The following is a 144,179-nucleotide window of genomic DNA, read 5'->3' as shown; positions in this document are numbered from 1 at the left end:
CTGTAATACTTCAGTAGCAGGTAAATACTGTAGTTGTGTTTTAAATCTTTAAAATGGTGGCTGATTATTTAGAGTAGAAGCCAGTCAAGTATATTTATACTTAACATTGTTGTCATAGTACCGATGCCTTTACTGTGTGGAAATAAATATTCTTTGATATTGCTATAGATATTTGCAAGCAGAAATTCACTCTCAATTGTTAAACCGTAATATTTTGTTTTACTACAGTTGCCAGTTCCAGTTGAGACTGTGATTGAGATGCTGGAGTCAGTGAAGCAGAATCTTGGAGAAGCGATGGAAGATCGTAGCCTGGGCTTTGTGGAAAATCATTCAGCAATAAAACATTCCACACCATCACCCTCCAAGCTGTCCATATCGCCCAGCAAACCAACTCGGGTATTTTATTAAAAAAATGCAGCTGAATTTTGATTATCTACCTTTTCTTGTCAATGAATACAGTCTTATTTGCTTCATATAAGTGTATGTAGAAGCCAATGATGAAACAAATTGCTAGAGAAACTGTCCTGTTACTTAATTGCTCAGGATATTTCTTCTGGTGGCTTTGCTGTGGGTGTCAGGGAGAAGTGAGGTAGAGAGCATTGAATTAAGGGTAGTGGCTTTGCACATATGAGTCACATGTTTGCAAGGGATATGCTCATGTCATGGGCTGCAATGCCATTTCATTCATAGCAAGGCACAGAACGATTACACCAACTTTATACTTTGGGCTAACATACCCCTTTAAGAGAAGAGTGAATATATTGCAAAGCTTAATAAACCCAATAATTTATACAGCTAAATTGTATATTAATATGTAGGGTATTGCTGGAGATTTGCAATTAATATCCATAATTAGCTGGCAATTCTGATTAATAACCGAGAACCAGCAGCTGGTTTTGGGTTCCTTTTGTGCCCTTAGATGCCTACAGTTTGTTTAACATTTGTAAACTGTATGCAAAATTACCTCTAAAGTCAGTTTCTTAAAATTCTTTAGAAATAGGGTAAATTAAGGTGGTTTAATTGGTTACAATTTAACTCAAACTACTTATGTACCAGTATGTGATGTTCTTTTAAAGCTTTCATGGCAGCCCAAGGCAACTACAGCCCATTAGCAGTGGAAAATCTGTGCCTCCATAGATGCAAAACTATGCAAAAAAAAATTAGCTGGGAACAGAAAGTATACAATTAAATCCTGATTTTGTCAAACAAGAAGGTAGTGATAATAAAAACTGAACTATTTTATTTTTGTTTTTTTAGTTTTCTCCCAAAACGCCACCACGTTGGGCAGAAGATCAAAAATCTCTACTTGAAGTGCTCTGTAATAAAGTAGAAGCATTGAAGGTAAGGGGAGGTTAACATTTGTTTAATAAAAAGGTAACCAAAGCTTTTACTGTCTAGTGCCACTTAAGGGTGCCTACATGCAATCCTAACATGCTTTGTTCATGCTTGGTGGCCCTAAATTACATTCTACACTTATGTGGCTTTCCTCCAGTCCTGTTGCATAGAACTTATGGTGTTAAGCCTAATAACTTCTATACCTTCAGCTGTCACAGTTTCTGCTTTTTCTACAGCTACCATTCCTGCATTCCATACACATATTTATATGATGTACACTTTTACTTTTAATATTTTGTTATTTTGTCTTAAAGAAAGAAGTTCAAGAGCTGAAACACAACAATTCGAATGCAAACGCTTCCCCTCATAGATGGCCTAATGAAGGATTTGAGCCTGACAGTGTTGCTGATGGCTACCAAGGAACTCAAAGTTTCTATACAGTTCCCCTAACAGGTGAGGCATAACATATTATTCATTATTGTATGCTGCTTGGCAGTGAAAGGCTCCCTGACATTGTTTTGATTTTGAATTAAAGGAAAACTATACTTTCAGAAAGAATACTTAACCAACAGATAATTTATATTATAAGTGCCCTAATAAATAATCTTACCAAATTGCCATGTACATATCTGTACATGTGACCTTTTTACATCTTTTCCCCTTAAAGCTACCATTTTCTGATGTTTTGTGTGCTCTTTCAGTGATCACTTGACAGGAAATAATACAGCTTTATCTAACAACAGAAAGAAATAAGGTGGGGTTGAAATCTTTCACCTGCATGAATTTAAGTTTTGCAGGTGACAAAGGGTCTGGTTATTATCATTAAAGTTTATGATGGAACAGTTGCATGAATTTTGTTCGCCATAGCAGGCATATCCTTACCTTAAGTGCAGTTGAACATGATTGGTACAGGTATGGGAACCCTAATCCAGAATGCTCGGGACCTGGGGTTTACTGGATAAGCGACCTTTCTGTAATTAGGATCTCCTACCTTAAGTCTACTAAAAAAATTATTTAAACAGTAATTAAACACAATAGGATAGTTGTGACTCCAATACGGGTTAATTATATCTTAGTTGGGATCAAGTACATGGTACAGTTTTAATTTTACAGAGAAAAAGGAAACCATTTTAAAAATGTGAATTATTTTATTACAATGGGACTTTACGTAATTTGGATAATGGGTTTCCGGATAAGGGGTCCGATACCTGTACCACAAAAACACTGTGTAATGGTGATGGCCTGTAAAAGAAATGCTTCAGACTGTATAATTGTTTTTTTGTTTTTTTTTACAATGTATTTTGAAATACTTGAAATGTTTGTTTGCAGCATTGCGGGGGGCACTTATAGTCCCAATATAATTTAATATCTTTATTGTAGTATACCGCAAAACTACAAATCTGTGTAACTGTAGTGTTGAAATTTGCAACCTATGTTTAATAGATTAGCACTTCTGTCCCTTACAGTTGTACAGACTACTGTCTGCAGAGAAGCAAGGAAGGTACTTAGTCACTATCACTAACAGCCTATGATTATGTAGTCCCCATTGCTCCTGATATAATGGAGTCTTCATCCTGAAGAGGACATGATATCACTGATCACTAATAGCTGAACAGAAAAACAATATTGCCTGCATACGTAGGAAACTTGAAGACTACACAGGAAGTTTTTACTCTTTGGGTTTCAGAGAACCCAATACTAATTTGCAAAGAGTGGAAAGCATAGGTACTCTACAGCTTCTACCTAAAAAGTACTGGAGATAAGTGATGTCAGCCAGTAGCACATAAGAGTGTGAATTTAAGAAAGACCAAACTTTTCTGGATGCCCAGTTGTTTCTATTCTCAAGAAAAATTTTTAAGTGGTCTGCGATTATCACTGCTTCTCAAAGGCAAGAAATACAAGCTGCTGTTCTCACGACCTCCAGACCTTCAGCAAAGACTAATTTTAGTTCTTTTAATTATTTTTATTTCTTGGCAGAATGTGGAATAAAATCTGTGCAAGTCTTCCAATTTTACTAGCAGCAGAATACTCCAGCTGTTCTCTTGGCCTTGTGCATGCTGCAGGGGGTCATGTGCCATGCTGTTGCATGACAATTACTTTACTTCTTGCTTAAATAATGGCTTTAATTGCCATGCTTTAGTATCCAGGGATTGCTTGAACATCATTGGTAGTCAGAACTATTCAGAAATGTAATGCTTGGCAGCAGATGGAATATTTTATATATCCTAATGATTAGATGTTGAAGCATTTACTGAACATATTCTCAATGCTGACAAATTATTCTTGGGTAGTGCTGTCTGTACTGGCAGTCCTTAATCTGACAGAATTCTTGGTGCATTTTTTTTTTGTCTCTACTTTACTTTGTCCCTTTTATAAAACTTCTGCAGTAGATTACTATAATAAAATGTGGTCTTTGTTTAGGTTAACATGAAGTTAAGTTTGGCAAGTGGATTTATTTTGCTTTTTAGTTGTGTTTTTTTTTTTTTTTTTGTAATTGTCAAATATCAATAGTATATCCCAGTTTTGTTTCAATTTGTATGTTATTTTAAGTATATGAGCTTCTGTTTCATGAGTGTATAGAAAAGATGGCAAGACTATTTTGTACATTATACAATTTGTCTACTTTAGATTTGGATCCATTGATTTGGATAGGGATTGACAGGTCAAGAGATTATGGACTGCATCTGAGTAACTTAATCAACTCAGCATGTACCAAAGTAAATACATGTACATATCAAGAATAATAATGATTGATTTAATCAAGATTGATTTTTGTTCTCTTGGATATCACAGTGAAATAGTTTCATTTTTTGTTAGCTTGCTTTAATATTAGTTAGCTTTAATGTTTGCCTTGTTTGTTTGCCCTAGATTTTTTTATTTCATTGTTCAAACTACCAGTGTGGAATATAATTTAAGAAAATCTTATGGTTTTCAAACTTTCTGCTTTGCAGTTTCCACTTCAGGACCTGCTGCTTACTATGCCCAGTCACCAGCTTATAATTCTCAGCATCTTCTCAGGCCAGCAGCTAATATTACTCCAACAAAGGTAATTTGATACCATGATAATGTGTTTGTTTTAAGAAATTGTTGATTATTCTTTTTAAAATCTATTTTTATTTAAATTTTTAATGTTATCTCTATATTCTATACAAAAATGTAAAAGGTTCTACTTATTTCACCAGTTAAGTGCCTTTCTGTTTGTGGCTTTTTCCCCCACAGACATCTGTGTATGCAATGAACAGATTGCCCCCACAACAACATATGTATGCCTATCCTCAACCTATGCATACACCGCCAACTCAGCAAAGTTCAGCAGCATGTGTATTTCCTCAAGAAATTTATGGTCCTCCACTGCGATTTGAGTCTCCCGCAACTGCAATTTTGTCACCACATAATGAAGAATTTTACAATTACAGTGTTCCACCAGCCAGCACAAATCCACCCCTGCCAGAACCTGGCTATTTTACTAAGCCTTCTACAGCAATGCAGCACTCCAAACAAGAAGTTCCAAAAGTGTCTGATTTGGGGAAAGGTTGCTTAGGTCAGTCAACATCAGAAGGTCAAAAACCATCTCCATTTACTGGACCAATGCAGTCTACTCCAGCACCATCAACTTTCAAGTTTAACTCCAACTTTAAATCCAATGATGGGGATTTTACATTTTCATCAAGTCAAGCAGGAGCGCAGCCAAGTAGTGCTTATACTGGCAGTGAGAGCCTTTTAGGGCTTCTGACGTCTGATAGACCAACCCTAGAGCAAGAGAAAAAATCTTCTAGTTTTGAGAAAATTGCCAATGATGAAAAAAGCATGTTTAGATTTGGGGAAAAGAGCTTTTCATCAGGTTTCTCTATAACTGGAACACAAAGTCAAGATAAGAATCCTTTAGTCTTTGGCCAGACTGAAAACATTTTTACTTTTAAGAGTTCTGCAAAATCTACATTTGCACCTCCAACATTTGGTGTCCAACCCAAAGATGCACACAACCTGAGTGTGGAATCAGATGCAGGAAGTGAACATGCTGCTGCTGATGATGATGGACCACACTTTGAGCCTATTGTACCTCTTCCTGAAAAAATTGAAGTGAGAACTGGAGAAGAGGATGAAGAAGAAATGTTTTGCAATAGAGCAAAACTATTTAGATTTGATGCAGAAACAAAGGAATGGAAGGAAAGGGGTATTGGAAACGTAAAAATTTTAAGACACAGGGTATCTGGCAAGATTCGCCTTTTAATGAGACGTGAACAGGTGCTTAAGATTTGTGCAAATCACTACATAAATGCAGATATGAAACTGAAGCCAAATGCCACATCAGATAAGTCTTATGTGTGGAATGCTTACGACTATGCTGATGAAATGCCCAAGCCAGAGCAGCTTGCTATTCGTTTTAAAACTGTAGATGAGGCTGTTCTTTTCAAGACAAAATTTGAGGAGGCACAAAGGTTACTAGCTTTGACAGAGTCCCCCGTGGCTCCAGTTCAAGAAAAAAATGCAAAATATAAGCAGAAGGTGGATTCTAGCAAGCCAAATGAAACACCCCTTACTTTTGGATCACAATTTGCTTTGAAAAGGGGAGAATGGCAGTGTGATTGCTGCCTTGCTAAAAATGCACCAACGTCCACTTCATGTGTGTGCTGTCAAACACCAAACAAAAACCAGAGCAGCTTAACAAGTTCTACATGCATATCTGCACCATCTTTTACATTTGGCAAGGAAAGTGCTACTAATAAGCTTGGATTTGGTCAGCAACTTTTAAAAAATAAAGAACAATGGACATGTAGCAAGTGTTTGCAGAAAAATGATGCCCTAGTCAGCCTCTGTTCCTACTGCCAAACCCAAAATCAAGCAAAGACTGGCATTTCTCAACCTAACAAAGCCAGTACTGGTTTTACAAACAATGTATCTGCTCAGGGTGATAGTTTGGCAGCAGTGTTTGGAAAAAAACCAGGTCAGTGGGATTGTGATGCATGTTATGTTAGAAATGAACCTTCAGCAAATAAATGTGTTTCTTGTCAAAATACAAAGCCATTGAGTAAAGCTGTTGCCCAAGCAGCATCTTTTTCTTTTGCTCCTGGTGCTGATAATTCACAAAAAAATTTTGGTGCCCAGTTTGCAAAGAAGGAAGGACAATGGGATTGCAATTCATGTCTTGTCAGAAATGAAGCATCTGCTTCAAACTGTGTAGCTTGCCAGAGTGCCAATCCGCAGGCAACAAATAAAGATGCTGTACCACCTGCCCAGACCCCATCTGGCTTCAAATTTGGGCCTTATGCAGAGTTTGGTAAAACACAACCGAGTTTATCAGCTATGTTTTCACGCAAAGAGGGTCAGTGGGAGTGCAGTACATGCTTAGTTATAAACGATGCTTCAAAAGAAAATTGTGCTGCTTGCCAGACTGCTAAACCTGGCTCATCTGCCAGTCAAAGCAAGGAGGTGCCTTTTACTTTTGGTATTAAAGCAAATTCATCACAGAATTTTGGGCAACCTGTTGCGGGATTTAATTGTGATTTCTCTGGAAAAGGGTTCAAATTTGGTATTAGTGACGAAAAATCATCAGCATCAAACTTTGCGTTTCAAGCCCCTGTTTCCAATGATGAATCAAAGGTGGTAAAAGAGGGCTTTAACTTTCCATTGTCTGCCGGTCCTCTTACTTTTAATTTTGGAATATCTGATTCAAATAAGACAAAGGAAATGTCTGCTGGCTTCATGAAGGGTACTTCCACAAACGATAAAGAGTCTGAAACAGCTAAGACTACTACAAAATCTGAAAAAAGCCAACAATGCTCTGATAAAGTTCTAGGCCAGTCTGTACAGAGCTTTTCTTTTGCTGATATCGCAAAAACATCTGATACAGAAGGATTTAATTTTGGTAAAGTAGACCCCAATTTTAAAGGCTTTTCTGGTGCAGGGCAAAAACTATTTATCTCTCAAAATGCCAAAAGCAATGAAGCAGTTGCATCTAATGAGCAGGAAGCTACAGATGATCTTTACAAAACTGAGGAACGTGATGACATCCATTTTGAACCAATAGTCCAACTTCCTGACAAAGTAGATCTCGTAACAGGAGAAGAAGATGAGAAAACTCTGTATTCACAAAGGGTGAAACTGTACAGGTTCGATGCAACAAGCGGACAGTGGAAAGAACGTGGAGTAGGAAATCTAAAGATCCTTAAAAATGATGTCAATGGAAAACTGAGAATGCTCATGAGAAGGGAGCAAGTTCTGAAAGTGTGTGCAAACCACTGGATAACGACTACAATGAATCTGAAGCCCTTAACAGGCTCTGACCGATCCTGGATGTGGATGGCTAATGATTTTTCTGATGGAGATGCAAGGTTAGAGCAGTTAGCTGCAAAGTTTAAAACACCTGAGCAGGCTGAAGATTTTAAGACTAAGTTTGATGAGTGTCAGCGTCTGTTATTAGATATCCCTCTACAGACTCCTCATAAGCTTGTAGACACTGGAAGAACAGCTCATTTGATACAAAAAGCTGAGGAAATGAAAACAGGCCTAAAAGATCTAAAAACATTTTTAACAGATAAAGCTAAACCTTTGGATGAGTCAAATGTGACTGGCTCCACTGAAGTAGTGAAACAGTCGCCTGCAGATGGAACTGAACCCACATTTGAATGGGACACATATGATATGAGAGGAGAAGCTCTTGAAGGGAATTTAGATGACTCTATATATGCCTCTCCACTGGCAAGTAGCCCAGAGAAGAAGAATTTATTTCGGTTTGGTGAATCAGCATCAGGTTTTAACTTTAGCTTCCAACCAGAGCCAAGTCCCTCAAAATCTCCAACAAAATTAAATCATAGCAGGGTGTCTGTGGGCACAGATGAGGAATCTGATGTTACCCAGGAAGAAGAGCGAGATGGCCAGTACTTTGAACCTGTTGTTCCTTTACCTGATTTGATTGAAGTAACAAGTGGGGAAGAAAATGAGCAGGCCCTTTTCTGCCATAGAGCAAAACTTTACAGATTTGATAAAGACTCAAATCAGTGGAAAGAAAGAGGAATTGGAGACTTGAAGATTTTACAGAGATTGGATAATAAATCTGCCCGAGTTGTCATGAGAAGGGATCAGGTATTGAAACTCTGTGCCAATCATCGCATAACAACAGATATAAACCTTCAACCAATGAAAGGGGCTGAAAGAGCCTGGGTATGGACTGCACATGACTTTGCTGAAGGAGAAGGAAAGACAGAATGTTTTGCTGTACGTTTTAAACTACAGGAGGCTGCTGACTTGTTCAAAGAGGGTTTTGAAGAGGCAAAAGAGGCACAAGCTAAAAACTGCTTGCTCACTCCATTTTCTTCTCGTGGCACATCACCCAGAGCTGCTTCATGCGGAAAAGCTGCAATAGCAATACTAGAGGAAACTACAAAAGAGAGAACAGATCAGCAGCCTGAGGAAGACACTTCACTGACAGAAGCTGGCACATCATCTCCTACAGATCAGCCTGCAAAGGCCCTGGTTTCTCCTGCAAAATTTACATTTGGATCTGATGCTGTAAAGAATATCTTTGGTAGTGAGAAGAAGATGCCTTTTGCATTTGGTAATACATCATCCACAAGGTCACTTTTCGGGTTCAGCTTCAATGCTTCTCAAGAAGAAGTGCAAAAGCAGCCTCCCGAAATCACTCTGGATTTTACTTCTACCATTGAGGCTCCGGAGATGTCTGCTCTACAGAAATCATGTCAAGGAAGTGAGCAGAGTCCTATAGTTTCTTCTTCTTTGACATCATCATCAGTATCATCATCAACTCTTATGCAGCCCATGCCAGCCAGAGGTAAGTTTACATGAATGTAAATTATGTTCAGGTAGTTAAATTCAGTTTAATTGAAGATCTGTCTCTTTCTACCATTCTCTAAAGAGCATATTTCCTAACTCTTCTCATACTGCTAGGCTGATGAATGATATTACAAGTAGTAGGTAAAAGAAGGCCTTGGTGTACTGATACTATTCAAAAAGTCGATTATTTATATGGTTATGAAATGCATGGAGGGTAGGTAACGAATAAAGTATAGACCCTTCCAATGAGACATTTCACCTCACCTTTTAAAAGCTGCTTTCATAAACTGATTTATAAACTCACAATTAATGTTTTCCACTCCAACTTGAAATGAACACATGTCCATTTATGAATTTTATGTTTTGTAGGATTTAATTTTAGTCTTTTTAAATCTAATCCTCGTGCCTTTTGGACGTGTACATCTTCCTCAAAACCTGAAGTGGAAGGTACTTTGATGCTTTGTGCTGTGCTAGCACTTGGTTGAGCAGACACTGACCACTCATCAGAGTTTTCTAGCTGTTTGGGAAACTTTTCTTTTTCTTTTTTGATTTTCTTTATACATTTTAACATGCATGCATGCTCTGCATTACAGAAACTGCACTTTGTGGCAACATAAAATTTTATTTTTTTATTAAACAAGTTTTTTCTCTAAGGTTGGTCAAGGATTGTGTGGATGCACAGTGATGTTGCATTGCAAGTTAATATACACAATTTTTGTTTTTTAAATTAAGCTGGACACATAATTTATATATAAATGGTACTAGGATAAGAGAAGAATTTTCTAGTCTGGAGTTTCAGCAGCCCTATAATAGTAATGATGCATGCTTTCAGAGTTTTTAAGGCCATCTTTTGAGTATCAGTGACATTCGCATGCTCATTGTGTTTTGGGCAGCTGTTGAAATGCTAAGCTTTTGGAGGTTCTTGAAAAGTAAGGCTGGTGCTGCAGGTCTGATATTAAAGTAAGAGTAGAAAAAAAATAATGAACAGTTACCCTGCACTGGTAAAACTGGTTTGTTTGCTTTAGAAGCGCTACTGTAATGGAGAAAAAACACAGGTTATATAGCAATAACATATGCTCTGTAGAATACAGTGGGCTTAGATTTTTGTGAAGAACGAATCCCAATGTTTTCTTTAACCATTTAGCTGTATTTAAACTTGAAAAGCTACCCCCCTTGGTTACACAGCAGCTTATTTATTTAAAGGAGAACTACATCCCCATGGCTATAAACGCCCCTTTAACTGGCCTGCCTCAACCCCCCTCACCTCTCCCTTATTGCATTGTTTCTAAAAACTGTCCATATCGCTAACCCCAACCTAAAAGAGCAGAGTAGCGCAGCAGGGTTCGTATCTGCGGAGAGACCCAAATAATGTTTGCTTTTGTGTATACAATACAGTATGCAGTGAATTTGCATAAAGACTTTGTGGGGGCAGGGGAGAACACTGTAGTTGGTTCCATAGTGTTCATGCATTAGAATCCCACGGTTCATCACACTCTGGTACAGCTACTGTAATGATGTGGCTATGATTAGAACTAACCAGAAACTAAGACACACAAGGTTACATTACAGTTTGAAGAGTATATGCAAGTTCACTAATTTCATCAATGGATACAGAAGAACTAGTATCTGCAGTACAACTTCCATAACTAAAGCTAAAGCAGCAATATATTAGTTGTCACTGCGATGGAAGGCAGGATGAATAAAACCAAATCTACCAACTGGTTAGGTAGTTCTATTAAGGTACTTGAATTCCAAGTAGAAACAGGAACAAAGCTGCAGCATTTTTTTCACACAAAAAGGATAATCTGAGAAAGTAAGATACAATGTAATGAAGCATATGCAACTTTATTACAAATACCCAGTAATCTAGCACCTGTCATTTGTCATAAGAGAGAAGTCTACGCTATTACTTGCATTGATCTGGATACTGTATTTGTTTTACATTTTCCCCTCTGTATAGTTTTGATGTCACAGATAATAGACTATTTATGCCAGGTTCAGATAGCACAGTAAAGCTGGCCCACACACATAAAGATCACAGCCAAGCAGATCTTTCCATAATATGCCCACCTTAAGGGCCCTTTGGCCAAACAATTGGATTACAACAGCAAATCCAATGTAAGTTTTAAACCTGCCCAATCAATATCATATGTGCCGGACAGGCCCATTTAGAGCTCCTCATGCAGGGGCCAATAAACTGCCCACTCAGTCTGAAAGGACCAAATCTGCAACTTTTATTGGCCCGTGTATGGTAACCTTAAAGGAACAGTAACACCAAAAAATGAAAGTGTATAAAATATAATATGCTGCTGCCCTGCACTGGTAAAAGTTGTGTGTTTACTTCAGAAAGTCTACTATAATTTCTATAAATAAGCTGCTATGTAGCCATGGAGGCAGCCATTCAAAGGAGAAAAGGCACAGGCACATAGCAGATAACAGATAAAACACCATTGTATTCTACAGAACTTATCTGTTATCTGCTATGTAACCTGTGCCTTTTTTCCAGCTTGAATGGCTGCCCCCATGGCTGCACAGCAGCTTATTATATAAATTATGGTAGTATTACTGTAGCAAACACACCAGTTTTACCAGTGCAGGGCAGCAGCATATTATATTTTTATTACTTTAAAACTTTCATTTTTTTGTTACTGTTCCTTTAAGTCAGAGGCTGTGATTGTCTATTTGGTAGCCCTTATGTGGACTGGCAGCCTACAGGAGGTTCTGTTTGTTGATACACCTGGTTTTTTTGCAACCAATACTTTCCCCCAAGCTAGGAATTCAAAAATAAGCACCTTCTTTAAGGCCACTGGGAGCAACAGCCAAAGGGGGATGGTGAGCAACATATGTTGCTCACAAACCACTGGTTGGAGACCCCACTGCCTTAAGTTTTACCCATGTGTTGTTCAGTGACAGAATTTATGCACATTGTCATTCACATTGCTTACATATGCATTATGATTGTTGTTAATGTACTAATATATTTAATGAATTAGATGTTTTATTTGTTTTTGGGCTTTAGCATTTTTTGCTACTCATTTTGATATAAAATTGATATAAAATAATTTTACTTTGCCCTCTTTTCATATTTGCATATTTAAACTAATCTCCCTTCCTACCCAGATACACGTTTGTTAGTCTAACCTTTATTTTTAACCTGCTTACTGTATAACACTCTGCTTTTATAGGTGCCTTAGCTAATACTAGTGTACTTTTTTTCTTTGTGTGGGCTCCGCTCCTTTCCTTTCTTTGATCTCTGATTGTGTTTCTTCAGATAAGGTTGATGATGTCCCTGACGCAGATATCTCATCTGATGTACTCATTGTATACGAGGTGACTCCTACCCCTGAGCAGAAAGCCTTAGCAGAAATGCTGCTCCTGCCACTAACCTTTTTCTGCTACAAAAACAATCCTGGTTATGTCAGTGATGAGAGCGACATTGATGGTTAGTGCATTGTTGATATTCAGTTTCCTAACAAGTTGTTGTGTATGTATTTATAGTTTTTGTTTTTTTTCTTTTCTTTCTACCTCTTTCGAATGGGGGTCCCTGACTCCAGCAGGCAAAAATGAATTCTTTGAGGCTACAAATTTATTTTCATTGTATTTTTTTTTTATTACTTTTCTACATATTTAGTCCATCTACATTACTAATTCTAGTCTCCTAATTAAACCATTGCCTGGTTGCTATGGAAGATAAATACACAGAATATCACTGTCTACATAGTACTAAAAGTTAATTTTAAAAGTGAACAACCCCATTAAATTAAATTCTACCTTCTCTTGTGTTTTTTTTTTTTTATTTCCCTACTCGTCTTTTTTTCTTTTGTTCTTCTCTCTTCTTTTACCACTTAACCTCTTATTTTCCTGTTCCTGTTCTTTTTTTTTTTTTCTCTCTTTGTCAGTACACAGGTTTTTCTCATTCCCTACACTGTTCAAAAAACATCCATTAAGCTGGCCATACACGCACCGATAATATTGTACGAAACCTCGTTTCATACGATATTATGTGCGTGTATGGCAAGTCGGTGAGTCGACCGATATCGCAAGAACCTGCTGATATTGGTCGACTCGCCGATAGGACCAGTTAAAAGATTTTGATCGGGCGCCATAGAAGGCGCCTGACCAAAATCTGCTTTCAGCGCTGAATCGGCAGAAGGAGGTAGAAATCCTATTGTTTCTACCTCCTTATCTGCCTGTTTCAGCCCTGAAGGTTAGTGGCGGATCGTCAGATCGCCACGTGTGTGGCCACCTTTAGTTTAGTACTCTGCAAGCTTCTTTTATATTTTTTGTTATCTCTTAAGATCTTACTGGTGAGGCTTCAAATCTCAAGTTCTCATTGGCCAGGGGTGGTCTTTATAGTTCTGTTAAACATTTTAACAAGAGCAATGTTGTATTCTCTGGTTTAGTTGTGATTATTTTATTCACATCACTTTACAATTTCTCTGTTATGCAGATGAGGACTTTGAGACTGCTGTAAAAAATCTAAATGGTATTTTGTATCCAGAAGATAAGAAAGATAAGGCATCAGCACAACTTTCAGGTACTTTGTATGATTGTGTCAATGTACAGAAGTCTTACACTATGATCCAATGTAGTTTAATGGGGTGCTAGGAAATAATAAAATATGTTGCATACGAGTTAAAAGAACACTTAAAACTGATCCCATTCTCTTTAAATGGCACCAGTATACTTTCATAATAGGCAGTTACTGTTAGTAAATGTGGCAGTCAGAAGGTGGACTGGTGAACCTGCAAGGAGAGAACATTCAAAATCACCCTATGTGCCACTGTCCCAACAGATGTATGTAGCAGCTATTAAAACCTTTGATACAAAAAAATTGAACAGGGAATGCTACAACCATGAATGGGAAATAGAGAAGCTTGGTGGTGTGGGGATAAGGTTGTTATAAAGTAAGTGTTAAGGGGGAGGAGCAAGATGTTGCAGAGAGGAGATTACTTTTTAAGCCATATTTAAACTAAAGAAAGATGTCATGAACCTACCCAGTTTAATGTGTTTTTACTTCATGTAGCTTAAATCTTAAATTACAAACCTTTAAATTAGTCATTTGTTGCCCTTTCTTAAGCAAGCAATGTTATTTCTATGCAGGGTTTTTCACATGCATCTCCTGCCTGGTTAATGCTTTCAAGCTTTGTTTTGGTGCCTATAACACAAATGCCTTAAAAGAAACTTTTTCCAGTCACGAGTCATTCTCTGCTTTACATAAGTATGTTAAGATTATAAGCCACATGGCATTACCTACTCAGTATTGTTAATGTTGCCCACCAAATCTCTGTTGTGAATATTTACCTTTGTTTAGCACCTCATTAGAAAGATTTCTTATATACACCAGTGCAGATGAAGTGTACTTGGTTACACTAAGCCAGCTACTGACACGGGCTATTCTCGGCAAGCTGAAAAACGCTTGGCGAGGATACGCCCCGCTACTCTACATTTACCCTACCTTGTGCCTGCACCCGCATGGATGAAATACGTTCAGGTGCAGGCAGATGTAGCCGATATCCACCAAAAAACGCAAGACTTCGTATCGGCTACATGTGCCTGCACCCGAACGTATTTCATTCATTTGGGTGCAGGCACAGGTAGGAGTGTATGGCGGTATTTGCGGCAATATACGCCATGCGCTCATCTTAAGTGGCATCAGCCTAAGACCTGGGGCAAAAGGTTTGTTTTGTACTCGCCGATTCCAGTGATTTAACTGTGCTTGCTGCTCCTTTTCTCTACTATAAAAAAAAAAAGTCCTAAAAATTAGATATTTATCTCCCACAAATTACAGTCTATGCTATCATTGAAGTTCTATTTCCTTACTGTTTTGTCTTCAAGGTCATAGCAAGGAACCTACAGCTGAATCTGACCAGGATTGTGTAATAGTTTGGGAAAAGAAGCCCACTCCTGAAGAAAAAGCCAAAGCAGACAGTCTGAAGCTCCCGCCAACATTTTTCTGTGGTTTGGGTAGCGACACAGATGAAGACAAGGATAACCTAGAAGACTTTGATACAGAAGTTAGAAAAGTTAAGGAGGCTAAAGTAAGCACAAAACTTCTTAGCCCTTCTCTTCCTCCCCTGAGTCTTGAACGTTTCTCTTCCTATGCAAGACGGTTTTGTGTGTTGGTTATGTGCCAAATGCTGACAGAGCTATCTGGAGATGTATTGAACTTTCTTCTGCTTCCTATAAATGTTGCACTAACATTCACAACTTAATCACTAAAGCAAGACATTGTACTTAAGCAAATTCTGTGTTCTGTGCTAGTTTCTAATAATTCAAGAAACTGGAAATGCAGGGGACAAGATATATCCTTTTGAATGATGTTGTTGGGGTGTGGTTGAGGAGCATAAATTATGCTATTCATATGACTAACAAAGTTGGGCTCTGAAAGAGTATTTAAAATACTTTTGCACTTTCCACAGTTATTTCTGTTAGCATTTTAATGAGTAAATATTAGTGGGTTGTTCCTTACCAGTATTATGCATAAAATTCTACCTCACATTTGTGCCTCATGTAACTTTTGATGGTTGTGCCTAGACTCACAATGGAATATAAAGGCAGAGAAGTATTTTTGCTGCATACTCACTGTTAGCACTTTTTGAGTTGTTCTGCCAGTGTCATTCTTTTTTTGTATATTTATTTTAAATTTGTCTTTTAATGACTTTTTTTTTTTAGGCTGGTCCTGCCTGCATTTGTTTGCATGTTTAACTACTTTATATACATTATTTAGAAATAGCAATTTTGTCTGTTTAATTACAATTGTATGTATTTCTTTGGGATAAAATAAACCCTTAACATCACAGTCGGCAACTGTAACATCTTACAATCAAATGTAAGGTTACTAAATAACCTGGACATTGCAGAATAAAATATTTTCACGTGATTGTAGGTTTTTCCCAACAATTTGGTAAATTTTCCTTAAGGAAACTTGGCTTGAATTCTTACCCAGGAATAACTCACACCAGGTAGAACAGTAATTGGCTTCAGATTTAATAAACCCTTGTATGTGTCTGTGTTGTTGTGCATGTTGTCGGGAAATTAGTTTATAAGCTGGGGCAGGACTTGATATGGGTGAATAAAATGCCTCTCTAAATCACTGAATAATATGTCAGAATTACATAAATAAAGGATATGTAGAGTTTTTTTTTCAATCCTCCATTTTTCTTATGAATAATACAGAATAGCAGCATTGTGCAGAGCTGCATAACATATTCTGTCCCACACCCAGCACTAGCATTCTATTCACTTTTGAGATGGAATTCTCATTTTAACCGTGCTGTTTGTTTTGTTATCCACATTCTGATTGATAATTCTAAACTGCCAGATGAGCACTGGTCTAACAAGATGGTGTAGTTGCTTTGGTATACCTAATTTATCCCAATGTCAGTTTTATAGCAGTTGTAAGATCTAGTTTCTCTTGATAATTGGCTTGTGATACATATTAGTAAATCTTGTAGGAATGCTACTCTTACACCTGTAATTTTTTTATAAGTAACAAACAAAACTATGAATTTTAAACTTGTGGACAACCTTCTGCAGTCTAAATGAAATAGTACCTTTATTTTACACATACATCTGGATATAGTAATGGGTACCGGAGTTTCATCCAATTTGTATTTCAAAAAGTATCAATGCAGCTGTTTAAATACAGATGGTTTGTTTGTCAGGTGCCTAAAGCCTCTTCTGGATGTGGCAATATATGGAATGTTTGCACTTTGTAATCTATTTTTGCATGGCAGAATGAACCCTTTTTGATGGCAAGTTCCTAGAATTTGAAGTAGAAGTTGAAGTTTATAGTGGCACCCTTTTGTTATTTCCTTTGGGAACAGTATCAGAAGATCTGCCATTTGTTCAGTTTCTATACAATGCAGAAACAGAGGGCTCTTGTTTTCTGGGGTTTAGAACAGGTGGTTTAACATGTCTTGAAGGGTCAAATGTTTTGCCTTCAGCACAAGTCATATAGACTGATGGCCTTTGGGGTGGAGTTGGTACTGATTAGGAGGAAGCTTGGGTACTTGCTACAGGTATCTATTAGCTGCAGTATCTTCTGAATGATTCTGATTATTTGGGGCAGTGTGTCATCTCTTTTCTGGGAAAATGTTAAATGGTCATATTTACCTTTTTAAAACCTCCTTACTTCAGTTTTTTAAATTGTCATTCTAGATACATTTCTGACAAAAACACCACTTTACCGGTTTATTTTTTATTACTATAATGTTAATGGCACCTAGTTAAAATCTCTTGAATAAATAGCCATGGTTTTTGACCTATTGTCAGTAGCTGGCATGTATAACTAAAGTTGCATTTATGCATTCTTTGGAATGATTAGTAGGACCTTAAAGGAGAGCTAAAGTTGAACAAAAACTTATCACTGACACTTCTAACAGAATCCAAAATGAGGGGGCTCCTTTTGCAGATATTGTGTACATGACAAATAGATGTAAAACCAGTTACTTGGTATATAATTTGCTGTATTGTTAACATAAAAAAGAGACTTTGATGTGGTCATTTGTAGAAAGGCTTGTTGTCGGCCCTGCACTAATACAGTGATCACGTTTTTTGCTTAATACATCATTATATGGAAAGATTGTGATTGGACTGAAATGTTTTAACCTATCCAGTTGCAGAACCAATAGTTATCAATAATTTGATCAAATCTGCAATCATTTGCTCATAACATGCAAGCCTTATATATGATGACAATATCTGTACACAAACTATCACAGTACCATATCACCAAAGCCATGTGCTTTAATTAAACTTGAAACAACTGCAGGTTGTTGTTTTTTTTTTTTTTTTAAATAATGACAGCTGTCCAATAATGACAGAAAACATTTCTGAAAATAAATTCTTGGACATCTGGGGCATTTTTATGGCACTGACAGTTCCATGTTAAGTTTGTGAAAAGGTAAGTTTGTATTCCCCTCTATTACCTGTGAGTGTCTCATAATGTAATTTCCTGCAAACCAGTCACATCTATGCACCCTACATATATGTGGGATATATATATAATAGTTTGTACGTGCATGGTAATTCATGTGATGTTGCGCAAACCTGGATGTTGGTAAAATATGGCCTTAGGTCATTGTGTTCTTGGTACTGCTTAGACCTACTGACTAGATACTGTCTTTAAAGCGAAACAAGGTTAAATCGTTGCAACAGCTGCAAAAGACAGTGGGCAAAAGACTGGCCAAATTTGCATCTGGGCAGTAAATAAGTTCTGTTAAATTCTTAAATCCCTACTGCAGTGAGATGTACTACAGCGATTTAGCATTAAAACATGCCAAAATTTAAATGCTATTACAGGGTCAGTGTGTAAGAAATGTAAATAACCCAGTGTAAATGGCCAAAACATATTTAATTAAGGCACCTAAGAATAAGGCTATAATAACCCCAAGGATTCATGATATTGGCATTACATTTATTATGTGACAGCCTGCCACCGGTTTTCCAGGATACCAGGAAAACAACCCGTGGGCCCAGGTGTTGGTGAACCCTGTTGCTTATAACCATTTATCTATTCAGTCATTCCCTATTTATCTATGGGAACAATGAGGCTTGATAGATGGAAGAATAGAGTATAGTATGTAGAGAAAGGAGACTAGGATAATAAGAGTTTGAGGGAGGAGAGGAGGAATTAAAGTTTTGAGAGTGGGCCCATGGTCCAGGGTTTTCTGGTGGGCCCCTGCTATCCCTGTCCGACTCTGCAGCCTGCTAATCTATTTTTGCATGTCTTATCTGACAACTGCCTTAGGGCTGTGGCAGACGGGGAGACTAGTCGCCCGTGACAAATCTCCCGTGTCGCGGGTGACTAGTCTCCCCAAAATACCATCCCACTGGCGAGTATGTAAATCGCGGTGGGATGGTATACGCATATGCCTTGAGAGGAAACTTCCGCGATTTTGGGGAAATTGCAGTGCCGCGTATGCTATCCCACCAGCAATTTACATTAGCAGAATAACTGCAAAACATTTGTCATTTTTTTTTTGTAGGGACTATCCTCAACTAAATGGGAAAGTGCAAATCATTATGGTGATAATCAAAACCTTTAGAGAGCCATAGGCCTAAGGGAGGTATTATAATTTGAAAGTGGCAAATGATCTCCAGACTGCCAAGGCCAAAGGATGCTACTCGGTCCTCATTCTCCTAGACCTTTCCTCTACTTTTGATACTGTCGACCATTCTATTCTTATGCAAATTCTCTATTCTCTGGGTATCCGGGATCAGGCTGCATCCAGGTTCTCTTCCTATCTCTCTAACCGCTCGTTCTCTGTCGCTCTTGCTAACAAATCCTCTACCCCGGTTCCGCTTAGTGTGGGGGTGCCTCAGGGCTCTGTGCTTGGTCCTTTGCTGTTCTCCCTGTACACTCTCTCTCTAGGAGACCTTATTTCTTCTTTTGGTCTTAAATATCACTTATATGCAGATGACATCCAGATATATTTAGACACCCCTGCACTAACTGCTGATGTTCAAACCCAGATTGGTAACTACCTCCTGGCTATCTCCTCCTGGATGAACCGACACCAGCTCAAACTTAACCTAGCTTAAACAGAGCTCATGGTCTTCCCACCCAAACCTGGCCCTCCTCCTCCTCCTTTCACCATTACTATTGATGGCATGACCATCAACCCTGTAAATTCTGCACGCTGCCTTGGGGTTATCTTTGACCAGTCACTCTCCTTCTCTAACCATATTAATAACACTGCCAAAACCTGCCGTTTTTTTCTCCGCAATATTGCCAATATACGCCCCTTTCTTTCACAAGTAACTGCTAAAACACTAATACATGCCCTTATCCTTTCCCTCTTAGATTACTGCAATCTCCTACTAACTGGCCTCCCAGACTCCCACCTCTCTCCCCTGCAATCAATTTTAAACTCTGCTGCCAGGATCCTCCTGCTCTCTCCGAAGAGGGAACCTGTTCAGCCTTAATTAAGCTCTCTAGCATGGTTGCCTGTTAAGCAAAGGATAGCTTACAAAATCCTTCTGCTAACATTCAAAGCCCTTCACTCCTCTGCTCCTCTGCTCCTCACTACATTTCTTCACTGGTTTCCCTGCATGTTCCTGGTCTTCTTCTCCGCTCCTCTCAGAGCCTCCGTCTTTTTACACCATTCACACCCACTGTGCTCTCTTCTTAAACCTTTCTATCTCGCTGCTCCTTACCTCTGGAACTCTATCCCTGAATCCCTCCATAGGAAACACTCCCACCCACGCTCAGCTGTTACCTTCTGGAGCACTAAGACCTTATTTTGCCCATACCTGGTGCACTCTTACCTTCCAGTTTGTGCCTGTATGTTACCCAACCACTTAGATTGTAACTCTACGGGGCAGGGACCTCCTTCCTACTGTGTCTCATACCACATGGCACTTATATATATTTATTGTATTTATTTATTATATCACTTGTCCTCCCTGTGTGTAATTTTGTATTCTGTAAGATTGTACAGTGCTGCGTACCCTTGTGGCGCTTTATAAATAAAGTTATACATACAAACAAACAAACAAACAAAGCGACCACTGTTGTGTTTCATAGTAAAGCAATCAGGTACAACAGAGTTTTAAAACCATTCCTAAGCAGTACAAAGCATTACATTCTACTGTAAACCAGCAGTTTTTCTTCATGGCCCCAGAAGGGAACTAGTTATAATTGAATTTACTAACATAGACAATCACAAGCATACACAATATTAAATGAAGGTATAGTTGCCCTGTAATGAATATGTATTGTACAGGTATAGGACCCATTATCCAGAATGCTCGGGACCAAGGGTATTCCGGATAAGGGGTCTTTCCGTAATTTGGATCTCCATACCTTAAGTCTACTAAAAAATCAATAAAACAATAATTAAACCCAATAGGATTGTTTTACATCCAATAAGGATTAATTATATCTTAGTTGGAATCAATTACAAGGTACTGTTTTATTTCTACATAGAAAAAGGAAATCCGTTTTAAAATTCTGAATTATTTGATTAAAATGGAGTCTATGGGAGACGGGCATTCTGTAATTCGGAGCTTTCTGGATAACGGGTTTCCGGATAAGGGGTCCGATACCTGTACTAGTGCACTTCCACTTAAACATGTAAACACAGTATTACATTGTGTTTTTAGGAGAACCTAAAACATTTTTCTTTTGAGTCTAGCCCTTTCAGGATTATAGACTTTGAAAATAAGCTCATTGGCAGTAAAGGGAAATTAATTGTCTATAATATAGGCTGGCATGTTACGCTTTTTATGTAAAAGCCATAGCACCCCACAGCAGCAAAAAGCGGCTTAAAGAATAGAAACCAACCCCTACCAACGGTACCACCAAATCCCATATTTTAACAATTAAGGTATAGGACAAGGATTCTTTTAACTCTTCAAGAGAAGATGTTGCAGTGGGTACTGTAAGTAATATATTACTATCCGATAGACTTGCAGTACAACTTGTTGATGCTGTGGGGAGTAGTGGCATAAAAGTATAGGAATTGTGTGAGAAAGGAGAAGTTGTCAGAGATGTAGCTTCAGTGATCAGGAGTGGCAGTTGTCTGCACATAAATGCAAAATGTGGGAGAGGGACATGATGTAAAAATGATGAGGAATTTGGGTTTTTTAATTACGTGTTTATCATTTGTTTTTAATTATTCCAGGGAGTTCCAGAAAAAGATGTAAATAGTTCCTATGAAGCTCCAATAGTGTGTGCAGCTAAAACCAGTGTCTCCCTGCCCCCAAAACAAGAGCCTGATTCCACTACAATCATTTCCCAGGAGCCTGTAGACTTGTCCTCAAAACAGGAGCTACCCAAAACAGACTCCACCAGCAAAGGTATTCCTACACAGTGATGTGGATTTGTTTAGATCTTGACATACTGTATATTCAGTTTATGAATCCAGTATTTAAGAAGCTTGTGTAAGTCGACAATGCATTGGTCCGATATACAATAGCAATAATATACATGGCTTTAATAAAGAATTTGAATTCTCTTTTTAATAAAGCAAGCCCAAAGTTTCATACAAGTAAATGTAATGTATATATTTTATTATAGTAGTTTTATATACTGTAATGGAAATATCACTTGGCTGTATTTGAAAGTTTTCTTTATTTTCACAGGATTTTCTGCTTCTAGTTTCTCCTTTGGGCTTGGTACAGTTTCCGGAGTGTCATTTGCAGATTTAGCATCGGAAAATTCTGGGGATTATGCCTTTGGTTCTAAAGGTAAAGTTAAATAGTTTCTTACAAACTAATATATGACAAGGGGCACAGAGCAGTTTTGGACATTTTGTTCTCAACCTCCCTTCATGCTAAAACACACTCTTAGAAAACCTGAAGTTATCCTTACTGTTGCTCATTTTTTTTTTTTATTTATTACTTATAGACATCAGAAGAGCAAAAATTCAATAAGTGGCATGATGGTTGCTCTGTTTATGGGGTACTGTTGATTGTTGGCTTAAATGCAGATGTCCTCAAAACAACTGAGGGTATTTTATTACCAGACAAAAGATGCAGAAATAGAATGCAAGAAAATACACTGTTATCTGAAAGCTGATCACATATTTTGACATTAATATGTTGCTTCTTGCTTTTGTAGATACCAGCTTCCAGTGGGCCAATGCTGGGGCAGCAGTTTTTGGTTCTTATTCCAAAAGCAAAAAGGGGGAAGATGAGGATGGTAGTGATGATGAAGTGGTACACAGTGATGATGTACACTTTGAGCCCATTGTATCCTTACCAGAGGTAACCTTGCTTCGGCTGTATCTTTTGGAGCTAAAACAGAGGTTTTTTTGGCTTATAAACAAGTCCCTCTTGTTAAACACTACCTACAGCATATAAACAGTGAATAACCAGACAAAAGAAAGTGACATTTCTTTATACAAATCCAGGCAAAAACACTCTTCATGTAGTACTGACAGTCAGCGCTGCCTTATTCAGAACCCTCCCTTATCCCTCATTCTTAAAAACTGAATCATCTCACTTGTAGTAGTAGTATTAGTAATAATAATTGCCATCAGATAATCTGGCTTCATAGTACAGCATTTTTGGCTTGTTCACTTGCGAATCACAAAAAAAAAAATTTTCACCTGCAACATGGTGTTTCAGGCTTTGATATATATAATTAGGTGTAGTAGTTGTTTTATATTATTTCTTGATTTAAAACACATTAAGTTAAGAATAATCCATGTTATGTTTGGATTTGTCTCTTTTCAGGTGGAGGTGAAATCAGGGGAAGAAGATGAGGAGATTCTTTTCAAAGAGAGAGCAAAGTTGTACCGCTGGGATAGAGCGGTCAATCAGTGGAAAGAGAGAGGAGTTGGTGACATAAAAATACTTTTTCATAAAGAGAAGGGATATTATCGTGTTCTGATGCGGCGAGACCAAGTCCTGAAAGTGTGTGCTAATCACGTCATTTCAACAGAAATAAAGATTAGCCCCTTAAATACATCAACCAATTCGCTGGTATGGACAGCAACTGACTATTCAGGTGTGTGACTGCTTATTATAGAAAAGGAATACCGGATATGTACAGTATTTTCCTTAAAGGAGAAGGAAAGGCTAATAAAAAGTTAATCTCAAGCTGCAGGCATACCTTCAGTTCTCTCAATAGTGCCCTTAAGTCTCCCCTTATTTCTCCTGTTCAGATGATCAGAGGGAAAAAAAAACGCTAAGCTCTGCAAAGAAAGTTCCCATAATGCCACGCACCAAGGCCAGTGTACATTCTCCGTTTGTAAGACTATGAGGAAGCTTCCTGCTGATTGGCTCAGATTACAAATTCCTAAGGGGGGGAGGGAGTTCTTAGCATTCTTGAGGGAGAGGAGAGAGCTGTGTGTCTCTGGCACAAGAAAACAAAGACAACAAATCCTTTTTCTTTTGAAAGAGAACTCAGTGCAGCGTTTCTGTTAGTGCTTATGGCTGTATTTACATAGACCTTTCTGATAAAGCTTACTTAGTTTTTACCTTTCCTTCTCCTTTAAATCTGCAATATAATGCTGGATAGTAACCCTTTTGCCTCTTTTCTTTTGACTATTAGCTTCCATTACTACTTGCTTGATCAATGAGGCGCCTACTAAAAGTAATAAGTCTTCAGTCTGTTTACACTTTTAAATGTCCGTCTCCTTGCAGTCCAGGGAAAATTCAGGCAAGCAATATGCCTTTACACACAAGAACGGAAATGCAAATATATAAAAAAAGGAATATTCTGTGCACAGTGAAATAAATGTTCTTGTTTTCAGTCTAAGGAAAAATGAATGCAAAAAGAAAAAATCCTTATTTTATAATGTTCTTCTTTTACTTCAGCAAGACTTTTCATATTGCATACTGATGTTTGTTTTCAATTTCTAGATGGTGAAGGTAAAGTGGAACAATTGGCAGTCAGATTTAAGACAAAGGAGTTGACTGATTCCTTCCAGAGCAAATTTGAAGAATGCCAGCAGAATTTGACAGAACAGTCTTAATCCTTCACATTAAGGGCACACATTTAATGACGTCTAGAATTTGGAACTGAGAGCATATGCCATTTAATGATTTTCTCACGTGGGAATAAAAACACTTCTTATTGGATTTGTGGTGGCCTAGTCATCTTCTGTATTTAGTTTATAATCTCTGCAAAGCAGAATTCTAATACAAGATGTGTTACAGTATACTGTGACATTTTGTAGGAAATATTGAAATATATGTTATGGAGTGTTCCTGCTGCCTCAAGAACCACAATTCTAGTAATGCCATGTCTTATGTGGTAGCACTTTATCTATTGCCCCACACTAATTTTCCATCTGATAAGGAAGTCTAAAATTCTCATTTGTCTTGATGCAAGGGCTAGGTTCTCACTAAGTTTTAATGTAGCAAAACCACTGTGAATGGTTTTGCATTTTTTCTAGTCTGTCTTTTGAGGCCTAATGAAAATAATTACATTGGCAGAAATGATTACTGAATTATCAAAACTTGTGCACTTGTAAAACAAATCATATACATTTTTAAAAAAATAAGTGGTGTAAATAAAGTTCACACTAAATTGTATTGGTTGGGTTTTTATTAAAAATCACTTGCTGATAAGGTTAACTATTCTCATTTCCATCCATAGGAATCTATAACTGTATAGTACCTATGCTATACTTCCTGTTATTGCGTTAAAGGGGTTGTTCACCTTTTAAAAGCCTTTTTTTTTTTTTTAACTTTCTAAAATTGGAGTTCCTCTCTTTGGTGTTTGTTTGGCAGCTTAGTAATCCAGGTGTACCCTCTGAAACTGTTAGTTTGCTACACGAGTTGATACATTTCTCAGCTGTGCGTGTGGAGTGTTAGCAACTACTATATCATTTCTTACAGTTTTCTTTAATCATACTGAGGGATCATGCTCAACAGAGCCAAATATATTATCAACTAATGCAGTGGTTCTCAACCTTCCTAATGCCGTGACCCTTTAATACATTTCCTCATGTTGTGGTGACCCCCAACCATAGAATTTTATACCTAAGGCCAATCGGAAATATGCGATTTCCGATGGTTTTAGGCGACCCCTGTGAAAGGGTTGTTCGACCCCCAAAGGGGTCCCAACCCACAGGTTGAGTCAGTCCCCCCAATTTCCCCCAGGGAGCTGCTCTAGGGAGACATGAGGTGAAAGAAATACTTTAAACTTCAATATTGAAAAAAAAAAAAAACTGAACTGCAAAAAGTATTTGGAAGGTGAACTACTACCCCTATTTATAAAACTGAAACTAGATATGCTTTAGACCTCTTGCAGCATGAAACTTAACTTTGTAATCTTGGGTTGTGTTTCATTAAATAACTGTTGCACAGGGCAACTTGTACAAAATAAAGCCACACATCCTTAATATTAAAATATTTTTATTTTAGGGTATTAAAACTATAGTATAGTTAAAAAGCAAGGACAGAAATCGCATTACATAGGCCCATAATGCAGACACCTTTGAATTACAGGATGCCCATCTACATGAGTTAATTTTAAGTAAATCATTTTTAAATTTAGTTTTTATATTTGCCTAAAATGGAGTCTATGGGAGATAGCCTTCTGGTAATTCTTTGTTAATAACAGGTTTTTGAATAAGGGATCCCATACCTGAATATGCTTAATAACATTTCTGATTAACAAGTTAGGCTTCAGTATTCCACTCACAGCAATCTCTCTCCCTTCAGAAGTCAGTTTATTTGATAAACAGCGAGATACATCATGGCGTGTTTTCCTTTGCCCCGTATTTAAAAAAAAAAAAAAAAACATGCAGGTACAGTAACCAATACTAACCAATAAGATGTTAATTTTTAGAGAGTTAAGGAGGATTATGCAGCCCCAAGCCCACTGCAACTGTGGTTTTTTTGGGATGGGTAATTTAGTGTGTCTTTGAAATGTGGGGAATTTTTTAAAAATTGATCATTAGGAATATGATAACCAGATAACATACTGCAAACTAAGCATGTGAATGGATATTTAAATATAGTTGCCATATAAAGTGGCATGGCTAGATAATTACAAAGAGATGATTAAGGCTAAAAAAAAATCCCAAGAAGTAGAAGTAATGCAAAAAAAACTAAACTTTATGCCCAAACAATGTATTGCATAAAACCGCTGCCTATTCATGGATATGGCATGTGTCATATCTGTTGGTTAAGTATTCCTACTGGGGGAATAGATTTCCATTAAGATCTTTAAATATGCCAAAAGAAATGAGATATGGCAATCACAACAGCAATGTTGCTGTTATTTTTAGGGTTATTGAAATCTCCACACAGTGTGTCTCGGGTTATTCTCCCACTTTTTTGAGTGCTCTCAGGATCTTTTCGATAAACAAAATGGTCTGCGTTTACCAAAGTAGAAGCCTGGTCAGGGTGCACTGTCCTGGACCAACCGCCATGGTAGTGGATGAACTGAAATTGCAAAGTGGGAAAACTAAATAAAAAGTGAATAAATCAGAATTTCTTTTAAATGTTGTGTTACTAACCTCTCAAATAACAGAGAACCAGACAAACCAAAGTAATGAATTAAAGGAATAAATATCTGACTAGTTAAACTACTTGCAACCTAAAAATAACCAAACAAAGTAATCATACCAAAGGAAGGTATTGACCCGGATGTGTATATAACCCTGGGTCCGTCAAGAGATTTAAGCAGTAAATTTAGTTGAAGTCAAAACAAGAACATCTCGACAAGTGGTCCAGGTGCATGAGCCCTGAACCCGTAGCTTGAAAGGGTAAGCAACAATGAATGAAAAGAACCGCTATACTCATACCAGGACCATCCACCGGAGTCAGTTAAAATCCAATTTTATTCACTCATTTAAAATAACAAAGCCTAAAGCCTTTCGTGCACAGGCACACTTAATCATATTAACCTCTCAGTAGATTAAAATTAGGTGTTTCTAGAAGATTAAAGATTTGGTGGGCCCATGACAAATGGCTATAATTTACCCCCAGTGCTAGTATAAGGGCATATTTAGAGCTCAATACATAAAAACTCACCCACTTTCTATTCATTCCTATGAGATTTTTGAAGAATATTTATCAAAAGGTGTGGTCTAACTTTCACCCATTGATAAATATGCTTTCAAAAATCCCATAGGATTCAATAGAAAGTGGGTGAATCTTATGTATTAAGCTCACATTTTGATAAATCTGCCCCTATGAGTTTACTGTGGAAAGTGAAATAAATAAGTCTACATACAGGCTGATTTCAGCTGCCGATATCTGTCCTTTAGACCAATTCGGCAGCTTATCTGCCTGCGTATGGGCACCAACAACTGGCCTAAAATCGTCCAGATCTCCAACAGGCAGGTTTGATTTTCCTGTCGGATTGGGGGCCGCATCGCCTTGTTGATGCGGCCCCTGAACTGATGGTGCCTATGCCTGCCATTTTAATTTGTTTGGCCCAATATCGCCAACCCATAGGTGGGCTTATGGAGAGAAGATCCGCTCACTTGGTGACGTCGTTAAACGAGCGGGTGCACAAATTTTGCACCACAAGAAAATTCCTGATAGTAACTCCTTAACCATGTAAATAGTCACTCCTTAATACCCACAGATGTTATCAAACTGATTGCAACTGAAACCTGGACACCCTCTATACTGATCAACAATTTACTCATTTACAGACAGACACAAAGGCAAATTAAAAATGGCTTCATTTTTACTTATGTTCATCTGCAGTATCGACTACAAGAGCATTAAGATGCTCTGAAGTCATTAGGTAATGTGAGGGGAGACACCTACATGCCTCCCTCTGTCTGCCAAATGCAGGGAGCCCTGTATTTGTGCTTCGTTTGCAGCATTTCTCCTGCGTGCAGTGCAGAGCATGATGTACAAAAACATTGCAGATTGTGTCTGTTTTTTGCACATTGCATTCTGGTACATAGTAAATGGCCCTTTTTTTAAACAAAAAATTTGAACTCAATGGACATGTATTTTGCTAACCTCAACAGCTAAGTAAATGGTGCAGAAAATGGCTTCACTGGGTTGGCCAGGTGTGGAATATTAGGCCTATTTACTGATAATTACAAATTTGTAATAGAGATCCCTTCATTGTTTAACAAGCTAGGCCTGTGAAACTGGCCAGGTGGCAACCCTATTTGGCACATCAGCGTGGGTTTTGCATTAATTCTGCCAGCACACAAGTACAGGTTCTGCATTTGTTCTGCCGGCACACTAGTATGGGTTCTGCATTTGTTCTGCCGGCACACTAGTATGGGTTCTGCATTTGTTCTGCCGGCACACTAGTATGGGTTCTGCATTTGTTCTGCCGGCACACTAGTATGGGTTCTGCATTTGTTCTGCCGGCACACTTGTATGGGTTCTGCATTCGTTCTGCTGGCACACTAGTATGGGTTCTGCATTCGTTCTGCCGACACACTAGTATGGGTTCTGCATTTGTTCTGCCGACACACTAGTATGGGTTCTGCATTCGTTCTGCCGACACACTAGTATGGGTTCTGCATTTGGTTCTGGCCCTGACACACTAGTATGGGTTCTGCATTTGTTCTGCCGACACACTAGTATGGGTTCTGCAGACACATCTAAGTAATGGGTTCTGCATTTGTTCTGCCGACACACTAGTATGGGTTCTGCATTGGTTCTGCCGGCACACTAGTATGGGTTCTGCATTTGTTCTGCTGACACACTAGTATGGGTTCTGCATTTGTTCTGCCGGCACACTAGTATGGGTTCTGCATTCTGTTCTGCTGACACACTAGTATGGGTTCTGCATTTGTTCTGCCGGCACACTAGTATGGGTTCTGCATTTGTTCTGCTGGACACGCTAGTATGGTTCTGCATTTGTTCTGCTGACACACTAGTATGGGTTCTGCATTGGTTCTGTTGGCACACTAGTATGGGTTCTGCATTTGTTCTGCTGACACACTAGTATGGGTTCTGCATTTGTTCTGCTGGCACACTAGTATGGGTTCTGCATTTGTTCTGCTGACACACTAGTATGGGTTCTGCATTTGTTCTGCCGGCACACTAGTATGGGTTCTGCATTTGTTCTGCACACTAGTATGGGTTCTGCATTTGTTCTGCTGACACACTAGTATGGGTTCTGCATTTGTTCTGCTGACACACTAGTATGGGTTCTGCATTTGTTCTGGTATGGTTCTGCATTTGTTCTGCACACTAGTATGGGTTCTGCATTTGTTCTGCTGGCACACTAGTATGGGTTCTGCATTTGTTCTGCCACACTAGTATGGGTTCTGCATTTGTTCTGCTGACACACTAGTATGGGTTCTGCATTTGTTCTGCTGACACACTAGTATGGGTTCTGCATTTGTTCTGCTGACACACTAGTATGGGTTCTGCATTGGTTCTGCTGGCACACTAGTATGGGTTCTGCATTTGTTCTGCTGACACACTAGTATGGGTTCTGCATTTGTTCTGCTGGCACACTAGTATGGGTTCTGCATTTGTTCTGCTGGCACACTAGTATGGGTTCTGCATTTGTTCTGCTGGCACACTAGTTATGGGTTCTGCATTGTTTCTGCTGGCACACTAGTATGGGTTCTGATTGTTCTGCTGACACACTAGTATGGTTCTGCATTTGTTCTGCTGGCACACTAGTATGGGTTCTGCATTTGTTCTGCTGGCACACTAGTATGGGTTCTGCATTTGTTCTGCCGGCACACTAGTATGGGTTCTGCATTTGTTCTGCTGACACACTAGTATGGGTTCTGCATTTGTTCTGCCGACACACTAGTATGGGTTCTGCATTTGTTCTGCCGGCACACTAGTATGGGTTCTGCATTTGTTCTGCTGACACACTAGTATGGGTTCTGCATTTGTTCTGCCGGCACACTAGTATGGGTTCTGCATTTGTTCTGCTGACACACTAGTATGGGTTCTGCATTTGTTCTGCCGGCACACTAGTATGGGTTCTGCATTTGTTCTGCTGACACACTAGTATGGGTTCTGCATTTGTTCTGCCGGCACACTAGTATGGGTTCTGCATTTGTTCTGCTGACACACTAGTATGGGTTCTGCATTTGTTCTGCTGACACACTAGTATGGGTTCTGCATTTGTTCTGCTGGCACACTAGTATGGGTTCTGCATTTGTTCTGCTGGCACACTAGTATGGGTTCTGCATTGGTTCTGTTGGCACACCAGTACGCATTCTTTCTGTGGGCACACCAGTACTGAAATCTACATTTGCTCAGCAGTCACACCTGTATGGGTTATCCCCTTGTGCTGCTGGTACACATATAAAGGCTCTCCATACTGCCTGTATATTGATAGGCCATTTTTTATATGCCACACTGGCCTAGTCCAACACTGCTAGTGGATCCTGTGCAAGTTCCACCTAGGTCTGCCCGGCCTGCTACAGTGTGTGAGGCAGTTACAATCTCTCCTGTCCCAGCTGCCACAGCGCTTTCTCTCGAACCTCGGCTCGATCCTCAATATAAACCTACTGACATAAACGAAATAAAAATGTCCCCAATATCAGAGGCACGGAAGAGTAACGGATTTTAAATAATAAGAAGCCCTGACAACTAAGGGCAAGGGAACTGCAGTACTCGGCCCTTTTCCCTGTCTAGCTCACCACTAGTCACTGTACATTCGACGCTAGTCCGACTAACAAATATAGATAATGTTTTATCATACAGTTTGTATGTGCCATCAACCAAGCATGTTTACTAAAACAAACGCTTTTTCACTAGCCGAAACAAACCTGAAAACCCACCCTACTCCGAGTTTCACCAATCGCTAGGTAGACTTTTTAGGCTCCGCCTTTTCTTGTTGCTAGGGGAGATAACAAAGCGGAAGTTGTAACCTGTCAGTTGGGGCGTGACGTCACATGTGCCGAGCATCCGCGCCTGTTGTGGGAGACGTTTGAGTAAGGGCTACAGTCAGTTCGGTTGGGTCTGCTGCGAGGAGGGCACATACGGGTAACCCGAGGCCAGGGTGAGTGATGCGCTGTGGGGCAGCGATTGGATGTGAGGCCTGCGATATGTGCTCCTTATTAGCTGTGGGGGTGTATAATAAAGAGATGGATTGGGACTGTAGAACTGGTAAACGAGGCATTAACTAGCACATAGTGCCCGTCATGAAATAGTCTCATATCTGTATGTGGCACTGCCCTGGCTGCCAGTACCTCAGCACCTGCATTGGCGGGAGGGATTATACTCCTTGCCTGTAATATGCTTTTCCTTTTCAGAAAAGGTGGCAGCCCTGGTGGCATAGATGTATTGAATGATACATTGGCTCTCATATACCTTCATTGTCTGTATTATAATAATAACACTCGTTTCCTAAGGCTCAATTCTTATATTTAAAGGAACAGTAACACAAAAAAATGAAAGTGTTTTAAAGTAAATAAAATATAACGTACTTGTGCTGGTAAAACTTGGGTGTTTGCTACAGAAAAACGACTAAAGTTTATATAAATAAGCTGCTGTGTAGCCATGGGGGCAGCCATTCAAGCTGGAAAAAAGGAGAAAAGGCACAGGTTACATAGCAGATAACAGATAAGTTCTGTAGAATACAATAGTGTTTTATCTGTTATCTGCTATGTGCCTGTGCCTTTTCTCCTTTGAATGGCTGCCCCCATGGCTACACAGCAGCTTTGTTTAAATAAACTATAGTAGTCTTTCTAAGACAAACACAAGTTGTGCCAGTTCATTACACTATATTTACTTTTATACACTTTTGTGTTACTGTTCCTTTAAAGGAGAAGGAAAGTCAAAATCTATTAAGCACACTATTAAATAGTACTACTTGCTGTGTAAAAACGCTATATTCCTGGCTTGCCTAATGAAAGATTTACAGAGATACACATACTAGAACCTACATGCTTCTTTCAGTGAATGGCGCCGCCATCTTGTCCAGCGTGTCTGTATGGGCTGAAAAGCACAAGCCAGCTCCCCGTTCCTGTCACAAAGATTCTGCAGCTCCCTGCTCCTGCCCCAAACCCCCCAAGCTCCACAAACCCCCCCCCCGCTCCTGCCACAAACCCTCCGCCGCTCGCAGCACCTGCCCCTCCGCTTCCCCACCTGCTTGTCACAGAGTTCGGCGACGCTGCATCGCCATGGCAACCAGGCACTCCTGCTGTGTGCGCATGCACCGCCTGCAGTAACAAGTCGCCAAGTCTTGAAGGAGCGATGCATTATGGGAATCTTCTCTACCCTGCTCAGCAGTTTTTTTTTCTGTTTGGCTTCTGATCTTCTGAACGGGTGAAATATGGGGAGACTTAAGGGCACTATTGAGACAACTGAAGGTATGCCTGCAGCTTGAGATTAACTCTTTATTAGCCTTTCCTTCTCCTTTAAGGGACTCGCCTTGTCATGTCTGAACAGTTTCACAATGATGCAGGCTTCAAGATTAATGGTGCACATTTTGTTTCATATCATTTCAGAGCAAGTCACTTAAAGGAGACATATTGGATAAATGGGGAAAAACGCTTATTTTGTAGGCAATTATAAATAATATACGGTGCTGGTTTCACTTTGTGCTAAAAATTAATCCTCTCTGTAACAATGGCCCCTTTATTGGAGCTCCCTATAGGTCGTATCACTTCTCCATCCAGTGTGAAATGAAGAGTGGGCGTGTCCTAACGGTCCCTGCCAGAAGCACAGTAGGAGGGGGAGAGCCAATCACAGTCCTGCACTCACGCAAGCACAGACAGGCTTCATTTCCCTATCAGGTCAGCCTAGCTGCTGATTGGTTCCTATCCTACAGTGCAGGGTACGGAGGGCCGCCGGCTCCCCAGCTCATCCAGAGAATTCAGCCAGCAGGAAGTGGCACTGATGGGCGGGGCTAGTGGGATTTTTGTGGAATTTCTCAATAAATCAGTCAGAAACACAACTTTTTGAGCACATTCCTTCTGTATCTAGAGGAGTATAATTCACTGGTACATTCATCATTTTTATAGGATATGTCTCCTTTAAGATATACCAACACAGCAACAAAGTGGTTACAAAGATATTTGCACATGATTTTGATTGTGTAACAGTGCACAATAGAGAATTGAAAAAATGTTATATCAGTAAAAAAAGCTGTATGTAACGATCTGCATAAATAGCCATACTTACTTGTTAACTCAGTAATAGGTTTGCAGAATTTAAAGTAGTGATTTAATTTTGCTGTCAAAATGCTTTCAAATGTAGAGCACAATTTTATTTTTAATTGACGAAGTGCAGAGTTCAGTGTCTGACATTTTTCTGCAGGAAGGTTTCATGGCGGACTCTAGAATGCCGGTGTCACCAAATTGTTCAGCAGCTCTTATATACACTCAACAGAAGTACTACACTAAAGCATTTAAAGATTTATTGAAAGTGATACAGGACAGTGGGTGGTAAGTAGTTTTGAAAGAACTTATCTCTCATATTCTAAAGAGAAGGGGGTGATATCACTCCAACTTGCATTGCTTCAGTAAAGTGTGACTGAAGTTTATCATAGAACAGGTCACATGACTTTGGCAAATTAAGAACACGGCTAGTCCCATGTGAAATTTCAAAATTAAATATAAAAAATCTGTTTGCGCTTTTAAACGGATTTAAATGCAGGATTCTGCATTTTGAGAAAAAAAATTTAAAAAAAAAAGGCATAGAGGCGGGGCAGGTAGTATATGATTGACAGCTGGGATTTTTAAATGCATCTAATGGGTTTGAATATGTTAATATAAAAATGAATTTTGGTTTCATGTTTAGTTTGAAAAGGGCTTTTATTATACAGCTTTTTATGTCTGGGTGACAGGTCCACTTTCAGTTTAGAGATAACAATCACATTGCCTAACATTTTGGCACCCCCCTACCCCACAGTGATTGTAACTTTTTTCTCCTTTAAATACTTAAAATAGCGCTATAGTATATATATATATATTTTTTTTTTATTTTTTTTTATTTGCTTATTTGCTTTGTAAGAAGAAGGGTAAAAAAGAGCTCAAGGAACTTTCCAAGCCCTAATAAATAGTAAATAGTCAGACACACAAAAAATAGCAGGATATGCACCTTGGAATAATGAAGAAATAGGGAACAATAACTCAAGAAGGATACTAAACTGAAAATGATATGTAGTAGTATGATTTCAAACCAGAATCAAAAGCTAAATTGTGAATGGTTGCTCCTATAAGGTTTAGTAATAATGTTCTTACCAAGTAAACCCTTTTTTTTAAATTAATTTTAATTTTAAAACATGGGGTGATTAGGCTTATGTAGTCATTTTGTACTAATGTTCTTGTATTCTCCACTGCCTTTAAGGAACGATAATAGGAGTTCTGATTCATCTGATTCAAGCGAGCTTGAAACTGATGAGGAACAGCAAGCAGTGTACCAAAGCCAAGACATCGGCACACACCTTTATACCAATACAGGTAAGATTTTATAAGAAAATATTTTCCTATAAAACCTGTTATTATGTTACTATCATTGGTTGTATTTTTATCATCCGTAGGCATGTTTGCCTCTAAACAGAACAGTCTTCAACCCATACAAAGTGTTGGTTACTCTTTGCTAAGCTCAAACTATAAATGCTCAGTTCTAGTAAAGATCATATAATGTGGTTTATTGTTCCTTAATAAATAACAGGTGCAGTACCTTAATTTGCATTTGCTTTGAGGCTATCCAGGGCTAAGGGCAGTGGTACACGGGGAGATTAGTCGCCCCACGACAAATCTTCATTGTTGCTGGCGACTAATCTCCCCGCAATGCCATGTCTTCGGAGGAAACTTCGGGCGACTGCGGGACATCGCAGCGACATGTATGCCATCCCACCGGCGATTTACATTCTAGCCAGTGAAATGGCACTGCAGGGAGATTAGTCACCCACGACAACGAAGATTTGTCTTGGGGCGACTAATCTCCCTGGGAACCACTGCCCTAACAGATGCCACACCCCCTCTTAGTTATTTTCTAGAGGTACTTTGGGTCAGTAAAACAATCATTTTAATGATGGGTGCAAAACGGTGAGAAATGTTTTTAATGTGTTATTATAGTTAGGTCTAAGGTTTGTGATTATGATAGATCATTGATTTATAAAGCTCCATTCAAACAAAATACCAGAATTTATCTTGCTTGAGAGAAACATTATACTTGGGCAATGAAGAGAGATTTGGCTTTGGGAACATGATTAAATTTTGTACCTACCAATTTTAACAGATTGTCTTAGTGGCAGTGAGTTCCATCACCTCTATAAAAACACCTGACCTCTGGCATTGTGCCTTTACATGACCATGGAACTCCTTAGTGACTTTTATTTTATATTAGGGGAAACATTGTTTTCTGTATAATGTTCACACAGAGATATAGTATGCAGTCTGTAGAATTCATAAATTTGCAATTTTGTAAATTATTTTGTAAAAATAATTTTTTTTTTCATTTTTTTTTAAATAAGATGTCACGTTGCCATCTTATTTAGTGGCGAACACATGCACTGAACCATCCGTGGAAGCTACCGCAGTTGGAAAGCATAACTCAAGAAAATCACAAAGCAGTTTTATCAAGGGTACAAATTCTCTTCCTCCTGAAGTTGCTGACATCTATGAGGAATTATGTGGAATTTACCAGAAACTTCAGGTAAATTATATCATATTTGAAACCAGTAGCTATTCTAAGAGAAGAAATGTTGGGGGATAAATACATTGTTGTAACACAACACTAATAAACTTGCATATTCTGTTTTTATCTGATACTACCTGATCATGTTTGGGCTGAAATCTACCTTTGTTGAGTTAGGATGAACTGGTCCCATGCATTGGGGTCTTTAAAGGAGTGCCTCTCTTAACTCATTTATAATGAGATTCAGCGCATAATATTGCATTATTCTTTATACCTTTTTTTCACTCTGTGTGTGCAACAGATCTCTGTTCTCCTCAAAGGTGCTCCACTCCTGCTTGTTTTAGGGAGGAGTGGAGTATTTGACTGATTACCATGTACAATGTCTTTTTTGACATGCAGTCTCTTGGGGGGGACCAGGAGGAAGAACTACTTCCAGTTGGGAAGATGTTCAGGCCCTAATCTCTCTCTCACAGAATTCCATTGTCTCTTCTGGGAATTGTACATACTCAGTTCCTGTTTTGTATCTGTTGGTTTCCTGCACACTCTTTGCAGACCAGATCTGCTGATTTTTGCGTGCTAGTCTCTGCTAAGCGGTTTTGAGTCTTTTTCTAGAAACACTCAAAGGTGCCTCTTGCACTGTGTATGGCATAAAGTTTGAAATTGTGGGTTCTGTCTGATAGAAAGCAAAAGATACAAAGGATTTTACTGTAATGCTGGGTACCATGAGTCTAAACAACGGAAGAAGCCAATAAGAATATGAGCAATCAGAGTTTTGGCTAGATGAAAAGAGCCTTGATTATTTAGAGATTTAAAAGCAAGAGGGACCAAATTTAGAAACAGAATTAAATAACTTTTCAAAAATCTCCTATTATAAACTCAATAAAAATAAAACAGTGATTCTACCCTGTAATTTGGACTTAGATACAATCCAGTCGCTCAAAAAGTCTTCCCCTTACTCTTGGTCTGAAAAGTCAATCAAATACTTGGGAATTTCTGTCACTCCTCTAATTTCTCAGATATACAAGGAAAATTACGAGCCATGGATTTCCAGGCTCAAAACCAAGCTAGAGGCTCTCTCCAAGCTCGAGTTTTCTTGGTTAGGTAGGACTGCTGCCTTCAAAATGATGGTATTGCCCCAGCTATTGTATCTCTTCAGAAATCTCCCAGTAAAAGTTCCCAAAAAATTCTTTACTTTCCTACAAAAACTTCTCAATAAGTTTGTCTTAATGAATAAATCACCAAGATTTTCCAATAGAATACTTACACTACATGCATCAAACCTAGGTTTTGGCGTACCTGACATTGAGCTTTATTATAGAGCTACAGTTTTAGATCAGTCTAGGGTAATCTGGACGGAGGATGGAACTAAACACTGGATAGAGTTGGAACAGAATCAAACAATTTTCTCCTCATATAAAAACCTATTAGAAACCAAATTAATATGGAAAACTTACAGATCAATACCCAATATGATGATAACAAATACCCTGAAATTATGGAAAGATCTAATTAAATCAAGCTCTAACAATCCATTAGCTATCACTCAACCTGTCCCCTTATCTACGTTAGCTAGTGTAATTAAAGAACTCTCTTTAGGTAATTGGATAGACCTAGGCTTAGATACAGTAGATAAATTGTTTCAAAATACAGAACTAAAATCTTTTGAACAATTAAGCCAACAATATAATATCCCTAAATCTGAAGAATACAAATATTTCAAAATCCGGAAATTTTTACAAACCCACACTTCAACCCCACTACTCCTACCCTCCCAAGTTACTAAACTTTTACTACCAGAAAAGATATTTCAAAAAGGACTATCCATTATTATCGGATAGAGTAGAACCTCCTAGGTGTCAGTTGACAAGATGGCTGGAATATTTACAGTTAGATTTAGACCAAGAAGAATGGGAGCTAGCAGTCAAATCGCTGAGAAAGTCCACACACTGTGTGTCTCATCATGAGAATCTCTTAAAAATGATATGGAGATGGTACCTCACTCCAGTAAAAATCGCCAAATTCGATACCAAAGTTACTCCACTTTGTTGGAGAGACTGTAAACAAGCAGGTTCTTTGGAACATATCTTTTGGGAATGTCCTAAAATCCAAGGATTGTGGAAGGAAATAGAGGTTTTTCTTAGGAAATTACCTGTGAATTTGATGTGTATTACTCCCAGTATGGCCCTTCTCCACATAAAGACCATGGACTTGCCTCCCAAGGAGAGACTGATTTTTAATCACATTTTTGTGGTTACCAGGTGTAAGATAGCAGAAAATTGGAAATCTAAAATAATTCCAGAAATTGAAGATATTCTTAAAACTGTAGAGTTTAATCTCAATGCAGAAAAAACCTGGGCAATCAGATCAGGAAATTTACAGTCCTTTCTGGTGAGATCAAGTTTATGGCATTCGATATACCCAGATACTAAATTGAATGATCTTAATTAGAGGTTATAAATCCCATAAATCTTATAAATCCAATACATCCTATAAACCCTCTCACAGAGATGGAGACTTTTCCAGTTGTGTACTCTGCATAACACAATAATTTATGAGGAGAGCGTACTGTTCTTAACTCTTAGCAATTGAATACAACTTCATTAGTTGTAGTATTAGGTGTAGTTGTAGTTATAGTTTTTACTATATGTATACTTCCTTATTGGGATATATCAATTTATTATAGTAAAATATTGCTCTATATTTTTGGTGAAGCAAAATTTCTTAATGATACAGCTTGACTATGTTCAATCAATCCTTAGATGGATGCGGCCCCTAGGATCTCAGTAGTGTCAGTTTATACGTGTTTTGCACGTTTTCAACGCGTGATTAGTATACGGGTATAAATATACGTGTACATAACAAATTTCTTAACCAACAATATTAAATTATATTATATCATATTTTATCATATGTTGACCAATACTGAATGTATAAGTTTTCAACGGCTGTTTGTACTGCAGATTATTTTTCTGCATAATGTAAATATTAATGTTTGAAAATATTTTAATGCCTTTATTTGGCTATAATGTTTAAAAAATCCCAATAAAAATGATTGAAACTAAAAGCAAGAGGGCTGACATTGAAGAGCATCTTCCATTTTATTTGAAGCCAGTGTAGGGAATGTAGAACTGGTGTTATGTGGCACTGGTGGTGTTGGTGGGTAAAATAAGCTTATAGTGTTGAATTTTGTAGTTACTGTAATCAGTGCAGTAATCTACTTTTAAGCCCCTGAGTTTTGAATCTACTGGCAGTGCTCCCTGTTACTTTATTAAACTCTGCCCTCCAATTACAGATACCTTTGTCTTGTCTGAGTTATATTTCTTCCAGATCATGTTTATCCACACTTGCAGATCAGCTAAGCACCTATTAATTGTTTGGTTTAAAGAGCAGGTAAGAGTTGAGCATTATCTGCTTCGTAATGGTAAAGATCATACTTCCAAGTATATGGCAAATAATGTATATAGATAAATATAAAATAAAACTCACGATTAGATTGAGCCATGTGCAACCCTTCAAGGTAACATTATGAAGTTGAAGAATGTAATCTAGCTGTGAGAGATCTGCTTGACAAAAAAAGATTTGAAGCATTTCAGCGCTGCTTATTCTAGATCTCAGAATGTTTTTAAAAGTTAATAAAAAATAAATATTTTTATGGTCTACAGTAAGAAATCCACCTGAGGGATCAAGAAGGATTATCATGGATGCACTCTTCTTTATCTCTAGCCATAAGCAGCCAGCAGATGTTGCTTGTTGAATAGTCCTTCAATTACCTCCCTAGTTTACTTTTTTACCAGTCCTATGCAGCTTACTCTAAATTTGTCTTTGATGAAAATTGTTAGATGAAGCAGTGTTTAAGTGTTTTACATATGGGCTGTTTTATGTGACTTGCTCAGAGAAACAGTGTTCAGGGGTATAGTTTTCCTTTAAGCAATATTTTGGTTCAGAAGTTTACAGTTACTTAGTGGGGGTCTCTTTTAGCCTATATTTTTATCCTTACAGCAAGAAAGATTGTCACAGCAAGAGTATTCACTTCAGCTGAAAAAGAGAGAAAAATGTTTACAGCAAAAGGAAGAAATGCTTTTCAAACATCAGACTACACTGAGCAAAATTAAAGGATTTGAGGAAATTGTTCATGCCAAACTTCGAATAATGAAAGAGGTATTTTGTTTTCTGTTTCATTATATTAAATCCATATGGAAATTAGACATTGGTTAAACATCAGTCTTATTTGAACACCTATATGAATAGCTTTCATGATACTCCAGCCATGAATTCAGATTGGGCATTCAGATATTCATTCTACTATCATATAAATAAAGGGATTTGACCTGTTGCTCAGTCCTGCTAAAAAGCAAGAGGACTTTGGAAAAGAAGCACTTTCCAAAATACATTTATGTAACAGAAAGCAATCCTGTGATGTTATTAATGGCAGCGCTCTCTCTTTTTCCTCTGGGATAGGAGTTTGCCAACCCTCTCGCTCATTATGCAAATTCAGACATTGGCCTACTCATAGGGGGGCATATAGGGAGGAGATCCACTCACTTGGGGACCTTGTCAAACTAGCGGATCTTACAGTGTATGGCCACATTTCGAATTTTAGGAATAAACGTTGTGGTTTTAGCGCTAATGTGTATGCCCAGACCCAACATCACCGCAAAATCAGTGCTGTACAAGTGAATGAGTGTGGTCTGGGCATGCACATAGCATATAACACAGTTACGTTGCCCACTGCTGATCTGTGAATCTTTGCTTAGACTTTTGAGTGTTGACTTAATTATTCATATATATAATAATTAGCAAAAGGATCAAGGTAGGTCTTTGCACAAGCTGAATATCCCCTATAATCTTCAACAGATTTTGTTGTTGTCCAATTTAAAGAATGACATAGAATAGTGCTGCTCAATCTGGCCCTCCAACATGCTGTTTGACATATAATTGGGCTGTTGCATGTAATTAGTTGGACAGCACTGGCATAGAAGATAAAGTTGGCAAATTTTCACTATTGAATTGATGGTATGCTATTGAGTATTGTACCTGTATAATGCAACTAACCTAAAAAAAATTACTTAATGGCAATGACTTTAGAATGGCTTTTTGGTTATTCGTGTATGTAGTTTGATTTTCATTTACATATTAACAAAAAGTTATGTTCTGTAGACATTGGAGAAAATTTATATTTGCTCTTAACTACGCCTTTACATAAACCTATAGGCTTAGTGCATCATATTCTGAATGCTATAAACTTTTGTGTGATTCTGCATTTGTAAAGTTTTTGATTTTATATGATAACATAAAAAATTCTAAAAATGTATGTAACTAGCGTAGATTTGCTGTTCAGTACTATCTCTGTTGAAAGACATGTACAATTGGGGAGGGTATTTGCATTCAGGCAACATAGTTTTCTTAAATATGTTCTATGAGACAGTTAAAAGCAATTTCTATCATAAACCAAACATTGCAGCAATTAGTTGTCTAGAGGTAATTACCCCATCCGCACACAAGAGCTTCACTGGCAGCATTCACAAGTTACATTAGCAATGTTGGCACGAAAGGTTGGTGTCAAAATAGTTCATAGGAAGCACTCAGATTTTCCAGTTTCAATAGCAGGGTGCAATCTGTCTCACTATCCTCCTTGTAACTATTTGGAAGTGCTGTCCTGTGATCCATTGCTAGTAGAAGAGCATTGCTGTGGAAGAGCCCTTTAAAACCAATATATATGTATAGTGCATGTGTGTACTCTTTTAATGTAAAACTTTCTTGTGTGTGTGGGGGGGGGGAGGTCCCCCACCATTTAGCTATTGTTACATTGGCCCATGTTAAAAAGAAAGTTAGTAGACTCAACTTTTTGGAATTTTATCCAAATTGCTTAAAGGTAAAATAAAAACTATTAGCTGATACTTATGGGTATATACTGTATAATACTGTGGATATGGTGTGAATGATTATATATTTTATATTCATACACTTGAAATGTAGTTAAAACAACTAAGGAGTAGCACAGGGCCTGCAAATAGGATAAAGAAGGTAAAATACACTGGATAAACCATGACCAAACAAGGCCAAGTGTCATATGAATTGTCCTGGACTCGTATGCAACATTTAAAAAATGTGGCTTAGTATCAGGAAAGGCTCTTGGCTGTAGGTATGTAAAGATAATAATTTTTTTTGTTGTTTAGAAAGAACCCATTCCTATAATGTTAATGCTGTCTTTTACATGTGTATCTATATCTTTGCAGCAACATAATGTAGAAATGAAGCAGCTCTCAAATGCCCTGAAAGAGAAGGCAAAAGAAAACAAGAGGCTCAAATCCTCCTTTGACACCTTAAAAGAAATGAATGATGCCTTAAAAAAACAGGTAAGATTAAATTTCATATACAAATCTTCATGCTGTTTAATTCTTGGTACTTTTACATTTGCTGTTTCAGTGTTGAGTTAAAAAAAATCCAAACTTGTTTTTTCCTTTTCCTGCTTCAATTTAATTTCTAAGAGATTTTATCATTCAAATAATTCTTCTCCAGAGCACTTTATGCTTGTTATTAAAATTATCATGCATAATCACTGCATTAATAGTATTACCCTTTTCATTTAATGCATTCTTCACAGAATAACACTTTTTTTTGCTTTTTGCTTTATATTTAGAAAACTTTTTTTCCTCAGATATGTTTGTTTTGTGTACATTAAGGTCCTGGTCATGGTCATGAGTTTTCTTGCAGGCATTTATCTTATTTCTTTTTTTAAAACAGTTCATCTCTGTTTTGTGATTTTTTAACAATTTAGGTTTTTTGTTCATTAGCTCTCCAGTTTGGAATTTTAGCAGCTATTTGCTGGGGTTCAGTTAACCCTAGCAACCAGACACTAGCTTAAACAAGAGACTGGCATATAAATAGGAGAGAGCCTAAGTAGAAAGAGTAGTAATAAAAAGACTGGAGCTTAGCAGAACAAATAATGTCCAACTTGCAGCCTTACCGATGTTAAAATATATCTTACAGCAGTGCTGTCCAACTTCTGTTGTACCGAGGGCCGGAATTTTTCCGACCTACGTGGTGGAGGGCCGATAATGGAAGCCAGTTTTGACCACTCCCCTTTTTGAAACCGCACCCACTTGAAACCACACCCATGTTATCACATGACCATACCCATATTAATGGTTGTAGTACAGCAAAAACCTGCCATACTCTGCCTGCCCTACCCTGCCTGTGTGTGCCATACTCTGCCTGCCCTACCCTGCCTGTGTGTGCCATACTCTGCCTTCCCTACCCTGCCTGTGTGTGCCATACTCTGCCTTCCCTACCCTGCCTGCGTGTGCCATACTTTCACTGTGTTTGCCATTCTTGGCTGGTTTGTGCCATACTTGGCCTGTGTGTGCCATACTCTGCCTTCCCTACCCTGCCTGTGTGTGCCATACTCTGCCTTCCCTACCCTGCCTGTGTGTGCCATGCTCTGCTTGCCCTATGATGCCTGTGTGTATGGCACACACAGGCAGCCTACAGTGACACAATGCTGGCACTGCTCCTACAGTCTGCACAATAACTATGTATTAAAAAACTTTTTAATTGAAGTACCACCTCAGTATATGTTCTTTTTGTAGTGTGCAGGGATTATTTGTGGGTTTCTACTGCTCCTGAGGTGTGAACAGGGGAACAATATGGGTGATTACAGCCTGAGCCTGAGGTGTGAACACTGCAGGGGGTGAACAATGCAGAGATTAAAAGGTGTGAACAACACAGGGGATTACATATTTAAACAAAATTTCAATGATTACCAAACAAGTCCAGTTGCTTCAAATTTATTTATACTAGATATATTTAAACAATACAGCCTGATTACAGCCTGAATCTGAGGTGAGAACCATGCAGGGGGCCAGTTAATCTCAGTACTGATACCATTTAAAGCTTACACAAGAGTAAGCCATCAAAGCAGCCAGACAGGTGGGGGGCCACACAGAGGGGGGTCGCGGGCCGCCAGTTGGACAGCACTGTCTTACAGCATCTTGTGACCCTTGAATGTTGTCTAGAGGTGATGGGAGTTGCAATAATCAAGTAAGGCTGATATCTTGTAGCTGAGCAATTATGAAAAATATAATGGAAATGCCAAAAAAGCATTTTAGTTAAATGTGTTTAATTGAGAGGCATGTCAATAACAGAAGCCACAGGAGTATTCTGCAGGTCAGAGGAGTGCCAGAAGTTATCTTAGAGTGCCTAGAAATCTGTTGTTAAATTTGATAGAGCTCAAAGGTCTCTGTGCCTTGCAAGGGATGGCAATGTCAGGGATGTAATCTGCTCTCTGCACAAATAGAGTACATGTCATTTTTAAACCCAGGGACCTTTAATTAAACCCCCTTTAGAAAATGCTCTGTAGAGATATGCCAACATATGATGTGGTAAAGATGGTTTCTGCATTTCCTTACAAAATCCTTGCAAGATAAAGGGTATATAAATAAAAATGGCCTTTGTGGCCACATCATGCAAAAAAGGCAAAGGTGCCACAATAACAGAACCAGAAACAATAATTTTGCAAAACTTTGGACATCCCTGCAGTGAATTGACCTGAATTGTCTACTTCAGCATATGGAGGCAATGAACTGTGCCCTCTCCTTGTTGGTAGCTGGGAGATCAGCACAAGCAGATGAAAGCCTTAGTTCAGCACCTGAAAGGCTGCAGGTTGAGTGCTGAAAATTGTGTCTGCAAAATGTTATAATTATAGCTGTGGTTATGGAAGATGTACATTTCGGAGGTACCCTAGATGGCTATAACCAAAGTCACATACAGTTATAGGAGCTATTATCCAGAATACTTGGGGCCCGAGGTTTTCTGGATAACTAATTTGCCTCAGCAGACCTTAAATCTGTTGAAAATCATTAGATTAAATCATTTTGACACCAATATGAATTGATGCAGCTTAGTTAGGATCAAGTACAATGTATTGTTTTACTGTTACAGAGAAAAAGAAAATGACTTTAAAAACTTATTTGCTTAAAATGAACTCCATGGGAGATGGTCTTTCCATTATTTGGAGCTTTCTGGATAATGGATCTTATACCTGTATAAGAAACACAATGGGGCACATTTACTAATCCACGAATGCATCCGAACACGTTTTTTCGTAATGAGCGTATTTTCAGCGACTTTTTCGACACTTGCACAACTTTTTCGACGCTTGCTCAACTTTTCCGTATTTTTAGTGTGAAAAATCGGATGGGTTTTGCCACTGTTTACAATCGTACGCTATGAAAATTTTGTGACTTTCGGATCGCCAGTACAATATTATCGTGACTAATACGATTTTTTCAGAAGCATTTTCGTGATATTTGCGATCTTCAGAAATTTTCGTTTCCCATTCGGGATTCGAACTCGTGTTTTGATAAATCTGCCCCAATATGTACCATAACCACCACTGTTTGCAAATGCTACAGCCTTTAAAAGTATGCCTTTGTATTGCTGCTTTAATATTGTATGGTTGGTTTATGTACATTTCCTACAGTTAAATGAAGTTAGTGAGCAGAACAAGCAACTGGAAATGCAAGCAAGGAAAGTCCAGGCTCGTCTAGAAAACTTACAAGTAAGCCTCTTATTTGTATTAATGGTTACATTCGAAAACTTTGTGGTTGTAAACAATGTCTGTGTCTCTTTCAGAGAAAGCAAGCATTCCAAGAAGTGCAAAAGTGCAAAGAGGTATCACAAGCAACACAGTATTTAAAACCTAAACAGACAGAGAAGGCATCTGTTTCTATGAAGCTTAAGGTAATTTAATAAAATAGATGTTACTTGACAACCACAGATATATTCACAATATTTTGATTACTGTTTCAGTTTAGGGGAAATAAAACATTTTTTGTTTTAATCCACTTCTGAAATATGCAGTAAATCTGGTAACCAAATACAGGAAGTTTTGATTAATGTTTGATAGTTGTACCGCTGATTAAAGAAGAAGGAAAGTACAATAACTGGGGGGTGCCAAGCCAACCTCAGCAGCCGGGGTAGCTGCGAGCCAGTGGTCCTCTTTCTTCTTCTGTCTTCACACCACTTGCGCAGTAGAGGAAAAAAGCAGAACTTTAACAAAAAAGCTGTCCTTTTCAGTACTGCAGGGGTCCACAACCTTTCTTACTCGTGAGCCAAATGTAAAAAGACTTGGAGAGCAACACAAGCATCATAACAGTTCATGGAGGTGCCAAATAAGGGCTACGATTGGCTATTAGGTAGCCTCTATGAGTCATAACAGGATTCTGGGAACAAATTCCTTTAGGCTCTTAGAAAAGTCCCATTTACATGGGCTTATCCCATTTACATGGGTTTATCCTATAGACTAATGCTTACCCACTGGGTTTTCAATGCAAAAGCCAGGATAATAGCTGATCATATTCCCAACTACAGACCAGTTTCGCCATTCTTGGGGCTCATCAGTGTAGTGCAGGGTTTTCCCAGAATCCTGTTATGACTTATTTGCATACGTATGAGGTGGTCTCCTCAACCCTTTTAGCTTGTCCGTGAATCCCCACTCCTGGCTCTACCTAAGCTGATCAGAAAACCCTGCACTACACTGATGAGCCCCAAGAAGGGCGATACTGGTCTGTAGTTGGGAATCTAATCAGCTATTATCCTGGCTTTTGCATTGAAAACACAGTGGGTAAGCATTAGTCTATAGGATAAACCCATGTAAATGGGACTTTTCTAAGAGCCTAAAGGAATTTGTTCCCAGAATCCTGTTATGACTTATTTGCATACGTATGAGGCGGTCTCCTCAACCCTTTTAGCTTGTTCGTGAATCCCCACTCCTGGCTCTACCTAAGCTGATCAGAAAACCCTGCACTACACTGATGAGCCCCAAGAAGGGCGAAACTGGTCTGTAGTTGGGAATCTGATCAGTTATAATCCTGGCTTTTGCATTGAAAACCCAGTGGGTAAGCATTAGTCTATAGGATAAACCCATGTAAATGGAACAAGCCCATGTTAATGGGACTTTTCTAAGAGCCTAAAGGAATTTGTTCCCAGAATCCTGGTATGACTTATTTGCATACGTATGAGGCGGTCTCCTCAACCCTTTTAGCTTGTTCGTGTAGCCTCTATGCACACTATCAGCTTACAGGAGGCTTTATTTGGTAGTAAATCTTGTTTTTATTCAACCAAAACTTGCTACCAAGTCAGGAATTCAAAAACGGCTACCTGGTTTGGGGCACTGAGAGCAACAAGGGGTTGGTGAGTAACATGTTGCCCCTGAGCCACTGGTTGGGGATCACTGCTCTACTGTGCATGCAACGACCCCAGGATTCCAAAGAGAGTCGAGAGAAGGAAGAGGATCGCTTATTCGCAGTTACCCTGGGCTGGTGGGGTTTTCTCTTAACAGGAGCATCATCCTGGGTATATCACTGGGGTGCCTAACATTTTTGCACCACCAGAGACTTTCAGTATTCAGAATTTTAGTATTTTAAAAATGTTTAAGCACTTCCCAAACATTTCAATTTCACATACATGCCATATAGTTCTTACTCTCTACAAGTGAGCATTGCACCCCTCCTTTGATGAAAAACTGCTGTTTTTTGATCCTGAATCCAGTTATTTATATGACCGTTTGATGCCACATGCCTTTAAATTCTACACAATCTTAAATACATTTGAACTTTTTTATGCCAAGTATCCTGTTTTGAGAGTCTTGGAAGTTTCAGAGTTTCTTAAAAAAACATGAATTTATTGCAGTTAAAGCAACAGCACAGAATATTATTTAGCCATCTTCCTAAGGCTAATGTCACACAGTATTTTTTTTGGCAGATTTCTTTTAGCTCAATACCATCACTCTAAACTGAGACTGCATTCATGGCAACTGCCTGGGCAGATTTTGCCCAAAAATGCTAGTATGCATTGACAGGTAGTTGCTAGCAGAGCCTTGTATGCATTAAGGCTAGTGAACTCAAATGTGTAAATTAGGGAAACATTGTGAAAGGTTAATTAACTGGAATAAGGTAATAAAGTCTTACATTTTCCAACATCTAGGAACCCATAGCAAACAATCGGATGTTTGTTTTAAAACAGCTGACCAGTAAATGCTTCTGCTGATTGGTTGATATAGGTATTAGACAACTCACAAATTTAAGATCATATATTATATTATTTCCAGTGTCTTTAAAAGTGCAGTGCTTAGAGAGTGACCTTAGTATAAATAGGCTATAAGCTGCCTTTGTCTGGTTTTTCACATTCTTCTTTTCAAGTTTTCCATTCTGTTCTTCTTTATCAGAGCAATGTCTTTGAAATTATATTTTTGTGTACCATGCCTTGTGGTTATAAAAGCAAAACCAGATCTTGGCAGCATCTGTATTTAAATATATTATCAGTTAAAACTTTCATCGTCCATGTGCGCTTTATACTTTATAGATCATCTGTTGAGACAGCCTAATTTACTCCTTTGATGTATAGAGAACACAGATGCAGAATATAACATTGTGTCTGCCCCGCAGGTCCCTCACAGTGTTCAAGTATATGAGCTTTTAACTGTGTTAATGGACTGGATCTCTGATGTGGAGATTAGCAATCCTAAATCAGAAGAAAATGGAAGCAGGGGGAAATCATTATGCATAAATCAATTGCCCGCAAACTATGTTCAGGAAAAGTGTGCCAAGGTAAGTTTACTTGCAGCATTTTTTTCCAGGGAATTGCAAGTCTCAACAAAGTACTGATATATTGTTGTTGTTACTTGCCTTCGCAAGCACTTTTTTTTATTTTTGGAGTTCTTGCTTTTCTATAAAGAATTCTTCATGCTTATCCTCTTATCAGTGTTAGTAATTTGGAGGAATGTAAAAACACAGTTAAGACATACATTTGAACTTGTGTTTTACTTGTTTTGCAATAATGCCTATTTTGGCTTGCAAACATATTTGACACTAAAATTAGGTGAATTTTATTTTGGGAGGTGAGTGCTAGCTTAAATTGTATTATTTGCTAATGTTAAACTACATGCATTTTTTTTTGTCTTTCCAGATTCTTCCTGTTGTAGTAGAACAGTTCCAGTTGGCACCATTGCTCAGTCCTAAGCTACAGTTTTCGCTCATTAAATTTGCTTATTGGATTTTAAGGCAGCTAGGAAAGGGATCCCAGGTTAGATTTTTTGATACTTGTTTTAAGAGTAAAATTTAACAAAGGTTATTTAACAACATTTGCAAGTAAAAATATAAAAAATGGAGATATATATATATATATACAGAAAAGAACAGAGCACACCCTAATAGTAATCAAATGCCCCAGGTGCTTGCAAAAACCATGTATATAGCAAGACAATGAGCCGCACACGCAGGGACTTTGTTAGAAAACAAAAATTTTTTTAATGAAAACGATCCAACGTTTCGAGCACCAACTGTGCTCTTCCTCAGGGACAAACCACCCTGAGGAAGAGCACAGTTGGTGCTCGAAACGTATATATAATATATATATATATATATAATAATAAAATTATCAAGGATCCCTGATAGAGGTCCTAATGAGGACACAGAGAGAAATTGTTGTATTGCATTCTAGCCTGTAACATGTTTTGTGCATTATTTAGAATTCTTTTGTTTTCATTTAAACTACAGTCAACTATGGCTTCAACTCTGCGAAGACTTGGTGAAGACACATTCAAAGGAGTAACCTATAAACCCACAGAAGGGAAGCATGGTGAAAGAGCCGCAGACAACAAAATTAAGCTTGCAGCATTCTATAAAAGCAATAACTTCTCACTGAGATTCTTATCAACTTTAATTGTTCTTAAAACTGTTACTCAAGGTATGATTTGTCAACTGTTGCATATCCTATTTTCTACTAAAATGTCAACTCTTAATGCGCACATACATACATTTCAATTCTTCACTACAGGGTTTTGTAGTTTGAGGTTTTAAAATTCAGTTATGGATACGCGTAATATTTGACCGTATCATTTACGAAAAGACTGAATTGTGCTATACATTGACAGCTCAAATAAAGTTCCAAAGGCAAAAGATGCTATATTGATAGAAATAAATGACCTTTATCTTCATTTAAGAAATTTGAACAACCACCGTTTCCATGGCTGGCATGTTGGGAGTAGTCTTTTTGCCACAAATGAGCATTAAAAATATAGTTATCTCTGGCAATATTTGGCATAAACAAGTGACATATTTTGTCTTCTCAGTGGACTACCTTGCTCAGGCTTTGGATACACTCTGTATGGATTTGAAATCTGATGAAGGAAGAGAGCTGTTTGTGGAGTATGATGCAGTGGAGATTGTTTTAAAGCTATTACATTTGCCAAACAGGTGTCTTATTTCCAGCGTACTTGATATCTTACTTCAGCTGTCAATGGAGCCTAGTAAGTTTGTCTTATGTATACAGTTTTTATTAAATTGCATTTAAATGTGATAAAATGATGGCTTGCACTAGTCATACATGAGCCAATTATCAATGTATCTATTGGTTAATCACTCAGATATTGTATAGTTTGGCAACTGATGCTTATGTGTTGTCACTAGTCTGCATGGTCTCCATTTTGGCAGTTCTAGTTATGTCTTTGACTTTCTACACGTGTGCAGTGCAACAGGAATGACCATAACATATGATTGGCTTAGCTACTTCCTGGTGTATAACCTATAAGCCTTGTGACAACCATTTTTCCCGTTTATGCCTCTATTCCAAAGATTAATTAATGATTCCCACTTATCATAGACTAATAATTTTATGCTGCATCTGTCAAATCATTAATATATATAATTTGCAAGAATAGATATTTCGCAAAATTTTACCTGTAAAGGGAAAAAAATTAAATCTGGTAAAATGCCCCTTTTCAGGATTTTTTGAGCCTTTTGTGGAAAACTGTAGCAATGAGGCATTTTTTAAGAATGCTGCAGCGTTGCTTCGGGATCCTAAATCTGACGTGCCAGTTCTGGAAAAGCTAAGTGTCGTCCTTCAAAAGCTCTCCAAAATTAAGTAAGTATCTTTTGTTATTCTCTGACTTTATCTTCCGTTTGTTACTTTGATGGTTTTGTTATCTTCGCTTTGGTAATTACCTGGCTGTGTTGTATGTCAGATTTTCTTGACGCACGAACACACTCTTCTGTGGCACCTTATTCCATTCATGTTCTCTCTTGTTTATTTTTTAGGAGCAATAAAAAATACTTTGAGCTTTTTAACATTCCTCAGCAAATTCAAGAAATACAGAGGAGTGCAAATCCAGACCATGCCTTCCTGGTAATCAATCTGAACTCTGTTCTTTTCCATTTGGGTTATACAAAAGGCAGCATACTTTCCTCTAGTGCAAATACCAATTATTAACTGTTGTAGGCAGATATATCTGTGCCCTTCAACAAGAGGGTGAGTGGTATGTGATACAGTCCTTCAGTTGTTACTTTGTGCTTTTGGAGTATTGGTACTTTCTTACTGAAAAAGGCAATCTTAACTTTAACAAAAGTATGTTGTGCATGGCAATATCCTAAACAGTGTTTCAGCTGGTCTTCAGTTTCTATGGTTTTTCAGATGATTAACCTTCCTATTCTGCCTCTTTTCAGTCTCAAATCAGTTTTTTGGCATTATAACCCTAACATAAAGAAAAAAGTCCCATTGACTGTGAAGCATTAGTGTTCGTATGTTTTATTGCTTCTTATGTTTTTAATGCTTTATTGCTCTACTCTGTTTTTCATTGTAACATCTAGACAGCTACCTGGTTGCTAGGATCATATGGACCAAGCAATCAGATGGCGGTTAAAGTCCGCTTAACAGAAAAAGTAATTAATTAAAAATCATGAAAAATGAAGATGTCTTTATTCTATGTAGAGAGTAGATGTGTTGTCTCTTTAATGTTTCCATTGTTTTTCATTCCTGTTTGACTGCTGTTGGATGTTACCTCTTTTAAGGTTTTGTATATAATTGTACAGTGTTCTATGTTTTATATTATTTATCAATAAAATATATGTGTTAAAGATATGTAAAGAAAATGGTGTACTTTTAGTATATATGGTTAATTTCCTATACACCCAATTTTAGGGAAGTTTTTTGACTTGCTCCTGCTTCAACAAAAGAAACATTTCTGTCTCATGTCTATTAATGCCCTTTTTGTTGAGCACTTTTCAGTTTACCTGGTTACTGTATTGCTTTTATGTATTAATTCTAATGTTCACAACCACCCCTTTAGAAACACCCTCACATTACGAATAGGATGTACTAAATTAAAACTACTTTATGAACAAAAAAATGAAAATGGTAAACAATTTGTCATTGTTTTCTTTCTACTGCCTTAAAAAAGTCACCAACATTAGGCTGGGCCGTCCAGATCCAAATCATCTGCTGTGCCGTTGTTTAGAAATCCATGCTTATTTATGTCTTGCTAGTGGGGAGAATAATGTTCTGCACCATTAACAAATTACTACCTAATTATCTTTATTCTTACAAACCATTTCAAGTTGATTAGCTGAAAGGGAGATTTTATTCATCATTAGGGCACATTGTCCTGAATAAGCTATATAATGTTTGTTAGGTAGTAACCCAACAGTTACTTTTGATGTGAGAATCTCTTAGATATGGCTACTCTCTGGTTTCACTCCTCTAGAAAACTCCTACAAAATAGTTATTGCTTTCTAAGTCCATGGTAGGCTAATATAATATCAGCACAGAGTGCATTTAGTGTTTAACCAATTATGTGCCATTATTTCCTAATAAATAACAGCAAACAAACTGAAGAGGGCCTCTGTACTATACCCAGTGCTGCTTTGCCCTACACTTGTCTGTTACAGAGTTTTGCTTTACGTTCAGTATCTTAACTGTACTAGTTGTGCGCTTGCTACTGTTCAGCAACTGATCAATTCAATATATATATGTGAGGAAGCTCCAACATCAAGATCAAAGAAAACCACAACATAGCATCACAGAAGTAACATTCTAAGGAAATATTCCTAATCATTACCTAATACATTATGTTCAGTTTAGCAGATGCCTGCACAATCCTACTTTGATTATTCCTTTCCGTTCTTATTTTGAAAATGCTGAGTTGGGGCTTATGCTAAAAACGCAGAAATTGCTTGCTTTACTGACCACATGAGCACATCTGGGATCTTTTAAAGCATATAAAACAGCTGAATGAAACATACACTCCAATGCCATATGATTTCTGAGCACAAGGTACCTTTAGAGTTGTTCTATGTTTAATTGCGTACAGGCCATAATGTACCATCGTGCACTTTTCCCACAGTCAGTGCAGTTAACATAAAGGTCATCTCCCACAGACTCCACTTTCAAATTTTAACTCGAATTTTAAAAAATGATTTTCTTTTTTTCTAGTAACAAAACAGTAACATGAACTTGATCTCAACTAAGATATAATTAATCCTTATTGGAGGGAAAACAATCCTATTGGGTTTATGTAATGTTTAAGTTTGCTAAAACAAATCACTTTAAGTATGGAGATGTGGAAAGAGCTATTATCCAAAAAGCCCCAGCTCCTAAACATTCTGCATAATCAGTTCCATACCTGAATATAGCCACGGTGACATATTTGAATTTTTAACCAAAGAAACTACAGGGAAAGTATATACTGTATACCTTTTCAACAATTGCTAAATGAATAGGGTTTGTGCTGAAATAAGAAATACCAATGGTCTCCACTATTTCTAAATAAAATATCAACTAAACAAGAATATGAAGCCAGTTTCACTACCTGATCCCAACGAACTTTAAAGAAGTTGATGGATAACTTATTACCAATCCACTGTAAAGCCCCTGAAAATGAGCTGCTCAAATAGAGGAATTTGTTTGTTTTAAAGGTTAAGAGTAAGCTTTGGACAAGTTTATAAAGGAAGGGGAGATAAGTTCAGTAAAAATAGCCCAACTTTCAAATTAGTGATGTATAATGTCAAATACATGGGGTGTTTTGTCCCCTGGGCAAGTTCCAGTGGGCAGTCGATAATATTTTCCATGTGTAACTGCCCCAAAAGCATTTTGGTTGTTTAGGTTGTGGCCAATTGTATCTTCATGGAATATAGCAACAAGCAATTGAAGAGCACCCTTACAGCTACCCACACCTTGCATAATGGCCATAGGTCTGTGTCAATAATTTTAATTTGACCAGTTTGTTCATTTTTTTTACTTTTGCAGTTTTACAGTGAGAATACTAAGAAGCAAATGTGTTTAGGCAATAAATTAACTCTTTTCCCTCACTGCTGCACATTTTTATGGAGAAATATAAAACATTTATTGCCACTCTCTTTTTTTATCCTTGCATGAATCTTGCCTTGCATGCTGTAACATTCACTTTTATTGGGATGTTCACTAAGTGAATCTCCAGAACCCTTTGCTTCTGTCTAGAAAACATTCTGAATGAATGTACTTGTGGTAGATTTTAATTACAAGCTTACAAACACATTTATACAATAAAATAATTTATATGTACATCAGTAAAATTGGTGGTAACAAACTCTTTTATACAAGGTAGAACATGGATTTTTCTGCTGGCAGGGTTATTATACATGAATACAATAGCCACAGTTGAAAAGTTATATTCCTTCTGCCACAATGTTTTTGTTTACAAAACATACTATATCCCTGTGACAATAAAGGAAACATTTAGGGCTCTGGCACACGGGAGATTAGTCATCCGCGACAAATCTACCTTGTTGCAGGCGACTAATCTCCCCGATATGACATCCCACCGGCGAAAATGTAAATCGCCGGTGGGATGGCATACGCGGCGGCGCGATGGCAACTTCGGAGGTTTCAACAAATTGCGCCGCCCTGTATGCCATCCCACCGGCGATTTACATTTTCGCCGGTGGGATGTCATATCGGGGAGTTTAGTCGCCCGCAACAAGGGAGATTTGTTGCGGGCGACTAAACTCCTTCGTGTGCCAGAGCCCTAAGGGGCAGATTTCCCAAAGTGTGAAATTAAAGCTCACCACAGAAAATACCCTTCATTTTTTATTCATTCCTATAAGAGTGTATTTATCAAGTGGTAAACTCTTTTATCCATTGATAAATACACTTCTAAGAATCTGATAGGAATGAATAGAAGGTGGGTTGGGGTTTTCTGTGGTGAGCTCTTACCTGCCCCTAAGGGTGAAGACACACAGATACTAGTAGCTCCTGTTTGTCACAGCTACCAAAATAGACTGCTGATCATTTACTGATATTGTCAGTGTTTTAGGAGTCGTCTATGGCAGGGTATTACATGGCATTTAGTACTAAATAATGTTTCTTCACCCTAAATATTTCCAGGATTTCTTAACTGAATTATTAAGATGCAAATGTTGGTTTTCATTTTTATTTAGTTTTTCATTCCCAGGCTTCTTTATAACCATTACAGGTACTGACTCCTAGCATGGAACTAACCTGTTCTCTTCTTTGTAGCTGCTACTTTAACAATCTCTTCCTATAGTTTTCTCTCCCCATGGCTTTGATGATAATCCATATTTTAAAAAGCCTATGGGCAAGTTTAAATTTTTTTCTTTACATTTTACAGTAAAATGTGAAATAAAATGAGTTGTCCCTTTGAATAAATTCTATGTAAAGTCCCTGGGTGTGAAAAATACTTATCAAAGTGTATATGCTTCTGTTTTACTCTAACACTAAATGCTTTTATACTTCAGTGGACTCAGTGGACTTACTGAAAAGCTTTCTAGACTGACTTAACATGTTGCTTGTGGCTTATCAGCTGTTTCAGAGCAAATAGGATATATGGTATACTGCATTCTAAATAGCAGTTCAGTTTGTGTGCTGCTTTTTTTTTTTTTTTTTTTTTAGATAAATGCCCCTAGTGACAAAGATGCACAGTCATTTGTCAAGCAAATATTAGCAGAAATAACTGCCAAAGTTTGTTTATAGATTGTTCAGGGCTTACAGTAGCCATACACAGGCAGATTTAAGCTGCCAATTTAAGTCCTTTAGACCAATTCGACACCCCATGTATGGCGACCCCCAACGGCCCAACTCAACCAATATCTGGCTGAAAATCAAGTCAGGTTTGATTTTTTTTTATTAAGATCATGGACCGCATTGGCTCATTGATTGGCTCAACAAGTGAATCTTATAATGCAGGTAATAGGTATTGGCTGTACTAAGCATACTTCACTAAGAAATGTTCTTGGGTAGAAATCATTTGAACACTAATGGAGAAAAGTGCACAGTTTTACAGATTCTGCACAGAGAATTTTTATAACAAAATTGTGGCTTCTGGTCACTTAGTTATTATAAGTCATTTCATGATTCTCTTCTCTGTTTGCCCAGATAGCAAAAATCCCATGTTGTAAAGCCTTTCCTAAACTGCAAAGACAGAATCATTCAAGACAAAGTACAACAGTTTCAAAAGTGTTCATGTGTTAGTATGTTTAGCAATATCTGCACCCATGGAGTCCATATTACTTTATATGCTGGTCCAGAATGTCTTTCTTTTTGGTGGATTCTTCAGCAGCAAAAATGCCACATTTCATTTCTTTCAAGGCTAACAGAAACTACTGTAGCGTTTGATATATGATTTATACACTAGATGGGAAAAGAAAATGTTTCTTGAAAAAAATTAGACCAATTTCCACCATGCACTTATTTTTTGAATATGTTGTCCATAATTCAGTTGTCTTTTTAGGAAATATGCTATTCCATTTGCATTCTCTACGTGAGAATCATCCTTCTCAGTGCTACATGTGTTTAATACTGCTGGATATCCAACTGTGGCATCTCCAGTATGTTCAGTGTGCATCTTTATACAGGAAAAGCAAATATTCCTCTATTCTGAAATGATTTAGGATTGCTAGATTGTACAGGGTGCTCATTGTGTAACCTTATGCATGTCCTCAATACAAAAGGACTTTACGTGTCCAGTCTCAGTTCACGAGCTTTCATTTTTGGGTAAAGAAGGTGGGTTTAATGTGGGTGTTCCTTGTGCCCACTCTACAATGTCTGTGCACAGGGATTCCACAGCATCCAGTCTCTCAATCTGTACCAGCCTAGTAAGCAGGTCTGGTATGCTGTATCCAGCAGTGCTGATGCGATCAAAGAGCTGAAGTCCATCTGTCATTCCACCAATTTCATCCCTTTTCAAGCCAAAGCTCTCAGCAAGGTGACGCCATGTTTTGACTATTGCTTTTTCTGTATTGTATGTAGAACTAAGCATTCTGCTGGTCTTTTCTAGGCAGTCAAACGGCAGTTCTGTAGGGCTGAGACCTATGAAAATGGAAAACCAGTAAATCATACTTAAATTTAAAAACATTCACAAGAGGCAACCATTTTTTGTATCCCCCCATTTAAGGAGCAGGTAACTAGGGCATGTCTGTTCCCTACTTGCTTTACTGTAATAACCCTAGGACCTGTAAGCACTCTCAGTTTCTTTTCTGATGGGACCTCAGTACCCCCAACACCACTGTGCCATTAAGCTGATAACACTTCAATATTCTTTCTTAAAATAGACGTGAAAAAAATCATTTTGATTAAAAAGAATGAAGCTAAAGTGACTACTGTGTATCTTCCCTTCATGAGCAGACTTAAAATCCTGGTTTCATCATACAGAACATCAAAAAGTAGCTCCAGCTCTAAGGCCATGTACGTTTTTTTTGCAGAAGAATCTACCAAAGATGTACAGAAAGCTGCATTCAATCTCTGTCCCAGGCTGCTATTACTAATGAAATCTGAAGCCCGTTATTTTATAGTTATATTCTAGAACTGTGATAGACTTTTGGGAAAATACCTGATTAATAAGGTAATCATATTTTTCAATTCATATTAGAAAGTTCTGAGAAATATAATAGATTTATGGAAGCGGTTCCTAAGTTTTTTGCTGCTTGATTAGGAACATAAGAGGGCTCAAGTTTTAACAAGAACAAGTCTGGCGCATGTGAAACAAATACACTTGGAGTTAGCTTGATACAGCAGCGAAACAACATATGGCAGGGAATAATGAACTGTATGCAGCAGTAACTAATCATTTATTGCAGAAAAAGCAATAAAAAAGAGCAACTCTACAGAAAGCTAGAGCCAGACAGACTGTAACTATAGCTGAAGGGTCCATGTGTTATCCGTGAAGGCTTGTCCAAACAATTGAATGAACATTAAACTGGGTAAAATATGAGAGAAGCATCTAAAACACTGAGAACTGGAGAAGGCAATCTGTACCAATGCTAGATTATTAATAGCACAAATAAACCTAGGGATGGATGCTGGAATACCAAAAGCCTGCACTACATTATGGTTGTGTACCATCAGGGTTGCATAGTATTGGTAGAATGTAGTTAGATACATATTTGTACTGCATACTGCATAATGATTTAATCAATCGTTTGTTATATGTTACTGCATTATTCACGCTCCTTCAAAGGGCCTTGCCCCAAAACATTATACACATGGTTTGCACTGAATAAACTTGCAGGGTTTGTCCTGCTGAAACAGCCCTCTTGTGCCAGTGTTTTTGCAATTTTGGGACTGGAGGGCACCAATATCTCAATACTGAGCACCAGGTGGAACATGGAAAGGCCAGGGTGCGCTGGTAAGTGTTATAGTTCATTCCATCAACTCACCTTCTGCAACATTACATACACTGGCATAAAGGTCCAGTATCTTTTTCCTCCGACTGTGGATCTGAAAGAAAATATTACATTAATTACAAGACAAGATATGTTGTAACTGCAAAATACTTGAACTTAAAGAATCTAGTTCATGGCCAAGTCAGGTCATTCCAGAGCCTAGGAACAATAAGTCACTATGATGAGATATGCTTTAAAATACTGTAGGAGGGGGGGGGGGGGCATTTTCTTATATGTTGCTTACCCAGCAAGATTAGAGGTTTGAGAAAGTCCAACTTTAAACTGAAGTTTAAATTCTTCATTGAATGTATAGTTATCACTATACCACAACCCCTATCTGTCACCTGAGGCTGTAGGGTTAATATAAAAATATTTTTAAAACTAGTTTCAGGGTAGGCTTCTTGAATCATAATTATGGAAAAACATCCCATGAGGTCATATGTCATTACCTAAAAATTAAATAAATGTAATGCTTTCCAAGTGATCTTCACTTCTTGAAAAACAAGAGTTGCTCAGTTTGTATTGCTGGACATGGGCTACTGACTAGCCCTACTACTAGCAATGCTGCAGGAGACTAAGAAAGCTCCTTTGCGAGCTATGTTTAACTATGCCACCCTGAATGACAATCACCAACTGATGAACTCAAGTTTAGCAGCACCAAAATATATATTTAATGCAATTAGGATGTGGGAGCTCATATCCAGTGTAAACTGTAGAGCTGCACAACTGCCTCCTTTTCTTATGATCATAAAGATCCAATAAAAAAACGCAATCATCTGTTAGGAATTTGGGGACAGTGAAAATTATATTTGTATGGAGGCAAAGCAAATTGCTCCTAGAAGCATTAACTGCTTTGTTTTCAGCAGAGCCATGTCAAAAGCATTGAAAGCAACTAATGGGCCAATTCCAACCATTGTTCCATGGAAGATTAATTTTCATTGCTGTTTCAAAGGCCTAAGACAAAACTGATTGTGAAAATGAGAAATGGCTTTGCGGCAAAACAAAAGAGGTGCCTGTTCAGCTCTCTTTTCTTTTCAAAATGTACATTTTGGGTCATCTCCAATTGTGATGTGATGGTTCAATATGAAATATGTTGTATTCTAGCTATTCTGTGCAGGCTCTTCGTAGTGAATGCTAAGGCATTTTGTATGGTTTATTCCTGGCAAACAGTAGTTCTTAACGAGATAAAAACACAGTAGCTAATGGCAAGGAGCCAAACAATATAAAGTGCCGATATTGACATTATCTGTGAACATAACTGCAATGTTCTCAGCCAGGTAGCCTTTTGGCTATGCTGAGGCATACTGGGATATGTTGCAGAACTACATATCCATTATTCTCACTGTAAACTAGCTCATTACCATATTACCTATAATGCAATGCTGTAAAGCAGAACTTGAGAATGTATGTTGTGCAGAACCCTCTCTTTAAATTGCCAATAATGTGTTTTCTTGCAAGATTACTATCTTTACTATCTATTTACATGGCTTTTGTAACATTTTTACATGTTTATAAATATTTCCTTCCCTGTGTGCTTACATGGATCAATAGAAATGAAGCAGTCCATTCACCAGACAAACCACACATTGGTTGTATAAACCAGGCTTTAGAGTCAGTAGAGAGCCAATCAACATTTGGAATTCTAGTATCATCTGATTGTGTATATTTCTCTTGTATTTTTTCTAACATGGACTTTCCATGTAAGACATGAGGTGGAACTGTTCCAGTTGACTTAAAAGGAGCTGGTGACAGATTGGCTTTTCCAATGAAAGGATTGAATGCTTAGGCAAAACAGCATGTTTGATTTCAGAATTAAAGAAGAAAGTTAAAGCTGAGGAAGCTCATAAACTATAGACTATTTCTGAGGAGAACAGTTTTCAGTGTTCTGAAAGTACCTATTCCATCTCCTTTTCTACCTGATAATAAAGTGATTTTAACATTTAATTTTGGAATTTGTAACAAACACAGCAGTGCAATACATAGACCTCAACATCCTGCAGATCAAAAGTCAAAAGTGCTGTGTATTTAGAGCTACAGAAGCCCATATATATAGCAACCTAAATGCCTTGGCTGTCAGGTGTCTTTGCATGAGCAGTAAGGCCTGTATTTTTAGTGCCATAATCAGGATACTGGGGTCTAGTGTTCATAGAAGGGAAACTCTTAAAAGGTAAGGGAGTTATTTATGCAATGCATTAAGTGTCAGATAAGTACTGGCATCTTACCCCAGTTAATTTGCTGTTTGTGGTGGATTTGTCCCTTGCCAGGTGCACTAATGATAAGAGGCAGAGCTCCGCGCTCCCTTGTTTGTCAATGGCTGCCTCTTCATCGCTGTCCATGCTACGGCTTAAAAGACGCTCATTCTCTGACGAGGCATCATTTTCACTAAAACATTATATATACATATGTTAGTATAGTTTTGCCATAGTTCCAATTCGATTTGCTCTGTATACCCTTAATACATTAGCAATGACATTGGTGCTCTCTCAACTTGGCTTGGAGGCTGAACACAGTGCTATGTCTCAAGCCCCATCCCACTGTACAGGTGGGAAATTCTGACACCCTGCCAGTAGACAATATTGTAGCAGGGGCTAGAAGATATATTACAAACACAAAAAGTACAGACACTCTCTAGTAAATCAGAACTTATACAAATATATAAGTTTATAAACATTTTGTATTTTGGAAAGTAGCCATAATTAAAAGCCTGTATTATAACTCTACCCACTGCACTGTAAGTTAGTCCTTATTTACACATAAGGTTGACCTTACTTTTTTTGGCAGCTAGCTGCTTTCGTTCAAAGACTATTGTGCTTATCAAGAGGCACCATTATATTGCACCTATTAAAAAGGAGTTGCAACCAGACTGCACATCAGACTGATCCCCACTCAGTCCCCAACACCACAAGGCCCGCAGCAGTTGCTCAATCTACTGCCCTTGTTGCTAGGCAACTGGTCTCACATTATAATGAAAGGAAAGTGGAATTACTATGGAATATGTTCATAGTTGCTTACTTTTTTTCTGTTTTAGTCTGGGTCTCGGACAATTTTTCAAATTCATCTTTTTCAGAAAAGATATTTTCAGCTGTAAAACATGTAATGACATTACTAATTAATATGTAAAAAAAACTTACTTTGATCCTGTGGATGATAGTATACAGTATAAAGGCTAAACACAATGTTCAACATATATGGAATATAAACAGAGGTACAAGAATATATTTTAATGTATTTTTTTCAATTAACTTGTAATGTACTGTATTTTTTTAATGTATCTGCCCAGAGAGAGAACCTTATTTGGCAAGTGTAAGTTTAGGACATGTACAGAGCACCATTTCTTAAAGGTGCTCTGGACACAACAGGTGTGGATGAAAGGTTTCAGGACCTCCTTAAGTGCCCATTTCAAATGCCGCACTATCAAAACTCAAAAGATAACCTAACCAGGTATGTAGAGCTGCTATGAAGGCCTAGACCATTATTGTTATATATGTTGGACCTCTGGGGTAGTAAAGTAAGTTCAGTATGTACTGAGGTGTATGATTAATTTACAGTTTGTTGTATACCCAGGTGTAAAACAACAATAAGAAATGTGATGTTGAGTTGATGTTGAACCACATTTTATATCCAAAAACTATAAGAAAGAATAATGTAGCCTACAATCAACAGATCAATTATACTTCAGCTACAGTTTGTTGGATTTGTATAGTTATGACACAACATATAATAGCAACATCCAAGCACCCAGTCATTATTATATACAGTATATAAAGGTGACCATGAGTGACTATAATGAAAGTGAATGCTACTGCTTATGTCCTGCTATCAAGTAATAAGTACTCCTGAGTGGGTCAGGCCTTACCTGGCACCTCCTTTTTCTCTTCCTGTTGGTTGATCTGAGCTTCCACATTCTTTGAAGGGCCGGTGCAACATGCTGTATAAGAAAGGCAAACGTTTGGTCTTGATAAGTATGACAGAATATCTTATATAATATTCCCATCGAATGAAAATGAGGTATTCTGTTTGCAATTGGTATCTTATTTCTGTAGGGGCAATTTATTTGCAATTCACTAAAAAGTGGTTTACTTTTAATAGAATACAGCATGGTAAAGAGGGACAGAATACCCTTCCCTAATATTCTGATGATTACTCAGGTATTGTAAAGCATTCTGCAGAATAAATATAGTGTTCTAGCTTGCAATATTATGACCAATCTTGGCAATAAAAGGCCTCAGTAGCTTTCCTTCTCCTTTTCAAGGGGTATACTTCCCTTTAATGCTACTTGTCCAGACCACACAGTCTCCTATGTTGGACTATGGTTGACTGAGTATTCCCCTGTGTCCTCTGTTTCCCCCAACACCATACATGTTAGTATTACCTTGAGAAGAAGGCTTGGTCTTTAAAATGTAGAACATGATGATGAGAACAATGGCTATGGCCATGATGAATATTGTTGACATTGCAATAATCAGAGCCGTGGCCAAATGTCCTTGTCCAGACACTTCTACTAAAGGGACAAAAGTCATGTTAGTTAGGCAGTCCTCCTTATAAACAAACAAGCTAATCCTGTTATGAAGCCATACTACAATGTACATTTCTTCCATTACTTATGCCTTGTGAAAGGCAATGATAAATAACATACAGAAAAGGTTGTATTATACTATATGCTGAACTGTGTATTGGATATACCCACTTCCCTAATACTTCAGAGCAGTTCCATCTTTAAAATACATTTCAAAACTCTTTGCCATAGCATTAAATGCCAACATAGTAACTTTCTACTTTAAGGGGACATATACCCACCAACAAAACTTAAATTTGTTCAGAGGGCTTTTCTTAATGTTTCACAATTTACATTAATATTTTTTTCATTTTTGTTTTCATGATATTTGCATTTCTACTAGGTAATGTAATAAATGGCCCAAATCTTACATTTCCCTAGGCTTTGTAAGTTAGCTTAACCAAGGGAAGGGTTTTGTTGACCATTAATATCCAGGCTGGCACTGTAAGTCGCTATGCCACCATCCACTTCATCAGTAGTTTTTTGGCATTGAGTAAAGAGAGTTACCATCATCTTTAACATGTGCTCTTACCTTTGTGTGGATGTTGGAAAGGGGAGATGGTGCTTGAGCCGGTTGTACTTGTGGAACTGCCAGAAATAGGGGCTGATAATCCAATACCTGTAGTGGAGACATAAATCACTTTATGGTCAGCACTAAAAAATAGAAAACTTCAAGCAAATATATGACAGTTACAAATGAAACCAAGTAAAGGCAATCCAATTCAAATCAACACCATCTTTAAAAAGGCATAATCAAACTGCTTTTGGTAAAGGTCAACTGACACTATAAATATAAATGCTATATTGCTACAGTACATTTTCACATCACACACAACTACATTTTGGCATGTTTTAATTAGCATTTATTTTTTAATAACACATTTTTTTGATATTAAATAACTAAAAATATGTCTGTCGCCCAGTGTGGGAAAAACCAAAGGCTTCATAACATACTGCGAATAAACACACTGATCATATGATTATTTATATTAATCACTTGAGTATTAATGAGAGCTGGGATTTCTTATGATCACTTTGACTTGTGTTGAACGTTAACAGTTAGAGATTAAACTAACACCACTAGGGATAGCACTGCTTTTTTGGCTGCACTAGGGAACCAATTGGTCAAAAGCCACACAGAATGGAAGCATTGATTTTACTAGTCTGACTTGATGTTACACTAAGGGGCCCATTTACTTACGAACCGGCCGAATGCGTCCGATTGCGTATTTTTCGTAATGATCGGTATTTGGTGATTTTTTCGGAAAATTATCGCGACTTTTTCGTTGCCATCCGAATGTTGCGCAAAATCTGGCGATTTTTTTGTAGCGTTAAAACTTGCGTGAAAAATCGCGCCTTTTTCGTAGCCATTCCGAAAGTTGCGCAAAATGTTGCGATTTTTTCGTAGCGTTCGGATTCATTCAAGCTTCAGTATAGTGACTTTTCTTGGGCCAGGTTGGAGCTGCAGGGTGCCATTGAGTCCTATGGGAGGCTTCCAAAATCATGCTAAGTCTGAAAGTTTCGGCCGCCGCTTACGAGCGCTCAATACGAAAAAGTCGCGACAAGATACAAGCGAATCGTAATGGCTACGAAAAACTCGCGTTTTTTTGCGAAAATCGTATTGGTAACGAAAAAGTCACGACAATTTCCGAAAAGTCGTAAAGGCGCCGAAAAAAAACGCAAAAAATACGAAAAAGACGCAAAATGTTCGTTTTCCAATCTGAATTTTTCCAATTCGAATTCGTGTCTTAGTAAATCAGCCCCTTAATGTTCATGAAGAATGTATTTCCATTGTTCTTTTGAAAGTAAAATTTTAATTCTTTCCCTGCAAATAAAATCTACTGGCAAGAAAGCTACGTTGTGCCAGTGGTGTACATTGTATAGTTCTGAATTCTGTTCTAATCAATGGGCTAGGCAACTTGCATTTCCATAGAGGCAGCTGGCAGGGAAGGGGTTAAAGGTCCAACAGATAATTTATAAAGCTTACAAAGGCAAGTAACTAAAGTGGTGTGCTGAAACACCTTAGGCAGTATTGCTTTGGCTAGCAGCGAGCTGTTTCTTAATGCCAGATTGGCCTGGGCAGCATTAAGCATATGAAATGTAGAGAAAGAGCATTGTTTTTATTTCTGTTTTAGCCTAAAACACAGAATAAATCATCATAAAGATGCTCTTTGTCTTACCATATGGAAATGAGCTTTTAGTTTTGTTTCGCAAGTGATTATATTACATTGCCTTTCTGGTAAGCTCTGTACATTTTACTATATGCTTATATGAAGTCCCCCATGACCCTGACCACTTCTATATGTTTAATGCATAGCTTGTTTCAACCAATCCCAGCTGGGTATTTTTTTAATAAAAGACGTTTCAAACAGGGTTAATTTAAGCCCCATAAAAACTTAGAATCTTAGTGGAAAATGACTTTCCTAAAGGAAAATTCATATCCCACCTTGTAAGTCAGGTCATAAAACATAAATATTTCCGGGCACACAATCCAGCACATGATTGAAGCGGCTCTAAATTAATATATTTTATTACTTTCAAATGCAAACACAGACTAGCTAGTCGTTAGTAAAAGCTTTATTAGATTTGCTAATTCCTTAGTGAGACTTGCCTTTATACTTGGTAAACTGGAAAATACAGAGAAACACAGAATTTGTTAGCACATAAGGAATCATTTCACTATCCGGTTTGCACTACTTTTCTTTTTTATTCTTTAAATTGGAAGAATGTCTTTGGCAACAAGGAAAACTTCAGCAGAAAATAATATGACAAGTCCATAGTGTTTACACTTTCCAGAACACTCACAAGTTGATCCAGGGAGAGGCATAAAAAAGCCTCCAACAGGTCAGCTGAGCCTCACAAGGAAAGCAAACTCCATAATAATGCCAAATACAGTGGGGCCTATTGTTAAAGCATAGGGCTACTGTGTTTGATGCAGCTCTGACTTTAACCTTGTATTAATAAAGAACCTTGACATTGTCTTTGTCCAAAATAGCATTGAAATTTGTTCACCATTTCAGTCCTGAGGAAATCCTATTATTACTAATTGTTTGAAAAATTGAGTGAAGAACCCATCAAGTTTGCTTTCTCAACCCATCAAGTTTGCTAGTCAAAAAATAAGACAATTGACCTCGCAATACTCTCCTGTCACTCATGCTACCAATCAATAATGATTGTAGTAATGCAGACTACTGTAATGAATAATTTGCTAACGATGTAATGCAACATGGATAATAAAACTAATAAAAATTGTCAGTTTAAAAAAAAAAAAGACATTTGGATTTTAGTGTCATTTAACAACTTGTCAAACATCACCAAAAAGTTTTTGCAATGGCCTGTTAACTCTAAAATCTAGCCCATCTCAATCCAATATTCTACTTGACATAAGAATGGAAATTATGTGATATTTGCAAAACTATAAGCTAGGTGTCACATTGAGATACCTGGATTTTACTAACACAACACAAGCCTAAACCTAGCTCATGTATCTTTCTCCTAAAGAGAGATATAGACACTGACTTGATATTAGTGTGCTGAACTAAGATCACCTTGTGCTCTCTGCCACTTCTCATGTTACACAATAGGTTATAATTCAGTGATCCACAACCAGTGGCTCATGAGCAACATGTTGCTCATAACCCCACTTTGATATTGCCCCCAGTGGTCTCCAAGTAGGTGCCCATTTTCACATTTCTGGCTTGGAGGCAAGTTTTGGAAGCATAAAAATGCAGTTTTACTCCAAGCAGAGCCTCCTGCAGGCCAGCAGTCTATGTGGGGCTTTCAGATGTCCAATCACAGCCCTTATTTGCCATCCTCACCAACAATTTTTTATATCTGAGTGTGGCTCATGAGAAAAGTTGGGAAACCCTGTTATGGTGTAATAACAACAGTATTATGTATATACAAGTAGAAAGCTGTTTAACTGGAAATATAACCCTCCTAGTTGTTTTACCCAAGCCTGCCTTGGGACTACACTGCCTTCTGTATGACATCATCAGCTTACACAATTCTAGTCTTCTAACACAAAAGTAAATAACTGACCCACTACATCAAAGTTGGAGAGCAGCAAACTAGTAGAATACAGGAATAAATTTGTACAGCTGCTTATTTGTCCTGGATAGTAAGGCAATGTAACAAGTTCATTAACAGTAACCAGGGTTGGACTGGCCCACCATTGTACCAGGAGAAGAATTTAAGAACAAGATGGGCATTTCAGTGCTTTGGTTGGATATACTGGGAAAAAACCCCGCACTACGACTCAAATATAGGGTGCTCAATGTGTAATGTAATTTAAAGACAGAGAGAAAAGACACATATGTAAACCTGGCACACCTATAGGTGTGCCAGGTTTACATATGTGTCTTTTCTCTCTGTCTTTGGTTGGATAGACATTGGACCTAACCCTCTCCAACATGAAAAGCACATGATCAAGTAAGCTGTTTTTACTATGGGAACAAATGAATAGCTGTACACAACATATATCACATAGTAATCAATAAGCACATTACTTTTTTTATGAATTACAGACTAAATACAGTTAGAACTATTTAATCAGGCAAATTGGCTTTTTTAATTCACATTTTTTGTTTGAATTTATTTTTTGGAATTAGTAATTTTAATTTCTAATTTTCTATTACCTCTAGAGAGAATGTACTTTGAGTATAATATATATTAAGTAACCTTGTCTAGACTAAGTTTTGCCAATAGTATGCAAAGAGTGGGCCCTAACTGTCCTTAGTGAAGGTCCCTGTTGAGAAATGCAATGAAACAAATTGCTCAGTGTACCTTGGAAGGAATTTTGGCCTGTGTACATCTTTTACATGCCATCACAATATGTTTTGGCAACTGTTCATGCCTTGGTCCTTATCTTGCATAATAACACTATATTATATTAATTGTTGCCATGCAGGTTTCATAAGAAGGATTTTACCCAAACCACATAAACTCACTGTCTGGCTTGGAGGCTGTGCTCTAGAGGCAATCCAAGTAAAATGCTAAAACAATTATTTATTCTGAAAAAAAGCATAATGAACTATACATAAAGAATCGGTGTCCATAAAGAGTGCCACACAGCTGGATTGCATTGAAAAGGTTAAGTGAAAGACTTTATATCCATCCAGCTGCAAAAATATTAGCATGGGTTGGCTGGAATCTCTTGTGTGTTTTTATTAAAGTCTGACATGAGATTGTAGGGAGCCCCTCACTTTTATTGCTTGAACATGAGAGCCCAGTATTAGCTTTTATGGCTTCTTATAGAAGATACAGGTACAGGGCACAGCTATGATGTCATGGCCTGTTATATATTTTCCCTTCACCACTGAACTAGTCCTGACCTCTAGTTTTTCCAACTTCTATACATTATACGTTTTAGTAGCAGAAAAAGGCTACACTACTACTACACTGTTTGTCAGTGTTTCAGGTGATGGTGAATACAAGCTGCTTTAAGTTTCACACAATGAAAGCTATGAGTAGCAGCTTGAACTAGATTAGGAAAATGCCAATACAACCTGTATTGTTTCTGTGCTTTTCATCAGCAACAGCAGGAATGTTGGGGAATCTAAACTGGATCAGCAACGAAGAGCACCACTAGTTATATATTTATTATAGTAACAAATATCTTCTGAACCAGAAAGAAAGAAATCGACAGAAGCCTAGATAGCCAAAGTCAATAGAGAACATTTTATAGGTATTATGTGACTTCCACCTTTGACAAAAACCATGACAAAAACAAAAAAAAACTGTTCCAAGCCTCAGCGAGAAACATACATTCAGCAATGGACATTAGATTTTCCTAAGCTTTCCCCAAAACAAGCTGTCAGTTAAATAAATCATGTAGATCAGTACACTCTATGATGATCATTTTAATATAATCTGCCCCTCAAACATGTAAAATGACAAATATTCAGCCAATTACATGTTAAAAGTTACCCCTAACTGCAAAAGTACATTCCGTTTCCTTCTTAAACGGTGACTGGTCTGCACTTTTCTCTAATATTCAGAATGGGCTGATGAATGCTGGAAGCCACAATTCAGTAGCAGATGGTGACCTGGTGATCAATGTACTGTAGGGAACTGCACAGAACTGTTGACTATTATTTGCTTCTATAGTTTATCCTGGGTTTCCATGAACCCAAGATACCTAAACAGAAAGAGGGGGTCAATTACAATAAGAATACCTTAAAAATGTAAAAAAGTAAAAATAGTTGATTTTAAAGTTCCAGTCATATAACTTTGTATATTTTTTAATGCATTATACATTTCATGCTCATATGCATTTAACCCTAATAAAATGGATACAGTTTACCATATGCCAATCGTGCAGAGGAGAATTGTTAATGTGATCTTCACAGCTGGTCACCACTATACTATTCATAGCAATATTCCTCTGCATCATTTCCTTCCTTACTGCTGACCATGCCCTATGCGTAACTGGATAGACTCTATGCTATGTATTTCTGGGGTGTAGTTTATGAGCTTTTATGATTTGACTAGTCTTCCTTGAATCTTTACATAGGCAAGCAGATGTTGTGCTGTTTGCTAAATAAAACGATATATAGGATATAAATAGCATTGCACTGCATGCTTATCCAGAGGAAACTATTTCCTGGATGGCAGCTACCTAAGATTCCAGGCTTGAGTTATTTCAGGGGTATGTGATTGTGTGTTTGAGAGATCACTGGGCATGCTCTGGCAGTATGTGTGGTTTTGTAGAAGGTGCCAAGTAAAGCACCTGCATGGGAAGGTACATGTGCAGCTGCTGCTCCTGAAAATCAATTGTCAATAGGGCCCAGTGTTTCTTTAGATGGAAAGCACAACACCAAGGGTTTGGAGATGTAACAAATATTACAATATATGACTGAGTTCTTTTTCCAGAACAATACACATTGGCACGAGGATTTCCATTTCAGTAAATACAAAGTAAGTTCTAATTACAGGTTTGGGAAATATCATGTTGGGGGTGAAAATGACTGTGTCTTTCCTGAGGTGTGTAGTATAGTATGTGTATTATATAGTTTATCAGTGTATGACTTTATCAGTGTATAGCTTTTTTATGAATAATGTATATGGCAAGGCATGAGTGAACATGTGGCACATATCTTACAGTAGCCCAACAGGGTTATTGGTGGAATTGTCTCACTATATCATACGTTTTCTAGATTAAAGATGAACATTCCAATGATTTATATTGGTGTGCACGATAGGAAGCTCCCAGTAATATAAAGTTATTTAGGACAAAGTCTGACATGAAGGATGTACCAAATGTATTGCAGCCACTGGCACTTTTCTTGGCATAAGCTCTTACCCTCTTGCATTGAACAATGTAGCATTTGGTTTTGCAATGCGTAACCCTAATTGCAAGAGTGTAGAAAGGTCTATATCTGGGAACACACATGATTATAAAACTTACAACTCCTAGTAATGGCTCTGTGTTTGTGCCCCATCCCCACTGAATTGAAAATGCAGTTCAATGTTTGTAAGAAATGCAAAAAATGCAGTTAAATATGTTAAATGATGTGTAGCTATGGGTACTATGTAATGTTTCCATGTGCAGGCTAGTTATGGCAATACCATATGTAGGGTAGATTGTGTTAAAATGATGATGTTGTATGGAGCTCCTAAACTGGCTGGGGATTATAAACATAATTTATACCCCCTTTACCTCCAGTTGGACAACCTGCTCTTTTTATGAAATCTTGATATTTGCAGCATTTATATATGAAAGATTACTTGAGTATTTGATGTCAACAAATGGAATATAGACCTTTCTTTTATATTTTAAAATGATCATTGGAAAAAAATTGTAACATTGTAAAAATGTAACTTGGGAGAAAATGTGTAAATCCATGCAATTTAGGATTCTTGGTACAGCTATAGGATCTATCATTTAACATGTAGAGTAGCATTTATTAAGGCTACTAAAATATTTAATTGTTAAAAAAAACCCAGTAACATTGTTTTGCCATAAGTTTAGTGATGTAAATGAAGTTGGCAAAACAACAGTTCCATACTATGGATCTTTGTAGACAGGTTTCTAAATAATATATCCCAACCCTGTACTGTAAAAAATGCGGTATATTGCATAAAACTGGAATGCAAATTTAAGGTTCAAATATTAAACATGAATTCATTTTAATTCAAAGCAACTTGATACATATGAATATATATGTGTATATATAAATATATAAATATATATAAAGTAGAAGGCAAGTCACTTAGTTCCCAGTGCTTTAAGATTTTTATGCCAAGGGCCAATTATCTGCTCTTTTACATGTTTGGAGGCTACATAATAATATAAACAATGATGCCATTCAAAACAAAAAGCAATGGGGGAGGCAAAAGTGTCTGGGTGGGCCACCGCTGGCCTCCACTTTACTCACAAACTCGCTCAAGAAATAAATCATATTTTGCTGACTCAGTTGTTCAGTAGATATTGTTTAATAAGTTAAAATACAAAATATTTAGCATTTTTTAAAAGCAGGGATAAGTCTATTTTTAAAATAATCTACCTTCAGAACCTTTGTTTCCTGCAATTATATTGACAGTTTTTTTTACAATAACTACAGTAGTATTTTAAAGAAGCGATCTGATTTTTCATTCACATTAAGTTTCATTACTGCTTGCTATAAACTGAAGGAAGCAAAACCTGTATAGACCTTGTTATCACATATTAAGTATAACATTTTTGGCCTGAATATGGTACTGCCATATACATTTTATTATTGCTGTATTTCTTTTCCATCTGTACAGAGTTCTCCTGAGTTCAAAAAATCTAAAATATTATGAAATATCGGTAAATATTAATGAGTTACTCTTGGTTAGTATTGTTAGTGCAGGATTATAGAAGAAGAAATAAAGAACAGTATAAGGCAATGATTTTTGGAAAGGCATGGAAGTGCATGTAACTGATGGTCAGATTATCAGTCGATCTCAACCAGACACATTTTTCTTTTGTGTGCTTTTTTCTTCATCCTTGAACCTGAGAACAAAACAAAAGATGTGCAGTGAGGCAGTGTGGGGTTTGTTAAAAAGGGTAGGATAATAAGTCTGTTAGCTTGGTAGCATTAGCTGTGAATGTGGGTGCAAGTAAATCATGTGTATAGTATTTTACACTGAATGAATACAAGGGACACCGCCACATCAAGGGCTGCAACATCTTCATTAACATCTTCATGGCAAACCCAGGAGCTCCACTTTTGGTCTTCATGAAAGAATATCTGAAACTTTATTGCAGCTACATTTGTGGGTGGCTTTCAGTAATATTTTTTCAACTTTCTTGTACTGGCTGTAGATTCTTTCTTCTTGGTTAGTTAGCTGCTTCCTTAATGATCAATGAATCTATTGTATTCACTTTTTTGATATGCAGTGTAAATCATATCTAATATATAAACTTCACTTTGTTCGCAGTCATCAAATCCATTCCATTTGTTCTTCAGATTACCATAATAGGAAAGTTGGGATGGTTATTGGGTACATACTTGGCCAAAGTCCATGCCAAATGATTTATACATGATATCTTCTTACCTCAGTGTGATGCCTAGCATCCTTTCATTGCTTACACATGGGTATTTCTGATGGTTACTCATCTGCCGTTCTGTCACTATTAATTCTGGAACTTCAGCTGAAGCCAGTTCTTCCACTTTCATTACCACCTATTTGTTTTTTAATTATGGACATATGACCATATTTGTGCTTTAGATGACTTTTTGAGCTGCTGTCGAGTGTTAAACATGATAACTTCACACCCCATGTAAAATCCATTTCTAAAATGCTCTTTATATTTGATCTCCGCATTTACTTCTTTGTTAGTAGACCCAAATCAGCAGATAGTTTGAAGCCCACTGTATATAATGTTGCATACTGGATAGCCTTTATATGAGATGAACAATGCAGTTACAAAGTGCCATACCTGCTTGGGTTAAACAGTCACAGTCTACTTGGGAAATTGAAAGGGTTACAGCATTGAGTAAATTGCATCACATGTAAAGTATTATATATTGTTAGTGGAAACATATGGAGAAACTGTGTGTTGCTCATTTGTGTTTTGATTAGTAATGCTGGCAGTCTCAGTAATAATACCTTAGATCTTGATTTCCTTTAATATAAAAACTAGCCTTTTCCTTTCAAAATCAAAGATACATGTGACATTAGTCGGGACTTGATGCAAGCACGCAAGGCACACATAACAGGCATTGCCCTTATGCTTGATTGACCATAAACTGCTTGTTACTGCAATTAAAATACATGAAAACAAAGTCTGGAAAAACATATTTTTTAAGACCTTCTTAACTGAATAGTATTACATATAAGTATATGAACGTCTCCGAGCTTCTTTGTGCAATGTCTTCTTTTGTTCTGTTTTCCTTCTATGCTTTCCCTCTGTTTTGCTCTTCTTTTCATACCATTAATACCACTACTACTTCCCCTGTCTTTTGCCTCCTTACTCCCCTTTACCATCTACACCCCAGTCTATCTCCTTCTTCTACTTTTACTCCTTTCTCCCTGTTATGCGACACTCTCTCCTTCCAGCCTTTTGTTATCTATGTTGTATCATTCCAGTTTTATTTCTGCTCTCCATTTTTGATGAGTAATTTTCTCCTTTTTTCTTCCTCACATTTCTTCATACAGCATGTTTAATAACCCTTTAATTTTCCGTTGTTATATTTTTCTCATGCACCATTCCCCTCTTCTCCCCCTTTACCTTCTCATTTATCAGCAAACTCCCCACCCTGCTTTCTACCTTGTTGGACAGTCTCTTGGCATTTTTATATTCAGTTCGTTCTCTGGCAATATGCCCATTTTCTCTACGTGTGCCATGCTCTTATTATTCCGTATTCCCATTTTACTTTTATTATTCCCATTTTACTTTCTCATCCCCTTCTCTTGGCTAATTTTGCTGATGGCAGCCACTTTTAGAAAATTAGAAAGTTGCATGGTATGTCATCATCTGCTAATTTCAAAAAATTTTCAAACAGAAAAAACAATTCTCTAATATTTGATATGATGCTGATTGGAAGATAAATGATTGATTATTTTTATTGACAGTGAGATGACCCCTTATTTTTCACCAAAAATGACTCCTTTCTAAGACTGCCTATCAAATCTATGTTAGTAACAACCAAATAATCCTTATGAAAGGATGGGTTTAGTTTGGATTTAGTTATGTGATGCACATAGTTTGCCAGTAGAAACCTACTGCAGAACACAAATAGGTCACAAAGATAACAAGCAATCTTTACTTCTACCAATATGCTTTGTGTTTAGGCATATCCCCTTTTCTCCTTGCTGACGTACTGCAAGCACTAACTAGATCAGTGATCCCCAACCAGTGGCTGAAGAGCAACATGTTGTTCACCACCCCCTTTGATGTTGCTCCCAGTGGCCTCAAAGTGGGTTCCCATAATTATATTTCTGGCTTGGAGAAAAGTTTTGAAAGGATAGAGAAGCAGTTTTCTCCCCAGCAGAGCCTCCTGCAGGCAAGCAGTCCACATTGGGCTACCTAACAGCCAACCACAGTCCTTATTTAGTAACCTCAAGGAACTTTTTCATGCTTGTGTGGCGCACCAACATTTTTGTTGGCTCAAATGTAAAAAAGTTTGGGGATACCTGAACTAGATGATGGTGATGATTATAGTGAGTAGTTTTCCATCTGTAATCTTATAGCTTAAAAAAGCATTAACATATTTGGCTTTGTATTTCTTCTACAACAGAATGATGTCCAAGTGCTCTAAAATGCTTTGCAATAATTATAAAGATGGTATATAAGAACTTGTATTTAAGTACTCATTTTAACATTATTAGTCATGAGTTTCATCTCTGTGATAATCCATTTCACTTAGCTTGACTCACTTATAAACATCAGGCAATATTGCACCAATGCAGGAACCCATGACAACCAATAAGACATTTGCTTTCAGCTTATAGTAGACTGTTTTTACTGATGTTTGCTGATTGGTTACTGGACTGGTACACATTTGCCCACGTTTAGTGATTGAGCCCCATTGGCTTCACACACATAAGGAGTATTGCTGGATTAAAACTTACCTTAAAACAAGTAGCAAATAAAAATATAACATGCCGATATGGCCAGGTCTGTCTCTTGAACATATACCCACATTCTCTCTTTAAGATCCAAACTGCACCATACGCATACCCAACTCTAGCCTTCCTGCTTCTGCTGAATATTTGCACGCATTACTATCCACCTGCCACTGACTGAGGATACCAGTTGTATAAGTTACATACAGCTTAAGAAGCATGGGTCTTTTATATTACCTTAATTACTACACATAGGTTTTTCTGCATCAGGAACATTAAAAATCAAATATAATATTATTTTATTAGATATTTTTGAAAGTGTGGGTGTGTGGTATTTTATTTATGTGTAGTTGAATCTTAACTATGTATACAGAAGGATCTGCTTGCAAAAGCTACTGTGTAAAGACCCATGAAATTATACATTTATTTAAAAATATTTTGGATTAAAAAAAAAATGGTTATAGTCTTTTTTTCAGAAAAATGTAGAAGATTATCAATCACCATTTATATATCAACCTATCCCAGTCATAGGGCTAGATATATCATTGGAGAAGGGCCACTGTGCTAAAAATAAAACATCTTTTAATGACTACTGTATTAATGCAACAACATCAATCTGAATGTATTACATTATAATTTTCTTGTTCTTACTAAGATATTTCATATGAATTTAGAGACAGAAAAAAGTATATAAGAAATTGTGGGATACTTACATTCCTTGGTGTTTGGAGGCGCAGACAGACAGGAGTAGCAAACATTTCCATACATGCTCTTGGGACGGTTCTCCAACATGTAGTACCTAAAATAGGCAATGCAATTCCATCTGCTAAAATTTGGAATCAGTTCTGTATACAATATCTATGTTTTACAAAAGATAGGGCTCATTTGCAATACCGCCCCATGGTGTGCAAAGTGCAAGAAAAGAGCGAAATTGCCCATTTTTTGCCCTTTCCCCACTGCGTGAGGCATTGTGCTAATAGCTGCAAACCTATGCTCTCTGTAATGGATATAAGTCTGCGCTCTTCTCTAATAGTCCAGATAAACATATGTCCAGTCAACAAAGAAATATCCCTGTTTTGAATTCCACTGCTGCAGAAATAAACCTTAATGCTGACTGGCAAATCATAACAGTTATTCATGCTCAAAGACAGGGAGATCAGACTACTGTATCAGTAAAATTTATTTCAGTAAATGTCTCATTGTAATTGAATCATAAAACTAGAAGTGATGTAATCTGAGGAAAGGTGAAAGAACCCTTCCAGAAGCCTAAGCCATACCACTTCATAAATGGTCTTTCATTTTGAGGCCTAAGCTATGACCCACAGACACACAAGCATTCACCTTTTATCTTCCCACCTAGTACTTGCATGTACTGCTGGCCTTATTATTAAACCATACATCCACTCATGGATGTATGAATGAAATTGTATTCTACTCGCCACCACATACATATAATAATGGTAAATGAGGGTGTGGAAGGGAAATACAATCATCATAAAAAAGTGCTAAAACTAGAACTGATTCTGAAAGGTACTTTGTATGTTTATTTTATCAGGTTATTTGGATTCTCTAGTGGAAAGACTTGATATATGCAAATGTGTGTGCATTTTATGTAGGGTACGGTTATTAACCCATAACCTTCATAGACCCTCATGGGGCCAGGTCCAAATTTAAGAAAATGCTTTTCTAAATGTCCAATCTGTTCCTGTTTCAATTAAATGTGCCTCTGATCTGTCCCAAACCCAACTAATTTCTGGCAAGCCTTTTTCAGTTTCCAAAAACCTGAATCTGCCTGGGCCCCCTTTTGGTACCTGACCCCTCTTTGTAAGGCAACCTTTACTTAATATTGCTGACATATAAAAATCACTGTTTCTTTCTCTCCTTTTTATTTTTATTATTTTATTTTTGTGGTCAGTGAAGACTTTTATCTAAATGTCACCTTCTATTTTTCCACCTTTTCATTATCCATTAGTGTGTAACCGAGGGACCAATTTATTCAATATAGAAAGGAACCTTACCCAGGAAGACATGGTCCACATTCTGCATCATTCTCACTGTCCCCTGCAGTTAGGACAGTAGCGCGGAAAAACCCCTCGCAATCTTTGTGCCTTCTGCAAATCTGGTAGCCTCCTTTTGAATATTTGCCAGACTGGCAAGGAACACAGCCAAAGTCTTCATCTTTAAAGCCATAACCACAGGTCTACAATGACACAAATTATATTTTGGACACAAATTAAACTGATACCTTTACCTTACCTATTATGCTTACTCAGCAACCATATAAGTTATTTTGTGCTATACAAAGTATAGTTTATACTATACAAATGTTCATAATTTTTTTTGTTTCTTACCATATATGGTTCTTCCCCAGGCTCACATTCAGGGCAGCTTTGGCACATGCCAGTCGTCTGATTATAATATTCATTTTCCCCACAGTTCCCATAATCTGCATGCACAGAGCACAACAGGGACACCTGGAAAAGGAACCCCTCATCAGTTACAATGAACCATAAACACTGACATGCATGGCTGTGCAATATATTGTCTGACCTGGTGGATATTCAGCTGGGTGCTGTGGACATTTTATAATATCTGAGTTTTTCTAAACTAAAATAATACATAGATCTTCAGAAGGCTGGCCCACTTAGAGGGCATTTTTCATAGCTTAACAAATGATAAGCTTGTTTAGATACAGATAGAATGGTTGGATTAAATAAACTCCATACCCATTTGACACCAAAAAAGTGTATAGGTGACAAGCTGACAATATATCAGCATTTATATGTAATAATAATTCCAGCTGATTTAAGGTGTTTATTTAGGATACAGAAGGGCTATTGTGATTGTAACATACATGAATGCCAATATGTTGTAAGCTTATGCGACACTGCCTCAGTCCTGTTTCCAAATATTAATAAAGTGTTCATTTTTCCAATACATTTAAATGATTCCATTGACATGCATACTGTATTTGTAGGACTTCTGGAGAATCCTAAGACTATGTTTAATAAAAAAGCTGTGTGAGAAGTTGTATTTTCTATATATGTTTGCAGGTACCAACACTCATTATTTCTTTATTAGGTCAAACTACGAAAACCAGTGTTTCTTGGCTTTATTAGAGTCACTGATTAGTGTAGCCACACTACGCTACACACTGAGTCTGGTATGAAGGGTATATAATCTTTATCTCTCCTTTTTATGATTCCTGTTGCAGACTTTAATGTCTATTTGAAAGACTTGGAATCCAACCTCTGGGGAAGCAGTAATTAACTAAACGACTGTCCTGTACGTTCCAGATAGGACATGTGATTTTGCCTTCAGCTTCTCACACCAGTATTAGCTTTATTGGACAATGACTAGTTCTGCTGGAAAAGAGGATCAGTTACTAGTGCTCAGAGTAGGCCTTTGGGGTGTTCCAGCTTTTCAACTAGACAGAGTGCAACATGGAGGAACACTGCCTAACTGAGCAGCTTCATTCTGGATATCTTCTTATTATACAAAACATTACAGTAAAATGAAGGATACTGACATCAAGTGCTATGATAATGAACTTATTTGAACAAAATATGGATCACTGATCATGGAAATAACTGTGCTGCAGGCATATCAACCCAAGCCATAACACCATTTCCTGATATTTAAGTAGAATAAATGTAGTATCTAATGACAATTTCTTCCTTATTAACCTGACTTTCCAACAGAAACAGATTGCAAATTGAGACTATATAGTGAATCTAAAGAGTAGGAGTTCATTTTTCATTTAATTAATCAGTCATAATGCTTCTGTCATTTACTCTTGGTTTTAGAAAATATAAATGCTACATGGATTTATTTAATCATGCATACAATATAATTACCATTATAAAGCGGAATATATGGGTCCATTTTCTGTCACTTGATTGGTTCATGCTTTTCTGGGGTTTTGCACCTGTGGGAAAAGCATGATCATATTAAAGTCTGATTTCCAGAAAAAATTTCAAATATGATCAACATTATGAAGAGCATCTACAAAGAGACAGTAGGGAAACATATATTAGCAAATACAGGGTGGCACCACAAAGGAAGAAGTTACTGTATATGGCAGCAGAAAATTCCTGACTTTCCTCCAATATATAAGTTTCAAATTTAGCTCTAGGTCCTAAGCTGGTGCTTCTCTTTGCTGAAAAAACTCAACAGCCCAGAGTACCTTCTATGGGGTCGCTGTGCCTCTATCTTCCATCAGTTTCCTAATTGTCTGTTGTGTTGCATACTACACTTGGTTCCCATATATCCCTTTTGATGATCCAGCACTGACACATGCACAATACAGTACTTGTACAGAACTTGTCCCACTTCTCTCTACTGCTCATGCACTGGTCCTTAATATCAAGGGATCATTGGGAAATCAATCAACTGTGGGAAATGGGTGCAGATATTTTCCACAAATATTGTTGGAGTGCTACTGATTCGGGCAACTGAAGCCACTGAGATGAGTAGTGAAAAGTTTCTGATATAGCATAATACTAATAGCTTCTCAATATGCTCTTGGATCAACATTGATTCTAATAGGCTTATTCATATTCCATTCTCATTCTTTGAAATGTAATTCTCCCTTTATTACAATGAGCGTGCCTTTGAAACCATATTGAAATTATGTTACACTTGCAAAAAATCAGCAATGCAACTACTGCAACTATCATGGAGTAGCCCTCTTTAACATTTAGAGGCACACACAGTATATGATCGCTCAAACCTTTGTGCTTGAGCATTCCTATCCCAAAAAGAGTTCCCACATTCCTGCGTGGCTTCTTCATCTGAATATCCCGATTCCTGCAAATTGGGGTTTTCTTTTCCCCGACCAAAAAATAAAAAACCTACCAAGCTTTTTATTTGTTGGTTAGGGAAAAGAAAAACACGATTTGCACAAATCAGGCTATTTGGATGAAGAAACCACACAAAAGTTTGTGAACTCTTGCATGGTTTTGGGATGCGAATGCTCGAGCCTGAAGGCTCTTTGTACTTGATACCTGCCAAAATACAATTAATCCTTATAGGAGGCAAACACTCCCACCGGGTTTAATTAAATTAATGTTTAAATTATTTTAAAGTTCACCCCAGATCCCAGGTTCCATGCCTGTACTGAAATTATGCATCATCTAAGTTCTAGGACATGACCCAAGCTCAATATAATCCTGCCATTCCCCACAAACTGCCTACCTAAATCTGTAGTTCTGCAAATAAAGGTCTATCAATCTGTTTGGAAGTATCAGGAAGCATTTTATTTAAGTAAATTCCCTGCTCAACTCTGCAACAGGTGATAAATAATTATAACTAGCATTGTTTCTGTAATGAAAGTGTATACGCTGTGTATAGAAACACAATTGTATCTTTTAATTGTTTTTGCTGTCATACTAATTAGCAGTGCTGCTGAGGGAACAACTGCCTTTAACAGTGACCTCTTTATATTGAAAAGCTCAAGCAGGAAATTGTGGTTCAGCGAGGACATCCTCAGGGCATTAGTTTGATCCCAGGTGTGCATTAGAGGTGCTTCAGTATTTAGCAATTGCTACCCACGCGTCTAGTCATCATATAGTATAGTAACTCCTCCTCGACTGCCTGCAGCCATCCTGTTTTGTTTGTCATCAAAGTACTAGAAGCATTATGTGCATGTGATAATAATGGGGAGGCTATGCGATATTCATGGATACTTTATCATATTCTGATCTCTCCTTTCACACAATAAGTAGTCTTGATGTTATACAGCTATTGACCCATCTGTATGTGTGATCCATCTGTATGTGCATGCCTAGACTACTAATGTATTTATTACATTATATTGATTAGAATGAAATGACTGAATATTAGCCTTATATAACATTTTTTTTCTAGCAAATACAGGTTAATATTGTCATTTTATTGTTTATTTGGTACCTCACTTTGAAGAGAGCTGTTGGATGTGAATTAGTGTGAATGTTAGCAATGGAGCATGAGATAGTTGTCCTCCTTATACTGTCAAATGTATTGCTTACATTCTGTACCATTAGTTGTGTATATAAATGAAACATTTCAGCCTTTCTAAAATAATTGCACCCAAATCATATATACTGTTGGCCCCCTACCTCTTCCAGATATCAAAATCTACCATTTATCATGTTAACAGCTCCTGTATGCTGATGAAATAGGAAAAAAACAAACACTATGACAATCACTAGTAAACAACTCACTTTCCTTTAGTGATTTGCAGTAAAATTCTACTTGATTATAACAGCAATAAAAAAGAGTCGCAGTCTGATCCACTGTCTGTGGAGGTAATAATTCCATTTCTGCTGATATACCGACATTTCTGTGTATGAAGAATAGGGGGATGCTGTTTCCAGCAAACAGAATCATGATTTACATTTTTATCAGTAAGTGATAAATAATAATTGCTTGATGACAACGAAAAGACGGAGCATGAAATTGCTCATCTGTGTATCAGAATACTAAATAGCTTGTAAAACAAACAGTAGCATAATTATTTCCCTGCACTTGGGTATTGGGTTTGATTATTCTCATAGGGTTTGTATGTTAATGTTGTGTTAATATGTTGGCAGGTTACCTAACATCTCTTAAAACTAAGCCAAGTTTGTATGTGAGTGTGTTATGCAGAAATTACATTCTAATAGGTCCAGGTTGTGCACAATGTATGTATATATATAGGAACTTTTCAAGACTAAAGTTATAGTGCTAAGGGCTTGATCTTTTGAGGTTTCTAGGAGCCTCAAAATACTGAAACAGATTCTGTCAGGCAGTCACATCGGCTTGACAGAGATATACTGTACAAAGCTGCTAAACATCTCTGTGGGTGTAGTGATACCAAGTAGAATCCAACCTGAAGCCATACCTGCAGCTGTGGAACCATAGTGTCCAGCCGCTGCTGAAGGTTGCTGGGAGTTGTAGTCTATCTACAAATAAAGGACAGTATGAAGAACTGGGTTTCTCTGTCAAGAAACTGGCTAATGTCTAACATGCTCAGACAACTGTCAGATTGTGTTTTAGATGTAAAATTAAGATCAGAGGAATAAGCTGCTTTTAAAACTGAGGAGTGGTCTGACGTGGGTAAATTCTTTGAAGAATTCTAACTTTCTCTGAGGCTTTGCATTTCATTTTTCTCAAGTTATGACACATGAAGATTATTTATAAAACTCTATTACACTGAAACACTTGTTTAGAAACAAGGTAGATGTATTTTGCTTTTAGGGCAGGCATATTGTTATAAATAAATAAGATGCCTGACCTGTACCCTGCAGGATTTTGCCATGGGCCTGTGTATCGCCAGTCTAATTTAGTAGAAAAAAGAAACGTAGTAGATGCTAAACACTCTATATTAACTCTCCAGTATTTGTGCCTTTATTAAATAGTTTGAAAAAAAGAGCTGACATTAACAAAATGAAAGGGATTAATAGAAAATCAAAACTCTTTCCTGTCTAAAACAATATTTTTCTGTTGCCATAGGCTTGATACCCACATTCACATAACACAGCAATGAGGGCCAAGATCCAAAATTCTATTTCTGAAATCCTTTCTAGCCAGAACTAATACATTTTGGGCAGATTGGCACCAAAAACATTGGTTCACTATTATTTTTATATGTCAGCAGTTATTCAGATGAGAAAATCATCATTGATCAGATTGGACTGGGACCGATAAAAAACCTTCCTGGCCAATAGACAGTGGCAGAGGCCACACTTCTCCTTGTCTGTTGTGATCTAGTCTTTCTTCCAAAGGGAGAAGGGGGCAGTTTAATGTAGGTTTTCCATCCTCATGAGTGACTGAATTTATGCAGTACTGTTGTGATTGGCCTGGGTATGTAAGATTAACAGTTCAATGCATGCAGGTTATTTGTGGCACATGGGAAAACACATATCTTCCAGAGGAAATATGTTTATTTATCAGAAGCCGTCCAGAGAGCAGAAGTCAAGATATTATACAGGCTGAAACAAAAACATGAACAACAAGGCACACAATATGCATATGGGCATATAGGAGTGAGATTATTGATAAAAGCAATAATCATGGCAGTTAAAGAAGAATATCCCAGAAGTAGGAGTAAACAGTCTGTCCATCCTCTTGAGTAACTGGATTCATGGAGTAAATTTTGTAAACAACTGGGACATTTTAACCACTGTCGTTTTCTGCTGGAGCCCAGCAGCATTCAGAACATTTGTTATTATCCTTAATCACTACGTGGGCCAGTTGGCTCTTTTCTGCTATCAAATTCTGTGTTTCTAGGATACATTTGTGACAACAGGAAATTAACACAACTTGCTTCAGCATGCCAAAATGTGCTCTCTCACACCAAATCAAACAAGATGCCATATATAGGCTAATAGGGAAAGAAAACTTGCCAATTTCCAACTGATTTGTATAGTAAACATTCCATGTATTGCTCTGCATCTGCAGTACTGTCCACTGTTTTCCACATGGTAGGCCTATTTGCTAACAAACTACAGTTCATCAGCTGAATTACAATAATATAGGGAGCTAGGCGGCCATAAAAATGCTTTGGTGGGCCACATACATTATGAAGACAACCCTGCTCTATAGAATACATTATATAATTTAAAACCAATTGTAAAAAAATAAAATATGTTTAAATAGTCCATGTGTAAAAAAACAAACTATTGGAGCTTATGTATTATAATATAACATGCTTACTACAGGTCTAGTAACCCCTAGCAACCAATTAGCAGGTAGCATTTTCTGTTCAGCTGTTTGAAAGCAAACATATGACTGGTTGCTATGGGTTTTAAGACCAGGGCATTTTTAATTACACTATCCTTTTCAGTTGCTGAATAATCAGGGGTCTAAAAAGAGAGGCTGCAGGACCCCGTGGCTGCCGGGGAACCTAGATATATAGGTGGCTTATAGATGTGCAACTTTTTTAATACAGTACAAAACATATCTTCCCCAATGTTTTAGATGGGTTGAGGATATATAAATATGGCATTGTGTTGCACTAGTTTTTAGTTACTGCACTGTGAGATGATCAGTACATTAAAAGCAATCGTTTTTGGCAGTTAAAGTCATTAAAATATAAAAGGCATCTTCCCCTGCCCCTTTCATTTCATTAGAAGTATAGATTTCCCAATATAAAGCCAAGGGAACTCATTATATGCAAAGTACGTACTGCACAGGAAACAATGTGTTTAGAATAAATGGTATGTTCTTTACATCAGATACTAATAAATGACATAATGCTGCCTGTGCCCGTCTGTAACGTGTACTTTAGATTTCTTAGCAGAGATGCACATAAGAGTTGTAATGGCAGTGAAGAAGATAATCTGACTATGTACTGTACCCTATGGCCAGCAAGCAGGTCGCACAATGTTGTGGCCTTTAGTGTACTGTGAACTATATTTGTACTGCAACCATAATATTCAGAAAAATGGGCAGCCTGCTTTTCTGCATAAATATTTAAAAAAATATATTAAGTTAATGCTATTTACCAGTCCGACTGCAAAACAAGTGAAAATATTTGCTGAATTTTAGTGTATAACAGAAACCTGCTATTACCTGTTTATTCTCTGGTTTTTAGCTCAAGTCATTGTATACTAGAGTGTGCCCTCTTTTTATACAGATTTCTGAGCAAACATAAGACATATTTCATCCACATATTTTTTGTGATTTGAAGTGAATAGTAACTGCACAAATGCGCATTATTCATTTAACCGTATATTTAGTCTACTTTGTATATATAAACACAGTTTCTTCGAAGCCAAAGTCTTGGTAGTGCATGCAATGTGCTTGTTATCAGCTCTACTGTGTTCAGCCATCTTGTATACCGTGTCTAAGCGTACCCCACCCACACTATTACTTTCAGTGAAATGTAAGGTAATACATATTCATGAACTGCTCTACCAGAAAAACTACTATAAATGGCACCAATCAGCAGACAGCATTATGTTCATATGCAATTAGGGCATTTTTATTTCCTACCATTACGTTCTGTAATGTGTTATTAATTCTTTGGGTGCTTTATTGCACCTTTATTGACATTTGTGGTCAAATGTGTGAAACACATTCCATCTGTCCCTAAATGACAAACAATAAATATATTTTAATGTCTATATTTCTGCTGGCTAACTAAATAGATGAACACTGAGAGCTGTAGTTCTGTTAGAGCTGGCCTACAGCCTCACTCTCTGTGTAAGGGATAACTAAAATATTCCTGTAAAGCACTAAGGACTAATTCAGACATGCAGGCTTTCATAAGGAACCTGTGTGCAGCATGCTATGGCACAAAGATACTTACACAAATAATTCAAGAAGAAGATGCAAAGATCCTGGGCAGTCGGCAACTCGGGCATTTATCCAGTGAGGCCAATATGGTCTGGAGATTCAACATTAGAATCATTTTCCTTTTATTCTCTCAGCTCACTGGTGAGGTGAGGGATGTGAGAGCCCTGCCTACTTTCCACCCACATTATAAAAAAGGGTTCTGAATGAAAAACACAAAGGTCTTTGAGAAAAGTAGCTCAATAACACAACCCACAATTAATTTGGTGTTTAGGAAACCATGTGTCCTTAATGTGTTACACTACTGGTAACCATTGCCTGAGGGGGGGAAGCTGGCATAGCGGCAACATCTTTACTGTTTATTGCGGTTTCATTGAGGTTTACTTCACAGCCTGCCTCATACAGTGTCTGAATTCCTACAATTAATACCTTTTTAAACAATTAATACAGAAAGTGTACAGCAGTGCTGATGTAAAAGAAAGTTTTGGCACTCTTATAGACTAAAGTGGATAAATGGGAACAGTTCCCAATCCCTCCAAGTTAAAAGTGATGATAGAAAAATAGATAGATAAATGGATAGATGATAGATAGAAAGAGTAATATTTAACGGATGGCGTGCCCTACCAAACTGATTATTTAGTGAAATAAATCCAAAAACTTACATATTTATAATTTAAAGGCACCATACACTGCAGACCAAAACCAGTGTTAAAATGTACAACTGAAGTGTAGTTATAGAGGAACACTTGTTGTTATGTTGATCCAATGCTGAGCTAAATCTTAGGGGCGCTCTAAGCAAGACTGCACCCCATTGCCCTCCTGCCACAAGAGATGACAAGGGAGGGAGTGAAATAATGAGCAGGAGCAGCGATGCAATACTCAATAGTGATGAGCAGGCACAATGCATTACAGTACTAGGGAAAGGCAGGTAAATGAGCCAAACTAGGGATAGGCTGGTATATGAGGTATGTGCCAGTATATAAACAGAAGACATTAGGAAAGCTGTCTGACTGTGAGAAATAAATAAACTTGTTTTGGTTTTCTCCTGAGGAAGAGCACAGTTGGTGCTCGAAACGTTGGATTTTTTCATTAAATACATTTTTTGTTTTCTAACAAAGTCCCTGCGTGTGCGGCTCACTGTCTTGCTATATACTTGTTTTTTGCAAGCACCCTGGGCATTTGTTTACTAATAGGGTGTGCTCTGTTCTTTCCTGTATATATATATATATATATAAAAAAATGCTGATGCACACCAGGAAAATTTTATCAAAAAAAGATACTTATTTTATTTAGATCGACGTTTCGGTCCTCACCTGGGGCCTTTATATATATAAATATATATATTAAAAAATGAAAAGGATTTGCTTGCCTCTGTTTAAGACAGTAGCAATGATCCTTTGTATTCTCCTTACATACTTTCCCTAGCACTGAGACCTGTTATATACATCAAAATAATCACCGATCAAACAAGAATACAAGGAGTACTCAAATACAGGAAAAGAAAAAAGGAAATAATTAAGCTGTGTGTATGAAAGCTTCTTTAGTGATGTGAACTCTTAGGATACCTGAAACACTGGGCCAAGCAGCAGAATCTTATTTGACAAGAAGACACAACCATTTGCTGTTTTATTAGGTAAATCATTCAAACCTACAGAGATGAGTGTTTTTTGCCTGGTGATGCTCAGATGTGAAGTACATTTGCGGTGCTTGAATGAAGACAAATCTATCAGAAATTCTGAGCCAATGGCCAAGTCAACATTCCCCAAGCAGCATCAGTCCCCTCAGGGCCTGGGGCAATGATCGAAACATGGCAAATAAATCTCTCTAGCTTGAAAATTGCTGAGGAAACAAATTCAAGTAGCATATCTAGAAACAGTTTCAGCACAGAGCAAAATCCATTTACATTCTATAATGTATATTTTGCACTGTAAAGAATACCCTTATGTACCCTTAAGTGACAGTGAATGACAGACATAGTGACAGTACCTATAGTAAAACAGCCTATGCTGACAAGCAAACTGTTCTTTAGGCTGAATAATACAGTGTGACCTGCTTTTGCCTTAGAGGTCTTGTTGTTTTGCTTCCTTTGGTATAAGAAAACTCAAGTTTGCTGTCCATGATGAATTTAACTTGCAGAAATCATTACAACATTAATAGTGATGTAGCGTGCCTTTGTACAATGAAATAGCCCGTGCATCCACCGACACAGTTCAGTTGCACACAAAAAAGAATGGGGTGCGCACATCACTCGCACACTAAACACCAACATTGATGTCAGGCAGACTGAACCTTGGCACAACTGACCCTGAATTGTGACAAATTGCCCACGGTTGCATTCATTTTGGCTAATCACATGCAATTGTGGTAGGTGCAGCACTATTGCATTCAGAGCATCACCCCTTTGTGACACAAATGATGCTGGAATTCTATGGAAAAAAAGTTACATTGTGAGAAAAAACATGAACATGTGCCCTTATGACTTTGCTTCCATTTTAGTGCACTTCTAGGTGCTAAGATAAAAGCAAAGGGAAAAAACTGGTTTAATTATGAGATTTGGAGAATTAGTCTTTGTTCCCCTTTGTTGAAATGAGTAAGGATGCTAATTAGTTATTAGCACAGGTGGTGACTCCTTTGAGGAAGTAATGCACAAGAAGGGCATGTCTGGGGATGTCTTAACTGAAAATAATTCAACAGTGGGCTTATCCACAATAAAGGACTGTAGGATCTGAATACTGGATGCATTATGTGCCCCTGTGCAACAGATGATTAATAATTAGCATTTTTGCATCTGAACATAAATTGTGGGGCTCCTGTATGAATGAAAGCTGCCACCCACACACAAACAGCAAGATATGGCTAGCTTAGTCTCTCTTGTGATTGGCCAAGCATAGATTTAGTAAATGTTTATGGGGCAATGGGGGCACAGTTTTATGTACACTTTGCTCCTTAATGGATGACCAGCAGATCTCCTTTTAGTATAGATGCCTACTTTGTTAAAAATGTGCTAAACAATGGCTTTCTCAAAATGATAATATGCCTGTGGCACATGCCTTTCCAAGTTAGGATCAAACCGCCAGAAGTGAACTTGATATAACTGTGCTTCTCAATTCTCATTCATCCAGGTCATGGTATATCTGTAGAAATAAGTCAAATCAACTGGCTGTGTTTTTCTTGAAGACATATTTAGTGTATACAGCTGTATTTCTATTCTTACTGATTTGGCCTGCTGCTGTGCCATGTGCAGATACAATTCTGTCATTCTACATTATTTGTGCCAGCCACTGTCAAGAGCAAATCAACTGCTTTCTGCACAGGGCAAAAAGATTTTGCTGACTGTGAATGGTACACTGTATAACTTCCCCTTTAAGCATCCACATGAGCATCATTACTGATGCTTAAAGAAAAACTAAAGCTTAACTAAAGAGATGTTTAACATTATGGGCTTCTGTACCAGCCCAAGGCAACCACAGCCTTTAGCAGGGAAGATCTGTGCCTCCAAAGATTCCCCCTGTAGCTCCCCATCTTCTTTTCTGCTGATTCCCTGCACATGCTCTGTGCTGCTGTCAGTTACTGAGCTTAGGGACCCACTCACAATATACTGTATATATAGAACATAAATGTCACAGTATAAGGCTGATTAGTGAATAATACAGGTTATTAGTATATGGCAGCTCTGAAACCAGTGCAGTTAGCATCAGAAATTAATAATAAACCCTGTAGCATCACACTCTTTGACAGGCAAACCTAATTTTCTGCTTGATAATTTGAGACAACCCCATAGCTTTCTTCTCAACAGCTGCCCTGAGCATGTGAGTGTCACTGACACTTCTAAATGATTCCAGCATGGTGACCTCCTGTTCACAACTTTGAAGTACTGGATTATTACTACTATAGAGATGCTGGACCTTTAGGCTAGTGCAATAAGGTCAGTATATAAAATACAGCATTTCTAGCTATATTAATTTTTAGTTTAGTTCTCCTTTAAGAAGGAGAAGCCCAGGCCACATTGGGAACTTACAGATACATAGTAACAAATACATAGCAGTTTCACACATTTATAATGTGCACAATATCAGTAAAACATTATATCAGTATTATCAAACAGCAGAGGTCTTATTCCAATGCTTCACTGACCCATGACTCCTCTATCATTACAGTCAGTGAAACCAATCATAATGGCATATACCACCTTAACCTTGTGTAAACAGGGAGAAATTGCCCATTGAGGGTTGGGCACAATAAAGAACATGTACAGGGTTGGAATAGGGATTCGTATGACGAATTATATTTTTATAAAGTATAATTTTTTACATACGTTTAACAACCAGTTGGGGCAGGCGGGCCAGTCCCGGCACCCACTTCCCCAGGGGGCTTGGCAGTAGCAGCAGAGCAAGGCGAGTGGAGACAGTAGCAGACAGGGGTGTTCTGGATGGTTTAGGTGGCCAAGTTGCATTGGAATTTAGCTCTGCCACTACTATTTATAATACATATTGTGAGCTGCACCATTTGTGTGTTTACAAAAGCCAGAGCACATGGGGCTACATGCAGCCTCTTACTGCATCCACCGGCTTCAGCTTATGGGATTTTCCAGCCTTGCTGGCTTATACCTGATTAATCAGTAATAAGACATACTATATGGCCCATTTACATCTGTGAGGAGTTTCCAATAAAACAGTTATGAGGTTTCACTAAAGGAATGGATGAATGGCGTACTACCCTTTGCTGGTACAGTTAGTCACAATTGCCACTAGGTGGCAGCAATAAAGCACTACCAGCAAGGACAATTCTCTCTACTACTTAAAGCACCTTTTTTTGGATATTTTATTAGATGGTTTAAAAGACAAAGCATTTATTGGCATGGGAGAGTAAATTACCAACAAAGCTATTGTGATTAATAGAGCGTAGCAGGCTTCATTAGTTTTCTCTAATGAAACCAAAGGCAGTGCAAATGTTTATCAGCCGTGAGGGACTGGAAGCGAGCAGAGACACTTCTCATATTCAGTACTGCAGCCTTTATACACTTTATTTTCTGTCACAATGGAGGAAACACTGTATTGTTTTACAATATATGAGACACAAATCGAGTAACACCTTGACTGGCTAAGGAGGTTAACATTATTGAGCAGGCCTGGACTGGCAATCTGTGGATTCTGCCAAGAGCCAGAGGGGCTGCTGTAAGATGCCATAGACAGTCACTCTTTATTGGGCTGGTATTGGGGCTGTTTGGGCCTCTGTGTACTTGAAATGTCACAGCCTTTTTCATATCCCAGTCTGGGTCTGTTATAGCCCAGATGGTATAGTAAGCCATGAAAAATGCCCAATTGCTGGTTACAAATATAGGGAGTAATTAAATAAGAGAGGGGTAATTTTAGCTGACTATTAGCAACCAATTAGCAAGTTTTTACTGTATATATGAAAAAACATCTCTGATTGCTATGGGTTATGAGAGTGTAGGCAACTTTGTGTTTCCTATTACATTCCCCCTATAGTATCAATCTGTGCAGGGTAAATGGGTGGCTTATCAAAAATACTTCCCTTGAGGCACATGTCACATACTGGTAAAACCCACTGAGAGTCATTTAAGCACACTGTATAGTTTGGAAAGGAAAGAATAACTGATTGTAGCTTCTATGGTCATGTATGTGCCAGTGAACAAAAGCATTGTTTGGCCCAAAAGATGCAACAAACAGTCTCTGGGCCCTGATGTGTGCCCTTTATCAAAGACTGGAAGGTTTAATTCACTCTGGTGTTAACCTGAAGTTAAAGAGAGTATAAACCATAAATAAACATACACTGAAGTAGGATTTTAATTTGGGTTTCAAGCCTTAACCCCCTGGGACTCTCCAAAGCAAATCCCTCCTTGCATTAGCACATATGAATACTATTACAAAAGGTGGAGGAGTTTTATAATTACTCACTAACTGAATGATCCACCCACGCTCTCTTTAAGTATATCCTAAAAAAAAAAACAGAACTTTTATTGACAGTGAAAAACCTTGTGTTGCAACAGTACTAACATTACTACTTTGCCAGAACAGGTACAGTATCAGTGCTGACTCCTAGTGGGAAAACATGTCATTACATTTCCAAAGTCTTGGAGGAGTTAGGACTCACCTATGCAGGTATGCTATTTTAAAAGCAGTGGTTCTCAGCTTTGTTCTCATGGGAGCAAACTGAGGCTGAGAATCAGCTTTAGGACTTTAGGATATTGTGTTGATGGAGAACATATTATCACTATATTAAAGGAGATTATGGGGACGCAACCTAAACAATATGGGGGAGTCCTTGATATTCCTTATAGATATCTAGGACATTGTTGACTGAAACATGTGTATCCCAGATTCCATGCCCAGGAGAATCATCTACAAATACACATTAATAATACAAATAGTTTAAATCACAAAAAAAGCATACCTCCGAACATTTTGAAAATGGAAAGAGGGACAAAAAGAAATGCTGCACTAAGTGTGGCCATTTTTGTGACCACACCCCCTAAATATCACTCCCTTTTGAGTAAATTTTGTAGGTTATTTAAAGTTTGAACACATTTCTGGGGGTTTTGGTGTCTTGTTTTATGTGTTATTACAGTTTTGCTAATGCAGGTGAAATTGTCCTTTAGGGCTCTGGCACACGGGGGAGATTAGTTGCCTGTGACAAAACTCCCTGTTCGCGGGCGACTAATCTCCCCGAGTTGCCATGACCCGCCATCCCGCCAGCGAACATGTAAGTCGCCGGCGGGATGGCACACGCGGCAGCACGATTTCCCGAAATCGCGCCGCCACGTCTGCCATCCCGCCGGCGACTTACATGTTTGCCGGTGGGATGGCAGGGGTAGGCAACTCGGGGAGATTAGTCGCCCGCGAACAGGGAGTTTTGTCGCGGGCAACTAATCTCCCCGTGTGCCAGAGCCCTTAAGCTGTAAGTCTCAGTTCCCCCAAGAGACCTGTTTAGCTTATTAGTTATAATTGTATCTAAGTGCAGGTGTGGCTTGTTAACTTTCTGGGCTCTCTGATAAAAGACCACTTATTTAATTAAGTCTGAGAAACAATGTATCTAAGTGCAGGTATAGCTTGTTAAGAATTCTGGGCTCTCTGCCAAAAGCTACTTTTTAATTAAATTTGTATCTCTTTTAGCTTAGTACAGGAGATGAAAGGGAAATGAGGGACTTTTCAGTAACAATCCGGGTCTGAGGGTTGAGCAGTTAAAGAGGACCTGTCACCCTGATATAAAAAACTGTATAATAAAAGTCCTTTTGAAATTAAATAAGAAACCCACATTCATTTTTATATTAACACATCCAAACCCATTATAAAAAGCATTTAAAAATCCCAGCTGTCAATCATATATTGCCTGCCCCGCCTCTATGCCTTAGGCATAGAGGCGGGGCAGACAAGTACTTTAACTTTCAATTCAGCTCTTACTTTCCCCCTCCCTCCTCACCATCTAATTGTGTAGCCAGTGAATGGGCCTGGGCATCAGGTCCCCCATTCTGGCACATACACAAGATTTTGGGGTGATACAAAGCTTGCCTTAATAACTGTGTCCACAAAATGGCACCTGCCTATGTGCTGTGATTGTATAATTCCAAGACTGAAGGAAACAAGTGTTCTATTACTTATATAGCGTAAATGAAGTTTATTTTGCTTAACAAACACAATAGAAAAGAATTTCAAATTATTTCTTAGGTTGCAAGGTCCCCTTTAAAAGAGGGACTGTCCCACGAAAATCAGGACAGTTGGAATGTATGAAAAAGTGTTAGTTGACAATAAAGCAAGGAATATATAGGGAATGATTTAACAAACAACCTCATAAAATACCTTGGCTAAAAAAAACCACTGCCAGCCAAAGTGAATAGCTTTAGTAATGTATATTAGGATAGGCCTTTAATCTTGCTGTATATGGATATTACAGCCACTATACGGTTGCATATGACTGAAAACACCTTATTTTATTGTAAGTTTAAGAAATAAAATACACACAAAAAGCACTAAAAATCTGGGTAGCGCTCAGGTAGAGTTTGCCAATATAGTGCCGTTCATTACTAGCTCCTATTTCCAGGGAAATGAAGAATCCATGATAGACAGAGGCTGCACAGAGGAAGAAGCAATATATCTTCTTAATCCACAGAACTGATGCAGCTCCTTCGCGCGCTTCTTAATTGCTTTAAGTGCATGTAGAGTCAGTTGACAAATGTCCCCATAAAGCCACAAAATAATATTAAGATGTACCAAAAAAACAGTGCATCTCATTACATTCACTATGGCGTACGCACAAACACATTAGCTCACGGGGAGTTATTAATCGCATAAGGGCCGCTTTGGGAAAGCAAGGTACGGAAAACATAATCCTTTAACTGCTATTTATTAAAATTCAGTTATGTAAATTGCTTGACCAACAGATATTTCTTGCTAAATGTAAAACAGCAGCACTTAATTGATCTAAATATAAGGTGGAAATAAATCAACGTAGGCAAGAGATAAACATAAATAAATGTTTTTTTATAGTTAATGCATGAAAAGAAGCAAATGAAACAAGGAATGCGGAACTATTTGGCTAGCACATTTTCAGTGTCTGGCTTCATGCATGTTCTTGATTGAAGTTATACAATGAGGCCTAACTAAAAACCAGCAGCCAATCACAGGGCAAGGACAGTATCACTGGCCACATGAAAAAAACATTGTCTATTGTATTTTTAGTTTTTAAAAGTATCAAAGTTCTTTTATTTGTTCAATGTTTTAATAGCCCCTGACTCATTAAATAGAACAGAAAATGTGTCTCTGAGCTGATGCTAAAATGCATTGCCATTCCCTTACCCTGTAATCACTGCAAGTAAATGATTTTATTCATGGTGATTTACTTACGGTGATTAAAAGGTTAGTGAATGGCAAGGCATTTTTGGGGAGATTTGTTGCCTGTTGTAGCAATTTTTTTAACGCGGGCAACAAATCTCCCCGTGCGTCATTGCCCTAACACTGGACTAGAATTAAAAATAGGCCCAAACAGCCCCCCACCAACCCACTAAGTAGTGACTGTCCATGGCATCTTACAGCGGCCCCTCTGGCATTTGCAGGAATCCATAGATTGACAGTCCAGGCCTGCTAATACCCCATGGAGCACAAGGGTGTTTAACCTTTGTAACACAATCTATCAAACATACACATCTAATCCTGCCTTTCCCAGTTCAATATTCAATAAGGCTCATACACATGCTGAGCACTTCATATGTTGCATTTATATGTGTTTTTAAGTGTGGTTTTGTCAGTTCCCAATGCAGACCTCTCTTGTATTGTCTTCTCAACATGTGGCAAGTGCAAGAAAATGTTTGGCATCTAGAAAAACCTCATAAATACAACCAGGCAGAATATAATAGAATCAGTTAGATATCCCCAATCCTTTTTACCCGTGAGCAATATTTCAATGAAAGAAAAGCTGGGGAGCATCATAAGCACAAAAACTTTCCTAGTGGGTGACCAGTAAGGACTTAGATTGGTTAATTAGAAGCCCAGTGTGGAGTGGCAGGCTACTAGAGACTGTTTAGCAGTACGCATGGTCTTTATGCCTTCAAAACTTGCCTCCAATAGATTAAAAAATGAGCCCAAATGAGACCACTGGGAGCAACATCCAAGAGGTTGGTGAACAACATGTTGCTCACGAGCCTCTTGTTGGGGACACTGAGTTAGCTCATGTGTCTAGGTGCATTCAAATATGCACCAAAAGAGCAAAGTGTACATAGCACCATGTGCAATAACTGACGGCTTGTGCTTGCTTCTTAGACATATGGCCATGTCACAATGAAGTAGAACAGAAGTCATAGCACTCACCACTTCTTTGCTGTGCAATTCTTTTGTTTAATAGTCAGTGTTACCACAATGAATAATATTTCAGGGGGTCTGCACAACAACCTGATGAAGGGAGGTGCAGACCCCTCAAAACAGTGTTCATTGTGATAACACTGACTAATAGAGAGAAGAGAATTGCACAGCAAAGAAGTGGTGAATGCTATGACATCTGTTCTACTTGATGTGCACCAAACATATAAAAAACCTGTGTGTAAGAGCCCTTGATATCATATACACCAGATACAGGATATCAAAATTTTGAGGACATACAGTCTAAAGTGTTGTATGTGGGATTTCTGATGTTTTTATATTGTTACTTTAACATTTAAAAATATTAAATGATCATGTTAGAATTGTATAATGAGTCATTTACAAAGTTCAGGGCAGAATGCAATGTAGGGGTGCCCTAGTAAATCTGGCCAAATATTAAATCTTCTACAAAGGATTTGACTGCATTCCAAATCTGAACTTTCATTTGCATAGGCAAATTAGCAAAACTCCAGAAATACGAAATACTTTGGTTCCTTGTAAATGTATCATTCTGGGTAAACAATCATGCTTTAGTCATCCGACCTTTCATCAGTTCAGTGCAGCCTTTCAACAGGTACTTCTGGGTTCCGGATGGCCTGAAACCATGTCCTTTATCAATCATGATACGCTAATAAAAGAAGGCCTTCTGTGTTATGTAAAGTGATCTCCTTCAGTACAAGGAGAATAGAGAGGATACTGCTATATATAATGGTCATCTACCTGCAGGGGATATGGACGTAAACTCTTCCACAACTTCACTTTATATCTGCCATTTACTTTCACTCCAATTTTGCCTCCATGTTTTCCCTATCCCTATAGATCATTTCCCATAATTCCCTTTGAAGTCACAAGCATACATTAAAAAAACTCATTGTGTAGAAAGGAAGGACTACATTGAACACTTTAGTTTTCCTTATCTCTGTTAAAAATAGTTTGGTAATCACCTCTCTCACCCCTTATCTGGCTATGACAACAACTGCAGCCTTGTATGAATAGTTACAGCCCTGTCTGTTTTTAAGCACACCATAAGCTTCATTTACATCTAGAAATGTATTTGTAAAAAACTAATGTAGGGATCTCCAAATTTGGGCCCCTAGGTTGGTTACCCCCAGGATAGACCCCAAGGGTGGGTGATACTTAATAGTGCAACACTTTTGGGTGGGTTGGCACCTAAATAGTGATTAGGGGATTAGCTTCCCTGCAGTTAAAGGTTATGGCCACAGGGTGGTACAGTTAGTATAAAAGGCTGTGAAGCCATGTGCAGCCAGGTCTTCCTGCCTGGGACCCCTCTGGAGAGAGGATAGTGACAGGCCAGTGAGTAGACAGTAAGTTAAGGATTATAGGCCGCTCTAGGAGTGGCAGACAGGATATTTAGCTGGGCAGCTTGGCCCCACCAGGAGATACCGAGATTAAGATCTCCCAGCACTAATAGCTGGAGTCAGGGACTAAAGTGATAGGAATAGGAGTTTGCCTAATCCGGGGGGATAGCCGGGTGACATTTCCGGAGTGAGGTCTCCAGGGGGTGTCCGCTCGGCGTGAGTACCGGGGATAGCCCTAGAGAGGGTATTCCGGCGTGAGTACCGGAGGGAACCCCAAAGGGAGGGTCATTTGGCTGGAGTGTTACCGGTATCCCAGGAGAGAGGGACTCCTGAGGGAAAGAGAAGGTATCCTGACATATCCTGTGTATCCTGAAAGCTGTCTGCCACTCCACAAATAAATACATCACTTGGTTCAGCATACTTCAGAGTGTGTGTGTATTACTCCTGGAGGATCTACACCGCCTGGTAAGAATCTACCCCAGGGAGGGGGCAAGGTACCAGGGGTGCTGGGATCCCCTGAATAGGAGCATAATATCAAGGTCTCAGGAGGGGAGTTATAGTTCATTCTATCCCTATCCTGGGTGGAGGCACGCCAAGGTAGAAAGAAATATCTGTTCCCCATAGTAAGCGGGGCTCAGGACTCCTGAAAAGCACCATGTATAGTGACATATCAGCAGGTAGTGCCACATCTATTTATAAAGTGGGCTACACTAACATAGTCTGTTCTGTGATATATATGGCAAATTCATCCTCTAAAATAAAAGTAAGGTTTATAGGGTAACTATACTTTTTTTGCCTTGTGAGACAGTTTCAGGCTAGTACACAATGCATATGATTTGCCCCCTGCGATTTGCATTAATGCCAGTGGGCAGGGAACTCTCTTGTGAACTCCTAGATCTATGGCACCTGAGATGTTATGTCTGTTTAATCTTCTCCAGTGCAGGCAACATAACATCCCATGTACCATAGGTCTAGGAGCTGTTGTATATAAGCAGCTATGGCAAATGGAACATTTTGTTGCCCACCCTTCTATGCATGCATTGGCTCAGGGCCATTGAAGAAAGAGGAGGCAAAAGACAAAAATCGCTCTGTGGTGCTTGTTTAGGAGTATCTGGGGCTGGTGCAGTTTTTTGCTAACAGGAGCACTGGCCAAGGGTATCAGGTTAGTGATTATAATCACTGGGGGTGGGGGGTGCAAAACATTAGCCCCAGTACCCCCCAGTGATTTCACCTTTCCTTATCCTTTAATGTAAATCGTTGAAAACATATGCATTGCTTTATAGACAGAAGATGTGTTAGGCTTCTAGGGCAGGCATGCATCATTCATTAGTTTTCCCAATGGTGATTTACATTAATGCTGGTGGCATGGAAACTTCAGGCATTTAACCACCCATGGTGGAGGAGATAAAGCGTAGGCCTATAATATATCCCATGTGCCTGTGCCCTTAGGCCACACTCCTTCTGGCTTCTTCTGGATTTTTACACAACAGAAAGGCTATTGGAGGTGAAACAGCAGTCTGTGGCCAGTTCTAATGCTAACTCTAATATTTGCTGAAACGCTATTATTATTTTACATTTGCCCCTGATCTAGGTAAATACAAAGCAATGCTTTTATCATGCCTTCCTTCAATTAATATTTAAAAACAAAGATTTTACTTTAGATTTCATTCTAATTCTTAATGTTCTTGAACTAAGTTCTTAGTATTATGCCAGTTTTCATATAAAGAGGCCAATCTAAGTATTGTAATAATAAATGTTAATTATATAGCGGGGAAGAAGAAACGGCATGTTTTTAGTAGCGACAATTAAGTAAAAGGAGGTGCCTAGGATTCTACTAGTAAGAAACAATGAAAATAGTTTATATTACAAAAGATTTATTGCAGCTTATTTTATTAGCGAGCTAATAAAATGAAAAATAATTAGAGTAGCATCTGAAACAAGTAGTTTAACACATTTTTGAATCTTAAAACACAACATATAAAAAAGTTATAGGCTGTTGTGAAATCATCTGAATCCTTAATATTTTCTCTTATAATAATGATTCTTCAACTCCCTTCTTTCTAGCAGATTGCTATTTGCTTGACTTGTTTACTGGACTCTTTCTTGTTTATACCAGGACCATATAAAAAACTTGGCCCTAAAGCCAGATGGCCATCTAAGACACTTGCTATCTTATAGCATTTATTAATCTCCCTGTGAAAATTATTTGCTTCCCCCCACTATGGCTTCTTTGTGGGGTCATTTTCATAACATATAAGAAATGCTGTGAGGACAGACCCCCTATTCATGACAAGGGCACCACAACATAAATAGATGTACAATTAAAGCCACATGATGCAATAATGCACAAATTAGGAGGCATGTTTAGTTGGGGCTCCTATAACTATGTGCTTGCTCATTTCTAAAACCTAAAATGGTAAACTTACCAGAGGTGCCTACTTACCCATAAAGATTGAATTCATTACATTTAAACATACACAACAAACATTTCAGTTTTCACTTGATATAAGAATATGACATACCCTCTTGGTTTCTTAATAGTTAATAGTTACATAGGGTTGAAAAAAGACTATCAAGTTTAACCCTTCCAAGTAAACCCAGCACAGACAAACCTATACTGACCTATCTATACACTCACATACATAACTATATATACCAACATCAATACTAACTGTAGATTTTAGTAATACAATTGCTGTGGATATTATGCTTGTTCAAGAACTCATCGAAGTCCCTCTTAAAGGCATTAACAGAATCTGCCATTACATCATCACACACGATATTATCGTACCATGTATGGTGGGAGACAAGGTGATTGATATCGGCTAAAGCTTTGGATACTGGAAAACTTCACCAAACGTTAATGCTGAATGTTTTGTTGCTATCTTTATATCTGACAATTCAGCTTTTAACTTTTGTGGAGTGGACAGATGATCTTTCCAATGACCAATGATCAGGGAAAAGTCATGATTGTAACGTGTATTGCCACCATTAGGCTCCCAGCATTCTATTAAGGATGTTGCAAATTGCAAATGAATTCAGAACCATGAGCTGGGCACCTCTGAATAAAGAGATTTCCTGAAAGCTTGCTGGAAATGTAAGAGACAGGAAAGTCCAGCTTTTTCCTGTATAAAGTCAGAAATAAAGTTTTTAAGTCACTGAAATAATTACACATTGCCTCTGTTGCTGTCAACCCACTATATAATATATGTATCCTTTCTTTAATCTGCATTAATTACTGTCTTTTTGAGGATATGCAGTAACTTCCTCTGCCTCTCATGGCCTATAGTTTATTTTGTAACACAAGCATTTCAGTCACTGAATCCATGGTGTTTGGAGGTAAGACTTTGTTATCAGACTCGGTGGAGCGGGCAGATTAGTGCACCAGAATGTCTCTAACCCTGTTAAACAGAAGGAAGTCAGCTTACACCCCTGCACTTTTATCCTATTCCAGGTATTTAAATATAAAAAGACATAAGGCTTTACACAAAGCCCCGTCTCTCTCACGTCTGGAATGCACCTCCACTGTTTGAAGAGATGACTTCGACCTGACACCTTTCTGTGCACTGTTGAGACTCGCCTAGTGTTAACCGCAGACTCCTTGCCTCAGGGGCCTTCCTCTTGTAACGACCTTCGCAGTCTAGCTAATAAGTGAGACAGTGGGGCAAAGCTATTTTCTTGTTAAATTTCACATTGAAGCCTTATGTGCTAATACTTTCTATTCTTTCTCACGTCTGACAAAGCAGCAGTTACAATTTAAAGGCTACTAGCTAGAATCGTAATATATATGAACAACAGCTACGCTTTTAATAGAAAACACTGAGGACATAGAAGAAAATGAATGTATGCCTTTTTGCATTTGTAGTGCATGTAACTGGCAAAAAATATACACCAATTTATTAAACTCATTCATCATTGAAGTGGACTTGGCTGTCTTTCTGTGGCTCTGTGTATTTTTTAGGATAAATATAGATTAGAATTGCATAATAACAGATCTAGATTAAGAAATCTTTAAATACAAGATCTAAGTTCAGTTTACTTTTTTTTTTTTTTTACATATATTTGCCCAACTTACCTACAAATATTAAGCCTTCCAAAGATTTGTTTATATAAGGTGCTATTATATGGTTGTTGGTAAATAGATACATTTGGGGGCAGATTTATCAAAATGCGAGTTTAGAACTCCCAACAGAAAAGATGACTCACTTTCTATTCATTCCTATGGGATTTTAAGAAGTATATTTATCAAATGGTGAACTTTAATTTTTAGCTCCCTTAGAAATGAATAGAATGTGGGTGAATGTTGAGCTCTAATGATCTAAAAATCTCACATTATGTAAGACAGTAAGATTTAAAGATGTAGCAGCTCCTACTCCATAATAGTTCTTGGGTGATTTGTCCCTTGAATTTGGCATCAGAGCCAGAAAAATATTTGGTGGACGGAGGTACATTGAAGTAAGGCACTCATTACTGTCCGTTTTTTTTATCTACTAACTAAAAGAGCCAAATTGCCAATGAAAGAAATTAGAAATTCAGCTCTTTAAGTACAAGAAAACCCCAATTCACCAGGGGTAGTAATATGTTTGAGCAGCACCCAGAAAAAAAAGGAATGTAGTGCCACACTACCATTTTGCTTACTTTTCCCAGGCATCCCTCTTCAGACACAGAGGCCTATCTTGCAGGTGCTGTAGAGTAAAAAATTACAGGCGGGTTATGTAATAAAAGACACTAATTTTGAACAGGAGCAGTAACCTATAGCAACCAATCAGCAACCAATCAGCAGGTAGCATTTACTGATCACCCGTTTAAAAGCAAACGTATTGGTTGCTATGGGTTACTGCACCTGGGCAAACTTAGTACCTTCTAGTTCCATATGGGGGGCTTCTAAGTCTGTGCTAGGGGTGCCTTGAAAATGTAAGAAAACATGTTTGTTCTTTAACATTACTAGGGACCCCTATTTGCTGTTCCTGGTAATATGAAGACTCATGCATGCTTTTTTATTTATTTCCTGTATCCTGCCACACATTTTTTGCAGCTCTTTAGAGAGATTATACATCATTCACATCAGTCCCTGCCCCAGTGTAGCTTGCAATCTAAGGTCCCTATTGTATTTTCACGCTATGGTCAATTTAGTCCAAAGCTATTTAACCTGCTTGTATGCATGGCTCTCACTTTGCTCCTACTGAAGGCCTGCAGTTTGGGCTTCCTGTTCCAAGATCCCATGCACTTACATTACAACTAGTGCTGGTGTGGGGGGAGTGGGGAGTGGGGCCTGTGGGTGTGGGGGGAGTGGGGCCTGTGGGTGTGGGGGGAGGGCACCCTTCTAATGCTAGGGCCCCAAGGAAAAAGCTCTACCCGAAAATCAGACCTTTGAAACAACACATGTTTGAGTACAAGGGCCCTCCTGATCCTGAAAGATCCTCCGTTTATAGTCATTATTGCTAAAGCCAAGCAAACATTTACTCTTGTTTCATGATAATTTGGTTAGGGAGCTGTTTTATTCTATTCTATGGATGGGATTTGCTTTTCATAGCCGCTCCCACTCATATGAACAAACACAAATATGTAGATAAATAAGGCTCCCTGCGAGGGATAACATATTCTGAAACTGTTTCACTGAACATTTAGAAACAAATAAAGGGAATGTAATTCATTTATGAATAGGGAGGATATTTCCCCCTTAAGATGATTTATTTAATGTGCACCTGGTTAATGCATGTGTAAAGAAATAAACAGTTGGCCACCCCCTACTTATTTACCCCTGTTCTACTACACAAAAAGGAGTGCTGATCTTCTTATTTCTGCCACTGCCCTCAAGCGCAAAGTTGCAAGGTTCCAGCTCAGTGCTTGAGAAAACTCCCGTTCCAGTTACTTGTAAAAATAAGGTTTTATTTTCTTATAGATCTGAAAAGAAAACCAACTAAACCATAAAAACAAAAGAACATCCATGCTTTTATCCAGCAACCTCTGTTTTGATAATACTTCAGTCAAAGTTCTAGCTGAATTATTGGCAGTAACAAACAGTTCTTATTGAAGCAGATCGATATGGGTGGAGTTTAACTCACTACACTCCTTTTCTAATGCTTATTTCTTACCCCTTACTAAACTGTATTTCTCCTAGACGTTTAGTAATACAGAAGTAGCACTCTCATTGCATAGCACATTTAGCCAAAGCAAAAGAAACAGTTTAAAGGGAAAATATTATAGCTCAGATTATCTTCCCTCTATATTCTTTTAAGTAGACAGTAACATATAGGCAAGTAGCTTATTGTGTGTATAGCACATTCCTTATCTGCATGGGTTTTCAATAGGAATGGCCCATATGGTTCCAACTCAGTACCTAATAATTCCCTGAAGCTTAAGGGACACGTTAGGTTTTGTCACAGAAGTAGAAACAAAAATGCAGGGAATTCTTGTGCATATCTTCCTAATATAAATACAGCAATAGGCTATAATTATTGTCACAAGATAATGATGGGTATTTCCTTGGCTGATATTTGTACACCCTGTGCCACAATTGTATCAATTTCTATTAAATGCAAAGGGAAGAGATAAGCCTCCACATTTTGCTGTTAGGCTAATGCCACAGAGGGTTGATTCTTGGCCTGCAGATAAACACGAGTTTTGGTGATAAAATCCACTCTATGTGCTTGCACCCAGCCTGCCATTATGGCTCCGGGCAGAAAAAGCCAGCGTAGGGGCTGTGTTTATCTGCATGCCGCTAATCAACCTTGTGTGGCATTAGCCTTATGGCAGTCACCAGTGGAAAAACATATATGTTGCTTCAGCTTTCCGAAGTTGCTCAAATGAACGTCAAATCTTCGTTGTTGCGGGCGACTAATCTCCCCGCAATGCCATTCCAGTTTCCTCTCAAGGCAACTTTGGCGACTTCGGCAAACTGCGGCGCTGCATATGCCATCCCACTGGCGATTTACATTCTAGCCGGGGGGATGGCATTGCGGGGAGATTAGTCGCCTGCGACAACAGAGATTTGTCGTGGCGTGACTAATCTCCCCATGTGTCACAGCCCTTATGGTATCTGCTTCAAGCCTTATCACAAAAAAAGACATACATTTCTAAACAATTTAAGCTTTGTACCCACAAACTTTTGAGCATATGGCATTTAAAATCAGAAATGCTGGCGACTCTCAACTAAAACAGCCAAATTTCGAATTAAAAAATTCAAATTTCAAATTAGAAAGGATAAGAAAACCCCAGTTCACCAGGGGGAGCCAATATGTTTGAGTAAGATGAACATAGCACCGCACTGCCATCCTGCTTGATTTTTTTTCTAGGCATCCTTCTTCAGATACTAATCAGACTGTGTAAAATTATTTTTGCTGGAAAAATGGTGTAAACTGCAGTTTCAGATCTACAAATATATATGAAATATACAAATATACAGACTTTTAAACACATCCTCATTTTCACTGCATCAGTTAAACAAAATCAAAAATATGAATTCAAATAAAATTCTACATAAGTTCATAATGAATGCAAATGTACAGTATTCTGAACCAGAGGCATAATAACAGGAAGCAGATACAGCAGTTTTGGGGGGCCATGAAGTCTAAAAGGCCCAGTGTGGCCTTGAGTGAATGACAATTTGAGTATGCACCTAGGCCAAAGCAGCATCTTTGGGCGCAGACTCAGGACACATGGATGCGAGCAGATATGCTGCTTCTAGGCCTGCGCTTATACAAAGGCCTAGAAACAGCTCAGTGTGGCAGTAGCCTATACTTTCACAAATATTACAGGCAAAATACGGAATGAACTATAAGCTGACAGAATGTGTATTTTATGTAGTTAACAATAACAAAACTGAGCAACTGAAACTGCACAACATTTTTACAGACATTTTTTATGCCAAAATGTCTCTGCCAAAACAGAAATGTCGGGAAAAAATTTCAATAGGTTAATTTGGCTCAAGTCTGTATATAGAAATTTTTTTGGCACACAAACGAAATTTTCACAGCACAATAACAACAATTTTTAACTGAATATATGTCGCTTTTTAAAATTTGGCGGCATTGCAACAAATCCATAAAACTATAACATACCTTTTGTGAATTTGCCGTGCTTATGACATTTTTACAGTTTTCTGACCAACACTTTGAGAACTGTGTAATTACCGACAGATTTGTGAATTCCCCCCATGGTGTCAGAACTTGTGAACTAGCTACAGCTTCAGTCACCATAGTGTCAACATGGATCTCCTGAGGCAGCCTTCTGAACTGAGCATGCAGGTAACTTAGAGCAGAACTGGGCCAGATTTAAACAGATTTCTGCTATATCAGAGAGCTATTAAGGCACACAAGGAAGAGGATGTACAGAAAATTGCTCTGTTTTTTACAGTAGCTGGGCAGGAAGCCATTGATGTATACAATACTTTTCAGTTTGCAGAGGCAAAGAAGGATAACTTTAATGCAGTGCTTACAAATTTTGAGAACTACTGTGTATGTGCCAAGAAAAAAACATCATGTATGAGAGACACATGTTGAATGCTCAGTTGCAGACTGCAGAAAGAACATGCAATTGATATATATGTAACAGAACTGAAGTTAAAAAGTCAGTCCTGTAATTTTGGTGCACTGACTTAATCTCTGATTAAAGTTCAATTAGTTTTGGGCATACATAACAAAGTTAAACAGAAATTGATCACAGAAACAGATCTCATGTAAGGACCGTGCTATACAAATCTATAAAGCCTCTAAAATAACACTAGCTCAGCGCAGGCAAATGGAAGAACCAAGAGGAAGCTGCTCTTTTATGGGGGTGTCAACCAAACAACCCCCAATGAAAGGCCACTATATCAGAAAGGTGCAGAAAACCCTAATTTTTCTGGGACAACATTTTCCTCTACCCACTAGAACATAAATGCTGGGAGAAATGTCTGCATCTATATTTTTCTCTACATTGTATGCATCTAATGAACTTTGGCAGATACCTTTGGATGAGGTGAACCAGAATCTGTGTACATTCAATACACCTTTTGTGCCCTACTTTTTTCAGCGGCTACCTTTTGGGCTTAGTTCAACACTAGTGATGAGTGAATTTTTTCGCCAGGCATGGATTTGCAGCGAATTTTCGCATTTCATAAAAATTCCGTAAAAAATTTTTCGGCGCGTTTTTTGTGCATCAAATTGGGCGGTCGCGTCAAATCGTCTGTGGGTGCATCAAAAAATGGCGCGGTTGCGGCAAAAAAGTGCAAACGTCAAAAAAAGACGCGGGTGTCAAAAAAGATGTGGGCGACAAAAAAAGACGCGGGCGACAAAAAAATTTCGCGACAAACACGTTTCATGAATTTGTCACCGTCTTTTCAAATTTTCTTGCCGTTTTGTGAATTTTATGGCAAAGCGAAACGGGACAGATTCGCTCATCACTATTCAACACCAGAATTGTTTCATCATGCTATTCGCCAAATGATGAAAGGTTTATCAGGAAGGTGTATATGGATGATATCTTTGTATGGGGTAAAGACATTCAGGTATGATGCTAGACTGGAGTAATTACTTGAAAGAGCTAGTCTAAACAATCTAAGGCCTAACAGACAGAAGTGCACTTTCCAGAGAACTTCCACCTTTGACAGAGAATAGTAGAGTTCATATACAATGTACCAGATCTTGGGAAGTGCCCACCAATGTAATTCACAGACAAAGCCCAAGGTCATATGTGGTTTGTACAGATACAGTAGTATGTGGTACATTGGCATAATAAATGGGTTAAGCTCCCCAGCTGAATTTTGTTTGAGTGCAGTCTCTATTTCTGCTTTGTTCTATACATTGTACAGATACAGGGCAGACTCTTCATAGGAATCACAGACATATTCTACAAATTCCAAAAAAAATACCATCTGTCCAGGTCAGTGAAGCCAATGATAGCATAACAGGTGCAACACAATAACCCACTCATTCTGAGGCAATGCCTGTAACAGGTAGTCTGTCAAATAACAGCCAGGAGTAAGACAACTTTATCTGCACAAGTTATTCGCAAACCATTGCATCTAGTTGAACAAAGGCCTACTTTGGACTACTTGTTAATGTTACAGTACTGCTTTATTTTTTCTGTATTACAAGCTCATTGAATAAAGCCTAAAGTTTTGATCCTTGTGAGTTTACAGAATAACACACCTGGGCCCTGAACTAGGGGTAGGTAAAAGAGGTACGTGCCTTGTGCCAAGCCAATGTTGGACCCTAGGCACAAAGTGCAAAAACGTTGAGTATTTTGGGGATTCCCCTGCAAAAACAGCATACTGTGGATAGATTCACTTGTTCTACACAAAAAATAGTACCCTGCATCACAAAATGTACCAAGTGCCTGTCAGTGCACTTACATCACAGAGCAGAGCGGCTTTTTCTCTATCTGTGTGTAGCCTTAGCCTTAGGAGGACAAGGTAATGACCCACAATAATGGTAACAGATAGAAAGGATTAGATGTGGTTGCAGGACTGCAGCCTTGCCATATCATGGCACAGGGGAATACACATGCTGTGTAAAAAGTGGAGTAAAACATTACCAGTGATGTTGCTCATAGCAGCCAATCAGATGCTTTTCTTTGGTTTTCTAACTATTGAAATCTAATTGCTGATCAGTTGCCCTTGGCAACATCACCGATAATGCTTCACTCCACTTACTTTACAGCATAATAAAATATACCCCTTCCATACAACAGTTTACTGGGCTACGTAAATATACCCCCATGCCAAATCTTGCCAGACTGCATTTAAACAGTCAAGAAAAAGAAATATATTTTATGAATATAACTATATCTTCAAGTATCTTCAAAATGAATATTGAGTTAAGAAAACCTTCTGTTAATCTGCAGCGTGGAGTCTTTGTAGCCTTGAGTATTCATGTTTCACCAACATTGTTTCCTTATTTCCTTATATGTTAAATTGGTCTTGAATATAATAGTCAGTTTAAGATACTGTTTTGTGGCCAGAAACCACAGAATTCGTTAAGGCATTGGCAGCTGAATGATAGCTATTGTTAGAGAGCTGCTGTCAGCATCGTGACTAAAATAACTAATGTGTAGGGTAGACATTCAATATATCACTGAAATAGCCATTGTGAGAACAGATGACAGTTATAGTGCTTCAAAAGAGAATATAAACCAGGTTGCAAAAGCTAAGACTGATGTCTTATAAAATTGCATAATATACTGTACACCCCCTATTATACAACATTATTTCAGTGTTCCAACCATCAATGACAAATAAGACATATTCAAACAATTGTGAATATATGGCTAAGGAAGATTTTTCATGTACATGTTTGTATCAGAGTATGTATACTCACACCTCTATGGCGAATAAATTGTCTAAATGTGTAAATGATCACTCATTAATGCTGAAGACTTCTCACTATCCAAACTATTGCTGAATGCATCTTTAGCAAAGCACAACCCACTCAGTGTGGCTTGCATTATAGTTCAGTATTTATTCAACTGAAAAAGTTAGCACCTACATGGTGATTTGTGGATTTTAGTTTAGGTCGGTGCAGATTTCATCTATAGTTACTACAATTTGGAAATTGGTAACAAATGTATCACTAAAAACATGGGAAGTCAAAATAAAATCCCAGATCTATTAATAAAGAACTGCTGTACCTGGTTCTTCAAAGCTGAGCAGATATTGGAGGGGCCACCTTGTGCCACTTCAGGGCCTCTTCTCCGCAATCTCCCAACAGGAGCATGTGCAGTTGAAGCTGACACAGATCTGGTTTCAATGGTGTATGCTGTGCAGAGATGCCAAAGTTCGAGTTTGATTTGTTTAAGATTTTTTTGTGCTTGTTTTTCGAGTTAAAAATAACTTGAAATAAATAAGCAAGCATTCAATATGCAAGTTTATTGGATTTAGAAACAAACTCAAATTCACAAACTCAAAAACTGATAAATAAATCCATTACTGAAGACTAAAAAGAATAAGTGCAAATCTGCCTGTAAGAATGTGCCACAATCACACCTGGACTGCTGACACTGGCCAGAACATCAACGTGATCCCTAAATCTGCCCTCTATCTATCTTACTGTTGCAGGATGTGCTACAATAAATATTTATGCACATATCTGAATCCAAAGCCACAACAAAGAGGTTACTGTATAGTTTTTATTTCACTGCTACTTGGCTATTTATCAGGGGGCACTGGGTACCATTCTAACTAAACTGAGGGCTACAGTGAGGAAGGATCATACTTTAAATACCAGTCAACAAGATTATGTGTCTAAGCAAGGGCTGTTGGAACAAAAGATAACTAGGGTTTTACATTGATATGTGGTGTCTTTTTGTGTGTCACTTTTGACTAAAACCCTCAATTCTCCTTTTTGTATATGTGTTTGCAACACATAGAGCAACCTATCTGCATTATTAGCAAAATAAACCCATGAACTCACCTTAACACAATGACAAACTTTCTTGCATAGACATAGACTGATGCCTAACTATAGTAAGAAAAAGGGCACTGATCTATAGTTATCAATACCTAACAATATATAGAAACGTTCTATTACAAACTGCTCTTCTTTCTCATGTAGTCAGTGGTGGCATTAAATGTGGGAACATTGGTTTTCTAGTGATTAGTTTGCTTTAATATAAATGAAGGGTGACTAACAGAGGGGTTTTATTGCAATGTAAGGAGAATGAATGGAATTTGAACTAGTACCGCTTGAAGTCCCTTCAAATGAATAAAGAACGCTCCATTAGCAGAATAAGCAGGAAGTGAAGCTGAAACATTGTCCTTTGCTAAAGATGAGTATTGCAAATGTTTCCTCTCTAATACCACATGTTGTACAACTTGCCACATCTTTTAGAAACAGGAATGAAACACAATATAAACCTACAGCTTAAGAATAAATCTTAAATTGTGCAATGTGGTATGGGGCAAGGCAGTGATGGCCTCTCTTTCAAACCCTCCAATCAATGACAGACCTTATTTGTAAAACTAGGCTGCACAACTCTGCATAGTAAAACTTTTGCAATAGGTATGAAGGAAAAGTAAAGTGTCTGGGATTTTTAAGTGGAATTACCTTGGGTTGAAATAGAACAGAAGGAAACATTTGCGCCTATATAATCATTGATTTAGAGTAAACAGTCACAAGGCATAATTATGTCTGGTGCTTCTATAGCACCACAAAAGCAGTCACCCAAAGCTTGGATCACAAGGCAGAAAATGTTCTCCAATTTTCATCCTAACAAGCCAAAATTTCTCTTCCTCTGATGAAGCATCCAATGGTGCGAAACGCGTTAGGAGAGTGGGTACCATGAGGCACTGGGATGTACCTTTCCATTGTTTGGTATAGTATGTTTTGTTTTTTGATTTTTTTGTGTTTAAATTCTGAGCCAATAAATGGTTGTTTATTTCACTGAACAATGTGTTAAATTAATTGTATGTTGTTTCAGGACCCTTCAGTGTGATATAACTTAGGTTCTCTTTCTCAATCTATTTCCTTATTGCTTGTTAACAAGACAAAATTTGCCTGTACATATGGACCTAAGACTTATTCTGATCATTTGAACATACCAATTCCCAATACAAAGCTTTTAGGTGATAATTATTTTGGAGATTATAGAAAATGATAGACCAAATGGCCTGATAGATAAACCACCTGATCCTATTATTGAGATTACTCCTGAATGGTCAGGAACTGGCCATACTAGCTAAGAGTCTGGGTATGTAAAAGCATAAAACAAGGAGCCTAACCTACAGTATTTGTTTCAAAAATTGTGTTGTCACTTTCTGCAAATAAATGATTGGTATTTAAATGATCTTTTAGTATGATTTTATCCATAATATTCAAAGACAATTTGCAGTTGTCTTATTGTTTATTGCAGGTGTTGTTTATTGTTTATTCTTTGTGGTTTTTGAATTGTTATAACCAGAAAAAGAGTAGTTGCTAACTGTCAAAAAATATCAATATCAATGTCTACATTACATTAACAATTTAGATAAATTTCCCACTCTGTCCCATGGCTTAAGCCATTTCCATTTGCACTACAATTTAAAACCATACAATATGTTTCCAGTTTGGTTAAAATGAAGAGATACGTGAGGCATGAAGGCAGAATTCACTGCAGGTTTTTCATATGAATATCTGTCAGAAGAGTTTTGAAGTGACCCAAGTACACAAAGTTTAATGATTTGAGTTTCCAGGCTACCATTCTTATGAAATAACCAAGCTTTGAAATGAGGGGTTGTTGTACTATGGTTCAAGGACTTTGCCTTCTGTCTCATGTCAACTTTGAAATTTCTCATGGGATTCATTTCATCATCAAAAAATGTGTTTGCTCAGCTCCCAAGCTCTCTGTAACCTTCTGAGCAAAATCTCTTGTGTTTGCCTTGAACATCAGGCTTTACTCTCTCTGCAAAGTGACAGCAAATTCCTCTCAACTTTCAATGAGCCTGTGATGGGATGAATGAAACCAATGCTAGCTTAATGTTAAGTTAAATCTCTAGTTCTACCACTAACAACAGGCAATGTTTTAGAAAAAAATATATGTTTTTAGAAAAAAAATAGCATAAACCTTACTTTCAGGGTCATTGAATTAAGGAGTCCTTTGTATAGTTTCTGACTACCTCCTTACTGCCCTAGGGAAGTCTTTAGTGCCACTGCACCTTACATTATTGGTAATGTGCAATCAGTAGCCTAAAAACAATAAAGGTAATAATATGTAAGATTCTAAGTAATAAAAAGAATGATGCTATTAGCACCTTATTCTATAGGTTTCCATACAATAGGCCTTGTTGTCATATCTAAAACATCACTTGATTTCAGTGTAAAATTTGCAGAACCAAAACATCACTTGTAAAATTTGCAGTTGTTGCTTATATTCTGGTATTCATCACTATAAAATATGAATTCTTTATAGAAAAGGGATAATAGCTAGAAAGAGAAATATATGAACAAATAATAAGTTTGTGGATGTGTTCTGATCCTTTGCTTAACTGATGACACCTACCTTTGTTTAGGGTGTATAAAAAGCAAGGAACAGTCTGTTATTCCATTTAGCATTTATTCCATTTTAATTTATTCCACATAAGTACTGATGTTTGAAATAAGCCCAAGCCATTCTGCCATTTAACTGCCCATGTCTTTGATAACCAAGACCTTTAGCTGCCTTGGTATTCTGTATAAAAGTGGCCAAACTAATATTTGGTATTATAAGTATAGGGATGTTCTGCAAACTTTTTTGGTAAAGGCTAGATGGTAAAATCAATTTTATTCTCTGTAACCAATAAGCAAAGGGGGGATCAAATATGTACATTGTCAAGGCATAATGGTTAACCAAGAAAAATATAGAACAAACATGCTGTTACTTTTTCAGCTCTGTGCAATATTCTGGGTAAGGGTAATAGAAGTCATATATGGCTGGTGGTAGAATATGCCAACTACCCACATATCACCTTTTGCATTTTAATACTGTACAACCTATGCCTAAATGTACAGTTTGTCATAACACACTCCCTGTGGCCATAATTCCTGTTAAAGTAAAGTGTCCTGTTGGAGTAAATGAAAAAATAACAGGTAGAACCAAATTTACAGTTTCTATTTCAAAGCAGTGACAGTTATTAAAAGATTATTTTTATTAGACAAAAAAGTAATATAACATAAAAAAATACCATGACATATCTAAAATATAATGTATATTATGCACAGGAGTAAAGAGTCTGCTTTTATTATGTGCACTAAACAGCAAATACATGCAGCTACAAAGATCAAAACATTGGTGATTTTTTTTCTTTTTATTCATAAAGAGCTTTCCAGGAAAACATCTGCCTCATTGTACTGGTATGTGCTACAGGTGCATGTTTTTTAGGGCTCACTTTTCTTCTGAATATATCCCCCTCCAACTACCATCTTTTCACTTTTTGTTTTATAGAGCTTTGCGGCCCCAAGTCCACAGCTCATGTTCTCCTAATCCATGTAGATCAGGTATATCAAACCTCTAGCCCTCAAGCTGTTGTTGAACAAGACACTTTTCCTCCGGATGTAGAGGAATGCTAGGAGGTTCATATCAGCATTTGCTTGAGGGCCAAACATCCATGTTCTAGATTCTAAGTTAGTATGTGCAGTGCCCTCCCTGATATTATTTTACTCTAGCAACATTGTGGACTGAATAGTAATAATATGAATTTGAGTTGCTATATATATATATATATATATATAGATATATATATATATAAAATAAGTTCAAGAATGGACAGCACGCACTTTAAAGTGCAAAACATATATTAAAAGATCAAATTCATACTGTACACAAAATGTGACGTTTCGAGCCCGGCCGGGCCCTTCCTCAAGGTATGTGGGCAGTAATTCCATGTACAGATTGCCAAAGGAAGCTACTTATAGTCTACAGAGAGGAAATGACCATAGCATCTCATTATACAGCAGCACTTTGCCATCTCAATCATAACAAATCCTTAAAGTTTTAAACGAACAAATACAGATTATAGTCTTTATTCAATCCATTTGGATGCAGGGAATTTAATCTCTTAATCCACCATACCTCCCTCTGTTTAAGTCTCAATTCCCAGTCTCGCCCCCTCTTCTGTGGGGGAACTCCCTCCAAAACAGTATAGCTCAACTGTTCGGGGGTGTGGCCATGTTCTCTGAAGTGTTTCGATAGCGGTAAAATATTATCCCCCACATTAATTGTGGATTTGTGTTGTGAAATCCGCGACTTCACTTTTTGAACTGTTTCTCCTACATATATCTTTTTACATGGACAGATAATGGCATAAACCATGTATTGTGACAAACATGTAAAATGTCCCCTCAATTTGAACTTTTCACCTGTCGTGGGATATTGAAATACCCTCCCCCACATCACATATTTACATTGTTTACAATCTAAACAAGGGTACATTCCACTCCGGGAGTATCCAAACACTCAATTGGTTTCCTTGCAGCCTCCTCTAGTGAGAGAGGAGGTAACCAACTTAGAACCAATAGTCCTACCCTTCTGTAAGAAATAAGTGGGGGCGACATAAACTCTCTTATTTGTGGGTAGGCACCTCGTAGGATATGCCAATGTTTACGCAGACTCATTGCTATCTGTTTACTATGGGCACCATACTGGGTCACAAAGGTTACCCTGGGGGATCTATCCCTTGCCCCCTGTGGTTGAGAAATACGAGTCTCAGCTTTTTTAAGAACTCTAGCTGGATATGCTCTTTTAATAAATTTGTGTTTCATCTGTTCAACCTGTGCTTTCCTAATTTTGGATCACTTACTAATCTCTGTACCCTCTTTAGCTGGCTGATTGGTATAGAATCCCTTGTATGGATTGGATGATAACTAGAATAGTGTAAAATCTGGTTTCGGTCAGTAGGCTTAAGGTGGCCACACACGTGGCGATCTGACGATGTTTCAGGCAGATAAGGAGGTAGAAACAATAGGATTTCTACCTCCTTCTGCCGATTCAGCCCTGACGGCAGATTTTGGTCAGGCGCCTTCTATGACGCCCGATCAAAATCTTTTAACCGGTCCGATCGGCGAGTCGACCGATATCAGCAGCTTCCTGCGATATTGGTTGACTCGCCGACATGCCATACACGCACCGAATATCGTACGAAACGAGGTTTCGTACGATAGTATCGGTGCGTGTATGGCCAGCTTTAGAGTACAATTTAGTTTGCAATCTCCCCTGTCTGTAAACCTCCACATCTAAAAAGTGTATATTGTTATAATCCTTCACACAAGAAAATTTAATAGCAGGATGAAAATCATTTAGCTGTGCGTGGAACCGAGATAGGGAATCAAGGTCACCCCGCCATAATACAAAAATATCATCGATATACCTCCACCAGGCCCCACAATGGGCCCGGTAGAGGTCATCGCGATATACATGGTGATGTTCAAACCATGCCATGTAAATATTTGCATATGACGGTGCTACATTTGATCCCATCGCGGTTCCACGCAACTGCAAATAAAAGACATCCTGAAATATAAAGTAATTCATCCTCAGGATGATACCAAGCTATTCCAGAAAAAAACAAATTTGAATCTCACTATACAGTCCACTATTCCGCAGCATCCACTCACAGGCTTTTATACCATCATCATTTGGTATCGAAGTATATAAACTTGATACATCAAATATGGACAAGAGGAACTCCTCCTCCTCTGTTACCATATAAACAAGTGTTTATATATATATATATATATATATATAGAAAGAAACAAAAAGGTCCAGACTCATTTAAATGAAAAAGAAAATTTTTTTACTGCATTGAGGGGGGCATAGAATGGGGACAGCCTCTGGGTGCCTTATCAGAAATCCAGTGCTGTGAACTAGACTTTAGACACAAGTCCAAAGACCCATTTGTACCTGGTAATACCCTAACCAAGATCCATACAATTCATTTTCCTTTTGCATCCAGTGTAGGTCTCCGGAGGAGGAAGCTTGACCATACAATAAAATGAGTGACAAATGCCATCTACAATATCTTATTTAAGTTTTGACTTTAACCTAGAAGTACCAAAACTTTTACATTTGCTTCTGGTAAAGATAAGGTATACATTTACTTTTATTAGGAACACGTCAGTATATCATAAATGTCCCTTTTAAAAGAAAGCTCCAGAACAATATCATATAATCCTGACCTTAGGGGCTTCACAAGTCTAAAGTTAAATTAAGAAATGATGGCTTTATTATTGCCTGTCAACTGGAGGGGAAATGCTCCTGAAAGATGTCTAATTGTAGCTTTGGACGAAACACCTGCTGAATTTTCACATGAAGGAAAATGGGAAAAAAAAATGTGGAATGAACAAAATCCCCCCAGGAACATTTTCAGAACAATTATGGACATGCCTTATTGATGAATGAACACCAAGGCCTATCAATAGCAGACCCCAGGCTATGTTTAGGGTGCCAGAGGCTGCTGTGGATGACCTTCAGTATATTGTAACTGAAACTGAAATAATTAGAACACCTCTCAGCTTTCCTTCTCTTGAAATTAACAACTAAGTCAGGGAACGGCAACTTTTGTCACCCAAACCAGTGTGCTAACATGGGAAGGAGAATGCTGTGACTGGCAGTTCTGCAGCAAGAGTGCACAGGTTTCACCTAACACAAAGATAAACCTTTTTTTTTTTCTTCTTTAATAGATACATATGATAATATATATGCTTTAACTGTTACAGAAGATGATCTCAAGACACCCTGGAGAAATTTCTATTACATGTAATTCCATAGCACAAGGAAGTCATAAAGCCCTCCAGCTGTTGTAAGCTGCAATTCCCAGCATCCTGTATGTAACACTACCTTCTTCAGCTGTGACATGAAGGCTTCCCATTGACTAATACACCAGAGAAAGAAAAGAAAATGCATTGCCTTAATGGCTACCTGAAAAACAAACACCTTGCAAGCCTTTTGAACCATGGCACACAGAGAGTTTTGACCAGTGCTGCTCTAAAACACAAATCACCAGTCAGTTTCCCATAGCAGGAGATGAAACACTTTGTTTCTGGCCTATATCAGGGGTCATTTATAATGGACAGGGTACAATGTGCAAAAAACAAGTGTGATCTGTCATATTTCTCACACTTTGCACTCTAACCAGTGAGTGAGTGCCCACAGGTACAGGGGTTGCTCTGTATATAAACAGATACGAGAGGTAGCATGTAGGTGTCACCTCTCCAGCCCCCCACTTGTCCCTTAACTTGTATGTCATTCAGATGTGACAGTTAGGGCAGGCTGTAAAGGAGTCCTGTACTTACCTCCTACCCTATGGCAGCAAGTTTTTCATAAAGGAGAACTAAGGGGAGTGATATCTTGCTCTTGCGCATAAATACACTTAAATTATTCATTAACCCTCCCCAACACAATCCCATGTGTCCATGACCACAGTGCACTGGCCTTTGTATTTCCACAAAGGCCAACTTAAATATTGGCCCAAAGAAAAAAAACAAACAAACTATGAGCATAGCATCCATCAAGGTTAGATAAGTGATAGAAGGCATGAAGACTGAAAGATTTAAATGGGAAGGTACAGTAGAAGATATACAATACAGCTTTACTCCCATTTAAACGAACAGCAAGTCAATCCTCTTATTTTTGAGCATAATACTGCAACAGTACCACTAAACGTGGAATAAAAATGTCTTAATTTTCATTGAAATTAATACTAAACTCCAGAACTACCATGTCATGACTTCATTCTTATGTGCAGCATCACTGTGTAAGTGTAATAACTGCAAGTGTAATTGTCTTGAAACCTACACAGGGATATATAAGTGTGTAAGGGGGGGGGGGAGGCAATGTAACTTAGGGGGTGTACTTTTTTGAGTGTTTTGTGGAGCACTGACTTTTATCCTTTGCATTGTGCAACATGTGGAAAGTCATTCTTGTAGCATGCTGCTTCCATTTGGTTAATAAACGACTTTTTCATATTGCTGTGCCTGTGAGGTCTCCATGCCCCTATGCTATTCATTATCATGCACACCTGGATGGAAGTGTATGAAATGGTTGAAACATTTCTTAATGCAACAGCGAACACTGAAATGACTTAATTCCCAACATCCCCCAACAGCCAAAGGTTTCTGAAATCCACGCTTTCACACATGAATGCATACAGCGTATTTGCTTTTTTATATTAAGAGTGAAGTTTGAAAACACAGAATTGCAGTTCTAGACAGATTAGACATTCTCTTTTCTTTCAGGGACACCTCATGTTTGGCCTCAGTTGTTAAATAATGAATTAAGCATTTTCAAGGATAAACTCTCTGCAAGGTAAATTTATTTTAAATACAATATTCCTTAATGGCACCATACAAATCCAGATTCCCTTGTATTCCAATGGTATGGTCTGACTGATCAGATCATAAAAGAAGCAGACACCTACTCTTTGGATGAGGCCATAAATGATATATGTGCTTCTGGGGCCAAACAATAGTGCAATTGAGTCTATTTTCAGAAGAGTTCTTCTGAAAGCATTGCCCTATTGAACAGATCCAATTTGATTTGATGGTACAGAATCCATGGATTTACCTGCCACCACTTCAGCAAAACAACTCCATGTGGAGGTACAGTTGATTGCACTAAATTTTTGGGAGTACCTAGAAGGAACAAGAGGCATATATTTAAAGTATGGTGCTTGTTTGTACTTAGTGCACTTTACTCATTTTTTATAAACAAAGATGCAGGTGTTTATACTAATTGCTCCACCATTTACTGTAGACAAAGTGATTATTTGTAGGAATCATTTCTCTATCATCTGAATTCTGCTTATGAACGTCTGTTTCATCGTCTGTGTCATAGTAAAATATACGCGGGGGTGAACTTTCCCATCTACTTTCATCATTAGCTACTATACTCTACCACTTCATGGAATTTCCCAGTTCTGATTATAAAATCCAGGTGACATGACACCAGTTTTCCCTTTTAGTTGTTGATCATAGCTAACTAGGAATGGGCTTCCTCAATAGATAGGTGCTCAGTTGCACAGCCTACATTCATTTAGACTCAATGCATCAAATATCAGACAGATAGAGATGCTTGCCTTGAACCTCATCAATTGAGAAAGAAGGAAAGGACTAGATTATCTGCTTACTGGAATGTTATTACATAATTCCACTAAGCAGGTTATCTGGTCCTCTCCTCTTTTATCAGTTTAATAGGAATAGGCTTATAATAATAGTATTAGTACCATTTCTCTTTAAGGCAATTAAAACTATTATGGTCTATGTTGTTACATGCCCATATAAGCTTTTCACATCTGTGAGGGAATCTTGCACAAATTGCTTACATTTCACTCTGATACAATTTAAAATAATAATGCAATTAGCTGCTTGGCATTGCATCCAAGAATTGGTTAATTGCACATACAATCATTTTGGACTAGAAAGAACCCAGCTTGCAGTGAAGCAAACAGGTGATGAATAAAATAGTAAGAATAAGCTGAGCTTTTTAAGGTGCTGGGGTCATACTGGCAATGCTATCTGTAACTGCTTGCCTTGAACCTTGAAAGGACCAGATTAGCTGGAATTTTATTGCAGACTTATACAGCGGAACACATTTCTGGGCCCTTTGTGCCCTCAAAGGGCATCTAAGTAGCCCAAAACATGTGCTGTACATGTCTGCAATATAATTCTAAGCAGGTAATCTCTTTAGGGTGAAGACACATGGAGCTACTAGTAGCAACTACTTGTCACGGCTACTAAAATAGACAATGGTGATCATTTACTGCTAATTGTCTCTACGTGTGTTTTAGCAGAGGCAATTCCCAGAACTGTCTATGGCAGGTATTTTCCAGTGTTTAGTAGCTATGACAAGTAGCTGCTACTAAGTAGCTCCATGTGTTTTCACCCTTACTGGTTCTCTCCTCCTTTATCAGTTTAATAGGAATAGGCTTATAATAATAGTAATAGTACTTTTTCTCTTTGAGGCAACAATTCTATTATACTCCCACAGAAAATGAAGGCACCAATTCAAAGCCAGCTACAAATACAGCTCAAAATCTTCTGGTATGAGATATGCCTAAAAGACACCATTATTTCTGTCACCAAAATATTTGCATTTTTCCTAATGAACACTTAACCTTGTACTGACCTACCTTAAAGCATTGATATGGTGATCAATTTAAAAATTACATTCTCAAATGAAAAATAATATTTTATTTGCACTCTGCAATTTAAGCAGAAAACTATTATTGCCTATGTTGTTACATGCCTATATAAGCTTATCACGTGTGTGGGAATTACTTACATTTCAAAGTGATACAATTTAAAATAATAATGCAATTAGCTACTTGGCATTGCATCCAAGAATTGGTTAATCGCACACGCAATCATTTTGGACTAGAAAGATCCCAGCTTGCAGTGAAGCAAACAGGCGATGAATAAAATAGTAAGAATAAGCTGAGCTTCGGTGCTTCAGTCATACTGACAATGCTATCTGTAACTGTGAACCATCTGCACACAGTTCTTCCAGTCAGCTTCACCATTATTCATATATTTATATTTCCTAAAGGCAACAGAGAGCCTCACTTGGGCCTTGGTCACACCCCACCCCTCTGTTTAAAGGATATGTTCAAGTCGTAGCATATATGCTGACTATTCAGAGAGGTCTCATCGCTTAGAAGCTAATAACTCTTTTGCATCCATTTATGATACAGTCAGACAAGTCTTTGTATGGGCTATTGAGTTTGACCATACAATGAAACTTTCTTACTTTATTCCAATTCAGCATTGTATCTCATGCTCCACTGTTAAATCCAGTAGGCCAGTACCCCATGGACAACCTCTCTTAAAATGCAGAACGGAAGCCAGCATTTCCCAGACATTTATGGGGACCCATTAAAGCTATATTCACATAGGTCTGTCTCATCTGTCTTTCTTTCAAGACTTATTCCATAGACTAACTTTAGTATTCAATACGTTTGTCCCCTGAAAAATATAACCCAGTGAGAATTCAGAAATTAGTTTCATATTGCATCTTCACAGAGTCATATTCAATGACCATGTTTTTGCCTCCCCAGCTTTTGTGGACAATACTTTTACATAGTTGTATAACTAAAAAAGGGTTTGTCATGTGTATAGTCACTGGTGAATAGCTGTGTAACTACAGAAACTCTTTATCATTTGTGTAGCAGAGCCTCTTGTTTATCTCAAACATGATACATTTCTATTGCTAAACAAAAGGCTGGATTAGTATCACAGCCTAAAGTTAAGAATAACATTTTCTCAATTCCTAATGAAAAAAGAAGGGCCAGGACTTCTCTGACTATAGCAGAAATTCATTAGAGACAGACAGAAGTTTCTGGTGGAGAATTTTCATATTAACTTTCTTACTGTACATTGGTGATTTATAGTCTGATATGTATAAACCCAACATATGATTCTACTATTTAACACAAACTTTTAGTGATGACTGTTTTACATGGAACTGAGTTGAAAAGCACCGCAGTAATGTGGAATTTGGTTTTGCCCAGCAAGTTTTCTAGTGATCTAAAACAAAGTGGACCCCCTCCTTACTTTATACTCTTATAGCCAAGCTCCCACTTTTAAACAAAGCAAGGTGGAACGATTTTATTTACAAGTGATTTTTTAAACCATAACATTTGATCTATAAGTTACTGAAGCATATTGTATCATGTTAAAATGAAACTCGAGAATGCTCGCTCTGTATTTACATGAGATATATTCAAAATGCTGACTCTGAATTGGATTAGGAAGATTTTGTGTAGATGTTGTTGCTATCCTCCCTCGCTACAAAAAGCATGACAAGTTTTAAAAAAAATCTGCTGGAGTTGAAGTTTTCTGTAAGGACGTAAAATTGATAGAGGAATGGGACTCATCATCATAAAAGTCTGCCAACGACTGTGCCAGAAATCCAATTCATCAATGATATATTTCTGCTGTAACGCTCTTTCAGCTAAGGTCAACAAAACACCTAGAAGTGCTAGAATTTTATTAAACACAATTCCATTTCAATAATCTTCATGATGGAACCATTGCTTGCTACCCTAACCCTGTGACCTCTTAAACTAACTTTTAGGGTTACAGGCAGTCTTTCAAAATGAGCTATAGTGGTCCCATTACGTTATTACACTTTTCTAAGACTTGTGTTTGATGTCTTTCTGATGGCTCTAACAATAAAGAAAGGTGTTTGGCAGTCCAACTCACTGGGAGATATTTCTGTATATGGATTGAATTTATAATCTACAAAGTACATTGCAAATAAATGTATTTGAAAGAAATGTAAGAGTTTGGAATCCGCGATACAGACTTTTGATGGAGTTTTTGTGACTCAAACAAAATGAATATGTGAAGCTCATCTAATAAAAATCAAGCAGTGCATCTTATTTTAGTTTACTGGGCAAAAAAAAAAATCCCCCCAAACTGTACTAGCGCCTCCCATTCTACTTCCTGTTGGCTGCTTTCCCATGCTGTAAGATACCATCCAGTCAGGGAACGGCAGCCTGTATTTGCCTGTGTGAATGCAGGGCTGTGATTGGCTAACCATTCCTACTGTGCTTCTTGCAAGGACCCGTCACTCATTTTAAACACAGACAGGGACAAGAGAAGATCTATAGGGAGCTCCAGTAAAGGGGCCATTTTAAAAAATAATGAACATTTTTAGCCCAGGTTTAAACCAGCACCATATATTACTTTTTATTGCCTACAATATTAAGGGGATTTTGAGTTATGCTATATTTACCCTTTAAAGAAATCCAGAATCATCAGAACATCTGCCCCTGTTTAAGACTCCATTTCTATGCAAGGGTAAAATGCAGTTTGCCCATCCGCCTCTGTGGCCAGATTGCCCAGTGTTTTATAAAGTGACATGCAAGTTTCTTGCCCATACATCCTAAAAGTTAGCCCATGTGGGATATCAGATTAACAAAAGTTGTACAATTTTGCACATTGCTTATAGAATCTGGTATATCAAGCAGAGCAAAATGCACCCCTTTCACTGGCATTACAAATATTTGCAGAAAATCATGAGAATTACTGCATGTTAGAGGCCCAGGTGTGATTGTGGATTACAAGTAGTATAGGAGGTCACATGGCTAGGACTGGAAATGTATATACCTACAAGTCCTGCCCAGGTCATAGGCTACTATCCACCCCACATGTTTTAATTTCATTTAAACCGCTCCTCCAACACTGCTGCAGTGAACTCTCCTACTCATTGTTTTCCTTACAATGCTACCCTACCAGCTCCCATAAGTACATCTTTAGACAGTTGCAGAACTCTGTGGGCCCTGGATTTGTACTAAAGGCACTCTCCGCACTCTGCATTTGCACTGCAGGGACACTTTGGGTTCTAGGATTGGTACTGCTGTCACTCTGGGCTCTGAATTTATTCAAACATTGTGCAAACTTGTCTTAAATTTAATCCTGTTAATATTGGAGCCTGGCCGGGAATTGCTACAAATATGCAGTTACTGCTACACTGGCATTTCTCATTGCTAGAATTTAAATTTTGTGTGTATTGCTTGTTAGATCTATAAAGGGAAGATCACTTATAACTAGTATGTGTGGGGACTCACTTTTTGCATTTAATATAGCATGTTAATTAAACAGTACCAATATCTCATCCTGAGAACTTCCAGTCCCCAGAATTTCTTTTTACATTTTTTTTGCTGCACAGTTTAGGATGTTATGACTGCTCAGTGTGTGGAAGTGAAAAGGTGGCATGTGTGTACTTGCAGACTTACTTAGAGGCAGTGCATTCAAGTGTATCATCCCATGGAAAGATTTAGGATGGAATTTAAAGGGATAATTGTGTTGAAGTTAACAGAGGAAATGGTAAAGCGTGAACCAAAAGGACCATTTTATTTTTCTTTTTGTACAGGATAGAAAAAAAATGACATGGGAGGTCTGTGAGGCTGAACTGGTGGTTTTGTTCAAGCAAAAACCTGTTTGGATTCAGAGAGTAGCGACAGTCGGAGAAGCAGTGTCCTGTTTAACTGAGAATTCATGCCATGTCTCTGTCATTTCTGAAAGTGCTTATTATTTTTTAGCATAATATTGAATTTGTTTTTCTTAATTTCATAATAACATAAAAATATCCAGTGAGACAATTTCCTGCCCCCCCCCACAGTACATCCTTCAGCAAGGAAAAAATACGTGTAAGGGACCCGTAATCTGGAAACCTGTCATCTATAAAGCTCCAAATTACGAGAAGGCCATCTCCCAGAGACTCCATTTTAGGCAATTAATTACAATTGTAAAAAATTATTTCCTCTGTAATAATAAAACTGTATCTTGTACTTGATCCCAACTAAGTTACAATTAATCCTTAATTCTTTCAGGTTTAATTAATGTTTAGATGATTTTTTATTTAGTATACTTAAAGTTTGGAGATCCAAACTTTGAAAAGATCCCTTATCTGGAAAACACCAGGTCATGAGTATTCATACATTCAAACAGGTTTAGAGCAGTATTCCATGGCATCAAGGCCCGGATGTTCACTGGTATTTGGGGTATATGGACTACTTGGTAGGTTGCGAACCCCAACTGCAAAATGGTTTATTCATTTTGTCACAGCTAGGCTTGTCCTCGCTTGTTAGTAAAGAGAAGCTTTAGTAATTACACAGCCCATATAGTGTTCATATTTTTTAAAAATGTTTTTATGCAAGAATATGCTTGGTCAGGCAAACATTTGTTTGATTGGTGACATAACCAAAGGAATAAATCTATGTGTATATGACCAGCTTTTAGCCATTTGCAAATAATTTTAAAGAATTATGTAGAGTTTTATGGTAAAATGGACAAAACTTTGTATGGTCCAGTTAATAATAACATCCCAACAGCAGTGAGTTTTTATTAGCCTAGTGCAGTTAAATCCCAATAAATAACCTAATAAAATAAATATGGTAATAATTCACTGATACATTTGACGCACAGAAAGCCCTTCTGGCAAACCAGCAGCCAAGTTGCAGCTGATACACTAACAGCATTAGCTTCTACATTCAAAGAAATCTCTAAAAACATCCAGGTTCTCAACAGCTTGTTGTAATTTGATAACTGAAGACAATTTTGATATGCTGAGAGGCAGCTGAACGGACTTGTGCCTGGAAGAAATCATTTTTTTTGGAACTGATGTCTAGTAATGACATGATGAGCAGGAAGATAGCGAGGCAACTTGTGTCTGCCAAAGCATCAGATTTTACTGAGCAACTTTACTGTGCAAATACCTATAAAATAGCTGTTCTTGCAGTTTGCTAACACATTAGGTACTGGGAAAGTAACCAAATAAGTTTCTTAGTCAATAAAGACAAAGAGATCATTTTTTTTGCAGACATTCTGTGTCTGTAGATTATTCAAAACTTATTGTTTAGTTAAGTCTAGCAAGCCTGCTATCATTTTTCATTTTCTGTTGTTCACCATAGGTCACAGTCTCATGGAGAGTTTTTTCAAGACAACCAGTATGGCAGCACACACTCATACACATTAACATTAGTATGCCAATATGCTTAACTAAACATTAATAGGAAAATACTTTTAATATGAACCTACTGATAAATAGGCCTTCCCTTAGCAGCTATTCAATACAAGGATTACATTTTCAAATGTGTTTGATCCATTTTAAAAATGAAGAAAAAGGCAAGGCTCCATGTTTTTCCTCCATTTTATTTGGTTCCAGAATGTGGTGCAAAGAGTTGCCTCCTTCTCAGTATGTGGCAGTGGATCAGAGGGTTGTCCTCTGAAATACCCCTACATTATGCACCATTGAGGACATGCAGGAGAAGAGCAGGGGGGCACAAGGTGTACTTAATCCTGCTCATGTTAGCCATTAAGTACAAGATTCCCTTGTGCCTTTGTCAGCTGTACTCTGCAGCTTGCACCTGCCAATGATACAGGCACAACTACTTTGTGTATGGGTCATAAGGGGCACAATCTTTTACCCTTTTGTAGCAATGGGATCTAAGATCCATATAACTTAAAAAAACATAAATAAAAGATAACCAAAACATATATTTTGCATAAGTACTCCATGCCAAGTTCACCTAATGGCTGAAGGCCTTTTACACCCCAAAACAAAACAACAGCACATTGAAGTGTAATTTGCAGTTAGAATTTGCCTACACATTTGCTTATTGGGCTTGGTGTGGGATCCTGCAAGATCAGTGTACACTACCACAAGTGTATGACCAGTGGGCCTGGAACTGTTTGGCTGAAACTTTGCTGATGCACGTTCAGGTACCATGTCCATGAACAGTGTATGAGAAGTGATGGTGAAACAGCCAACTGGGGGCCAACCGCAGCAATAGTAATTTTATGATGAAATAGGTTAAACCTTCCCTTCAAACTACATGAAATCCATGTAGGTATCAGCAAGCCTGCAACATAGACTTTCAGCATTTTATTCTAATCAATACGAACGTCACATTTCCTAGCTAACTGCAAGTGGGGCACTCTTTTTTTCCATTGGCAATTGAGGTGCCACTGCTTAGTAAATCTTATATAAAATATTTGCAAACAAAACATTTTTACACATGGCAAAATTGCACATGGCATTGCATTTTTTTGTTCTGTTTACAATTTTTATTATTACTTCCTCCAAAAAGTTTTTTTAGACCAAAAAAAAATACTACAACTCCCAGACAAAATAGAAATAGCTGGGCAGTAAAGGTTATCTGTTTATAAACCAGCCGCTGTAGCTGAACCAACATCAGTGTGATGTCATTGTGGACTTTTCCCTACTCCGCCAGAGAATTATCTTGCCTTTGGCACTGTGCACTGCTGACTGTGATAAGGAAATGTTCTTTCCCAGTTAGTCATGATTGTGCAAAGTGTGTCCTCCTCATGCACTGCTGAGCTATGCTGTGCTCACAAATATTCAGCAGCTCATCTGTACCCTGTTCTATAGACAATATAGAATGAAATGTTGTCAAAGCCAAAGTTAATAATACTTCAGCTTTTTCTGCAGGCACCACATTGCTCTATAGTTAAAATTAGATAACACCAGGCATATAGTAGCTGTTCATTTAAACTGTATTTGTACCCAAATGTAAATTGCGCAAAGAAACTTCATAGTGATATATATATATTGGATCTGCATCTCTCCACATTATTATTTCCAATGCTCTGGGATACTGGAGAAACTGTTCAAGGGCTTGTACTTGCAGGCAGTAATTCCCTGCGTTCATTCAACCTAAGCCAGTTTGCTACTGAGAGCTGTGCTGCCAGGTGGGATACAGCAGCTACCGATACAAATTATTTGTAGGGTTTGAGTCAGAGCTGCAGGGACACACAGCAATGCAAGGAGTTTGTGCCACCAACTTGTAAAGAAAAGTTACCAAACCACATGCATAAATGGCTAAAAGCCCAGCTAATGGCTATAGAATACATCCATGTACATAACAACAGTGTAACATACACATTAAATCTTGGGACAAGCAAAAGAATAACGCAGACACTTACTTGAGGCCTGAATGATGTGCTCCACACTAATGCAGTTAAAAGGAAATCAGTCAGTCCAGGGAAATCCAGCTAATAAGTAGAAACTTCATGGCTCACTCCAAGGCTAAATGGGACCTTGTCATCTGCCACTCAGTCACAGCCAGAGCTGGTACATGTGCACTCTTCCCTGGTACTCCCACAGCAACTTGTGTTTGATTGTTTGCTCACAGCAGTGCACATGCTTTCACACACAAAAAAAAAAAAGGAAAAAAAAGTAGCTTGAAGGGAGCAGTTTTTCTCTCTCTTTTTTAACTCTGACACCACCTAGAGGTTTAACCAATATTATATATTCATCTAGGCTTCTTTCAGGAGGGAGAGAGAGAAAAAAAAAGTAAAAGAAATACCGGTTTGCTTGAAGGGATGTACTGTATCATAAATATCCGTCTGTCTAACTGTAGCCTAGAGAGATCGGAAGCTTTGGCACAATTGAAAGGGATTTTCCACCATGTTCAGAACCTAGACTATCATGCGGCTTTGCTTTTAAGCATGCCCACGTTTTCAGATATTTACAGCAGAAGGCGTTCACTCAAGGAGCCGCACCTGGAGGACACAGAAACTTGTTCTAAGAGGGGACTGTGATTATGGGAGTAAATCTTGGGACTCTGCAACTCTTATCAAACAATTCACAGTTTAGCTGATGATGGTCCTGATAATTATACTGTCTTTTCCCAGCAGGGCCACCATTTATGTTTGCAAAATACCCTTTATGGCACCTCACCCTTAATAAGACAATTTGCAGTTCTCCAGCTTTAACTGTATTTTTCAACTGCTAGAGGTAGCACACTGGGAAGCCCTGATTCATCAATGTGTTTAAATATACAAAGTATCCTAACATGGCAGTCTGCTTAGAAATCCTGTGTGGCATCAGAGAGATTGGGCCCTTTGGATACTTACCTCAACTGGCAACTCACTAACAAGTCTGGTGCTAAACACAAAACATGACTTTACAGGAAAGTGGGAACTCACCTGTATCACAAATCAAACCTTTTACACAGGACAAGGGCAAATCATTTCTATTTATTATATAAGGCATGTTTGGTTCCCTGTACACCTAACCTACAGTTAACCCCTACTATTAAAAAAGCAACAAGAATGCTTTCAAATCCTTCAGAAAACAGGTAAAATAAAAAAGTGCTGGGATGGAATTTGTGTTATATAAAGTAGGACTGCTCCACCTATGGACCTTCAGCTTCCCCCAATAGCATTTGGAAAGCAGCAAAAGTCTGCATAGCTATCCTACTGTTCTGTAGCCATCTTGCTATGTTGTACATCCCATCTCCCTACCTATAAATGGTGATTATATGCAGGGCCTACAGCAGGCATCCCTAGTGGCACCATCCACAACAACAGCTCTACATATATAGTTGCCACATTTAAAAATCCCTGAGTTTCTGGAGTATATAGATTATAAATATGTATCCCTTTTATACTCACACTAACCCAACCTCATTCGGATAATATGATTAGATCCAGGCATTTTAAACCTTATTTCATACTCCCTTTTAGAGTGAAGAGGAATTAGGTTCAATCCAGAACTGGCTTATTATCACCCCAGTGACATGGGGTTAGTTCACATATCTCACACTTACATAATTCACACTTTTCAGTATTCTCTACACAAAATACAGCCAATAATTATTAAAAGCACCTTTCCTTTCCTAATATGCCAAAGCTATCTAGCAACAACTTTCTAATAAACAAAAACTCCTCATAAAAAATGAATGCCGACATCCTGAAATGAAAATGAACTAGATATGAATACCACATGTCTCAAAAAGACTTTATGACTAGCAGGTAGGAATGTATTCTCAATGTGCAGTATATCACTTACATGGAAACCAAATCTGAAACAGAATATATCCACTGTCAGATGTTTTGAGGCTAATAAGCAAAGTGTACAGAGCCTGCCCTAGGGCTCATTCCCATTACAGACCGGTGCAGTTGTGACTGGGTCAGACTAACTGAGAAGTGCTAATTTAAGTGCAGTGTGCAAAGGGCCATGTTTATTTAACCACAATGCAATGTTTCCCTCAGAATATCAGCGTAATTGCCACTGTGAGGTGGGTATGCGCCTGAATTTTGGGCAATACACTAAAACACATACAGTTGCATACACAAATTGGACACAATTCGGTTGAAATCCTGAAGTGTTCTGATGTACATAGGCGGAGGGTGAGTTTTTTGTTTGGGGAGGCTAAAGATGGGCCATAGATAGACTGGTTTAAAGCTAATGTGAGACTTAGTGGATTCGCTGCTGGCGTAAAAAAGGAACCTCCCAACTATCTCTTGCGGTTCCCACCGACACCCAGGGATACTGCGCAAAATTGCAGATGGGAGTGATTTTTTCAACCTAAAATGTTAAGGATGTAAAAGTATTCATACGTGCACTTCTGTGAGAGGTTCTCTATCGATTTATGTTTGTGATCCGGTAGTTTAAATGCATTTTAGTTTGTTTTATAGTGTGAACTGACATTCCAGGCACATTATACTGTATATAGTGAGATGCAGTCTGTATTTACAAATCTAGCACATTATATGCAGTGAGATGCAGTGGACACTGATGCCATATATTCAGGCATACCCTCATGCTTTAACACTGGCACTCATATACAACACTGGTTTGTTTCCCAGCTAAATATATAAAAGCACAATGAGCCTTTTCAGGGGGAAAGAGTTAATATAGGACTGGAGCAAGCAGGCCAGGACAAAGGCCCAGGCCTGGGGTTGCAGCAATTTAGGGGTGGCATGCTGCCCAGCCGCAATAGAAACTTTAGCGTGTCCTCTCCCCGCTGCTCCATATGACTTAATTGGCGCATGGGGTGGGGTTTGGGGTACACATGGCCTTGGTGCGCCCTATTCAGAAATCTTGCCTGGGGAGCAGGGGTAATAGAGATATTATAAATGCCAGGTGACAAAAAACTATTTTATTTTAGCTATTGATTCAGCCTTTAGAACATATACAGTATAGTACCTGTGGGATGAAATCTGCAGCAAAAGTTGGTGAGGTTCTTAGGTAAAATTTACAGCCTGCAGTGCCTACATCTGTGCCTTGATTGGTCAGTTTTACTGTCTGTCAAGAGAGCTGTGCTCTGATTGGAGAAGCCACAAGAAGAAAGATCCAATCAGAGCACAGCTGATTACAACAGAACTAGAGCTTGCAGGAAGGATGAATGCAAGAAGATTTCCCTGTTCCAGAGCAGTGCAGAAACCAATGAGTTTTTTTAAATTTTATTTTAAAGTGCCAAGCAGGTTTGGGAAATCCGCCTATGCTGATGTATTAAATTCCAGTTTTTGGTGTCAGAATGACATCTCTGCCTGATTTTGTTAGCTGCAAGTTTGCTGTTACAATTGATTCAGGCTACTGTGGGAACCCAAGAGCCACCATCACCTTTAATATGGTGGTAGCTCCTAGGTCCTATCTGTGCTGATAGGCACTCTTGCACACAAAAACAGGTATGGTATCTGGAAGCCCCTTATCCAGAAAGTTCTGAATTACAGAAAGGCCTTCTCCATAGACTCCATTATAAGCAAATAATTCTAATTTTTAAAAATGATTTCCCTTTTCTTTGTAATAATAAAACAGTATCTTGTATTTGATCCTAACTAAGATGTAATTAATCCTTATTGGGGGAAAAACAAGCCTATTGGGTTTATTCATTATTTAAATTATTTTTATTGGGTTTGTTAAATATTTAAATGAATTTTAGCAGACTTAAGTTATAGAGATCTAAATTATGGAAAGATCTGTTATCCAGAAAACCCCAGATCCCGAGCATTCTGGATAACAGGTCCTATACCTGTAATACTTATTAAATCTGTCCATACACAAGAAGCTCAGGCCTCCAATCAACACTGAAATGTAGAAATGGCTAACAACAGGAATAATATTGATATCCTTTTGATCTTTTTTTGCACAAATGCCCCAGGACTGTGAAAATTAAAGGGGTTCTTCACCTTTGAGTTAACTTTTAGTATAATGTAGAGGGTAAGATTCTAAGCAATTTGCGATTGTTATTCATTTTTTATTATTTTTATTATGTTTTTTTAATTATTTCACTTTATATTCAGAAGCTCTCCAGTTTCGAGACTTTGCATTCTCACGCGTTTTCATGCATATATCGGCTACATGTGCTTGCACCCGAGCGTATTCCATTCATTCGGGTGCAGGCACATGTAGCAGGCGTAGGGCTGAATTTTTGTCAAGCGTTTTTCCGCTTGCCGAAAATATCAGCCCTACGCCTCGTGTGGCATCAGCCTTATTTATTTTTTTTTTTTTCGATTTTCCTATGAAATTACATCCTACGATTCTATCCAAATTCAATAGGATCTTATTGCCTTTTTTTGTGATGCTGGAACTGGTTCAAAAGTGTCGGATAACAGTCTGTAAAGTGAATGGGGCCATACAAGAGCTCTCTGCCCTCCAGCATTATGAAAAAACTGACACGTACATTTCATGAAAGCAGACATCCAGACATCCTAGCCCTAGGGGAGGAAAATAAACTGTTAATGCCTTTAAATATAAATTTCATAACTGATGTGTATAGACAATATAGCATTATAGTGTTATTAAAAAAAAAAGTCACACTTTATACAATAAATTTATTGTCATGAATGGGGTATAGCAATCAAGTACAGTTAGATTGAATGTGTTTGCATTTTTTTTTACAATGCAGGGTACCCTTTCAATTTCATTTAAAAATGTATTATCAGATTTTATACAAATGTTTTTGGATCTTTGAGTAGCTTTGCATATTGCTACGCTGGAAGGTAATACAAAGTTCATATGTATGGTTGTTTACAATCTGTTTAATAACTTATACAGAGTGCACGTAACTGTGAGATCAAGGTCTGCTTTTCCAACTGAAATCGTACCAAAGGAAGAGGGTGCTCCCTGCCACCCCAATGGCATGATGCAGAGTGGAAGTTTGATGCAGAACATGGCAGCCAGTTGGCTACCCAGAGGATTACCTTAGTGTTTGATATTCCTGGTTCAGTCACCTATGCCTTGTGGGAGGAAGGTTCCCTTCTGCCCATACTTAGTTAATTGAAAGGAGAACATGGCCTTCCTGGACACCATCCTAGGTGGTGGATCTGCCTGAGTGCCTGAGGTGGAGGTAGGTCTCACTATAGCAGACCAAGTTGAGCCCTTAGATAAAACAAGCCTTTTTTTTAATAAAGCTGGAAAATGATAACTGTATAAGCACACTCACAGGAGTTGTGAGGCAGTTAGGTGAGCTAGCAAGAACAACATCTGCTCCACGGAAGAAAAGTAGTGTGAAGGTAGATCTCCCAGATAAAACCTTGCCTAAACGTGGCCATACACATAAAGATCCGCTCGCCTGGTGGGATCGCCAATCGACCGGATCTTCTCTCGATATCCCCACCTACGGATGGGCGATATCGGGGGAATTTAGGCTAATTGGGTTGTTTGGCCCTGGGGCCAAGTGATCGAATTATAACAACTGTAATGGGTGCAGTCGGTTCAGGGACCGCATCAACGAGCCGATGCAGTTCCCGATCCGACTGAATTTTATAACCTGCCCGATCTATATATCTGGCTGATTTCAGGCCACATATCAGTCGGGCAGGCCAGTCGTTGTTGCCCCTACACGGGTCAGTAAGCTGCCGAATCGGTCCGAGGGACCGATATTGGCAGCTACAATCGTCCCGCGTATGGCCACCTTAAGTTTAGGGAACGTCAACTGGAATGGGATTTAGGATATATCTAATCCCTGAGAGGATTCCACTTTCTTACACAATTAAAGCTTCACTACAAAATGTACAGTTTTAGTTCCAGATACCTGCAAAAAGTGTAATAGTGTCAGGTGACACTGCGTCCATTAGAAAAAGAGTCTGACACTTTATAGTAGGTTTCACACTTTGATAAATCTGCCCCCATATGTGCCTGTCAGTGCACTTACAGCAAGGAGTAGATAAGCTTGGTTTAGATTTCTCTCCCGCTGTGTAGAACCTACTATAAAGTGTCAGACTCTTTTTGTAATGGACGCAGGAGTGCCAAGGAGTGGATCTTGGTGTAAAAATGCCTGCTTTTGCATTTCCAAGATAAAATGTGCTCTGTATGTACACAAAGGCACAAAGGTACAAAAGGTGTGCCATTAGCCTAAAAAAGTACATGAGCAAAGAAAAAGGTATCCACTCAGACCTGGACTGGACTCATGGTTTTAAATAAATAGTTTTTTAGTTTTTATGGTGCTCCTTAAGCTTTGCTGTGCCAACAGCCAACAGTTAATTTGATATGCAGGTTTATTTTCCTGTGTATAGTCCTGTCATCTGGCATTTCTGCAATGTGCTAACAGCTGGAGGCAGTTCTCTGGGCCCTTCACAACCTTTAATAACAGTATTAACAGTAGTCGACTGTACTCAGCCTGCATCCAGCCTGTATTCTGCAAATCCCATAATTCCCTGCACATGTGATGTCAATAAGAAAAGGAATATCATAGTGCAATGCATTGTGGGTTATGTAGTTCCTGCATGCTGTCTGTAAGCTGTGGAGAGGTTGTTACCATTTGTAACAGCACTGTTTTAGTCCCTCCTCCCTTAGATTTCAGCATATAAAAATGGTATTTATTCATACTTTCCAAAGAAACAGATTACAGTGACAGCTATATTAGGGGTTACTGTGTTGTGCGGAGCTCTTTAACAAATTTTTTTCAGAAACCAGAGTTCCCCTTTAAAGGCAGCTGTAAGAATTTATACAATAGTTGCTAACACAGATGCTGCTGAGAAATATAGCCAATGCAGCAAATTGTAAGTTCAAAAGCTGCACCCTGGATTCCCCAGTGAAACACCAAAAAGAGGAACATTAACATACACTAAATTTTAGAAATATGGTCAGAAAAAACAGAAAACCATTGTAAAAATTCTTTCTGAAAACAGCGATGTTAAAGACTCTTTTGCTGTAAGTGCAGTCTAATTTAAATCACTGCAAAATGTATCCCATTCTCACAGCACCTTTCACATGGGCATCTTTATATTCCATCTGCATTATTTTTGTGCCATTATTATGATCTTGGTCTAAGTTAGTAGTGAAAGTGTGCAAGTGAGTGCGCCAATCCAGTATTAAGTTGTCTGCTTTATTGCTGAATGGTGGAAAAATGATGGACAGTTGCCCACCTTGCTTATTTTACATGCAGTTTATTTATAAGATGTAAGGCAGATTTAAGCTCTGACACAGGAGTTCAGTGGTGCCAGATCTGCATGCATCACTTTAATAAATGAGTCCCTCTGAATGCAAGTATATAAATTTGTATATGTGTGTGTGTGTGTTAGCATGTTATAGATTATCTTTTTGGAATAAAATAAGCATTAAAATGGGACAGATTTTAAGTAAAGTACGTGCTCCAATGATGAGCATCTAATGCTGAATGCAGAATATATTGTGGGATGTCGTATCTTTGTGGGCTATTTCTTTGCACCCTTAACTTTTTTTTATAAATGTCATAAATGAGCCCCTAGATGCAAAATAGATCTATAGCATGCACATAGAGTTTGGTAATTCTATGATATGTTAACCCTTGCTTCAACATAACTGTTGCAGCTACTGTAACGTAGCTGTAGAAATATTTGTTACAAAATCCCTTCCTATTAACTAGAAGCAATAGTAGAGTAATAACATTTACAAGAATCTGTGCATCTGTAGCTTTTGATTTGTTAACAATGTTGCACTCACACTCCATGGTCTTTCTATCTTATGAGCTTTTTTTGTACCTTCAGAGTAAAGGTGGCCATACACAGGCCGATTGTCAGCCCGTGTAGGGGCAGGAACGAGGGGCAAGCCCGCCCGATATCTGGGTTAAAATTGGGCAAATATCGATCAGGCAGATTAAAAGATTTAGTCGGATCGGGGACCACATCGGCTCGTTGATGCAGTCCCCGAACCGATTGCCCCATTGACGCAATTATAATTCGATCGTTTGGTCCCAGCCCTTTAATTACCCCCGGCTTATTAGAGGCATTATGGGACACAGCAGATAGAACTATGCAGGATAATATTTAATATTTTTCATTAAGTTACAGAGACACCCATTGTTTTAGCTTGGCCCCAAGACATCCAAGCAGGATTCTAATGTAATGCACCCTACTGCTATAGTAACCAACTTAAATCAAGTAATGGTACAGTAGCATAAACCCCGCCCTTTTTCTGTGTATTTTAGATAAGTGTTTTGTCAAGGCTGTATACTTTACTGAGCATTGCTCCCAGCCCATATGTCAGAGATTCACAAACTGTTGGCCTCATCCTATAGGTGGTGCAAAGTCACAGGTGGGGGGATCATGAAGGCCATTTAGGGAAAGATACTGGGTGAATACTTTTTTACTATCATAAATATTTTTGGAACTGATACCACACCTTCTCCCTATCAATAAACTTGTTATGAGGTTAGGGGATACTTAAATATATCTAAACCAAAATGAGTCATTTGAAAACAAATTAGTTTGAAAAAAACATGTAACATAGAGATGGGGAGGCTAGAAATTAAGATTAATTCTGTGTGATAAGCATCAATACTATTATGCAGGGCTAGCACGTGACTAGACTTCTGTATTACTATGGTATGCTGAAAAAGGGCAGCACTGTGATCTTAGGTTCATGATCTCCTTATGTCTGCATGGTTTTTAATTTAATTTTTTGGCACACTCCAAAAACATACAGGCAACGGATGGGGGACTCAGACTGCAGGGTTACCTTCCTCTATAGTTTTAGAAGTCCCCCCGGGGGATGCAAGCAGGGGGGCAGTAGCAAGGGGGACTTGCAGCATGCGCTGGGCCCCTGCAAAAATGTATTGGTGGAGGGGCTAGGCATGGGATAGTTATGCTGCTGAACAAATGTATATATTTTTATTCTCATTACTGTATCAGATGTTGATAATGGTTTGCTTAGGGGAAAGGGTTGCAAACCAATGCTAAATCATATGGTTATTTAGCTCCCTGGCTATCAGATTAACGAGGCACACAGTCTTTAGGTGTAACGATTAACAAAGAAGAGCAATTTATTTTACCTTAAGCAACAAAAGGGGTATTTGACAGTCAGATTAAGCAACTGTCTGCCAGAAGGCTTGTGTTGGCAGAAATGTTAAATACCTTTATAGTGGCTCTCGGTTGGAAAAGGAATATTGCCAGGGTTTTAGTAATTATTAAAAATGAGGGCAGAAGTCTGTTTCAAGGTGAAATCTGATTACTGTCTTGGAGTCAGGAAGAGGTTTGCGTCTTGAGGCTAAATTGATATGTGATTCTTTTGGATCAGCAGCAACAGAAGGTGCTTTGTGAATGCTTCAGCTTAAAGTGTTCTTTAACGTATTATGCGTTACTTAGATCTTCATGTAGGTTTGTTAGAGGCAAGGGGTATTAGAACAATGACTGTTGTCACTGAGCTGAGTTACTCAAAAGCATCAATACAACACGTCTCCAGGACTTACTACCCTTTGTGGTACAGTACTGGGTTAAAAAGCCATGTTTCCTCAAACTTTAACCTTTTTTCTACACAGATGCTTTTCCTGACATCACAATGAAAGCTAGACCTGCCAACACAGATATACTCAACCAAAATACATAACAAATGCATCTGTGGTCAATTGTGCAACACATGGATGGTCAAACTGAACCTGTCCTTCCAGGATGCTACTTGGTGTAACTGTTTAGCCAATCATAGTGCTCATCATCTGACATTATAGGCTGAACAGATGTTCTAACATCTCAACTTCATTTCAAACTATATACAGGGGGAGCTTTTAGGCCCTCGCATGTACCTTTGACAATTTGTTGACTCTCATGATAAAAGAGCTCATTTACCTATTGGGGTGGTGGAAAGATTTTGCTCTCAATTTATCCTGATCCTTCTTTTTCGCATGCAGTGAGCATGACTCTTTGAGGCTCCAGAATATACACAAGGTGATGCTCCTGGCTGTACATGCTCTATTGCCAGGAGAAAAGAGCAGAACATTAAACACATATGAGTTATATATCAAAAATATTGTAGGTGTAATATAAGGGAAAATACATTTATCCTTGCCAAATGCAGGTAAACATTTTCATTGAAGAAAAAGAAAAAAGTACAAAGAACTAGTATAAAGAATAATGGTTTGGTGTATATATATGAATTTTTGCTGAGAGGCATTTAGAAAAATACAGCTGGATAAAAGGAAAATAATTTCTGTTTTTATGAAAAGTTGCTTTTACTGTTCAATAAATTTTTCCCAAAAACAGTTTTTTGCTTCTTCAAAAAACCCAACGCAAAAAATTTCAAGAACTTAAACTGAGTTGCTAAGCAGAAGGGTTGTCAGCTTTTTGGCAGGGGCAGTTGTGGACTATTAGGCAATTTTATTTTGCAAAATGGACATCTCACGATGAATGTCAAGATTAATGAGATGCCAGTCTTGCAAATTCTTCTTGTTATAATGTACACTCAGCAAATACTGTTTTCTGCTTATAAAACACATGTGGTCATTTATTAGGATTTATTAGGATTGTTCGTAAAATTACTTCCATTTGCGAGCAAAATACATAGCACTTCCCTGCGCTCACTTGTGTTTTGACTTTGATAGCAAATCCGATGTTAGACAAAGAGTGTGGCACTCTCTTTGGCATGGATAACCTTATTCTTAAAGGGATTCTGTCATGATTTTTAAGGTATAGTTTTTATTACTAAATTATACCGTGTACTGTTTGCAAATAATTCATTCTGTGGTTTTATTCTTAAACCAACAAATGTATTTTTTTAGTTGTAATAATGCTGGGGTGTAGGCAGCCATCTCAGTGCATTGTGCTTAATCCTGAGCTTCCAAAAAGAGACAGCATTTAACAATGGAACTCAATGGATAAGCTGTTGTTTTCCTACTCAATGTAACTGGAGGAGTCATGACTTGCGTGAGCTGTGCTATTGAATCCTGTCCTCATATCGCCCACTAGCTAGTAGCAGTGCAGGCGTCAGGGAGCTGTTATTTTGTTACCTTTCCACTGTTCTGCTGATCGGCTGCTGAGGGGAAAGGGAGGGTGGTGACATCAGTGTAGTAGTAAAGAATGGCTGAAATTTATCAGAGAACAAGTCACGTGACTTAGGGGAACCTGGGAAACTAAGAATATGTCTAGCCTCACATAAAATGTCAATGTTAAATACAAAAATAATCTGTTTTTTTTTTTTTTTTAAAACAGATTTCAATGCAGGATGGTGTTAGAGGAGCTTCAATTGATGCATTTTGTACAAAACATGTTTTCCTATGACAGAATCCCTTTAACACCGCTTTAGAAAGTGGTTGAAACAAAGGGCTCCTCTACAACAGTGAGCAAGGTTTAAAGTGCAAAAAACAGACATAAAACCCCAAAATACACTTTGTCCGCCTTTGCGTCAACCAACATAAAAGGGCCACATTCATCCACATGTTAGCCCTTCATTAGTGCCCATTTTCAAGGTTACTGTAAGGAGCTCCAGTGGGTGCAAATTGCATCATGAGCCCTGCACTTACCAACTGCTCAAAACAAGAATTAAGTACAGCGCTCCAGAGCAAAAGTGTTCTGCACCTTACCCTGGTGTTGGGCTCACAGTGCTCTAGCACTGCACGTAGCCATTAATAAATCACCCCACACTTTCATACATGTGCCCGTAAATTGGCAAACTAATAAGTGGCATACATGTTTATGACCCAGTGTGGTGCTCTTTACATCGCAAACATGTTTTACTCATTTGTGCACTATTCGCTAATATTCTGACTCTGGAGTAGTAAAGATTTGCCTCGGAGAGTGGCAGGTACAAAGGTAGGGGAGAATGGTGCACGGAGATTAAAAAAGGTGCTTGTGTGTAATTCCTCCCTTTAGTGAAGGGACCTTAAGGGGTTCCTGACTTCTAATAGGCACATTTTATGATGTTTCACTAAGCTCATTAAGGGCAAACACACACAGGGCAATTAATCAGAGTAGCAAAAATTTGCGAGCATAGAGCTGCGGTAACTTCTATTCTACCCTATAACAGAAAAGTCCCTGCGATTAGTCGCCCTGACAGACTTACTTAAAAGTTGTGACAACTAAGCCTTGTGTGTCTTCGCTCTTAAGGTAAGAATGGATTAAAGGGTATAAGAACAAACAGAAAATGATAAACAGTGGTGGTACTGTCAGAGCTATTCTGTCTTAGAATATTTTAAACCTGCACCCACAGTTTTTTGATCATGGCTTTCATTTTACCTAGAGCCATTCCTGATTTATAGTAAGCACAGTTACTGCAAAATTGTTCATAAAACCTGCTATTGTCATACATCAAACATTGGATTTTTATTAAAAAATCAGTACATTCTCTGGACAAGTGCACATATACAGTGGTTCTCGAAAGTGTGTGACCACTTTAAAATGTTCTTTATTTTTATATGAATGTGACCTAAAATGTTAGCCAGTGGGATGACAATCACGTGTGAGTGAGAGACCCTGTTTTATTTAATGAATGGGAGTCCAGCAAAGCCTGATCATGCATACCACACATTTTCTGGATGTGTATCATCGCTTGAACAAAGGAGGTGATGCCCAGAAAGCTGGAAAAGGTTACAAGACTCTAAGGGCCTGATTCACTAAAGTACGATAAAAATTATCGCACGCTTTTTTGCGGTAAAAAAGACGCGAAAATTAGCGCGCGATTCTCCATAGTATTATCGCGTAAGTCCCGTTTTCGCATGCGGTATTTCTCGCGCTAGTTTTACCGCATGCGTTAATTTCCGCGTTAAAAAGAATACGATCGCATGATTCATTATAACTTTTGCGCGCTAAATATCGCATTCGGCTATGTGAAAATTAACTCCTACTACAGGCAGGCGAAAAATTATAGAAAAGTACAGTAAATGAGTTTTTGCCTATAAAATATGGACTTACAGTGTTATTTATTCAAGTATGTGTCTTTTTACTCAATTTCACTAAAGTCTTGGCATGTATGGAATTTTGCTACTAATATACAGTACAATAGTGGTAAAAATTTAGTCGCCAAAATATACAGGAGAATAGTGGTAAATATTTAGTCGCCAAAATATACAGTACAATAGCGGTAAGTATTTAGTCGCGATATTATACAGTACTATAGCAGTAAATATTTAATCGCGATATTATACAGCGAGTTTTGTCGCGACAAATACACTACACGTTATATTTTGCCGACTATTCGCCATTTGTAATCTCGTGATAGGCGCGACTTGCGGCCATTTTGTTTCAGAGCCTGCAGTGATTGAGAGAGTGAACATGCCTGGGGTATCGGAGCTACGACTGGTGGAGAGGCGCTACATCTGCCGCTATCTCCTGCGCTCATCCTATGATAGGCAGCCGCTGGGGATGGTAGGGGTCCACGAGAGAAAGAGGGCAATCCTCTGCAGGCTAATGCGGAGGTTACAACACCGCTATGCCCTCCAAATGGACCTCAGGACTCTCCAGCGGATATGGTCGGATATGAAGCGCAGGAGTCCAGAATTAATAGCTGAAATAGCGGAAGGTAATTATTTAACTTTTAAAAATTGAAGAAATGTATATTCTATATATATATATATAAGTTAGGTTGAAAAAAGACACATGTCAAGTTCAACCATAAAGCCTATATATAACCTGCCTAACTGCTAGTTGATCCAGAGGAAGGCAAAAAAAAAAAAACATCTTAAGCCTCTCCAATTTGCCTCAAAGGGGAAAAAACCCTTCCTGACTCCAATATGGTAACTTTACCAGTCCCTGGATCAAGTTATACTGAGAGCTGGGCTATCTTCCAAATCCCTGTTTTCCCTCACTTGCTAAAAAACCATCCAACCCCTTCTTGAAGCTATCTAATGTATCTGACAAATGAATTTAGTACAAGTACTATGGCACACCAGGGTATTCTTCACAATTTATTTCAACCAGCATAAAAAAAACAAAAACCAAAAACCAACACTGCTGCTTATCGTTCACTAGAGATTTGTTTTAGCCTGAAAAGTGCCAACTTTGGGCAGAATTGTTTACTCACTGCACAAGTTTAGATTTAAACCATGGGTTCAACAAGAAGACTCTGGTGGCATCTTTAAATAAAAGAAACATACAGCAGTTTCTCATTTGTTCTGAATTGATTTACCTGCCCTTATTGGATATCTGTGTATGAAATACACAGATATCCAATCTGTGTATTGTGAGCAGAAGATAAACTACATATACAAGTAGCGCACTGTCAGAAATCTACTGCCGCTATCAATTTAAAGGCAAAATGATTAGTGTTATATATTTATATGTTATATATTTCTCAATCTCATTTCTGTGGTTGAAGGCAATAGGTATGTTTCCTTGCCTTAATTGCACACAATATTCTATTGTGATTAAGGCCAAGGAATTTATACACCCAGTTACAGGAGATTTGGCGCCAGATTTATTCAGCAGTGTAAAAAAACATCTGCAAAATTCATACATTTGTGTGGTGTGTGTCATAAATAAATCTAAATAATGTGAAACAACCAGTGTATAAAGGAAAAAAGAAACATACAGCAGATCAGTTAAAGTTCATGGATGTGGTCCTCCCACTACAACATGGGGGACAGAGAATTACAATTAAAACAAAGAGAGGTATGATGGATACAAAAGCTGATATCCCTTTCTCCAACAGGAATAAACAAGAACTATGACTTGTATTTGCTTTGTAAATAAGGAATTCTATATGTGATTATATATAATTAATGGTGAAGTAGATAAGCGTTAAGAATCAAGGATAATAATAAAATAATAAATAATAAATAATAAAAATTGATGATGTCATTTCCTGCCTGTCACATTAAATGCTGCAAAGTTTATACGTTAAGATGGCGAATAGGCTTGAGAAAGGGTATGTTGTACACCTGAAACATCGGCTGAAATGCCAGCTGCATTTATAATAGATGCCAAGACACTTTAATATATTTCTTTGAGCAATAATTTACCTGTGTGCTGCCTGAATTTGTATCATATTTGTATGTGGATAGATGATCAGTGTCTCTTTACTTGGGGCAGAGCTCCTGCGAGTTTTTGGATAGTGGATAGATTGGACAATTTGCATGGGGACGCTGACCAGTACCATGTGCTAACATAGTGATGCAATTGTATTTATAGGGGTAGTTATTATATATCAATTAAGGCTGAGATAATGAGTGAAGGGGTGCAATTTGGTATTGACTACTGCTACAAAACTAAAGACTAGAATGCATTCTTGGATATCATGCAAGATAGGGAAAAAATTTGTATTGTCGCGTTGAGTACGAAAGTTTCGGATTCATTCAAGCTTCGGTATCGTGACTTTCCTTGGGCCAGGCTTCCAAAATCATGCACAGAAGGATCAAAGTCGGACAGGTTTTTTTTTCGTTCAGATATGAAAATTTAGTGACTTTCAGATCGCCAATACGATATTATCGTGACTAATACAATTTTTTCGTAAGCATATTCGTGATATTTGCAATTCGAATTTATCCCATTGGGGATTCGAACTTGAGTTTCATGAATGTGCCCCTTGGTGTATAGGGAAAGAATAGTTTTTAAGGAGGGGTGAATATTGTAGCAGAAACAAGAGGTAATGTATTAAAATGCTATTTTGTGAGAAAATATTTTTTGTACCACTGAACAAGCAATTATTTATGCTTGCATGGTGGGGGATACCATTTCCTGACTATTTCTCTTTCCTTTTAGGCAAATAACAAAACCCTGTCTTTAAATTTACAGTATGGAATTGATTTTGTATATATTCTTAGAATCAGTACCTCTGTCCTACTGGAAAAAGCAGGATGAAATATTTTCATGTGAATGGCTCATTCACATTTATTACACTGCTGTTTACAATCTGATTTGACAATGAGAATGAAAGATAAAACTAAACTTACCCAAGGCAAAGTAACCTGATGCATTAAGTTTATAAACAATATAAATACATTCACAGGTTCTTTTGCAAGAATGGGGGAAGGTGCAAACTGCAAAAAATTGGCCAAAGCATTTGCAAGGGCCACCATGGCACCCAGGCACATCACAATGCTAAATACTATATGGAAAAGATATAGGTGTGCCCAGGACACTTTCCTACCTGGTGCGCTGTACAAGCAAACAGCATACCATAAGCTAAGGTGTCTGAAAAATGGTGTTGCTATACAGTAGTTTCAGTACAGGTATAGGACCCATTATCCAGAATGCTCGGGACCGAGGGTATTCCGGATAAGGGGTTTTTCCGTAATTTGGATCTCCATACATCTAGGGGCTGATTTACTAAGACACGAATTCGAATCCTAATTGGAAAAATTCCGATTGGAAAACTAACATTTTGCGACTTTTTCGTATTTTTAGCATTTTTTCGGCTTTTCGGAAATTGTCGCGACTTTTTCGTTACCAATATGATTTGCGCAAAAAAACGCGAGTTTTTCGTAGCCATTACGATTCGCTCGTATCTTGTCGCGACTTTTTCGTATTGAGCGCTCGTAAGCGGCGGGCGAAACTTTCAGACTTAGCATGATTTTGGAAGCCTCCCATAGGACTCAATGGCACCCTGCAGCTCCAACCTGGCCCAAGAAAAGTCACCATACTGAAGCTTGAATGAATCCGAACGCTACGAAAAAATCGCAACATTTTGCGCAACTTTCGGAATGGCTACGAAAAAGGCGCGCAAAGTTTCATTACGAAAAGAATGCAATCGGCCGCATTCGGCCCGTTCGTGGGTAAGTAAATGTGCCCCTAAGTCTACTAAAAAAATCAATAAAACATTAATTAAACCCAATAGGATTGTTTTGCATCCAATAAGGATTATTTATATGTTAGTTGGGATCAAGTACAAGATACTGTTTTATTACTACAGAGAAAAAGGCAAGCATTTTTAAAAATTAGAACTATTTGCTTATAATGGAGTCTATGGAGATGGCCTTTCCGTAATTCGGAGCTTTCTGGATAATGGGTTTCCAGATAAGGGATCCCATACCTGTACTAAACCTTTGGACCAGGGGCACACAGAAAAGCTCATCCAACTCATCTGTTTTTTTACCCATGTGGAGAAATGTGGATCCATGTCAGGTGCTCCTTCATGTGGCTCCATTCAGTGGCACAGCATTGGATTTGGCCCATGTGATCTACATAAATTGGATACAGGTGAATAAGTGCGCATTTTCATGCCAATATCTGCTCCATGCTCCACACAGGCCGACACTGTGCCTAACAATTGAGACACAGGATGGAGCACATGACTTGGATCTGCCTTCCTATACCTGTGTTTTGTATGTAAAGCAGATGATACACTTCCTATGCCACTGCCCTTGGAGATACCAATTGAGATATAACAGAAAACTAATAGGAGAAGATCCCAGAGGAGAGCAAGGACAGGTGACAGCATGCCCTGTGTGTGGTGCCCCTAGCCCTTTCATGGTGAAAGAACTAGCTCTGGCTCCCCTAGAGAAGAGTAAAGTATACTGCCACAAGAAGGGAGTTATCCCTACAAGAAAGGATTAAAGCTGTGAGGGCTAAGGTTAGTTCTTGGAACCCACAGATTTGCAGCTTCACATGCCAGACGGAATGAAAGAGGGTATATACCTGTATCAGGATTAGGGTGACTAAAAGGTTAGCTTATGGGTTACTATGCCATAAAGCTGCTTTGGTGCAGTACAAGTTGGGCCAGGCTGTTTTGAGCACCTAAAAATGAGAGAGATGCAGTTCTGTGGCAGTGCATGATT

The 144,179-nt window shown here is 38.0% G+C and overlaps 3 protein-coding genes across 3 annotated transcripts in view; 2 read left to right on the top strand and 1 right to left on the bottom strand.

Moving 5' to 3' along the window:
* ranbp2 (RAN binding protein 2) overlaps positions 1–25,119 on the top strand; it is a 43,304-nt gene extending 18,185 nt beyond the window's left edge. Inside the window, exons 16-28 of the mRNA XM_002937658.5 lie at positions 229–396; positions 1,258–1,341; positions 1,650–1,788; positions 4,287–4,381; positions 4,555–9,124; positions 12,398–12,568; positions 13,577–13,663; positions 14,965–15,167; positions 21,759–21,933; positions 22,219–22,323; positions 22,697–22,842; positions 23,314–23,587; positions 24,445–25,119. Coding sequence (XP_002937704.2) covers positions 229–396; positions 1,258–1,341; positions 1,650–1,788; positions 4,287–4,381; positions 4,555–9,124; positions 12,398–12,568; positions 13,577–13,663; positions 14,965–15,167; positions 21,759–21,933; positions 22,219–22,323; positions 22,697–22,842; positions 23,314–23,587; positions 24,445–24,557 — 6,330 coding nt within the window. The 3' untranslated portion in view covers positions 24,558–25,119. The remainder of the gene's footprint in view (positions 1–228; positions 397–1,257; positions 1,342–1,649; positions 1,789–4,286; positions 4,382–4,554; positions 9,125–12,397; positions 12,569–13,576; positions 13,664–14,964; positions 15,168–21,758; positions 21,934–22,218; positions 22,324–22,696; positions 22,843–23,313; positions 23,588–24,444) is intronic.
* A 6,317-nt stretch (positions 25,120–31,436) lies between these two features.
* On the top strand, positions 31,437–52,277 carry ccdc138 (coiled-coil domain containing 138). Its single transcript, NM_001126916.1, is given in 14 exon segments — positions 31,437–31,492; positions 33,754–33,881; positions 34,786–34,898; positions 35,918–36,099; positions 40,081–40,239; positions 42,318–42,437; positions 45,563–45,640; positions 45,715–45,822; positions 48,528–48,689; positions 49,048–49,164; positions 49,638–49,827; positions 50,213–50,389; positions 50,865–51,003; positions 51,177–52,277. Coding segments are annotated over 13 exon segments (1,821 nt in total). The 5' UTR covers positions 31,437–31,492; positions 33,754–33,777; the 3' UTR covers positions 51,349–52,277.
* A 3,518-nt stretch (positions 52,278–55,795) lies between these two features.
* On the bottom strand, positions 55,796–126,647 carry edar (ectodysplasin A receptor; the record flags this gene model as incomplete). The annotated part of the gene is given in 12 exon segments (NM_001006819.1): positions 55,796–57,216; positions 58,563–58,623; positions 60,791–60,950; positions 61,581–61,650; positions 62,425–62,496; positions 62,941–63,069; positions 63,656–63,742; positions 75,873–75,958; positions 77,178–77,359; positions 77,511–77,633; positions 79,017–79,087; positions 126,478–126,647. Coding segments are annotated over 11 exon segments (1,356 nt in total). The 5' UTR covers positions 79,068–79,087; positions 126,478–126,647.
* Positions 126,648–144,179: the final 17,532 nt, after the last annotated feature.

The sequence above is a fragment of the Xenopus tropicalis genome, chromosome 2, assembly GCF_000004195.4.
Source record: "Xenopus tropicalis strain Nigerian chromosome 2, UCB_Xtro_10.0, whole genome shotgun sequence".
Lineage (NCBI taxonomy): Eukaryota > Metazoa > Chordata > Amphibia > Anura > Pipidae > Xenopus > Xenopus tropicalis.
This window is presented reverse-complemented; position numbering and strand designations above follow the sequence as displayed.